The sequence below is a fragment of the Perognathus longimembris genome, chromosome 28 (genome assembly GCF_023159225.1).
Source record: "Perognathus longimembris pacificus isolate PPM17 chromosome 28, ASM2315922v1, whole genome shotgun sequence".
Taxonomy (NCBI): domain Eukaryota; kingdom Metazoa; phylum Chordata; class Mammalia; order Rodentia; family Heteromyidae; genus Perognathus; species Perognathus longimembris.
This window is the reverse complement of record NC_063188.1, coordinates 9,202,015-9,346,193: the sequence shown is the minus strand read 5'-3', so window position 1 is coordinate 9,346,193 and position 144,179 is coordinate 9,202,015. Positions and strand designations below refer to the sequence as shown.

At 37.8% G+C, this 144,179-nt stretch overlaps 1 protein-coding gene and 1 long non-coding RNA gene across 5 annotated transcripts; both read left to right on the top strand.

The window, feature by feature from the left end:
- Positions 1–60,362: 60,362 nt before the first annotated feature.
- Positions 60,363–99,961, top strand: LOC125344177. Its single transcript, XR_007209428.1, has 8 exons — positions 60,363–60,406; positions 62,144–62,179; positions 62,534–62,638; positions 63,001–63,067; positions 64,001–66,064; positions 70,144–70,262; positions 72,190–72,265; positions 98,883–99,961. It is a non-coding gene; the product is annotated as an uncharacterized LOC125344177 (long non-coding RNA).
- Positions 99,962–108,643: 8,682 nt separating this feature from the next.
- On the top strand, positions 108,644–139,811 carry LOC125343977 (IgA FC receptor-like). Of its 4 annotated transcripts, XM_048336575.1 has the most exons (3): positions 108,644–109,514; positions 109,551–109,987; positions 111,119–112,781. In XM_048336575.1, the coding sequence occupies exons 1-3, from the start codon at positions 109,505–109,507 to the stop codon at positions 111,161–111,163; spliced, it is 492 nt and encodes a 163-aa protein (XP_048192532.1). In that variant the 5' UTR covers positions 108,644–109,504; the 3' UTR covers positions 111,164–112,781. The 4 variants fall into 4 exon arrangements, with proteins under 4 accessions (XP_048192532.1, XP_048192530.1, XP_048192531.1 ...); XM_048336573.1 differs by having other exon boundaries at positions 108,645–109,987; XM_048336574.1 differs by lacking the exon at positions 111,119–112,781 and adding an exon at positions 139,776–139,811 and having other exon boundaries at positions 108,648–109,987.
- The last annotated feature ends 4,368 nt before the right edge of the window (positions 139,812–144,179 follow it).

The window sequence follows — 144,179 nt, the reverse complement described above, 5'->3', positions numbered from 1 at the left end:
AGTTGGGAGTCAAGTAAATCACGCCAAAACAGAAGTGAGGAGGGGTGGAAGTGAAGGTGAGTACGAGCAAAGAAGCAATACTTTGAAGGGCATAGATTTGTCCCTGGAATCTGAGGAGAAAGAGGACTTTTTGAATGCATATGCAAATTTATCTGTTTGAGTTGATTATTTCTTAATGTATGATGATAAAAGCAATGTGTGTCCATACAGGTAATTTCCCTTCAGGCTGTCTCTTCTTGCAGCTCTCTTCCATCTAGGAGGCTTCTACGTATGAGCCTTTAAAGCCTTCCATTGGGAAGAGTTTGGCAGGTAACATGAATGAGATTGTGTCTTTAGCACTTGTGATTTGAAGTTATAGCTCTCTTTCAGACATTGTCATATGTCATTTGTCCAATTGATTGGGCTTTGACCTCCCTGGTTCTGCATTCATGGTGTTCCTTCCATGCAAAATTCTTTCTTTTCTCATCTTTCATGCCCATATGCCCTCTGTTTTACAAAGCATAATTCAAAACCAAGATACCGCTCAGATCTATCTGCAAGTTGCTACTTCTGTTTCTTTATATTGAACCCTTAGATACATTGCTATGTCCCTGTCAAGATACAGCCATCACTTTTTATTCTTTCACCATTGTGAAATGGAATTTCAGGGTAAACAAATATGCCTGAAGGCTCCATATTAATACTAGGCTAGGATTGGAAGGGTACTTAATGTCTACTAGACTAGATTGAGCTATTGAAAGAGGACAATTAGAAATTTCAGCAAGATTCCATCCCTATTGGAATAGCCTGGGACTTTCCTTTCTAGTGCTCTGCATTGCCTGGCGGTTTAGTGCCACTCTGAGAAAAGAGTGTTTTTACATATTGTAGAAACAGCTGTTCCTCCTTATCCTGAAGCACTTAAGTATCAGTTGCACGTGGTGCTATGTGAGGGTCTCTGAAAAAGGGATTGTGTAGTCTCAGCTCCTTCCCTTTGAACACTGCCTTGGTGAAAGTATATTCACAGACAATAGAATCAAACTTTTCAGCCAATACGAGGTTTTAAAAGAAAGTGTGTCTTCGATTGGGGATATTTGCAATAAGAGAAAGAGGGAAAGTCCTGGATTTGTGTCCATGTGCAGTTAGTAGATTGTTTGGTTTCCTGTGGATTTCACTTTTTCCTTCTTCTCCCTTGAAGAAAGTACTTTGCTAGTGATAATATCCTGTGCATGTGACTTACCTGATACCCTAACCATGGGAGAAAATGAGTGTTCACCTTCTCAAGGACTAGGAGAAATAGGTGCAGGGAAAATGAATCCTTGCTTTGGATTTACCTAGGAGTTTTAAAGAAATGCAATGCACTACAGTGCAAGAACACGTTAAAACAAAATAGGATGAAAAACTCACCAAACCAAACAAGGAAACAAGCTTTTAGTTCACGTTAAGTCAACCTCTGACAATATTCAGGGGATATTATCTTTTTTAAAAGGAATTTAGGATTAAATCTCTGAACTGGGATTCTTGCATCAGTGTGTACACCTTGCTTTTATGCCAACTCCTGTGTTTTGCCTTTTCCTTTTAGAAGTGAAGACCAGACATTTTGAGTGAGTATTTCTACTGTCTTCTCCCTGTTAGCATCACTATATTTCAGTGGGCTTCTCTGCTGCATTAGTAGGTTCAATTTATGAGAGCGTTCTTAAAGTTTCCTATAATAAGATATCATTTATGAAAACTATTACTTTACCATAAAGCTTTTATTAAGTTATTCAAGAAATAGAGTTGAGCGTGGTAGTGCACATCGACAATCGTAGCATTCAAGAGGTTGAGACAGGAAAATTGTGAGTTACAATAGTGAGGGATAAAGGGAAAGAGGAAAGGAGAAAAGAAAAGGAAAAATATTTAATGTCCTGATTGGAACTAAGGAGTGAAGGTAGAACTCTGTCTTCATTGACTGAGTCAGAAATATTTCTGTATTGGACATTTGCTGTATGCTGGGCACTCATGTAAGCACTAAAGATAGAATGTTGAAACCCAATTATCTTTCCTTATGGAGCTTACCTCCTGTGTGTGTGTGTAAGGGGGGTGATTTCAGATTTTATGAAACAGTGAGGTCCCTAAACAGGAGCAGTTTCGGGTTCCTAATAGCTAGGAGGAAAACAAAGTGATAATCTTGGGGAATCTTTCTTTTCCCCTTAGTATTTTATTTAATTTCCACAAGAAAGTTTAAGGCTCTGTCCTAAACTCTGGTAAAATACATACTTGAAAATGCTTCAAGCCTTAAGAAGTTTGGTTTGTGAAGAACAACAAATAACTTAGAGATGGAGCAGATGAAATGAGTGCTTCATAACTGAACAAGCAACAGGTTTTGGAGGTTCACTGTAGGGAGTAAAAATGAAGGAATTTGGATAGGACCTTGAGTGACCTTGAATGGACTGAAGTTAGACGTTCTTAAAAGCTATAGTTGCTAGGAGGCCCCGTGGGCTGCCACAGAAGATTCACGCATTGAATGGACAGCAGGCTGAAATTGGTTGCTCTGCATTACCTTCCAACCAGAGAGTTGATGATTCTATAACATTTTGAAGTGCTGTAAAACAGATAATTCTCTTTTTCTCTTTGCGGCATCTTTTTGCCTGCTCTTCACCAAGCTGCTCATAAATAGTAACTTCTTTACAAATACTTTATTGGGACATGCTAAGTCCTTCAATTCTGTGCTTGCCCAGTCAGAAATTTCAGATTGGGGTGCTAATAAATCAGTAAACCAGACATGTACGTGTTGAGTATTTCATAACACATGTTGGCTTGTGTACAGGAGATAGAGGTAAGACCCTACCCTGGAAGCTGTGACTTATTTCTGCCTAAAAGTAGCAAACACCAGTGTGCTTAAAAAACTTGATTTCCAGTAAACTCCATCTTGATTTTAGAGTGTGATAATTAAGGAAGCCACTTAGAAGATCTGTTTATTTGGTTGCTGCCTTTGAATAACTTTGGGCTGGTTTGGCAATCCTAGTTCTGATGGAGTTAGAAAGAGTGGCTGAGACAGGAGAGGGGAAAGTTCAAGGCTAGCCTGAACAATGTGGTGAGGCTCTGCCTCAAATACACACACACACACACACACACACACACACACACACACACACACACACACACACCAGGGAAACAAAAGGTAAACCAACAACCCTGCCCTCCAATTTAAAAAAAAAAGAAATGAAATCAAACAAAACCCCAAAAGCTCAGTAACTTTAGATGGAGTACTTTATGGTAGAGAACATTTCTTTCCAATCCAACTTGAGTTATACTGACAGTGAGGACTCAGAAAGGAGACAGCCAACTGATCTTCAAGTTAATACATATCACTGTCAACAAAAGCCCCCCACATTTTCCACTGTAAGCTCTTCCTGTAATTTCTCCTTTTGCTTGGAATCTTTCCCTTCTTCTAGATAAAAATACATAATACCATTTTTTTTTTTTTTTTGGCCAGTCCTGGGCCTTGGACTCAGGGCCTGAGCACTGTCCCTGGCTTCTTCCCGCTCAAGGCTAGCACTCTGCCACTTGAGCCACAGCGCCGCTTCTGGCCGTTTTCTATATATGTGGTGCTGGGGAATCGAACCTAGGGCCTCGTGTATCCGAGGCAGGCACTCTTGCCACTAGGCTATATCCCCAGCCCACCATTTTTCTTAATTATTGTATTTTTCTGAACAGTTGTCTAGGAGTTATTGAATTTAGACTTGAAAAGTAGAAGATTTATGTCAAGAAACTTATTGGGAAGCTGTGTCCTCTGAAGCTTTTGAAAAGAAATCTAATCCAATAAAATATTTTAAATTGTGTGTGTGTGTGTGTGTGTGTGTGTGTGTGTGTGTGTGTGTTAATGAAGAAGAAATTGCCCCAAAATACAGATACACACCAAGATGGAGCTTTAGGGATCAGAGAGGCTAAAGGTACTGAGAGAAGGAGCGAGGGCTGGGGAAGCCGGGGAAGGGATGAATTAAGAGCAAGATTGGAGGGAGGCGAGATGTGCCAAGAGCATCAGCATTATGAGTCTGGTTTACTCTTGGGTCCCCTTGCTTAGCTTCAGAGTTAGCCCTTGCAGGGAGGCAAATGCCATTTGCACACACTTTGGCTCTTTAGTGCATTTTATTATTTACCAATCTTCTTTCGGATTCAGATTTTAGAGCTGTTAACCTGCTGGCCCCTTTACCTAGGGTTGAATGTTTTGGTCACTAAAACAGCACGTCAAAGGGACTATTTATGTGCCTCTCTTCATGACAGCCCATATATGGACAAAAGATTGGAGCATGGAAGAGCATCTTTTCTTGGCTGAAAGCTCAGAACACCTGAAATCCCTGCTTGCAAGAAACAAGCATAAAAACAGAACAAAAATAAATCTAGCCAACCCAGAACTAGACACTTTATTCTTCTTCCAACTCTATGGGGAATAAATGAAAGTGTTTGTTTTTCTACACGTTGTGCTTAGCTGTAAGCTGGGCTTTAAAAGACAATAGAGTGGCTCAAAAGTTGCTTTAAACAGTTTTTATCTTGACAATAAACATCCTAGTAAAAAACCCAGGCAATATGCAAATAAAGTCATTTCTGTTTCTGGAAATCATGTTTATAAGCACCACAAATACATTTCAATTGATAAAAAGGAGCAGTAAGTAAAAATGTGTAGTCAAATACTTCCTGCTCACTACCGACATATACATATTTTTCTAGTACATTGCTCAATTGTGAAATCAGGGGGAAAACATGTAATAAACATTTTTGCAGCAAATTTTAGTAAAATATCTGTAAAAAGAAGACCAAATATACCAATGTTGAATATTACAATGTATTTGATTAATTTTTTCTTCTTTTAATACAAAATTGTCAGATAATCTTGTCCTGCAAAAATACTACATTTTAAAATTCAGTGTGGTGCTATCAGCCCCCCCCCCCCAGTCTCTTCGAGCTATAACTGGTACCAAGCTTGTGCTGCTTGTCAAAATTTAATGAGAGGGCCCGTTCTAAAATAATTGAATTTTCATATCAGAACGAGCCAGGATTACTCAGACAATAAAATTGCTGAGTCCTGTACTGTTACCGGCAAATACCTTTTGCTTTGCTCATGAAATCAGTATGTAAATGTTCCAGGTTTGTATTTAAGGCATCTTAGGCATTTGGACTTGTAGTACTAGAAATAATTTCAAATGGTGCCGGTGATAAGTAGCTGGGTTTTTTTTTTATAATGTTCAAAGTGTAATTTGTTTGGTGAATCAGGATAAGCATTTGGTTTATACTTTATATAAATGTTAATGCATTTGCAGTTTAATTATGTTTCTTAACTTTTAACATTTCAGAAGTCAACATTTGAGGACTAGTCCATCAGATTGTATTGCTTTCAGAACATTCTGAAAAATGGGAGCACCCCCACACAGTGAGTTGAAAAAGTAAAGTTGGTGATGGTATGTTTGGGGAGCTGGGAGCACTGATAATGAAGTGGGAGAAATGTCATCGCTTAGGTGTGCCCACCCGTCATGTGAAGCTCAATGAGACAGTGTCCCCTGTGAGAGCCCTCTATCAACAGCAAGGAAGACACCTCCAGGGAGTGGCTAATTTATTTCTTTTATGATAGTTGAGTTGGAGAGCAACTATTGAATAAAGTAGTCTAATTTAAAAAATTAACAAGCGTTCTGCATAGCAATGATTGAGGGGACTAGAATGGAAATGAGCTTTTTCTAGGATGGTAGTGAACGATGGTCTAAGAAATGTCATTTTCCATAACAGTTATTTTTAAAATGATCTGCAAGTTATTAGCCTTTAAGCAAAAGTGTACTCAATCAAAAGTTAGGTCTGTAATTTGTCACAGATAGCAATACTTACCAAAATGATTTTTTTCATACCTGGTTTAGCTGAAAGAATATTAGACTATCAGCCTTATTAGAATATCAGCCTTAGAGGCAGAAGACTTAACTTTTCCTTTTTTTGCATCATAAAGAGCACAAACTACAGCCAAATCTAGCTCACTGGCTACTTTTTTTTTTTGCCAGTCCTGGGCCTTGAACTCAGGGCCTGAGCACTGTCCCTGGCTTCTTTTTGCTCAAGGCCAGCACTCTGCCCCTTGAGCCACAGCGCCACTTCTGGCTGTCTTCTTTCTATATATGTGGTGCTGGGGAATTAAACCCAGGGCCTCATATATTAGAGTCAAGCACTCTTGCCACTAGGCCATATTCCCAGCCCTCACTGGCTGTTTTGGAGAATGAAACTTTATTGGAACACAGTCACATTCATTCATTTACATATTGTTTATGGCTGATTTTGTACTCCAAGGGTTCAGGAGTCACAGCAGAGAGTCTATACTATATAGACTGAGAAGTTTGCAATATCTCTCATCTGACTCTTTACATGCAATGGTGACAGATTTCCTGATTTAGTAGTTAGCCTTGGACAGGTTAATTCTTACTTTTCACTAGTGGTACTGATTGTGACAGTAAATACATACTGAACAGTGAATTGTTCTGAGCACTATGTAGTTGTACATTTGTTTAGCCCTCACAATCACTCACTATGATTCTCAATTGGTATATAAGGAGGATAAATATTAGGGAGGGTAATTGGCATGCCCACATCTGTGCCAATATCTGTTATTGTGTGCATTTCTCATAATGGCCATTCTGACTGTGGTAAGATGGAATCTCACTGTTGTTTTGGTTTGCATTCCTTTCGTGGCCAGAGAGGCTAAACAGTTTTTCATGTTGGTTGGCCATTTTCACTCCTTCTGAGAAGTTTCTATTTGGCTTGTTTGTCAACTTATTAATTGGATTGTTGATTTAGTTTAGGGTTTAGTTTTTTATAGTCTGTATATTGTAGATATGAAGCCTTTGTCTAATGTATACCTGGCAAAGACTTCCCATTCTGTAGGCTGTATGTTTTTTTTAGCTTGTCAACTGTTACTGGTTGTCATCATATCCACCAAATAATACAATTAATATAGAAGATAGTGGTGAAATGAGAGCACTTCTTTAATAATGAGCCTCAGATAAAACTGGTCTCACTTACAATCTTCAGAGCCTCCTTTGCCTCTACCCTCCGTGGCTTCCACATCACACTCACTGTCCTTTATGCTTCTGCATTATCCAGTCCCTCCAATTCCTCTTCTTTGAATCTACTCCTCAATATTTTAACCCACTCTTGTTGTCAAGACACTAACAACTATCATCAAACCAAAGCTAACGGTCACAATAGAATGACCTAGTAAAATGTGACTCTTCCAGATTTTCCTTGTACCTCATTTCCTTTTCTGGCTCCAAACTGTTGGCATGTCCTATGCCTTCCCTTCTTTGTCGGGGTTTTTAGCCCACCCACCCCACGGGAGAGATGGGGAAGGCACGCCCCAACTGGACGAGCCAAGGAAGGAAAGGGTCCACAGGCCGCCCGCACCCAGCCCTCCCTCAGTGGAGGACAATCAGACGGCCTGGGAGTCAAGTCGGTGCAAGATCTCGTTTATTGGGGAAGTACGTGTCACTAATATAAGGCACAGGAGCCAATCAGGTCTAAGATCGGCAGGAAGGGGCGGGATAGCTGTCCATCAAGGGCGGAAGAGCCAGGGGCATCACCGCCCACAGAACCGCCTCCGGGTTATAACCAAAGACACTTGTAGCAGCTGCGCGTGTTGTTAGGCGCCGCCATCTTAGCCACACATGGCCCCAAGACTGAGAAACAGGCAGGGCCAGCTAGTTGACTTCCAGGTGTGCCCCACATCCTTACTTTTCCCTATTAGGATACCCTTATTTCTTGTCTTCATCTGGTTTTTGACTTTCAATATCGTCTCTACTTTCTCTTGCTATATGAAGGCTCTCAGTATTGTCACTCAAGGTCTTGAAAAAACTGTAAAACATGTGGTTTGTTTTTGCAATTTATCATATATGATCGATAGCACTGGCCTAGAAGGAGCCACTGGCTCATATTCCTGGGCTGTTCTTGCTTTAGGGTCATTCCTCTTGCTCTAGTGCTAATGCCCCCCCCGTCTCTGTCTCTGTCTCTCTGTCTCTGTCTCTCTCTTTCTCTCTCTCTCTGTCCTTATCTTTGTCACTAAGGAGACACAATGACCCATTCCTCTTCATTTTCCTGGCCCTGTACCTCTAAGTTTCACTGACTTCCAAAGCATTCTCACCTTCATGGGCAATGAAGGAGGCCTATGATCACTACCGTGCAATTAGGGCATTTTTCCTTCTTGGTCCTCACAGCTTTCCATGGGTCTGCTTCAGCAGTGCACACATTGATGTCTAGTTAGATATCTGTAGGCTTTCTTCCATGACTCGCTAGTGAACTAATGATGGCCCAAACTGTTTCTAATTTGTCTCTGGTCCCCAGGGAAGAAGGGAATACCTCATAAAGATTACATGCTTAGTAAGCACTCCAGGGACATACGAATCACTATCAGGCTGCATTTCATGTTGCAAGTTGTCCTCCAAAAGACCCACTCCATGACTTCCAGATCCCTGGTTAGATTTTACTCATGACTGTTCATTCCCTTGCTTGCAATCAGGCTGTCATTGTAACTACTTGGAGAATCCTATGTCCCTGGTGTAATTTCCTTCACGTGGGGCACAGCAGGTTTGGCAGCAACTCTGGCTTTTGGCCTGTGTATTGGGTATCAGCACGCAGGATTGGGTAAACTCCCTTGAGGAACAGCTGGATGTATGATCAATTTGTAGGGAGCAACCTGGTACAGGGATTTTCCTCATATCCGTTGTAGTGGGCATCTTTCCAACTTCATAGGTGATGCTGCCATGTCATTTTTAGTGAGTAAATGATGCACAGAAAGCAGAGTGGGGAGATTGTGGCAGATGTGAGTTTCCTAGCAACATCATTAACTATGCTGGACCACCATTCAGTCAGCTTTGCCTCCTGTGGCCTGATACCATGGTGACACCACACTCTATCTGGCCACTCCATAAACCTTGAATTATGGTACTCTGTCTTTAGAAGAACTGAGGAAAAAGATCACTTAGCAGTGTGCTGTTACAAAGCTGAATTGGAGGACAATGTTTTGTTTTATTCCCTTTTCGCTTGAGGCCTTCCTGTGTGTACTTTGTATGCGTTATTTCCTGGGAATGGACAGCCCTGAAACCACTTTGTCTTACAAGTGTAGAATCTTTACTGAAGCATATTCCATCTCAGTGACCATAATGTCTGAGAATGAAAACTTATTAAAATGGTGAGACTGATACAATACTTGCTGTAGGTATCATCCCTTTCCTTTGGTGTGATAGTGAGAATTGAACCAAGGATCTCAAGGTTGCTAGGCCAGTACTTAACCATTAGTCCTTTGCATCAGCTGGGCTCTGTGTCTTTCTCCAGGGTTGGCCTCTGACTGCAGTCTTCCTACCTCTGCCTCACAAGTAGCTGGATTACAGGCATATGCTATCACACCTAGTTCCACTATCATCATTTTCTTTCTTTTCTTTTTCTTTTTATTTCAGGTTCTGTGGCTTAAGCTCAGGGTTTGAAGACTATTCCTGAGCTTTGCCACTCAAGTCTAGCACTCGACCATTTGAGCTATAGCTCCAATTCTGGAGTTTTGGGAAGTTAGCTGGAGATGAGAGTCTCATTGGCTTTCCTGCCCAATCTGGCTTTGAACTACAATCCTCAGAGCTCAGCCTCTAGACTAGCTAGGATTACAGGCGTGAGCCACTGTTTTCAATGAGCCTAGTCCCCATTCATTTTATTCTGTAGTACTACAGTAATAATTAGGGATTGTTTGGTGAATGCTTATAAACAAATCCTAAAAATCTATGGCCTCTGCCGTTTTTGTCATTCCTATGTCTATCCATTTGGTGTATTCTCATAGCTGAAATGGTCTCAATGCTGTACCACACCAATTAGTGGTAGAGCACTGAGAGCATTTAGGCTACCAGGCTCTATCACATCCCTACCTATCCTGTATTCCAGAGACTTGAGTCTTTCTCTGATGCCTTTTTTTCTGCTCTGTTGTTCCATGTATGTTTCCAGAGCAGAGTTTAGGTAGTAGGCACTATGAGGATGTTACAAAAATCAGACATGAACTGTGCTCTAAAAATGTTTCAAAAGACAGCTGGAGATGATATGACTGAGCAGTCAATCCAAAGTAGAAACTTCTGTCACCAGGTCCTTCTCACCTCTGCAACACAGGGCTTAACGTACGGTTCTACCCCATCATACATCAGAAGAGGTTTTCTTTTCATTAAAGCTGAAGTCAATTACCCTAACACTTCAGTCTAGCCCTTTTTCTTCTGTAGCCATGTGAAACAAAATTTTTCCCATTCATGCTATTAGCCCTAACTACTGGTAGTCCCTAAGTATTTTCTGTTTGTTGTATTTTTGCAAAACCTGCATTTACTCATTCATTTGCACAGTAGTGGGGTTTGAACTCAGGGCTTTGCACTTGTTACTCAGAGGTTCTGACCCTTGGATCACATCCCTATACATTATATTTTACTTTATTATTTTGGTGCTCATCAAAGCCTTGAAGGCTTTATAATTAGGAATTATCTACTTAATACATCTGAGCCATGTTCTCAGCCCCTTTTTGTAATTTAATCACCTCTCAGCTAAGGTCTTAATGTTTTTGACTAGGGCTAGACTTAGGCTTCCTACTGACTCCTCCCACCTATCTGAACAAAGGGATACACTGTACCACCCGTGCCTGGATTATTTTGATGACAAGGTTTCACTACTGTTTTGCTTTGGGAAGCCACACACTCACAAACCTCCTAATATTTTGAGATAAGTGTCTTAAAAAAATCAACGTACTTCCTGTCAATCTTGTGAGAATTGTTTTTCTGAAAAGTTCCTGTTTTGGCCACATGGATTAGCCCTTGTTCATTATATTTTACTTACATCCTTTTCCTGCTGCACAATTTATAAGCACAAACTCCTCAAATTTTAGTTACATCCTGAAATTAAGCCACATCCTTTTTTTAAGATTATGAACCTGAGCTTAGCCCATGTGAGCAGAGGTCCGGGGCCTGCCTGTTGGGTTAGGGATAAAAGGGGAGCAGCCTACCTGTTCAGTATGCTTGCTCTTTTGTCAGAGTTTTGGCTGATGGTGTACCCTTCTGCAGAAGGAATCTTTGCTTTACTGAGTTCCTTTTGAGTTGGTGTCCTTATTTCTATGTGACACACCAACATACTGAGCTGTTTCTAATAATATCCACCTCCTAAATAGCTGGGATTACAGGTATGATTCAGGTGTGATTCATTGTGCTTATCCTTCACCTTTTATTTTTTTAGAAGAATCCCAAGATCCTGCTACATATACAAAGCTATGAACACCAAGTTGCAACCACTGTTTTTTCCATTACTCCTGAAGGTCAGTTCACCCCCACTAACAAAATATTTGTAGAGTAAGTATTTGGTATTCACAGTGAGTTCTGGAGCAGTTGACATTCAGTGAGTTCATAGGTGAGATAATTATGTATACATAATATTTGTACTGTGATTTTTTTGCAACCTAAATATTTTCAACTGATTACGTAGAAAGGAAGCTTCTACACATTTTGAGAAATGGGTCATTATGTTGAGGTGTCACATAGAAATAAAGACAGGAACTTGGTAAAGCAAAGTCTACTTCTGCAGAAGGGTCAACCATGAGCCAAAACTGTCAAGTGAAAACATAGCAGGTAAGCTGCTCCTTTTTTTCTCTAACCCAGCAAGCCCTGCCTTTTTGCTCACTTTGGCTGAACTCAGGTTCACAATCTGCAAAAAGATATCATTTAATTAGTAGGATGTAACTCAAATTCAAAGAGCTTTTAACAGGATGTCTCAAAGTGCAGCAGGAAAAGGATGTAACTAACATGTTATTAACAAGGACCAAGCTGGCCAAAGCAGAAACTTTTCAGAAAGTCAATTCTCACAAGACTGTCAGGAAATAAATGAGTTGATGGAAAACACTGCTTTCTGACATTGGGTTCTGTTATTACTGTCATTTCGCTATGCTGTAGTTCCTGGCAAATCCTTCCCCCTTTGAAAATTTCTGGTGATTTTTTGAACCTATATTTTTCTGATGCTTATGTCATCTATTTAATAATCTTTTCAATAGATTTTTTTCCTTAAACCAACCACAGTTATTTGTGTTTAATGACAACTAATAAATTGAGTGGAACAAATTCTATCCACAGTCCTATTGCGATATCCAGCAGGGACAGGAAGTATCGCCCCGTTCTAATCTCACCACCATAACCTACTACCCCTGGGGCTGGCGGGATGTCAAAGGGGGGCCGGCCACTGGATGTAGGTAAGTGTTAGCTGGGAATGGGGGTTCTGGGAGGAAAAAGAGGACAAAGACGTGCCAGGCTTACAGAGAGGCCGAGAACACTGTGGAAAAATGAGAGGAGAGGCCTGCAGAGAGGCCTGCAAAGGGCTTGTGGAGAGGTAAGAGGCCTGTAGAGAGGAACTAAAAAACTCACCCCCTTGCAAGCTGCTGCTACTCCTAGTTCTGTGGTAGCCCAGGACAGAGCCGTTGCAGACTAACTAATAAAACTTCTTTGTCACCTTTAACTCTGCCTCTGAAGATTTTTTCCATCTGAGTTCATTACACTATGAGCATTCATTTGATACTTTTTAATCCAGACACAAGATGCCAAGACAAAACACATTAGTTTTCTAGGGTTGCTATAACAAAACACCACAGACTGGGTATCTGGAAGTGTAAGGTCAAGATTTTGACGGGATTGGTATTTTCTGAGGATTCTCCTTGGCATAACGGTAACAGTCTTCTCAGATGGGTTCTTCAGTGGTCTGTGTGAGACTTTTTTTGTGTCTGAATTTTCTCTTCTTATAAGGATAAAAGACATTGTATTAACACCATCTGTGAAAACCTCATACCTTATCTCCAAATAATCCATGTTCCTGGGGTGAGGAATTCAACGTATAAATTTGGAGGGAGGGGAAACAAGGCCCCTCCATACAGATAATGAAACTTTATTTTTCTTGCATTTACTATTGTTTGGGGCATTGTTTCAAGCTCCATAGAATCTTGATTCTACTATATTGACAAGTGCCATCTCAGTCTGCTGTTGAAAAGTGCCATCTCACTCTGCATTTATGTTATTTGCAATATTAATTTGCAGTCTACAAATGCTGGATTTATGGTACAGGAACCTATACTTTGTACACAGACAAATAAAAATGATAAAATCTGAAGTGTTCTGATGGAAGTTGAAGCTGGAGTTCCAGGTTCTGTCTTTGGCTATCTAAAGTGTGAAAATTTCAGTACACACATGAAAAACAGTTAGCATAAATTGTTCATAAACTGTTGTATAGACCTTGACCCCAAATAGAGCCAGTCAGCACACCTATGAGACCATTGTCTTGACTTGAGATTGAAATGTTCAGAGTTACTCACATGCTACTGTCCAGGATACGCATTCATCTTACCTAATGTTAGTGTAGGAAACCTTCTTTGGATAAAATCTAGTGATCTTGACTCTATAGCTGGGGTTTCCAGATTTATCTGCAAACTAGAATCACCTGAGGAGCTTTAATAAAACCCCATACTAGTTAAAGAGAATACTTGATACTGAGAGATAGGCATCAGCATGTTTAAAGGTTCCTTAAGTGATGTCAAAGTGCAGTGTAGTACAAACATTTTTCTGACTTGCTATCCTTGGCCTATATATAGTAAGTACATATATAACTACTTCATTTTGGAAGTCATGTAGCACCTACCATTATATTATTAAAGTTAGTTGTATCAATTTATTTCACAATATTTATCTATCTACCCACAGATAGCCTGTGTAGTTTCTAGGATCTCCCTTTTTCCTAATATTTGAAAATTAGGATGTCTGTCAGGAAATCTTGTGGACCCCCCTTCTCTAGTCTCTGAATTATCAAAATCTGCTGATTATAGTTTCTTCCATCAATCTTACTAAAGTTTTATTGTGTATAACAAAATGCACATTTTAACAGATTTAGACCTTTAACAAATATATATGTATACATTATATTATTGTAACCAGCACTTGAAGCATAACATTTCTATCTTCTATCACCTATCACCTATAAAGGGCCTCTTTGTCCCCATTTCTGACAATCTTCTACTTGTAGTTTCAAGTGATTGCTAGATTGCTTTTTATACTGCATATTATATTTGTCTTTTTAATGTACTTTTGTATTCAATATGCCAAGCATTGGAAACTTCTATATAAAGAGACAGATGTCAACATAGAGTGTGGATACTTTTTGTGCTCGGCTTCCTGTTCCCAACTATATTTGTGACTCACTCTTATTCTATGTGTCAGTGTTGATTCCTTTCCATTATATGGCTATCAGACTTTGAATGATACAGTCAACTGTTAATGGACATTTGATATTATGAATAATCGTGCTCTGAACATTAGTGTACAGATTATAGTCATATACTTTCACATTTTATTTGAATACAGTACTTAGATTTGAATTAAGTTTTAGTGTTCTGATACATTTAAATACAATGCCCAACTGTTTCCAAATTGATTATTAACATTCACTCTTACCAGAATACAGTTGTTTCACCTGCTAAGCATATCTTTCCTTTCTTCAAAATTTTTACTATTATCTTCAAGTAGTTTCACTAAGCAGTTGCCATTTAACAAAACAGTTTATGAAAACAATGTTACCCCTTTCAAGATTCTCATCCATCCCTCCCCTCCCCACTCCTTCACTCATTCTTCTTAATTTTGTAGAAAATACATTGATTCTTGTCTGCTTTCCCCCATTCTTCTGCTCTTCATGTGTTGATTCTGGCTTTCTAAGGAATTACAGTATTTGAGTTCTCCCTTGAATCTACTGTACTTCAGTTAATATATTTGAATGCAATTGTATACCACCCAATATATTTACTTATGAGTTTGTAAATCCAGATTCAACATAGAAGGGAAAACATGGATCCTTTGTCTCTCTCTGGACCTGACTTCACTTAACTTTTTTCCAAGTCTTTCCATTTATTTACAAATGGTACAATATCATTCTTTCTAATGGATGTGTAAAATTCCTTGATTTTCTTGATCCATTTTTCTGTTGAGGGGCATCTGGGCTGATTTCATACCTTAGCTATGGTGAATGATGCTGCACTAAACATTGTTGTACTGCTTATCTGTGTTCTATAAGGTTTGTAATCTTTTGGGTAACTATCCTACAGTAGAATTTCTGGATCATAGGGTAGTTCTACATTTAATTTATTGAGGACCCTCTCTATACTGCTTTCCAATGTGGTTGAACAAGTTTACATTTCCACCAAGAGTGTGTTAGGGTTCCCTTTTGGCTTCATTCTTGCCTGCATCTGTTATTTTTGTTTTCTTGATAATGGCCATTTTAATGGGTGAGGTAGAATCTCTGTGTTGCTTTGACTTGCATTTCCTTACTCGCCAGAGATGTTAAGCATTTCTTCATGTGTCTAATGAATATTTTTATGTATTCTGAGAAGACTCCCTAGTTCATTAGCCGATTTATTGAGAAGCTGAGGTTTTTTTTTTTTATTTTTTTCATTTTGTTGTCCGTCTTGGGGCTTGAGCTCCGGGGCCTCATTGCTGCCCCGGAGCAATTTTTGCTTAAGGCTAACACTGTATCAACTTGAGCCACAGCACCACTACTAGTTTTATGGTGGTTAATTGGAGATAAAAGTCTCATGGAATTTCCTGTCTGGACTGGCTTCAAACTGTGATCCTCATATCTCAGCCTCCTGAGAACCTAGGATTACAAGCATGAGCTACAGGTGCCTGGTGAATTGTGTTTTTGAAAGTTTAATTTTGAAAGTTCTCTATATCTTCTGGATATTAGGCCATTGTCTGATGTGTAGCTGGCAAATGTCTTTTGCCCTTCTGTAGGCTGTCTTTTTAGCTTGTTGGCTATGTCCTTTGCCGTGCAGAAACTTTTCAGTTTGATGCACTCTTATGAAGTCTTTCTTTGATTTACTGTGCTTCTTTATCTTTACTCAGAAAGTTTCTACCTGTATCCAGGAACCTTAATCTTTCTCCTACTCTCCTATTATACTTTCATTGTTTCAGGTCTGATAATGAGGCTTTTAGTCCATTTTGAATTGATGCTCATGCAAAGTGATATGTGAGGATCTAGTATCAGTTTTTTGCATGTGGATATTCAGTTTTTCTAGCACCATTTGTTGAAGAGGCTGTCTTTCAGTCTATGGTTTTGGCTTCTTTATCAGATATTAAATGGCTATAGGTCTGTGGGTTTATTTCTGGGTCTTCTATTATGTTCGACTGGCATAATCTTTCTTTTTTACAGTGAAGTTTTTTTAAAAAAATTAATTAACTATATATTTTTGCTGGTCCTGGGACTTGAACTCAAGATCTGGGTGCTATCCCTGAGCTTCTGTGTGCTCGAGGCTAGTGCTCTATCACTGGAGCCACAGTGTCATTTCTGGCTATTTTTGAGTTGTTTATTGGAGATAAGAGTGTGACCGACTTTCCTGCCTGGGCTTCCTTTGAACGGTCATCCTCAGATCTCAGTCTCCTGAGTAGCTAGGATTACAGGTGTGAGCCACCAGTGCCTAGGTTTTTTTAAAAAAAAATTTAAACTAAAGAAATCATCTTTCTTGAGTTTGTACTGGTATTTTATTATAATTTTGACTTGTACTTTTCTGATGACTAGTGATATTGGTGATTATTTCATTTCTGGCGCTATTTAGTAAGATGTAATGTAAGGTAGAATGCTTCTTCTTCTACAATTGTTTCATCCTTCAAGATTTAGTTATTCTGAGATTCAGGCCTTTGCACATAAAGTTTTTAGTACTTTTGTCCAAATATCTAAAAAAATACCTTATTGGAAAAGGAAACTTATTGGAAAAAGTTGATACTCTCCTGAGACTTCTATCCCATAAACATTGTATGTCTCTCCATTTATTTAGGTTTATTATCATAACACTATTTCTTTTGGTAGTACTGGGGTCAGGGTCTTGGAACTTGCTAGGCAGACACTCTACCACTTGTGTTATGCCACCAACCCTAATATCTTTTATTTTTTAATCATAGTATTCTAATTAATACATATGGCATATATCTGTACATATTTAAACCTTCATTTATCTTTTTGCTTCTTTGGCAGTGCTGCAATTTAATTTCAGGTCCTATTACCTTTTAAAAACATACTAAAAGCCTGACTCTAGTGGTAGAGTAATTGCCTAGTAATCACCATGAGGTTCTGAGTTCAATCTCCCCTGGAACATTAAATACATACATAAGTACATACATACATACATACATACATACATACATACATACATACATACATACTTTTTTGTGCTGGGGATTGAGCTCATGATCTCACAGTTGTAAAACTGTACTCTACCACTGAACACCTCACATAAATGTGTGCTCTGCCATAGAACACCTGAGCCTTGGTGTTAATAAATTTCTCATATTATTTTTTAAAATTCTTTAGGTTTTTCTACATAGATAGCTCTTTTGTCTATCCATTATTTCTTGTCTTTCTTTACTGCAATGGTGGTAATACCAATGTTATATGTAATAAAAGTGATGTAAATATACTTGATTTATGTCTTTTGCCAGTACCAGGATTTGAACTCAGAGCCTCCCATTTGTTTGGGTTGCTTTTTTTGGCTGATGCTTCATCACTTGAGCCACAATTCCAGCTCTGCTTTTTGCTTTCTATTTTGGGGAAGATGTCTTTTGGACTTTTCTGTCCAGATCAGCTTTGAGTCTTATTGATCCTCTAGGTCTCAGCCTTCTAATAGCTAGGATTACAGGTTGGAGCCACTAGTGCCCTTCTCATACATTTTTATCTTGTTAATGGTATGTTTTTAAATTTTTTAAAATCATTTTCTACATTGATTGTGATGACCATATAAGTATTCTCTTTCTTGTGGTAAATAATATTCTGTGTACACTACATTTTCCTATGTAAGGTTGTAACTTAAGGGATGGAATTCAGGCCTCGTGTATGCTAGACAAACACTCTACCACTATGCCACACTCCTAGTCATTCCATGGCTTTCTGATAGCATGAAGTTCCTATCATGGAAGGTAATAATTGAATGTAATATGTACAAGTGATTGATATATCTCTGTGAGGGGAGAAGGATGTTTCAAGATCCCCCTTGCCAGTAGTGATCATAGCATTTTTCTTTACTCTACCTGGTGCTCAAGATTTCCATTAGTGCACCAAAAGTTTTTCTCAGTACCATTGAACACATTATTTGAGTACACCTTGTCATTGGTGTTTTCACAGATGTCTCTCTTTTCTACTCTCATTCCTGGTATCTTCTACATGCAAATAACATATGCATGCATATAGCCTATGATAGGCTGGCTTAACTTGAAATATCTTTTGCTTCAGATCTTTACTTAGAAATGGACTATGGTATTTTCATTCTCAGAGTTGGAGGTGTTGTCTATGATAAACTGTGAAGTTTGTTCATCTCTTTGGTAGAAGAGTAGTCTTGAATGCTGATTGCTTTGGGGGTTGATATGGAATTGATCTACTGAATCTTCTTGCCACATGACAAGCTTGTGGAATTTGGCCATTCATTGAAAATGTACTCAGACCTGTGGCTAAGTAATTTTCCTGCCCTGTCTTATACTTTCTAAATGTTTACTGCTGGATGATGTACCTGAGACATAATACTGTGTTCCTCTTTGGTGTCACTGAAAGATTTTAGAGAGAATATTCAAAGACCCAGAAACAAGGTGATTGAGAGATACGGCTGTAATCTTGCTTAAATGAGGGCAAACAAAAGGCTTTTGTGGAAAGAGCGGGACATCTGTCTACTGAGCTGCTGTCTGCTGTAGTAGCGATGGAGGAACAAATTTCAAATGGGTGATGTTGAGAAAAGCAAGAGAATTTTTGTTCAGAAGTGTGCCCAGTGCCACACCGTTGAAAAGGGAGGCAAGCCCAAGACTGGGCCTAATTTCCCTGGTCCAGGCATCACCTGGAGAGAGGACACACTGACGGAGTACTTGGAGAATCACCAAAAGTACATCCCAGGAACAAAAATTATCTTCACTGGCATTAAGAAGAAGGGAGAAAGGGCAGATTTGATAGCTTACCTCAAAAAAGCTCCAAATGAATAATAGCCACTGCCTTATTTATTTATTGCAAAACAAATGTCTCATGGCTTTTTAATGTGTATCATAATTCAATTGATCTCTAATACCAGATTTCAGATCATGAATGGCTGGGAGAATATTTTTGGACAGTCCTGATTTAAGTAAAACTGGCTTGTGGTTAAGTGAATGTGATCTTAATAAAAAAACAACAACAACACTGTCATTTGTTTCCCATTCTATGATATGATTGGACTTACTAATGTTCAATTTTTCAACAAGTTAGGGAATACAATCTCTAAATCTGTCAGATTTATATAGATAATTATGAGAACAAATCTTTTAAACATGGGGGAAATCCCTTCACTGTCTGATAATCAAGGAAAATTAACCTGTTTGAATTTGTGATCATTAAGTTGTTAAAGGCAATGGTTCAAGGTGAGGAAGAAATGTCTATATTTTTGGTCTTGACTATACCAATTTAATTAGAATTCCTTGTCTCTGAAATCTTTTTACTTATTGAAAGACATTTTAGTGTGGCTTATGTATAAATTTCAAATAAAGAATGTCTAACACTTCTCACATTTTATAGTTGGTCTATAAGTTCAGATGCTTTTCAAAGTGACTGAGATAAAATACTGACTTTATTTTTGAATACTAAGACAAAGTTATAATTCAGGATTTTCTTTATGCAGCTATTCAGAAACACAATTTTTTGTGGAACTATTGTGTATGTGTGATTGATAGTGGTGCTTTTTGCCAACTTCTTAGAGAAGAGGATTGAGATAAAGGAGATTTGTAAATTATGTGGCCAGAAGACTTAAGGTAATTAAAGATAATATTATGTGAAAAAAAGCTTTTGTGCACATAGCGTGGTTTCAGGGACATCTAGTAATGTCAATTCCTACATGGCAGGACCTCCTCTAGCCTCTAACTCTTATACAACGGTTGAAATCCATTCCTTGATATGAATGTAGGTGACAGAAAACACTTTTCTCAGCATCCTCTAGCCAATCATTCCCACATCCAGACGTGTTCCTCCTCTTAATTTAATTCTGCAATCAGGCTGACTATATGCTTTCCCTTTATATCATTAAGTCATGTGAATTTTTTAAAGTATTTTCATTTACATGATCTTATGATTTGTACCCCAGAATTGCTAGTTATTTTAACTTTATATACAAACAGTTTGCTGACACATTAAATAAAATGTTTGTGACTATACCTATGTATAACTACTCCACATAACTGTGAAATTTATTTAACCTCAATAAAGAAAATTTTGGGGAGAATGTTTTCAAAATGAGAGAAAAAGTGAGAGTGGAAGGAACTTTTATTTTTGCGGTATTTCCTCACTCATCCGAAAGGCCAGTTGTCTCCAGATTCCATTACTCTTTTTTGTAATTCTTGGATTTGTTTCTTCCTATCTATTCTCCATGGCCATTCCATTTCCTGTCTTGCCTCATCTGAGTAGACTCACTGGTCTAGGAAAGAAGGGTATTGCATCTGAATTGCAATTATCTTGCTCTCAAGTCCAACTTCTAACTATATTGGGAATATAACATACCAACTATTTAAAGGCATATGAAGGCATACAAAACTAGGTCTTACTGTTCTATCTTCCCCTGAAACTGTTAACAGTGAAGTACGTTTGAGTATATGTGCATGTATGTGTGTGTGTCTATATAACAGCTGTCTGGAGATTCTGTAACTCTAGAAGTGAATAGCTAAATTAGGAATACAAAGGTTGTGGTTTGAGTGATTTGAAACCTTTTCCTGATAGTTGTTCAGTCCATTAACTATTTTATGTCTCTTCTAATGCCCAGTCCCATTTCAGTTTTCTTAATGTCATTTAACTCAATTGCTTTTGGAAGCTATTTTGTAATAATATGCCATTTATATATAAACTTATGACCTTTAATTGTTTGCCATAAAAGAATGCTCATTGACATGTACCAGGTGAAATATGGATTTTGTCACTACTATGAAGTAAAGAGTTACTAATGTCTCTTAGCCCTGAAAGACTTTAATACTTACTTATCTTTGATCGACTTGGTTATAAAACTCTAATTATATGAAAAAATGTAACTATCATAATGTCAACCACATTTAACCTTCTTGATATCCCATGATTCTTTGCACTAAGGGCACAAGGCCAGGTCTTTGCTGACTGCTTGATAACTGAATGAATGATTATTCTCCTTGTTAACAGACAATGATATAGAAAACTCTTCCATATGTACAGAATATTAATGAGAAGCTGCACAAGCTGAGATAAGACTATAAGATGCTGCAAGCAATCACTTATAAGAACATTATAAAAATATTACTCATCAGGGATGTAGCCAGTTTGGGGGTCTTGTATGTGATGAACAAGGAGAAAAACGACAAGACACACTTTAGCTTACAGGAAAGATTGTGTAATTCACAAACAAAAATATTTCTTACATGGTTTCTAATATATTATTTTCCAGTTGATTATTTTTAGAAGCAAACTTTGTGGCAAGGAATTACAGATTTTTGAAATGAGAATGGAAACCTTTTTCTCTGTTCATCTAACGTTTTCTATGCCAGGTACAACGTGTTAAGCATTTATCCATGAAAAATGACACTAGGATGACCACTGAAGAAATTACAGCCAACCCCAAGAAACTGTTAATTTTTTTTGTACTTTTGATTGTTGACAATAAGTAAAAATTTGAGAAAAACTATACATTTAATTGCATATTTGGATGGCATACTAAAAAAAGATGTGTGTGTGTGTGTGTGTGTGTGTATGTGTGTGTGTAGCAACACTCACTGCTTATTGCTTAATTCTCTAGCTCAATTTGTTTGCGTTCTGGAAATAGGAGCTCTGAGTCAGTTCTTCTATTTGATTCATGGCATGTCACCGCCAACAGACATTGTGAGATAATCTAAGTTTATTTTTATGAAGTGAGTAATCTAAAGACCCATTTTCAAGGGTAGAAAAAAATCTTACTAACCCATGGTATTAAGTTGAATTATATCTAGCATGCTGTTAAAATAAAGACATAATGAAAAGTATAATAAAACTGTAATGTAAAATTGAATGTATATATTTCAGGCAATATTTGTAAAATTAAGCATGAAACTCTAAACTTAGACCATGTGCAATTATTTTTCTCATTCATTGCTGCTAGTCAAAAAATGGCATTTGCATTGTGCAGAAGGTCTTTGTTTAGCAGGAACACATATTTTGTATTAACGTATCTATGGGTTTGTGTAGCTTGTAATAATTACAACAGTCTAGTTGGTTTCGATTCAGCTGTTAACTGTACCACTTATAGATAGAAAATAGCCTACCAATCATTGGTGTTAAGAATACATTTTTTTTGCCAGTCCTGGGGCTTGGACTCAGGGCCTGAGCACTGTCCCTGGCTTCTTTTTGGTCAAGGCTAGCACTCTACCACTTGAGCCACAGTGCCACTTCTGGCATTTTCTGTTTATATGGTCCTGAGGAATCAAACCCGGGGCTTCATGCTAAGCAAGCACTCTACCACTAAGACACATTCCCAGCCCAAGAATACATTTTTGTAAAATTTAATTTCACATAGAAATGGAAACAGCATTAGAATATTCTAATAGAATAGACAAGCCATTTTCCCTAGTACATCTGTTTAGCTCACTTTGAAAAATATCAACTTATGGAGATCTTAGAATCGTGGAGTTTGGGGAACCAATGCCACAGATCATTCCCTCACCAACTTTAAAATCATCTCACATTCTACTTTTTAAAAGTTTGTCCTCATGATTTATAGTCTCAGCTGACGAAAAAATCACTATCAGTCTCTGGAAAATATGCAGAAAAAAATTGTAGGTTTGGTAGTTGTGATCATTTTAGCTACAAGTAACAGAGTACTCAACCACAGTAGCTAAAATAATAAGAACACTTTATTATCCCACATCCAGAGTTAGAGTGGTTTGAAGATTACTTAGTTCAGTAGCTCAACAATGATGTCAGGGCGGTGCTATCTTCCATCTTTCCCTTCTGTTTATCCTCAGATCATGCAGTTGGTTGTGAGATGGTCATGACAGCTCCAGACATCATATGCAGAAAAAGTCAAGTGTAAAAGGGAAAGGGGACATTTCTTCCTATTTTTTTTTAAATTATGGAAGAAAACCTTCCTTAACCAAGTTCCATTGGTTGTCAGCTTTCGTTGGTCGCATAAGGAATGGTCACATGGTCCTTTAGCTGCAACAGAGGATTAAAACCTGGGTATCTACCATATCCAGCATTTGTAGCAGGACGTGGTTCTGCCTGAATAAGGGACAGGGGGAGGGGCTTGGATGTAGAGAAAGCAACTAATAATGCCTGCCACATATGTCCTCTTCCAACACTCATCTTAAGACCCCTCCTCTTCCTTTATGTAGCTGCTGGCTAATTAAAGCTAAGTATTTAGCATAAATCAGGGCTTTTGTGAATTATCTGAATAATTAGAGTCATTGTAAGCATAGAGCCCTTATTTTATTTTATCTAAAAGTTTCATGATAAATGGGCTTCCATTGCTCCAAATGAGCTTCTCTGGTGTCCAAACGAACCCCCCCCCCACAATTCCACATGTGTGCACACACACACACACATTTGACTTGTGTCAAATAAAATATACAGGGATTATGATTAAGAGCCGCTTAAATTCTTTTTTCCCCTTTAAAGATCTCCACCAGCAATCAGAAATAAGGTAAGATTAAAGGAGTATGTGTATATTTAATGCAAAATTATGAATATGTGGCTACAAATCAGCAAAGAGTTTAGAGCTATGACCATGAATAAATTGTGAAATATCAGCTTACTTCTCTGCTACAACACTGACCTAAAGAAGCTTTTCTGTTTCCCCAGCAACCTTGCCCTGCATTAGCTTGCTTCCCTCCGAGTAAATTAAATGTGATTTTCAAGTACTACACTTCATTATTTCAGAAATCACAATACCTTACAGAAATAAGAGCATTTCATAAATCATATTGGAATTTACTTTTAAGCCAGGGAGGAGAAAGTATTTATTTGGATTTTTTTCTTTTAAAGCTAGTAAAATTTGAACTACTTATAAATTATGTCTATGGTAAAATGGTAAATGAGGCCTAGTATACTTCATTTGCTTAAAATACATTAGTGACTGCCTAATCATTTCTTTAATAAAGAGAATAATATCAGGGACCTGAGAAAGATAAAAGCCCCATCTCAAATGAACTACTTAACTTTATGACCAAAACATCCAGATGAGAAGTAATGTTTAATACTGACCATCTTTTCCTAAAATGCAGTTCTCTCATTCATGCATCAGATCACTTGTCAATAATGTTTCCTAAGATGTGGGGTGTATTTTAGGTGTGTATTACACACCTGTGCACATACCTACTAAATGTCCTTGTCATGTTGTGTGGTAACCCAGGAAATTTTTGTTGGAATGTTTGTTTCGACATTCAACTTGTTTCTATTCATGTCATTTTTGGTGCTTAGAAAAAAAAACCTTAAAACAAAATGGCATAACATTGTTTTTCAAACTATTTAGTAACAAGTTGTTAAAGGGTTTTTGGATTTCCCTGCTTCTGTGTCATTTTATTTAGTGAACTCATTCTGCCTCATTTAGGAGGCACTACCCAGGTAAATGACTGGTCACTTTATTAGACTGAAGACCTTGAGAGCAGAGAATATATTTGATTGATCTTTGTTTCATATGTAGAGGCTGACCAAATGACTTGTGGCACAGAAGTCATCAAGAGTAGTTCCTCAGGGCTGGGGATATAGCCTAGTGGCAAGAGTGCCTGCCTCGGATACACGAGGCCCTAGGTTCGATTCCCCAGCACCACATATACAGAAAACGGCCAGAAGCGGCGCTGTGGCTCAAGTGGCAGAGTGCTAGCCTTGAGTGGGAAGAAGCCAGGGACAGTGCTCAGGCCCTGAGTCCAAGGCCCAGGACTGGCCAAAAAACAAAACAAAACAAAAAAAAGAGTAGTTCCTCAAGAAAAGCAATATTAAAATGTGTGTTTATTTTGATCCTATTAAATGTACTTATTGAAAACATATAGTGGACTTGGTAGAAGTCCAAGCATAAAATTTTGTGCATTATGTATGTAGAAGTATCACAATGAAACCCTTTTGTACAATTAAAATATGTAACACAACTTTAATGTATGTAATTAAATATATGTGCTGGTATTTGTATCATAGATATTGGTAGAGATTCCAGAGGCTTAGAGCTCAATGTTGTAGCTTGAGAATACACAGGTAGGCACATTTTCTGGTGCAGGAGAGATTCTTTTTTCTGGATCTCTCTGAACTGTTGGTAGACAACTCAGATGCTACCACATGGCCTTGTTCTTTAAATAATCAACTTGAGAGCCAGTCAGATCTGAATTTGCATCCTTGTGTTCCCACTAGTCCTGTGGCCTTGAATAAAGTAGTTTGCTACACGCATTACTGATCCTTAAATTGGAGATAAAAATGCCTCATCTACAGAGCATTGTGACTATTAGTGAAGATGTAAAGTAATTGGTAGGCATATAAAATTCAATAAATAGCAAAAATAATAATTTTGCATGAATGAATACAGGTTGTTTTCACCATGGCAAAATAAGTATAAAATTCACAATTTTAACTGTTTTAAAGCAAGCAATTCAGTGGTATTTGCTACATTTAGAGTATTGTGCAATTCCCACCATTATCTAGTTGCAGAACTCTGTGTGTGTGTGTGTGTGTGTGTGTGTGTGTGTGTGTGTGTTTGTGTGCATGTATGCATGTGCACTTGTCCTGGTGCTTGAACTCAGGGCTTGGGTGCTGTCTCTGAGGTTTTTATTCCTCAAGGCTAGTGCTCTACCACTTGAGCCATAACTCTATTTCCAGCTCTTTGCTGGTTAACTGGAGATAAGAGTGTCATGGACTTTTCTGCCCAGGCTGACGTTGAATCATGATCCTCAGATCTCTATTACCTGAAGAGCTAGGATTACAGGCCTGAGCCATTGGTGTCTGGCACAGAATGTAAATATATTTTCTTTAGTCTCCTTAGCATTCTCTAAAGCTTTATAGTGCCTAAACTACAAGTAAATACACTGGATCTTGCAGAATAATCTTAATGTATATGTTGATAAAGTCCCATCTGTTGTTCCAGCATGGATTGCTCTGAAATCCTTAGAAGAAGGGCTCCTACCCTGCCATAATGCTTAGCGGCCTCTACTCTGGCTCTCCTTTGTCTGGTTCTCCTTTTGGTGAGAAGTCTCTGAAGGACCAAGGAGATGAGCCTGTTCTCCTACACTCTATTTCAAGTACACAGGGCACAAGAATTGCCCTCCATCCCAAACCCTGCTTCCAGGATCTTCACTAGCCTCATTCCTGAATGTTCCCTTCTGAGAGTTGAGCATCACTTCGGAATGTTCACTCCTAAACCTGAAGAATACTCACTGGACACTACATAGGCAGAGCTGAAACATGTAGGCTGGGGTCTCTGCATGGCAGTACATGGGAATCCTCATGCACATGTGAAGTCCGTACGGGAGTAGGAAGAGAAGATGGGTGGTCTGGAGACAAAGGGCTGGTACTCCCCTCAATACCCTATTCTGAGCTAGCACTGCCAGGAAATTGAAACGTCCATATTTGAAATGATCCTACTGTGCTGCAGGTATTATTTCATTTGATCAGAAATCTTAGATGACTTTGTCCAAGTACATTAGCAAGGTATCCAAGTGTGTTTATTATAAGGTCCTAGTCTCCCTCAATCCTCCTCATCCAGTTTCATATTGCTACTAGGAAAATAGGCATTATTACGTTGTCAGGGCAGAACAGGTGGTACAGAGAATATATATGTCTTTGCCTAGAAGAGCTATGTGTCTCTAGTCTCCCATTCAGTGAGTTAGCCATTTGATAGTATGTTCCATTCTTCCTAAGCATGTAGGCCTTAAAGTAGTGTTGAACACCTACACTACTTCTTAAGAGATAAACAGATAAATCGGGCCATTCTGCATTGTTTTCCAGGAAGCAATATATTTTCCTTATTTGAGTAAAATGAAATTCTCACCCTGGATAGTTATAAAAATATAACTCTACTTTGATAATTTTAGTGCTCTACCACTTGAGCCACAGCTCCATTTTCAGCATTTTGGTAGTTAATTGGAGATTAGTGTTTTGTGGACTTTCTTGCTGGGCTGATTTTGAACTGTGATGCTCAGATCTCAACCTCCTGACTAGCTAGCATTACAGAGTGAGCCACGGGTGCCCACCTACCCTGATAACCTTTAGCTGTATTTGCCATTTGACTGAAGGTATAGTGCAGACATGTCTTTAGTTTGCTCTTCAGTATTCCATGACTCCTTTGTGCTAACTGTGCTCCTACTTAAGATTGCTGAAGTCATAGCTCCCTTTTGATCATTTAAAAAATCACTTTCCATCTTACAGCTTCTTCGAATATGTGGAACTGTGAACCTGTCTCTGTTCTTTGGCCTATTCAGGGCCCTTAATGAGTGCTTCCTTTTATTCCATAAATTTTATTTCATTTTTTGCCAGTCCTAGGGCTTTGACTCAGGGCCTGAGCACTGTCCCTGGCTTCCTTTTTGATCAAAGCTAGCACTCTACCACTTGAGCTTCCTGCTTTTTCTGTTTATGTGGTGCTGAGGAATCAAACCCAGGGCTTCATGCATGTAAGGTGAACACTGTACCACTAAGCCATATTCCCAGCCCACAAGGTTCTTTATCAGTGAAGAGATAGGTGACTTACTCAGAAATCATCCAAGTCTGTGTGAGTCCTCATGTGACCTGAACCAACTACTCTAAGCTGCTGTGGAAGAAATGTTCTGTTTCTGGCATTCTCAAAAAGCAAGTTTAATACAATAAATCCATCAGTACAACAAAGTTTACTGCAGCATTATTTACCATAGCCAAGATATGGAATCATTCCAGATGCCCCTCAATGGACAAATGGATCAAGAAAATATGGTATATATACACAATGGAATTCTACTCATCCTTCAGAAATAGTGATAGTTTTCCATTCATAAGGAAATGGAAAGACTTGAAAAAAATTATATTAAGTGAAGTAAGCCAGATACAGAGAAACAAAGATTGCATGGTTTCCCTAATTTTTAAGATCTAGACTGTGCCTGTAAATCTGTAAGTAAACACATTGGGTGGTATACAGCAGTTATAAATGAATTCATTGAAGTATAATAGACCTTATGGAGAGCACAAATAGTATAACTCATTAGAAAGAATAAGTCAAAAGCCTCACAAAATAAGTACCAGGAAATGGGTACTTGCAGGAGGAGGGGGCAGGCAAAGAGAGAGGTAGAAGAATAAGTGGAAGGGAGTAGAATGCAGGCAAGAATGCACTGTACATGGGGGAGGGGGGGAGAGGGGAATGAGGGAGGAGGTAACAAACAGTACAAGAAATGTATCCAGTGCCTAACGTATGGAACTGTAACCTCTCTGTACATCAGTTTGACAATAAAATTTTTTTAAAACCCCATTAACTATAGAAAGTATGCACTACATTGTTCTTTTAAAAATTTACATACTAATAATATTTTGGAAACCGTGTATACTGGTATTAGAATTAGGAAATTGAAAGGGAATACCAAAATTGAGAGACAAAGGGTAAAATAAGAGAAACAACAACAAAAGCAATACTTGCAAAACTGTTTGGTGTAAGTGAACTGAACACCTCAGGGGGGGAAAGGGGGAGGGGGAGGGGGGAGGGGGGTATGAGGGACAAGGTAACAAACAGTACAAGAAATGTATCCAATGCCTAACGTATGAAACTGTAACCTCTCTGTACATCACTTTTATAATAAAAACTTAAAAAAAAGAGGTAAAAAAGTAAAAGTAACAAGAATACAAAAAATTTACATACTAATAATATTTTAATAATATGAGGATATTTTACTCTATAAATGCTAACATCAATGTGGTTCATAAATTTTAAGATTGTATTTATTTATTTATTTATTTATTTATTTATTTGGCCAGTCCTGGGCCTTGGACTCAGGGCCTGAGCACTGTCCCTGGCTTCTTCCCGCTCAAGGCTAGCACTCTGCCACTTGAGCCACAGCGCCGCTTCTGGCCATTTTCTGTATATGTGGTGCTGGGGAATCGAACCTAGGGCCTCGTGTATCCGAGGCAGGCACTCTTGCCACTAGGCTATATCCCCAGCCCAAGATTGTATTTTTTAATGTGCGAATATACCTTATCTTCATTAAAAAAAAGAATGCACTGTACATGCTACAGAACTGAGAAAAATAAGGAAAGGGGTGGGTTTAAGAAGGGGTAAAGATATTGAAGGGATAACCCAGATCAAGATGCAATGTATATATAAATGGCTTTGTTAAATGGCAAAAATCCAATACATAATGTAAAACTTAAGAAATGTTAGGTAGGGTGGGAGGCATGGGTAGGGGTGCTCAAAGGGGTAACCTTGATCAAAAAGCATTGGATTCATAAACTCTGTTATTGAATGGCAACTCCTTTATACAACTACTTGAAGATAATAAAAATATTTTTAAAAAGCAAGTTTGAATTAATCTGATATTTATGCCAAATTTACATGCCTCATGAAGCAAAGTCAAATACAGAATAAAGTACCTCACTTCATTATTCATTATTTGTGTATGGCCACAGCCATTTATGTAGGCCTCTAGGGTTTAGAGGTGAATGATTTGAATCTTTGCCTTACTGAGAAGGTTTTAAGAATGCTAAATTGATTGCAAATTGTAGATTAAATCACTTTTTTTTTGGGCCAGTCCTGGGCCTTGAACTCAGCACTGTCCCTGGCTTCCTTTTGCTCAAGGCTAGCACTCTGCCACTTGAGCCACAGCGCCTGCTTCTGGCCGTTTTCTGTATATGTAGTGCTGGGGAATTGAACCCAGGGCCTCATGTATACGAGGCAAGCACTCTTGCCACTAGGCCATATCCCCAGCCCTAAATCACTTATCTAATATAATCTTTGCTGGAAAATATAAAATTTTGTAACACTAGTTTAATATAATACTGAATGTATATTGTTACTTCCCACTTTCTTATGTACTAAAATGTAACATATTAATGAACCTCAGTATTGAAAAAATATAATGATTTGATATTTGGCCGTATTAATTGAAGTTATAGTATATAATGGCAGACAGATTGCTTCATATGCTGACCATAATGTTATTTTTGTGCATATCAGGTTTGTTATTTTTTTTGAAAAGCACATAGATGACTAAGTGCACTGGCAGAAAATGACTAGAGAAGAACTACCCTGTTCGGTGTATGAAGTCCATGATTCTGTGCTCTTGTAAGTACTCCAGTGTTCGCTTTCCCTAGCAGTCTCATAACCTAGCTTTAGCTGTCTTCTTAATGAAACTCTTATTTTGGGGAGAGTTGATTCTGTTCCTTGTGATATCCTTATCGCATAATATGTATTATATCTTTGAAAATCATACATGGAATGCATGAGGGAATGACAGAGAGGCTACGGCTTGGGAATGGAGGTAAGGAGAGAATTGAGAAAGCTGGCATGCAAGAAATGGTGACATGCTTATTTCCGTATGGTTGCCTAAATAAAACAAGGCCAAATAGATATAGAAAGAAGCCCTAGGGAGACAGCATGATTATAAAGAGATAAACTTGGATCTTCTCTAGTCACCTAAAGACAAAATGGGTTGCTTACTTTCTATAGAAGCATAAATATACTTGAGTAAATATGATTACAAAAACTATGGTCAGTCTTTTGGAGAACTTGCATATATACACAGATAGTATCAATTTCGTTTATAACGTTTTGAAATTCATAAGACAGTTTCTTGTTAGGAGTAATGACACTGTGGACAAGGCAGCACTAAACTATGAAACTTATCATTCAAGGAAAGGAAATAAAGTTCTGACAAGTTAAGTCATTTGTCTATGGTCAATCAGCCAATAAATACTACACAATAATGAGTCCAGGTGAATCTGAGTCTAGATTCCAGTGATTTGCATTGTACAGCTTTGGTTTCTATCTCAAGGAGTGTGGAAATACATCATGTTACCTTTTGGCAACCTTATGAAAGAAATATGAGCATTGGAAGGGTCATGTGAAATACTTGAAATGTATAAAACATTGTACAAATCACAAGGCACAATATGCATATGTGTTATGGGGCTATACTGGATAAAAAGGGCCATCTTGAACTCCATTTGGGGCACTCAGCAGGTATGTGATTTTCAGCAGATTACTTCTTTAAGTCTCAATTTCTTCAGCTAAAAAGTACTACTACTACTTAATCCATGTGTCACAGACAAACGAAAATGAGGTAGTATTACATACTATGTATTACATACATAGTTTTTAGTACCTGGTACTTGATAAGCACCCAACAAACAATTGTTCTCAATAAATGATAGCTAATTTGATGTAATCATGATTATTTGAGGTAGTTTCAAGTTAATTAGTCCACAAAATATTTAAGGAGTGACTGGTGTTTTGAAGACTCTGTCCCTTTATGTGCACTGCATGAGACATGGATATGAAACCTCAGCCTGTATAGTAATAGATATCAACCTATTCAAGCCCCAGGACTGGCAAAAAGAAAAAGATTGAGCTAACAGTGTTTTCACAATTATACATACCTGACTTCCTAGAGTAAAAGAGTATTTAGCATTTAATTTTCCAAGGTTGTCTATTTCACTTAGTGTCTATGAATTTCCCTTTTTCAGCACATAGATTTGGACTTAGGAAAGATAGTTAACAAATACATTCTTATCAGATATATGCCACATAGCATTGACATTGAAAATGTTTGCAAGAAGATTTTGATGAAATGAACTCAGAATTTTTTCCTACCAGTTTTTCCAGAAATATGTACTAAACTTTTAACATTTCCTCCCAATAAAAGCAACTGGAATGTAGTCTGATTTTATTTAATTTGAGCCTACTGAATATGCTCTAATTGGATGTTTGGGCAAACCTATTGGCAAAATTGAGTTTAAAAAATTATTGTGATGTACAGAAGGGTTAGAGTTACTTAACTAAGGTAATGAGTACATTTCTAGTTGGGTACATTTCCTCCTCCCTTGTTTTTTTCCCACTTTCCCACCTCCCTACTCCTCTTACAAGTTGTAAAGTTCATTTCCAACATATTGTCTTGTGAATATTGCTGTTGCATTGGTTCATCCTTTGTCCTTTGTCTCGCCATTTTGTTGTTTCCCCTTCCCTTCCCCAAATCAGATAAGCTTATATACAAGACACAAGATACCAAAATAAAAAACAGTGACAAGAGGGCATAAACCAAAGGAAAGAAAAAGAAAAGAATACCTTCACACAGAACGTTAAAAACAAAAACAAGGGCTGGGGATATAGCCTAGTGGCAAGAGTGCCTGCCTCGGATACACGAGGCCCTAGGTTCGATTCCCCAGCACCACATATACAGAAAATGGCCAGAAGCGGCGCTGTGGCTCAAGTGGCAGAGTGCTAGCCTTGAGCGGGAAGAAGCCAGGGACAGTGCTCAGGCCCTGAGTCCAAGGCCCAGGACTGGCCAAAAAAAAAAAAAAAACCATAAAAACAACAAAAAACACCTCTTTTTCCATATTTTGGAGTTCATTTTGACTAGCAGCATTTCACATGGACAGATTCATGTAGCTATTGAGCTATTTTGATCCACTACTAGGATGATCCTAGACACATATTAATTATTACAAATGAGGGAAACCAGGGAGTCCATGTTTGTTTGGGTCTGGCATACTTCATTTAATATGACTTCTTCGAAGTCTTTACATTTCCTTCTGAATGGGGCAACGTAATTCCTTCTGATGGAAGCATAGAATTCCATTGTGTATATGTACCACATTTTCCTGATCCACTCATCTACTGAGGGGCATCTGTGTTGGTTCCATATCTTAATTATGGTAAATAATGTTTCAATGAACATAGTTGTGCTGGTAGCTCTAGTGTGGCCTTGTTTGTGGTCATTTGGGTAAATGCCCAGAAGTGGGATTGCTGGATCATAGCGTAGTTCTACGTTTTCTCTTTGAGGAACCTCCATATTGCTTTCCAGAGTGTTTGAACAAAGTTACACTCCCACCAATAGTGTAGTAGGGTTTCCTTTTTGGCTACATCTATCCAGTATCTGTTATTACTTGTTTTCTTGATAATGGACATTCTTACTGGGATGAAGTAGAATCTCAATGTTGCTTTGAATTGCATTTCTTTTATAGCCAGAGATATTAAACATTTCTTCAAGTGTCTATTGTCCATTCTTATTTGTAGAGAAGTCTCTTTTATTTAGCCCACTTATTAATGATGTAGTTGTTTCTTTGAGGATTTGTTATTGGGGAGTTTAATTGTTTGAGCCCTAGGTATATTTTTGATATGAGACCCTTGTCTGTTGTTTAGCTAGTGAAAGATCTTCTTCCAGTCTATGGGCTTTCAGTTTTGCAAGCTATGTCCTTTGCTGTGCAGATTGGGGTTTGGCTTGTTTCTTGTTTTCAAGGAGCTTAAGGTACATAATTAAATTGTTTGAGATTTCTCTAATTTATTGATGTGGGAACTAAGAGTATAAATTTTCCTCTGAGTTCTACATTTGCTGTGTCACAGAGCATCTGGTATTTTTATGTTCATTTTTGCTAAATACCATGAATGTTTGAATTTCTTTTCTGATCTTTTCAACGACCCACTGTTGATTCAATCATGTGTTGTTCAGCCTTCATGAGTTACAGAATTTTCTATAGTGGTTTTTGGTGTGGAACTCTAATTTTATTCTGTTGTCTGAGAAAAATAGTGAATAATTCCAATATTTCTAAATTTGCACAGATTTGCTTTGTGACATGAAATGTGGTCTATTTTGGAGAATGGTCCACATGTTGCCAAAAAGAAAGTACATTCTGACACTGCTGGGTGAAATATTCTGTAGATATCTGTTAAGTCTACTTGGCCTATGCAGTTGTTTAGTTCTGAGGTTTCTCTTTTGAGTTTTTGCTGTGTTGGTCTATCCAGAGGCAACAGTGGTGTGGTAAGTTCAACTATCAATGCGTTTGGATCTTATGTATGATTTTAAGGTAAGACGTGTTAGTTTGATGAATTTGAGTGCTCCAGCATTTGGTGTACAGACATTTAGAATTATTATAACTTCCTGTAGGAGAGAGCCCTTTATTAGTATATAATATCCTTCTTTTTTGCTTCTCACTAATTTTAATTTGCTGTCTATTTTATCTGATATTAGGATTACAACTATGGCCTGCTTAGGAGAGCTGTTTGCTTGACAGATTTTATTCCAGCCTTTCACTTTCAGAGTATGTTCGTTTTTGTGGACAAGGCTCTTGAAGACAGCATATATATGAATCTTACTTTTTGATACAGCTAGTCAATCTGTCATTGGAGAGTTAAGTCCATTAATATATAGAGTTAGGATTGAGAGGTGTTTGGTAGTTCCTGCCATGCTAGCCACTTTCGTAGGGGCCTTGTCAATTCTTACTATGATTATCTGATTCTCTGTTTAGGGGTTGTTTCCTTGCATATATCATGTTCTGGTTGGTTTTCTATGAGCAGGATGTCTTTAATATCTTTTATAATGCTGATTAGGTAGAGATACATTGTTTCATTTTTTTCTTTGCTGGGGAAGGTTTTTATTTGTCCCTGGGTTATGAATGAGAGCTTATCTGGGCACACTATTCTTGGTTGATATTTGTTTGTCTTTAGGGAGTAGCATACTTCATTCCAGGCTGTTTTCGCTTTCATGGTCTCTGCTGAGAAATCTGTAGTTATTCCAATCAGTTTTCCTTTATAGGCAATTGATCTTTTTCCCCCTGACAGTTTTAAAGATCCTTTTCTTGATCTCTATTGATCCTGTGTGGATTACAATGTGAAGGGGGGGGGAAATGTCCTATTCCATTTGGGGTTCTAAAGGGTTCTAGTATCTGAATAGGCCGATCCTTTTGGATATTCAGGAAGTTCTCTGCTAGAATTCTGTTAAATAAATTTCCTCTTATTTTAACTTCCTCCTCTAGGCCCTCCTTAATACTTATTAGCCTTAAACTGTGATCCTCAGATCTAAGCCTCCTGTGTATCTAGGATTACAGACATGACTACTAGTTCTTGGCAGAAAATTCACATTTTCACAGTGGCAAAAATGGAGTGAAGGCATCAAACTTTATAAATGCTGGCAATTAAAATGATTATATTTTGTCTTTTGTATTTCAAGTGAGGAACGAAGTAACTATAGAAAGAGGAATAGTCTTATCTTTACCTCAGTTATTGGATTTAATGGCTACCTTCCTTCTTACTTATTAATTATCTATCCTAGGTCAAACCAATTTTGCTTTTTCTGAGCTATAATATGATGTACTCAATATATTCTGTTAATTCACTATCTTTCCTAGCTTTAATTTCAAATATTTCACTTTTATAATAGAAATACCAGAAAAGCTTAAAAAAACTGGCTGCACTCCTAGAAGCAATGTACATTTAATAAACATCTATCATTTTGGAGTAACTTGTACAAGTGCCACCTTAAAATGTAAGATGTCAGTGTTTCTGGCCTTTGTGGTTAAAAGTACCTAGATTTAGCTCTGTTTGAATAATCTTCGAGGTCTTTGTTGTAATTAGGAGGGTCTACCCTTGGATTCTGTTTCATTTCTCCCAGTTTCCAAATTTTATTGCATCACAGAAATAAAGCAAAGTGTTAGAAATTAGTAAGGATTTACACACACACTTCTTCCTGCACTAAATACTAAGGAAAAGTGTTGCCCAAAAGATACAAATGTTAAAGTTAATATAAGGTCTATATTACGCATAGGCAGGCAGTAGATTTGGACAAGAGTCTTCAGACCACATTGGCAGGAGGGGTATTTCCTCATGTTGTTTTTAGTATGAAATGCTGTGAAGGGCTATTTAGAATTGAATAGAGAGGAGATTACTACTAAGGACATTCCAGTACTCCAAACAGAGGCATTCTCTGCTATTGTAACTTGCAATTATTTCTTTTTAAAAAGAGACTGTACTCCCTCAATATGAAGATGACAGTGTCCTAGAAATGTATTGATTGAGAGTATTAAAGATAAGGTCCTCTATGTTTTCATAGACTAACAGGTGAATAGATAAGTACTCAAAGATGAATGGGCCCTGAGCTTTTCAAGTAGAATAGCATTTTGTTGCCTGGACCTATTTAATTTTTTCTGTCTCTCTTAAAATTATTGAGTGGCACAATCATTGTCTTGTTCTTTTTCTTTTCTGTCTTAAAAAAATTTAGCCCATCAATGGCTTATCTTTTAGTAGGATATCAAAATTCTGTTTGATGTAGATGAGATTGCAGGTGGAGAATCTCACTTCCCTTTAAGAGAATCTAGACATGCACTTAAGTTGTGATTTCCTTTCACTTCTATTTTAGTTCCATAGCAAGGATATTGTGTTCTACTTTGCCACACATGTTGAGAATTTGGTCAAATTAATCTCAGCTTCCTATCAAACCATGCTAGTGAACCCCACTGTCTTGGGCTGTGCCTTAGTTTACAACTCTGAGAGATGGACTCTACTGTTCTTTTACATCCTTACTCAATTTTCAAACCAAAATCCTGTGAGTAATAATCTTTCCAGTCCCTATAAGAACATCTTTGCTTACTGAGAGAAGACATTTGCCATTTTTCAGGCAGAGAGCCAAGATTGGAGGAGGTGAGGAGTTGTTTTGGGGGTAGAATCCACCCAAGTATTGCATGGCAGGAAGGATCATGGGGAAGAACATGTAAGAGGAAATTTATAGAGATTTCACAATGTCAAGGTGCACTTACCTAGTCCATGGCAGTGGACTTCATGTGAGACACAGCTATCATACACTTAATTTTGGAGGAAAGCATCATGGAATAGTGAAAGGGCTTGGGATTTAGTTACTGAGCCACTGCTACTTAAGTTCATACTCTGTGACTTTAGTCACTCCATGAGAAAAATAAACTGACACATTGCCTTGAAATCTATTTGTACAACTACTTAAAGATAATAATAAAATATTTTATTTTTAAAATTAAAAATATTTCAAATATTATTTAAATATTATTATATGAACCCTAACAACTTCCAAGGGGTAGAGTGAATATTTATTCCAACAAGAAACTGTGAAGCACTACTCTAAAACCACAAAACATTGAAGCACATTGCTTATTTTGGGGGATTTCAGGGCTGGAAATATACGTTTAAGTCATTGGTGAGGAACGGAAGCTGTCAGTCCAGTAGCCTTTGCCCTAGTACCTGAGTAGACTTACCTGGCCCTTAGCCAATGAAGAGATGAGGGATGAAGGTCCAATCTTGTAGTGTCCAGGTGGAAAGGAAGAATGACAATGATAATGGAGACATAAAATTCATTTCCAAAACCATAAATGTTGGATATTGGTCTTCCTTGTTTGAGGAATTTATCCTACAAATTGTAGTGATAATTTTCAATGGGTCAAATAAATAATTTGGAGGTTTTGGAAGTAGGAGACAATGAAAAGTAGGAACTCTGCATAGATTAAATTATAATAATACATAATGTAAAACAATCATTTCACCCCAATCTAGGGCTTTCATCCCATAGCAAAATGATTTGTTTTGTTTTTTTAAAATGCCTGTTTTCAGAAAACATAAATCCACAATGTAAACTAAGTGTTGAAAATTGCCAAACAAGGAAAGACAGTCTCCTGTACAACAAAACAAGACAAAACAAAACCTGAGACACACTAGTGAATAGCAATAAAAGCTATAGTTCTAAGGATAAATAGAAATACATTAAGAGGAATAGCTGCTTTATTCTCTGTCATTTTTACATACTATGAAGATTTTGAGTGGTATTATTTGGCAGGCGGTATTATTTGGAGGCAGGTGTTAGACATGCCATTATCATAAAGACTGTATGAGAAAGATGACCACATGATACAAATTTATCTTTTCTAACATAGTTTATAGAGTTTTTTTCTGACAAATTACACTACACTTTATGGAAATGTAACATTTTGTATGAATGAGGAGGGCAGTCCTGGTTGCATGCTAATGAGGGAGACAAAGTAGCCTCACTCTTATTTGCAACTGGCCCAGACTTTTCCATTAGCAAATTAAAATCTGTTCAAATTTATTTACTAATATATTAGGAGAAGCTTCAGGCTAACCCCTTGACCTGTATTATATGGCAAACAACTGTAGCAGTGAAAATAATTAATAGCATGTAATGCACCTCCTGTTTATTTCTTCTTCATGCCCAGGGGTCAGCGATATAGTGGGCTTGCCATCTGCATTTGGTTCTAAGGGTATATTTACTTAAAAATTATCAATTACGGTTTGAAATAGCTTTCCTTAATTGCAGTCTTCTTATTCAAGCGCAATAGAGATCATATATATGCTTTGTGTTTATTTCTATATCACCTGCGTCTGACTAATTTGAAGAGAAGCCTATTCATTTGAATATAATGTCTGTTAAAGGGAAACCTGTTGGGTTGTTTGTGGTTACTGCATAATCATGAGGTCCATGGCTTTGTTTCTCTTCACTATACCAGTACTGAAAAGATTAGGGTTCACTCTCCCTCTCTAGGAGAAGCCTCTCAATTACCTTGCAGATCCTTCTGATGGAGATTGGGTGGCTAAAGGGTCTGAAATTTGCAATATGAAAGTCAGAGTCACTGAGGCTTCCCAGGGATAGATGAGTTGGGCTTTGCTGACCTCTACTGTTGACTTTTAAAGGAAGTGGTAACCCAGAGTTTGTTTGTGCCAGGCTAGATTTACCTCCCCTGGTGCGGGGATGCTAAGCTTACTCCCTCATCAGTGCTCCCCTTTTCACCCTCTCCCCTGGGCACCCGACCAGCAGGCAGCCAAGGTGGAGCGAAGGGACATGGGCAAGCCTAAGGTGCACATGGCCGAACGAGATCCCCTTTTCCTCCCTCCTTACCCACCAAGGAAGCCAGGCGCACACGAATCTCGGAGACGCTTCGGAGAGCAATCCAATTTAATCGGGAGGGGCTCACAGTAATATAGTAGTGATGACGAGGATTGAGCATGAGCTAGTGATAGGCTGGCGAGCTTGTCCATCCAAGAGCAGCTCCCAAAGACCTCCCTCATAGGCTAACGTCACTCCCCATAGTACCACCCTGTGGGCAAAGCCCGCCAAAAAGGGAGCACACGTGCTCGCTGGCGCAAGGTGGGGGATGGTCTCAAAGCTATCCCTCCAGTTCCGGACCCAGAAGGAGATAGGTGTGGCTCACTTCCACACTGCCCCAGGGCTGGGGGAAGGGCCGTGTCTTGGGAGCGCTCTCATCGCCCTTCCCCTCTTAAGGCCAAGATGAATCCCCAACAGTTTGAGGTATCATTAATATTCTGCTCAAAAGGTAATTGTAATTTTTTTGTGTCATTCCTGGGGCTTAAACTTATGGCCTGGGTGTTGTTCCTGAGTTTTTGTACCAAAGGCCAACTCTCTACCACTTGAGTCACAGCGGCACTTCTGGCCTTTTCTGAGCAGTTTTTTTTTTTTTTTTTTTTTTTTTTTTTGGCAGTAAGAGTTTCATGGACTTTCCTTACCAGACTGGCTTGGAACATTGATCCTCAGATTTCAGTTTCCTGAGTAGCTAGGATTACAGGCCTGAACCACCAGGGCTCGCTGCAAGTGAGTATGTTCCATTAGGATAGCCAAGTACACATTGTTAGCACTAGAAGGACATGATCTATGCTGATTCTTTTAAAGAGACAACTCTGTACACATTTCACAAATAAAATTCCAAATCCAGTGTCTGGAATTTTCACATTATCCTTTCATTGTAGTTTAAAAAAATATTTGTCAATAATAAATGTTGGAGGGGATATGGCCAAAAGGGAACCCTACTTCATTGTTGGTGGGAATGTAAACTGGTTCAGCCACTTTGGAAAGTGGTATGGAGATTCCTCAGAAGGCTAAACATAGAGCTGTCCTATGACCCAGCAGCCCCACTTTTGGGCATCTACCCAAAAGACCACAAACAAGAACACACTAAAGCCACCAGCACAACAATGTTCATCACAGCACAATTTGTCATAGCTAAAACATGGAACCAACCCAGATGTCCCTCAGTAGATGAATGGATCAGGAAAATGTGGTACATATACACAATGGATTTTTACGCTTCTATCAGAAAGAATGACATTGCCCCATTCGTAAGGAAATGGAAGGATTTAGAAAAAATTATACTAAGTGAAGTGAGCCAGACCCAAAGAAACATGGACTCTATGGTCTCCCTCATAGGGAATAATTAGCACAGGTTTAGGCTAGTCACAGCAGAAGATCACAAGAGCCTAATAGCTTTGCCCTTATGAACGCGTAAGATGATGCTAAGTGAAATGAACTCCATGTTATGGAAATGAGTGTTATATCACTGTTGTAATTACTTTCAACATGCCATGTGAAACCGTAGCTTCTATTGTTGATGATCCTTTTGTATCCCCTTCCTGTGGTTGTACCCGCACTATCACTGTATCTCATCTGAGTACACTGCATACTGTATATACTGACTGGTATTAGAACTAGGGAAGTGAAATGGAATACCAAAATCGAGAGACACAGGGTAAAAAGACAAACGACTCCAAAAGCAATACTTACAAAATCATTTGGTATAAACCAACTGAACAACTCATGGGGGGAGAGGGAAATGAGGGAGGAGGTAACAAACAGTACAAGAAATGTACCCAAGGCCTAATGTATGAAACTGAAACCCCTCTGTACATCACTTTTACAATAAATAAGAAAAAAAAAGTCTCCCAATGTCCCAGAGATTCAGAATAGTATATGTGCTGGTTTGGGATGAGGTCTTCTAGGTAGTCTCAAGGGTGCAAATTTAATCACAAATCATGGTAGTATTTTGGGGAAAGAGTTGGTGGGTGAATGGGAGATTTTTAATTTCTGCTTGGCACATGTAGGAGTAAAATTTTATTTTCCTTTTGAACTCTGGGGATTATAATTACTCCCTTTACTCCTCAGGTACATTTTCTTTTCTCGGTACAGTCCACCTGCTTGTGAACCTCACAGGCAATTATATATTGGTACGATGAAAAATCAGGCCTCATTCTTTGTATTTAATTAATTTTTTATTAGCATACATTAGATGTTACAAGGAGTATTTTGTTGTATCACTTCCATACATGCATGTAATGACATACTCCCCCCACTGTCACTCTTCTTTACCTCTCTTTCTTTAAACAAAGTTTTCATGTATGCATGTAAAGTACTTTAATCACATTTGCCCTCCTTCACCTTCTGTTTCCCAGTCTTCCTACCACTGACACCCACCTGCCAACAAAGCCTGTTTTACTTTCCTGTAATTTTTAAGTTATATTAATTGTATTAAAGGGTTACACCGTGGTGTTTTGTGCATGCATATAGGGCATATCTGTAAATGGATTCTCTGAGCATCTATCTGACATCTTTACGTTTCTACTTGCCAAAAAGTTTTGGCATGAAGGGTGTGCTTTTTCTTGGCTGCTAGAGAATAATCCCGTTGTCAGGTGAGGACAAAGGAATAGCTCAATTTCTTATGTCTACTTTACCTATTATGGGAAAGTACCCCGAATCATAGTAGTGTTTTATTTCTATGTATGTGGAACAATGTGGAACGTTTCCATACAACCAGTGAAGTAAAGGCAACAGCTACTATTTACCAATTTCACAGGAAGAAAAAACAAGTATGCAAATTGGGTGCAGAAAAGTCGGTGAGCTGGTAAATGATCAGATACAGAATCCCAAACTTAAAAAGGCTCCCAGAAAGCGTGTAGCTCTGGAAGGATTCTGAAGTTGAGAAATCTTGTGAAGTGCACATCAAACACAGTATCTTATCTTTCCCTGGGATCTCAGCTCTTACTTGTTTTTGTTCTTTTATCACCTTCTCAACCTTTCCCCCAAATTCCCAGCCTGTGTCATTTCTGTGTCTTTTGTGATCACCCACAGCTTTTTATTTAAATCTCCAGAGAGCACAAGCAATTATATTTATTCAAACATCTCTTGTGGACTGAAAAAAAATCTTGCATATCCTATTAGAAATGAATCTTTAGGTCATTAGTGCTAACTGCTAAGCTGATGACATAAACATAATAGAGTTAAATCTAAATGAAGAAAAAAAACCTCTATGCTCTGGAGAACTTAGTTCTCTGAAAATTAATCTTAGGCCAATGTTACCCCATCCCCAGAACTTGAAAATATCAATCTAATCATTTACTGAGAAAAGTAAACGGGCAAGACTGGCCTGGATTTTTTAGCCTTCAGAAGATAAGAAAAAAAAAAAGAAGCAACATGAGTATTTCTAATCATTCTGTTGGATAACAGAGTTTCATTCAAGTCTAATCTATTTCCCAGTAGGTTTATTTTAAAATACAAGTTACAATTTCTAGTAACATGTATTATTTAAGCCTCTTAATTGGTGCTATTGCTTGGATCTGGAATCTCTTCCAAATGCCCATGTATTTAAAGCTTGGTTCCCTGCTTGGAATATTACTGGAATCAAGGGAAACCTTTGAGATGAGCCTTCGTGTGAGGCCTTTTGGCTATTGGAGAAATGTTCTTGACGTTGACAGTGGGACCTGTAGCCCTTCCACTGTCTTTTCACATGCTGAGCATCAAGTAAATGGCTTTGCTGTATGTATCGCAGTCGTGATGTGCAGCCTTGTCACAGGCCAAAAAGCAAATGAAGCCAATCAATCATGAATTGAAACCTCCAGACTGTGAGCCAAAATAACATTTTTTTCTTGTTGTAAGTTGAGTATTTATTATAGCAAGGGAAAACTGAATAACATAATGGGATACAGTGATATTTCAATTATCATTATGACTGTCGTGAGAAGTAGAGCTAGCTTTTGAATGATGAATAAAATTTGAATTTGGAGAACAAATAGAGCATAAATGAAGAAAATCAGCATGTCCTGTCTGGGAGGGGAGGGTTAATTAGTGGGTAGAGAAGCTGTGTGGGTTGGCTCCCTATTATCTCCAAACTCAGTTTTTCTGATCCTATTTGTCCTTCCTTCTTGAGAGGGTTATTATGAAGATTCATGAAATCTGTGAAATGTAAAAATTAGTCTTCTAATACAAAATAAGAATCGAGAAGTATATTGTTACATGAACATATTCTGACACCTTGTGGTCATTTGTGAGGATGTAGGTTGAACTGATGATTTATGAATTTCCCACATGATATTTAGAGTTCATATGATATAATGTTTTCAACATGAGAAATGTGAGGTTCAGACAGCCAACAAATAGCCAAGTTCACATAGCTACTTAACAACCGAACAGGTCCGTTTCTTGGCTTATCGTTCTTTTAATTGTATCATTTCTTTTTTTTTTTTTTTTTTTGTCGATCCTGAGGCTTGAAGTCTGGCTGTGGGTGCTGTCCCTGACTGAGTCCTTCAGCTCAAAGCTAGCACTGTAACACTTGAGCCACAGCGCTGCCGGGCTCGGGTCGCCTCCCCTGGCGCGGGGGTTTAGGCTCTGCTCTACTCCAATCGCTCCCTTTCTCACCCTCTCCCCTGGTCACCCGACCCGCAGGTAAGGCCAGGGTGGAGTGGGGGGCTCAGGAAAGACCTCAGGTGCACGCGGCTGTACGAGATCGCTTTACCTCCCTCCTTACCCGTGAAGAAAGCCAGGCGTACGCGGATCTCGGAGACGCTTCGTGAGCAATCTGATTTAATAAGGGAGGGGCTAGCAGTTGATATAGCAGGGGGTGACGAGCGAAGGGGTCATCGACCAAGAGCTGGCGATAGGCTGGCGAGCTTGTCATAGGACCCCCTCATGAGCTAACGTCACTTGCTTAGCACCACCCCAGGGGCAAAGCCCGCGAGAATGGGGAGCACATGGGCTGGCGAGAAAGTTGGGGGGCTGGTCGCAAAGCTGGTTCTTCTGGTTCCGGACCCAGAGAATTGTGGCCTGCTTCTGCATTCCCCCAGGGCTGGGGGGAAGGGCGGTGTCTCGGGAGCGCTCTCCTCTGCCCTTCCCCCTCAAGGCCAAAGCTGAACCCCAACACAGCGCCACTTCCGGTTTTCTGGTGGTTAATTGGAGACAAGTGTCTTAGGGACTTTCCTGCCTGGGCTGGCTTTGAACTTTGATCCTCAGATCTCAGCCTCCTGAGTAGCTAGGATTACAGGTGTGAGCTACCAGCTCCTAGTCATGTACCATTCCTATAAGTCATAGTTATACAAAAACGAACTATAAAGCATTGTATGTTTAGATCACAAAGATTACTTCTACAAAATTTTGTCATTTCTGAAGTTGGCTGTTTTTGAATCATGTGATATACATCACATCACATGCTATAACTAGTAAGTCTTATGGTCACGCTCTCTACTGTAGACTGGATCTTCTCATTTCATGTTATGTCGTGTGGAATTTCATACTTGTGCATCCTTTAAGGCCTAAGATAGTTGTGATGGCCAAGGCTCTATTACAGCGAAAGCAAAATCCATTGCCAAAATATGTATTTGCTCTGTTAATATAAATCTCTTACCTTTCTAGAATGGCAGGCTCAGAATATAAGCACCATGAATCAACTGGCCAGTAGGTCTCTAAGTAATTGTACCATACCAGGAAGATAAAGTTAATGTTTGTTAATGGTAGTTCAAACATTTAGAGGAAATAAATATAATTTTGCCATAGTAAGTAGGAGTTCATGCTGGTAGGCCCTTTAGTAGCTATTACCTTTGCCAATAGAGCCCTTGAATTCATATACCCATTTTAACCATTCTTCTCTGGCCTGTGATAATGGTCAGCTGTAATCAGTACTAGCCAAGTTATATTTCTTTTTGGTTTCTGTATGTGTGTGTGCCACTATTGGAGCTGAAGTTCTGCTTTGATTGAATCTAGTTTTGGGTCTTATATAATCTTGAGTCTGGATGTTTATATGTTTTTGTAGGTTTAGACAAGCGTGTGTGTGTGTGTGTGTGTGTGTGTGTGTGTGTGTGTGTGCTGGAAGACTGAATTCACAGCCTGATACTTAATAACTGGTACAATATAATTGAGCCATGCTGCTAACCCTCGTTTTCACTAGCTGTTTTTAAGATGGGATTTTGCTGCTTTTTTGAACCTCAGCCTGCCTACTTTTATGCTTGCTCATGTCACTAAGATCACAAATACACACAGTGTTCATAGCTTTCTTCCATGGAGACAGAGTCTCATGGACCTAGTTGGCTGAAACCTTGATTGTTCCGATCTCAGCTTCTAACTTAGCTTTGGATGGCAGTATGTGTCACTGCTCTCAGCTATGGGTTAAGAACAGTCTTGTGAACTTTTCTGCCTGTGTTAACTTGGAACTGTCACCCCTCCTTTCTCAGAGTCCCAAGTATCTAGCATTATAGGTGTGAGCCACTGGTGCTTGGCTTGAGCCACCATTTTATGAAATAGGTTCCAAGATCTTTTCCCTTTTCTTCATCTTCTAGTCTGACTTACTAAATTACTGAAGTAGTCCTCAAGTACTTAAATTCTTTCTTCTGTTTGACCTACTCATCTGTTGTGGAAGCTGTCACTGTTTATCAGTTGCAGTTTCTGATTAGTTCCTTACAATTCCTGTTTGATGAATCCCTCATTCATGTTCGGAATAGTTTTCCTGGTTTCTTTTTTAATTCTGTTTTGCCCATAGGGGAACGGAACAGGAAATAAAATATACCTAAAGAAATCAGAGGGTGAACAAATGCAGCAGTGATACTAGACAGTATATTGAAAATGAACTTTACAACTTGTGGGGGAGGGGCACAGGAGGGAAATAACTGGGAGAAAATGTGAGGGAAGAGGTAATACTGTTCAAAAGAAATGTATTCATTACCTAATTTAGGTAACTGTAAACCCTCTGTACATCACCTTTACAATAACAATTAAAAAAGAAACCAGAAATACCATTTTAAATAGAAACATTGCGACTAGGTTCCACAGCATTGTGTAAACAAGTACAAATAAACTTCCCACTGAATATCTAGGTCTTACTTCAGCTGTCTTCGTTCCTATTCAAAGCACTTTCTCCTGAATTGCAGAACTTCTAAATTCCCCGCTCGATGTACAGATACTAGAAATGTGTTTGGCTAAAAGAAGAATGAGATACTTTTCTCACTAAAACTACATTTGCTGCTTCAATTTGTGTGTTATTATAATAAAAAGAATTACAGGGAAAATCTGCATTATACTCATATTTCTAATATTTAGTTTGATATATCTTTTAAGTGGAGCATACGCAGTATCATCATTCATGTGGGTTTAGACACTGAGATACCACCCCAATTTTTATTATGCTTGAAATTAAAAAATAAATTTATAGTTGGCAGAAATTGAGTACAAGAGCAAGAAGTGATGTAACTGTATTATTCTTTCACTCCTTAATCTGACCGTTTGGACTGATTATCTCTAACCTCGCCACCCTTTTTTTTCCCCTTTCCTTTCTGTCCCCTTACTGATACAAGATGAGGTGACTCAGCATAATTAAGCTGAATTCAAGTTCACATTAGTAGTAGAAAGAAAGCATGGCATGATAAGCTGTTGAACAAAGGAGAACAAGGGAAAAACAGCAATAGAGAAAGTTAATCTGGTCAAAATATAACATTTGGAAGTGTGACACCTGGTGAAACTCTTTTACTTTTTTCAAGTTAACATACACTTAAAAGTGAATGACAAAAACATAAAACAACTGTGGGGATGCAGGTACCAGTGGGAAGAAGGAGGGCCAACAGAGAGGGATAATGAGGTTGAATAGGGTTGAAGTGCTTAATATTCATGTATGAAACTACAACATTGAAATCTTTTGAAATTGTTTTTAAGAGAGGGAGGAATATAAGGAGGAATAGTGGTGTGTATGAATTTGGTCAGGGTACATTGTAGGCACGTATAGAAATATTGCAAGGAAACACTTGGGCAACTCATATATGCTAATAAGTGAAAGAGAAAACAGACCATCACCTGAGAGGTAGTCTGTAGGAATTACTTTCAGTATTTGAGAAGAAAAAAATGTATATGAGATAAGCTTATAGTAAGATGGTAGAGCACCTGGACCAAGGAAATGCAATATTGTCTTTTAAGGAAAAAAATCCTAGAAGTTGTATTGCTAGGTAAAAACGGTATGAGCATTTTTCTCTTCTGGTAAAATATCTCTATAAATCTTATACCCATTCATATTCCCATAAATAATTTAGGAGCTAATGTTCATAATACTGTTCTAGAAAATTATATGAAAAAGAGAACCAGTATTTTTGGTATACTTAGAGTATATTTAAATTTGCATATCTCTTACTATGCATGAGATAAGCAACTTGCATATGCATAAGAGTCAAATGTTATATGAAAAGAGAAAATTGGATTTTTCCTGGGAAGTCCCTCTCAATCTTAGGAGACAAACTATTATAATTTGTCTTTATGACTAAAGTTCTTAGAAGAGATATAAGAAGTTATTTTAGGTTTTAGGCTTTGTTCTAGCCCTCACGAGGAAAAGTTTGTATTAGAGTAAGAACCGTAGCCCAAGGGTTCAAATACATAGTGAGAAATTCATCTCTGCTTGGGCAAGACAAGGCAAAGAGTTTGTTAGTGATGGAATATTCATAATTGAGCTTTAAAAAGATGGATAAGTGTGTGTTTTATGATGAATGAAGATGACTGCAAAGGAATAGTTTGTTAAGAGCGGGCATGTAGTATATTTATGAAAGAAAAAGAAAACTGTAAGCTGCAGTGACTCATGCCTTCCTGAGTACTAGAACTCTGAATCAAATGGATTTCCAGGAAAGAAAGATGAGATGCTCACAGGTGTCCTGGAACTTACAGGAGTTCCTCAGCCTCTCAAGTGCTGGGGTTACAGGTCTAATCTCAGAAATAACTGGTTTAACACTGCAGTATATCTGCAATTTGTGTGCTACAAAAAGGAATCTAGAAGTTAAAATGGTTAAGAGTGGTCAGTAGGGCTTAGAATTTAGCTGCATTCTTTACTATGATAGGAGTCCACAAGGCTGTGTAAGCCCACAGAATTCTTTCTTACCTGCAATGTATCCTATAAGAGGTAATTTACTACTTTGTTACCTCAAAGATATTGTTTCTTTGGGTATTTGTTTTGGGGGAATTTAATTTTTTGAGTTCTAAGTATACTTTAGATATGAGGCCCTTGTTAGTTGTATGGCCGGTGAAGATCTTCTCCCTGTCTGTGGGCTTCCTATTTATCTTGCAAGCTATATTATTTGCCAAGCAGAAGCTCTGAGTTTGATGCAATCCCATTTGTCTAACCTTTCTTTGATTTGTTGTGATTCTGGGTCTTTAATTAAGAAAGTTTCGGTTTGTGCCAAGGACCCCTAGAGTTTTCACTATCCCTTCCTGAAATGTTTTCAGGCTATCTGCTTTTACCTTGAGGTCTTTGAGTCATATGGAATTGATTCTGGTGCAGAATGATATATAAGGATCTAACTTCAGTTTTCTACAAGTGTTCATCTAATTTTACCAACACCATTTGTTGAAGAGACTGTGTTTCTTCCTCCTCCTCCACCTCCTCCTCCTCCTCCTCCTCCTCCTCCTCCTCCTCCACCTCCTCCTCCACCACCTCCTCCTCCTCCTCCTCCTCCTCCTCCTCCTCCTCTTCTTGTTCTTGTTCTTGTTCTTCTTCTTGTTCTTGTTCTTCTTCTTGTTCTTGTTCTTGTTCTTCTTGTTCTTCTTCTTGTTCTTGTTCTTCTTCTTGTTCTTGTTGTTGTTGTTGTTGTTGTTGTTGTTCTTCTTCTTCTTCTTGTTCTTCTTGTTCTTCTTCTTCTTGTTCTTCTTCTTGTTCTTCTTCTTGTTCTTCTTGTTCTTGTTGTTGTTGTTGTTGTTGTTGTTGTTGTTGTTGTTCTTCTTCTTCTTCTTCTTCTTCTTCTTCTTCTTCTTCTTCTTCTTCTCCTCCTCCTCCTCCTCCTCCTCCTCCTCCTCCTCCTCCTCCTTCTTCTTCCTCTTCTCTCTCTCTCTCTCTCTCTCTCTCTCTCTCTCTCTCTCTCTCTCTCTGTGTGTGTGTGTGTGTGTGTGTGTGTGTGTTTCTGGCTCCCTTATGAAAGATTAGCTGGCCAATAGGTCTGCAGGTTCATTTGTGGGCCTTCAGTTCTATTCCATTGGTTTTCAGGCCTGTTCTTGGGCAAGTACTAAACTGTTTTTATTACTATGGCTTTGTAGTAGAGTTTGAAGTTGGGTATTGATATTTTTGATATTTCTCCCGCACTGTTCTTCCTGATAAGGATTTTTTGTGCTATTCAGGGACTTTTATTTTTCCATATGAAGACCCAAAGAAAAACAGGTTGCATGGGTTCCCTCGTTTGTAATAACTAGAATATGTCTATGATATTCTTAACAAGGAATCTCAATAACTCAATTGCTAAGCACATACAACCATATATAATGAAGCATATCAATATGAACTCCAGAAAATGGAAACAAGAGGTCCTTATTATTTCCTTTATGTAGTTACGTTTTTCATTTCTCTTAGTTTTCTGTGCCTTGTGTCTTGTATGTAAGTTTATTCTGTCTGTGAACAGGAAAGAGAATCACAGAAATAGCAGGACAAAGGATGAAGTAATGCAACACTGATACTCACTTGACTCTATATTGGAAATGAACTCTACAACTCGAGGGGGAGGGGACTAGGGAGAGGTAAGCGGGAGAATATGAGGGATGGGCTAACAGTATTTAAAAATAAATGTAAGCTGCAGGTATGGCTCAAGTGATAGAGCATCTGCCTTCCTAGTATGAAACCTTGAGCTCAAACCCCAGCAATGTCAAGGGAGGAATAAAAAAGAAAGTAGGGAATTAAAAACAAATGAACTTATTACCTTACTTATGTAACGGTAAACCCCTTCTCAACAAAGATAAAAAATAGAAAGTAAAATTAATAATTGATTTCAGTTGGTTTCTGATTTGCTGTTGTTTAGTACACTTTGGCAAGCTTCTTTCTGTACTGAAGGCCTAAAGGGAAATCTGTGTTTTCATTAGATGCTGAGAAACTAGTGTCAGTGAGGGAGCTTACTAAGAGTAATACAAATTAAATGTTATATTGCATAGTTTTTATTCCCAGAAATGGAATTATTTGGTGTAAAATATAACTAATGAAGATTTACTTCCTGACTTTAGATTATCTTTTTTTTTTTTTTTTTTTTTTTGCCAGTCCTGGGCCTTGGACTCAGGGCCTGAGCACTGTCCCTGGCTTCCTTTTGCTCAAGGCTAGCACTCTGCCGCTTGAGCCACAGCGCTGCTTCTGGCCGTTTTCTGTATATGTGGTGCTGGGGAATCGAACCTAGGGCCTCGTGTATCCGAAGCAGGCACTCTTGCCGCTAGGCTATATCCCCAGCCCTAGATTATCTTTTTGAATAAATAGAATTCTCACTAACATTATATAAAAGGAGAACTCAAGAAGAATACAACTTAAAGAAACTTGGGGCTGAGGGCATGGTTGAAGTAGAACTGCTTGCTGCAAGTTGGAGACCTTGTTTCAGTGCTAATACCATGAAAAGAAAGTGATATACTTGCATGTTACCTAGTCTACAATAATACTTAGAGTCATATAGATCTGATCATATTATCTGACTGACCAGATTGAGGGTTTTAGTTAGCCTCAAATAAATAAAAGATAAAAAAGCAATAATCACCACTAAAGAAAGAATGATCAGAATAAAGATCACAGAATTTAATTTCTGAGCAACTGCTCATCTAATTATTGTATTTTGTGTGTATATATATATGCACACATATAATGTTTATACATATTTTTTGAAGTGCTAAGTATGGAATCAAGGCCTGATGAATGCGAGGCTAGCAAGCTAACTACATCTTGTCTCCAATTACTGTATTTTATGAACAGTTCTGATAACCAAATGATAGGAAAAATCAGAACCATGTAACATACAAAAAAAAATCTCTAGTCCGTATTTTCTTTTAAAGTAGCTGTAATCTCAATTAATGTGAATAATACATTGTTTTACTAGCTTTTCATAGCAGGGACAGAATACCTCAGAACACAACACAAAGGAAGAGAGATTTCTTTTTTGACCTGCTTCTTCCAAGTAAGTAACACCTCTGAATAGCTGACTCAGCTATGATTTCATTAGTGGATTAATCCAGTTGTTCCAACACTTCATTATTCAATCACCATTCAATAGCACCACCAGATGCACTCCAAGCCTTCAACACATAGAACATAGAATATGATGTTTCTTATGTAAACCATGGCAAATATTCAGCATCTTGTGTTCTCTTTTTATTATTTGATCTGGATAATAATCCACTGAGTTTTATAAATGCTACAAGATGTTTCTGAAAACATTTAGTTGAGAAATGTAATTCCTCCTAGAATTTTTTTTTGCTTACTTCCATTATAGTAATCAAGCCGGTTAGTTTTCCTGTTAATTTTCACCCCATGGAATAACTCGTGTGTAACTGATGATTATAGCTCTAAAAAATAAATAAAAACTTTTAGGATTTTGTCTGTTATTTAAATATGTTTATTTCTTTTGTTATGTAGATGAAAGGAAAAATTCTATCTTTTGTCCACTTTTTCTAGTTTTGTCAACATTTCTCTGGTACCATGCTCCCATTAGTATTCTAAAGTACAATCACTAATTTGAGTAATAATATTAGTTCATAATACCAAGCCAGCAAAAGCTTTGACAGAGTACGAGGTATAGGCCTTGAGATTTAATTAGGATGCATCCTGGGGAATGATACTAGGTCCTTGCCCTCAGGGAGGTTGAGGCTCAGAAACAGAAGGGAGAGATCTACTTCTGGGAACATACATCACAGGAAGAAAGCATGAAGGCTGGGGATGGGGAGGTGTAGAGCTCATGTTCAGCATGTGTTCAGTGTGTGCAAGGTCCTGAGTTGAATCCTCCGCACCACCAACAAAACAAAACACACACAAACAAACAGACACAGCATAGGAGATAATATAGTGTAGAGAAGGAAATCCTTGGTCAAATGTCCTGGGATTCCAATCTTGTACCTTTACTTACTTGTAGATTTTGAAAATTTACATGGGTAGGAGTAATAAATAATTCTTCTTTTCATAAGATTATTGTGATGGTACAATAAGATAGTTCTTTGTTAAAAGGATGTAGCTCTGATTATATGTCAGCCTATTTTTAAATATACTATTATTATTTGGAGAGGTTGGAGAGATTTTTTTCATAGCTTAACAAAAATATTTATTGAAAAAATTATTTATTGACTATATTCTTTACTAAATTCTTTTTAAATATATTTTTATTGTTATTGTAAAGGGGATGTAAAGAGTGGTTACAGTTATAAAAGTCAGGAAATGAGTGTATTTCTTTTTAAAAAGTGTCGCCCCTTCTATTTTTATTATTTTTAAGTAGTTGCCAGTACAAAGGAGTTGCCAATCAACAGAGCACTTTATGAATACAATACATCTTGATCAGTGTCATCCCTTTTATATAATATTCACATTCATAAGGAATCACCAGTTAAAGGCCCTGAGTTTGATCCTCATCACACAAGAAAAGAAAAGTTCTTCCCTTATTTCTGATAAAGTGCCTTGTTTATTGCTGAGTATCTATCATAAAAATGATTATGCAATCTTCATTTCTCGAATCTCTCTAGCTGGGCTATATCCTTAGACAACCAAGATCAACTCCACTTCGGAATCTATAACCAATCTGGACTTCAGGGAGGGTAATATACCAGTACTTAGTACTGCTGTACTTGTAACAATCCTTGTTTTGACTATAAAGTTTGTCTTAGCTCAGCTTTTGCCTTGTTTGTTCTAGAAACAGTAGAATCCCTTGCCTTGACCCAGGACTAGTATTGTCTACAAACTCTTTCTTTGGCTAGAATCCTAATAATGAACTAAAGTTCATAAGGCTGGATCGAATCACTACTTTTTCTTTCTTAATTGTATATCTTTCTATTTCCTTACATTCTGCTCTGTAGTCTTTTACCTTCTTTTGGTCACTGATATCCTTATTTTTCCTTCTATGATCTTTACTCCTTATGTTGTATTGGGGGATAATACTGATTAATACTTGTACCTAACTGAGTTGCTATGAGAGGATTAGACAAGTATTGTTGTGTAGAATTGTTTAGATATTTACCCAGCTCTCTTAGGTCATTGATGCTCTTTGCTGAAGCATGACTGAGCTCAGTTGCTTCTTTGAAGTCTGGTCCATTCTGTAGCCTGGGTAGGGAAATCATAGACAAGAAACATAATAGAGTTCATTCACGGCAACATGCAGCTTGTAAGAAAAGGAACACAGAAGATCTGTCCCAAGATTGAGGCTGAAGAGGGAAGAGATGCATTTTAATGAAAGAAATCAATTACTTTTGTACAAATGGAGGGGGGACATCTGTTTCAATGGGAGAATGAAAGGTAAAAAGATCTGGAAGTTTGAGTTAAATACAAACTAGCAATTTACCAGACCTATTGAAAATAGTTTAAACAATTCTAGGCTACACTGATTTTGTTTAATCCTTACAATGACTCAGTGCAGCACAAATATTAATGGCCATCATCTCCATTCCATAGACAAAGATATTGCTGTTTAGTGAGGCACACTGACTTGTATAATGTTGCACATGCAACTCCATAATACCCTCATCTACTCCCAGTGCTGCAAGTAACCATTCACCAAGCCCAGTTTGTTTCTCTAGTTTACACCTCCTCTCCTGTAATGTTATATCCAACCTCCTATACATCGCCAATAGAATCTCAAATTCAACATTTCCAAGATGTTCTTATTCATAATTTTTCCTTCCTCCCCTGTCACACTTATTTCTCTTCTTCTTATTTCTCTTCTTCGTTCCTCATTTAATACCAGGAATTATCATCTACCTAGTTGTTTATGGCCATAAACTAACAAGCATCCTAGGTTTCATCCATCCTTTATTAAAGCAATAATACCTTCTCTCTCTCTCTCTCACTCTCTCTCTGTCTGTTTGTCTGTCTGTGTGCTGGTACTAGGGATTGAACTCAGAACCTTACACTGTTGCAAGACTTTTAAACTCAAGGTTGATGTTCTACCACTTAAACCATATATACACCTGCAACTTTTTGGTGGTTGATTGAGGATAAGAGTCTCATGGACTTTCTTGCCTGGGCTGGTTTCAAACCTCAGTTCTCAGATATCAGCCTCCTGAGTCATTCAGATTACAGGTATAGCCACTGGTGTCCAGCAATAATATCCTGTATGCCCCTGAAATATGTTTTGAAATTGACCCTTTTCTCAACCTATTTTATTTTCACCCGAACAAAGGCTGCTCAGCTTCCTCCAGGAGCTGCTTTATTGCTTTCTCTGTTTCTATAATTACCACTTTACAGTCAATTCTCAGCATTGTAGCTAAACTCACAATTTAGAAACATCATCTTTCCATGGTAAACATCTGGAATAGCTTTTTATTGCAGTGAGATATCCAACTTCATTCCAGTTGTCAATATGGCTTTACATGATCTCCTAGGCATGAGGTTGCACAACCCCATCTCCTTTTTATCATCTGATACAAAATCAATTATTTTCTTTTAGCAATATGAAAAGCACAAGGTACAAGCTTAGTATGTGAATTTTTAACTCCATTTCTGAATGGAATTTTTCTTCAGATCTTTCTCCACAAATCTATCATCTGTTTCTTCAATGAAATAAGTCTTGAGTATCTTAACTTGTTTTAGAAGGAACACATGTCAATTTGATGTTGAATCTGTTCGTGTGCATGCTGTAGCTCAGCTGTATTCTTTTCCTTATCCCTTGAATTGCCTATGTAAACTTCCAAGTCCCAGAAGTCTTACAAAAACAATACCGTTAATAATCTTCCCAAGTCCTTAGTCCTAGATTATAACCTTTAAATACTCTTATGCAATTTAAAATATTTCATTTAAAATGGGTTGCAATTTAGTCCAGGCTTGGCCTGGAATAGAGTTCTTCTTTTAGTTTACACAGTATTACCAAACAGTCAATGAAAATGTATTTCATTCAGAAGTGATGGTGTTGTACATTACAAGACAGGGCTGTAGTTTTCCCTTTGCTATCGTTTCCTGGAGATAATGTGACAATTTTACTAGAATTTAAAAGAAATGGAGTCCAGACTATGATGATTTACGTTTGTTTTGTTTTTGTACCAATTCTGGGGCTAGGACTCAGGGCCTGAGCACTGTCCCTGGCTTCTTTTTGCTCAAGGCTACCAATCTACCTCTTGAGCCACAGCACCAATTCCTGCTTTTTCTGTTTATGTGGTACTGAGGAATCCAACCCAGGACTTCATGCATGCTAGGCAGGCACTCTACCACTAAACCATATTCCCAGCTGATGATTTACATTTTTAAACCTAGTACTCAGGATCTGAGATCTGAGTATTGAGGTTTGAAGCCAGCCGGGGCAGGAAAGTCCACAAGATTCATTTCCAGTTACCCACCAGAAAGTTAGAAGAGCTGTGGCTCATTTGGTAAACCGATTGCCTTGAGCAGAAAAGCTAAGGGACAGAGCCTAGGCCCTGATTTCAAGCCCTAGTAACATCACAAAAAATTGAGGACTTGGGCTTGGGAATTTTTTTTTATTTAAAATGAAAATTTTCGTCAATTATTTATAAACTGGTTTTGGGAGCTACCAAAATTTGTTGTCTAGATTGGTTGTTTTTTTGTGCCAGTCCTGCCTGGGCTTCAGACTCAGGGCCTGAGCACTGTCCATGGCTTCTTTTTGCTCAAGGCTAGCACTCTGCCACTTGAGCCACAGCACCACTTCTGGCCATTTTCTGTATATGTGGTGCTGGGGAATCGAACCCAGAGCGATTGGGTTTTTGGGGTTTTTTTTGAGAGCAGTAAAATGGTGACATTTTGGATTCTCTTATTACTTTTACACTTATTACCTATAATTTTTCTAAAAAGAAGATGTTCATCTTATCAGTTATTTGATTATATTTATATACAGTCAGTATAGGAAACTTAAGATACATGCTTGAGAGTTTCCTTTTATTTATCAGTTTTAAGAATAAGAGATTGTTATAGTAGCAACTACTAGTGGTAACCAATGATTTGGGGGACGGAGTGATATTTATGACATTTATCCACTTGGTGGACTATGGTCACTGCAATCATTATTCTGAAGCTCATTAGGAGTCCCATTATGTTGACTTCTGAATGAAATGGACATTTTCAAACAAAATACTGAAGGTGTCCATTTCCTACATTGCTAGTCCTCAAGGATAAAAATGAATCTGAGGAGCCAAGTAGCACGTAGATGAGACACAGAGAAATTAAGTGAAAAAATTAAAGGGACCGACTCAGACATCAGAACCAGGGAGCAAATTGAGAAAATAGAGCAGCAAACTTTCTGCTACCACCTCCTTTAGGTGTCAAGTTGTAAGGATAAGGACACAGACAGGGACAGCTGTATCTGCTTCTCCTCTGAGATGTTAAACTACAAACTCTTCATCTATGGGTACAGACAGAAAATTCACCTACTGTTCCTGCATTCATATTTACATTTTAATGTTGATGGCTTGTTGTTAAGATTTTAGAATTCTTTATGAATTCTAGATATTAACCATCGAATGATTAGCTAGATGAATGACTGTCAGAGTTTCTTCTAGTCCCATTAATTTGTATGCGAAATATAGTAATTGTTAAAATGCTAAAGGTAAGTAAATGACATATTTTAAGAACAAAGAGAATAATTATATTAATGTTAAGGATGTCATTTGTCATTTAGTGTTTAGTCTTCCTGTCATGGTAGATCAGTAAATTACCACTAGATGGCGCATGATGAATATTTGTCACACAAGTGTTCAGTATGAAAAGCTTTTTCTCTGAGGGATTGCAAACCTGATTGTCAGTTCCTATCCTAAATGTCTATAAATGTTAAGTTTAACTATAATTATTGGGTAACTATTTTCTGAAAGTATTTTCTAGATTTTTAAAAATTTAGGAACATTTTTCATTTGAAATATTTCAATTTCAGAAAATTTCAAAAGAATAACACAATGAACATATACATATTCTTTACCTATATTTACGAATTGGCAATCCATTTCCATAATTTTTTCTAAAACATTCTAGAGTAGCTCATTGACCTTATTGCTTTTTGTTTCCTAATATTTCATCATGCGTGTCATAATAATATCTTACATTATTCTGGATACTTTTTACGTTGATCTAACATTGTTTTATAGAGTCTATATTCACATGTCTGTACTTGTATATAACCGGCTCTTTAGAACTTTTGTATTTTCTATCTGGGATCCATTCTAGGACCACATATCACCTTCAGTGCCAAATCTCTTCAATTTTCTTTCATGTGGAACAATTTTACTGTCCCCTACTCCTCCTAAAATATGAGTGGCATTTTAAAAGCTTTCTGGTTTTCTAGAATGTTTAATAATCTGGATTTATCTGGTTATTCCTCCATGAGTAGATTCAGTTAATATTTTTAGCAAAAACTTACTGAAGCGATAAGTGATTTTCATTTCACCACATCAGGAGACACATTTCAGTTTGTGTTATTATTGGTGACATGAAATTTAATCAGTTAAGTTGATGCCTCTCCATAGAAAACATGTTTTCCTATTTCATAGTTAATCAGTAACCTCTGTGTGAGTTGTTAGTTCACCACCTTTCATCCAGCTATTCTACCACGTACTAATGATCCTTGTGTAAGTCAGTTATTACACAAATGTTTTCTAAATGGTCATACTTTGCTTCTGTCCTTTCTTACCAATATATGAGCTGTTATTCGGTTATAAAGTAACTTACCAGCAATTTCTCCTATCACTGTAAACTCTGAGATGTTTGTATTCAATATTTTATACTTGACTAGCACCATTACTATTTTTGATATGAAAATTGAAGTAAATTTGGCCAGTGGAAGCTCTTTCATAGTCCATGTCATATGTCCTTTTCTTCTCCATCATTTGTTGAATATTCTTTTCCTTTATGGTAAAAGGCATTCAAGTTTACCTATTGCTTCACCTGTGTAAGATATACAATCATCTATTTCAGTTATTTCTCCAGTAAATTTTGGTTTGTTTTAATGGGGAATGGTATTCAGAAACCAACCTCTGAACATTAGATGTGCTTATTACAACTGATGTATCGCATTCCATGCTCCTAGAATTTCACTGCCTGCTTTCAGTGGGCAGATGTTGTAATATATGTTTTAGATTGTCATGGGATCATACTCATCTATCCTGTTCCAATCTCCACAGAAGTTTTCAGGATTCCCTCCAGTATTTCAAGGTCTGTATTTCTATCTTTCTCCTTCTCCCTTTAGGAACGCTCATCTTCCAACAAAGACAGTCAATTTGTTCATTTGTTGAACTATACCGTACCTATACGTATGTATGTGTATGTGCATGTGTATGTTCTAAAGATTTATTTAATATATACATATATTTCTTTTATTTTTTATCTTATTATGTTTGAACCCAGGGCCTCATTCTTCTTAGTCAAGTACTCTACTACCTTATTGCTTTAGTTAGTTAATTTTTCAGATGAGGTCTCCCGCTTTTGCCTAGGAACACCTTTGGTATGAAGTTTTTCTAACTGTCTCCCTATAGCTGGATTTATAGACATACACTACCATTACTAACTTATTTTAAAGATATAGTCTCACAAAGAAACCTTTTTGTTTCCTGGACTGGCCTGAAATTACAATCTTCCCATCTCTGCCTCCTGTAAAACTGGGGTTGTGTGCATCATCTATCATGCCTGGCCATGGAGTATAGTCTGAGAGTTTACTTCTCTAGTAATATTTCCAAAACTAAGATTAAATATATATTTAGAGATTTTAGTCAAAACTAAGTGGTGATATTTATTTTAAATCTAAATATCTTGCCTTGCCTCAAGCCAACTAATAAAAGCTTACTTGGGAATAAGTGCTTGTAATATTTATTTAAAAAATTAACACTCCAAGTGATTCTGAAGAACTTTGAGATAACACGATGTGGTATGATTAAGAGCATGGTCTTTAAACAAGTTTCATGTCCTTGCTCTGTTCCTAGTCTCCGCAGTTCTATACCTGTGCAATGGTGATACTTTTACAAATTTCATTGTTGGTATAAGTGCACCACATTACCATCTTAGCTATTCAGGAGCCTGAGGTTCAGAGCACTATGGTTCAAAGCCAGTCTAGGCAGAAAAGTCTGAGAGACTTCATCTCTAGTTAACCAAAAAGCTGGAATGGAGATGTGGTTCATATGGTACACTGCTGGTCATAAGCTGAAAAAGAACACAAGGCCTTAAGTTTAAGTCATACTACTAGCACCCCCCCCCAACCTATTCCTACCATAGTCTAAATGCACAGGAAAGGAAATTGATCTATTCTTTCCTTCCCCAGCCCTTCCTCTTTCCTTCCTTCCTTCCTTCCTTCCTTCCTTCCTTCCTTCCTTCCTTCCTTCCTTCCTTCCTTCTTCCTTGTAATGTATTGAACTGCATTGTCAAGTATTTCCTATACAGTACAGATTAAATGAATTAAGAAACAGTTTATGTAACATTGTACTAGATTGTCATTTTGATATAAATGAATTTATGAAAGTAAAAGCAGACATATAAAAGGTACATTATAAAGGCAAGTCCATATTAGCAATCAGTATATACAGCTATGTATTTGCATTTCAAAAATTAAACATATTTTTCATCTATTGGAAGTCCTTATTTTGGATCAGATCAGGTATGAATTTTACTTAGACATATTCCCCAAAATTAATGAAAGAAAAAAAACCACACCTTTATTTGTAACACGTGGATTTTTACATTATGAGCTTTTAGAAGGGGTGGCCTGTATTTTATTTACTTCTAAAATGTCTGTCTTCAGACAGTAGTTTGAATGTAGTAAGACTTAGAACCTATTTGTGGGGGTGAATAAGTGTTTGTTTCCATTATTTAATTATAGCAAAAATATAGACAATGTCAAATTTATCCTCTTAACTCTTTTAAGGCCATAATTCAATGACATTACAGACATTTATTTTCACCACGGCCTATTGCCACAGTGCACCAAGAGAGGATGAGAACAACCTCTGCTTTTTACTGTGGAATGCCATGTGAATCAGAAATTTTCCCTTAGATAATTTGCTGTTGAATTCTTCACTTGCCTTATTATCTGGGGAAACTATATCCTGAAGAACAAAATAGAATGATCTTCATCAGAGACTTAGACCTTGTCAGTGTTCTCTGATGCCTAGTAGGACTACTGCAGAAAAAAAAATATATTAATGAGAATGTTGCTAGGAGACGGGAGAGCCAAAAGTCCATAGTCTTGTAGGGGTTCCACAGAAAATCAAGGCAGTTTAAGTAGTTTTTGGATCTGAGCTTTAACCATTAAACTCTATCCTTTGATGAGTAGGAACATTTTAACATGTGATGCTTAGGGTGATGTTACAGGTTGAGGACAATCTCAAGGCATTTCATTTCTCTCTACTGAGCTAATCCCTTCCTCAGAGCGCAGCTCATTTTCAAGTGGCTGTTGCTCTGCAGCTCTCCCCTCCCACTACTTCAGTGCGACAGTCTCGGAGCTGCTGGAGAGGCAGAGAGCACGCAACTGGTAAGTAGCTGAGAAAGCTTTCATAAAATAGTTGTTGAGGCTCCACTTTTTAAAGCAAGTGATATATTTTGAGGGAATTCAGTAATAGAGATCTGTATAGGAATTTCCAGTGACACTAGAAAAATGAATGAAAAGTCTACGTTTTGTATAGTCATGTTTCTAGTTTAAGGCTTGCTTCTTAAATGGTAAATGAATTGCTAGGAAGATATGCAGACCCCTCGCCTTGTAGTTCCGGTGAAACAGTTAGCAAAATAAGATTTAATGAAGATGTTACCAAAATGGTGTCTCAGCTTTCTGGTGTTTGGATTAGACATGATGAAATGGTAGTTACGATTTCAAGATGTTCTCAGATCTGATTTCTTTTCTCAGTGTGTTGAGAGCATGAGAAAAATGTCATTTTGCAATGCATGAAGAAATACTGTTTTACTTCTTTTTAATTTAAGAAGAATGTATGATGGAATATCTGCATGGATGAGAAACTGAGAAAGAGCATAGCTAGCATGTAAAAATATTAATGTTAATGGCTTCATTTGAGAGATGAAGGTTTAGTGAATGAGAAAGATGAAAATTTGATTTGGAGATATAAAACATGAAAAATAAATAACAAATATTGTAATATTATGACAGTGCCTGGATGTCCATCTGCACAGTAAAGACAGAATGTTCATGGTGCTTCTTTTTTGGAAAAGGGATTTGAGCACATAGTAGAGATTCCTATAGATACAGCTTCTAGGTTTGCTTCTGAAATATGTCTGAAAATGTGAGTGTTCCTGTAGGCCAATTTCTAGAAGAAAACAGGAGAAAATATGAAATGATGTCTTTAAAAATTCCTTTGGAATTCAGATTGTTTGGGCACTTGAATAGGAAGGAAGGAGAAAAAATGGATTGGTTTTTGACTTAGAGGATGAAACAGCAATTATACAGGAAAATTAAGAATGAAAAAGGCTTATTAGAAAGTCCATAAGATAGGCTATTGCCAAAGTTGAACATGTCTGCTGCTAGTGTGTTTTGCAGGGGAAAGGGAGAGAGCATGTTGAAGGCAGAAGGAGGGGGTATGAGCAGAGCACTGCGGCAAACAGAGTGACTGACGCATCCAGGGACATGTGACCATTCTCTGGTGTAGGGAAGAAAAATTTCCAGGACTCCATCTTGTACAGGAAATTCTATACATACAAACATGCAAATAATGCTGCAATCATGCAGTGGTAGATAATGACTTTGCCTTCTATAATCTTTCATTGGTTTACATTTGTAGCTAATATTTGCCTTTCATTGTCTTTGTTTGTAGACATTCTTTTCTGACTCCCCAGTGTTTTTATATGCTTACTATAGAATAATTTGTTAAAATTCTGTTTTCCACTTTGTTATTGTAGAATACACACACACACACACACACACATAAATTACTTATAACCCAAAACTCAGAGTTAATTACTGTACCATATTTACTGTCAAGTATCTTTTCCCTGAATAGATACAAACATATATGCATAGAAATACTTAATACAAAATGCAGATCATATGCTCATACAGTTTTTCCATGTATATTGGAAGGAATCCTCTACATTTAAAAATACCTTATAAGAATGTGTTTTTTTGATACATAATTTTAACTTGGAATCTCCCTGAATGTCCAATTATTGAATGTAAATACGTGCATTTTTGCTGTTAAAACTGATTTAAGGACATTTTCCTTACATAAATCTCTATATGCTTGTCTGGTTTTTCTTTCCTTAGGGTAAATTCGTAGACGTGGAATTTCTGGAATAAATGGTATGACCTAGTTTAATGGGTTTCCCCCGTTGTAAGGTTTATCATCTAATTTATTTATCGCATGTGATTAAAACATCAATTTCCTGTCATTGCTTGCTTATTGATTTTTTAAAAAAGTATTGTGAATGGTGACGTTTTTCACAATGTACAGATTTATATATTTTTACATAACTTATATCTGTTAATTATTTTTTTTCCTTCTTATAGAGTATTCACCTATACATGTATTCACCTGATTTTTCTCTGATACCTTCATTACAAAAATAATTTCCCCTTTAATCCACCTAGAGTTCACTTTGGAATGTGATATAAAGTAGAATCTAATTTTCTGTCTTTTTTTTTTTTCCCAAATAGGTCACCAATTGTTTCAGCTTTACTCATTGCGTAATCCAACCTTCTTGCACTGCTTTGAAATGTCAACAGCTGTTCTCCCATTAGATGGGGTGTAGTTTTCCACAGGTCGGCCATTTTCTTTCCGTTCAAGGTAGTTACATTCTACAATAGTACTTCTACCTTCTTGGAATGTCTGACAGCCTGCTAAAGCAGCATGTTATTTTCTGCCTTTCAAGAATCCTAGGGACATGCAATTTAAGACAGTGGGTGTTAAATAGGATTGTTTTCATTTTAAATCTTTTAAAATTGGATTTTTGTCATCTGTTTTAACAAGCAAAAATGGAGTAATCCACTAGATAAGATCACTGTTCCAGATGTTATGTTCCTCAGGGACTCACCTGGCATCCCACTTGTATGTTGAAAAAGAAATAATTCAGGGGTTTGTACTAGTCCTAACATTCTTCCTTTAATCACTTTCTCCTCCTTAGGTATTCAAGAGAGTTATCTGGATTCATTTCCTGGGATTTTCTAGAATGGCGTACAAGGCAAATAAATGTAAGAGATGTGTGAAAGCAGAAGTAATAATGTTTGTCATCCCAGTGCTGACAGTAGCATGATCTAGGAACTTAAAGAATGAAGGATGCTACTTACTGTTTCTTTGGACTCCAAAGTTTCACCTCTTTCCACTGCAGGTGGAAGTCTCAGGTCCTAAAATATGGAGTCTTTTAGTGGGACGTGGGTTAAATGTTGTTCATAGGACTATTTGACAATTAAAAAAATATCACCTCTACCTTCCGTTGAACCCTTTGCCTCCCAACACAGCTTTCTTTTTCTATGGACCTCTAACCCTAGTCTCCAGCTGTTTCCTGGAGGGAAAAAGGGAGTGAGTGGGAGGCTTGTCTGCTGTTATTGCACAGGGCTCTTGGCTCATAGACACAGCTCCAGTCATTTCCCCACTTGCCGCATTAGCTTGATTTGTTTATGACTGGAGACTGGTTTCCCTAGCAACAGGAGCTTACAGAAGCATGCGCAATGACTCTTCTGCAGTAACAGAATGCAGCTGTGAAGCCAGAGTAAGGGTCTTGGGTGCTTGTCGTGGCTGAAGGACTTACTCTGCAGACATGCCATCAGTATCTCTGTGCCAAACTGCCATCATTATTGCATACAGGTCATTGCATTTTTTAAATCCTTGGAATACTATGAGCTTTTCCTGTTTGTTTTTTTTTCTCCTAAATCAATTGCAGTGAATTACTGACTACAAGGTCCTTTCAATGTTGAAGCACCTGGTGTTCTTAGGACTCCAAGGAATCCCTATAAAGTGGGTGCAGAAAGCAGATTACTTGGTTTCAAATCTGCGTCCCTTGCTGGTTACATGGCATGTGGGGATTAGCTAATCTTTCTGTGCCTTAGTTTCTTCAGAGTAAAATGAACACCTGTAGAAAATTAGTATGTAGTAACAATTAAGAAGTGTTGTCTTGTTATTTGTAGATTATCCTGGGAACAGATCTGTACTGCAGTGTACAACTCATCCTCTAATGCTCCTGTTGGCCAAAGAATACAAACACACATTGACCCCTTTAGTGCACAGTGTTTTCCCTTAGCATACAGGTTTGCTCTGTAGTATACCCCTGCCCCAAGTCACATCCGTACACACTAGCAAAAATATTTGCCCCCATGCTACAGGGATATTTACCACCTCACTGCACTTACAAAAGCAACAGATTATCTTCAACACACAGACCCATCTAAGGGAGACTAATGTACCCCACATAACAGTGGCTTGCTGTACAATAAAGACTTTACCTATGAAATACAGACAATTGAAGCCTTACAAACCCTTTCCATCACACAGCCCTTCCTTTCCCAGGGCACACACAATGTACAGACTTGAATCACAGAACATCTATCATCCCTACAACATGCACATATAGCCCAGAGACACTCCCCATTGTACAAAATACCCCCACTCCATAGAACACAGGTCTATTCATGATCACCATTCTCCAGCACATGCTCCACCAACCCAACCATTGACTGATACACCTCCTAGGCACACACACTCCTCATATCACACCAACCCGTGCAACAGTCATGCCCCACAGCACACAGATTCTCTGTCATGGTGACTCTCACAGCAGAACACTCTCTGTCCACAGCACACAATCATTGTAGCACACACAGAATCTGTCCACATATTGTAGACTTTCCCTCCAGAACACAGATTCCTAACACAGTTTGAAATCATCCTATGACACAAGACTTGGTTAACAGAGAGATGCACCCCATGACACACAGACAATTACCACAACAATCAGATCAAACAACAGGACACAGACTCATTTCACTACACAGACATTTTCCAGGTCATGCGTACTCACCCTCTGAAACACACAGTAAGGACACAGTACGGAGATATTTCCCATGGCACTCCGAGAAGTTTACCCTACCACGCTGAGAGACAACAATCATGCCACAACATCCATCCATACATACATACATACAATGCTTCCATATATAAGATTGTACTACAACATACAAACTTACTCTTCTCTATACCAGTTCACTTTACAATGAACATGCTCACTCTACAATGCAAATACTTGCTAGGCACTTCTTTGCCCTACAGCATCTGAATCTTCTCCCAAACTCATGGTCACAGTGCATGCTATGGTCCTTTATCACCCTACGTAACCTGAAATTCCTCAGACACACTCTGTGGTACACAGACATACATTACATTGCTTAACATGGTATCACAGCATTCAGCTTGGCACTACAACAGATAAGACTCGTTTCACAAACAGGCACATTCACCTTTGACACATTCATCTTCCACTACAGTATTCAGAACCCCCCTCGGAGCACTACATAGGTGTAATCCACAGTTCTCTCACTCATCCTGCAACACAACAGGCCACCACTAAAATGCCCAAAATATGCTATGGCACACACTGGCTCCAATATGCCCAAAACCCATGGTATCATTTGTCAAGTAAATCAGAGTTACCACAAAGCGCCACAACTATATACACCGTGCACACTGCTGCGTATACCCACACATACACAAAAGTCCAGAAAAATCCACAGATTCTCCCATCAATACACATACTTGTTTCACAACTCATAAAAAACACTGCTGAATACTGAGACTCCACCTAAATGCATAGATAAAACATTTGAACAAAGACTCACCCCAGAAACATACTCATTTGTACTCATAACGCATGCCTTAAAATCCACAGGAAACTTGTAAACACATAGGTTTTTCTTTTCATAACACACAGAATTGTATCACAACACTGATCTACTTTATAATGTAAAAACCCACAACGAACATAACAATTTCCTATTGTGTAGATGTATAATACACATATTCCACCTACCTTAGAAAGATTTCCATTATGGTGGGAAGACATGCTTCACCTTAGTATTGAGACACAAATGGCCTACTACAGAGATACTGCTTGTGTTATGATTAAGAACAAATCTTCTGGAACTAGACTACCTGAATTTGAATTCAGATCCTATCCTTTACTAAATGTATGACTACAGGTAAGTGTATTTTCTTTAAAAAATTTGCTTACCAATGAAACAAACATAATAATAGAACAAACTTCTAAGGTTTACTGTAGCAGGTGTGATGGTACCCTGGTTGAAGCTCAGTATGTGGAAGGCAGAGGCATGAAGGACTTGAGTTTGAAGCCAGCCTGGAATAAATAATACATTTATAAACAGCCTGATCTCTGTATCTAGGCCCTGTTTCAAAAAAAAAAAAAGCTGGAGATGTAGCATAGTGGTAGAGCACTTGTCTACCATACACACAAGAATAGGTTTGGTCACCAATACTGCAAAAATGTTTATTGTAAATAATAAATTAATGAAGATATTTTAGTGCTTAGTACAATGCCTATTACATAGGAGCTACTAGAGTGCTTTATATTACTGGATCAATGTTAATTATTACTAGAGTAATATTAATATATTATTACTAGAACAATACTAAATTACTCGAGTAATTTATATAACAGTCACCACCTTCTACTACCACTCTACTACCAAAACAATAAAGTCTCAAATACCTACAGCCATCAAGCAACACAGATTTACCACATAATACATCGACTAGTACCTAGAACATCCAGAAGTTCTTTACAGACACAGACACCTCAACCTAATACTTGTACATCTTAGAGAGTACTGTAAGAACTCTAAAACATGTCATTCGAAACATAGAAAGTTATGTGAAAATTAAGTGCACAATGGAGCACATAGGCTCACTCCATATTATACAGATTCATTTCGCAACACCCAAACCAGATGTACAACAGTCAGCTTCAGTCAACAAGTAATAGCCCACAATACAGCTTACACTCAGAGATATGCTCATTATCACACAAATATCTGACAAGCGGTGTTTATCACTGACTTTTGTCCTCTAGTGTGTGGATTTCCAGATTATTCACAAACATACTTCTAAGTCGAAATCCCTAAATATATATATTCTCTTATTACAATGTAAAGCACCCTTCCTATAACACATTTGCCTACTCCTATCTCATACCTAATCCTCCAAGCATAATATGTCCCACATCTCGTAACTTTCTCATAAATCTGACTCACCTGAGAACACTGCCATATGTAGGATCTCAAGCTCTACACCACACGAATTTGCTCTCTAATGCCTAAGTAAGTCCTTCATAGAGATAGGCATTGAACACAGACCTCTCCTAAATACATAATAGTACATCATAACATACACACAAACTCAACCCACAACATTCAGACTTGCATTTAAACTTCCAGACTCAGACAAAGCAAAACCAGGCTCACAATACAAAATCCTACCCTCTAGTGACCAAACTTGCACAGAACAAAGACTAGCTCAACTCACCTACCATACATCCATGGAGCACAAAACTTGGCCCACAAATATCTACCCTCCCTCTGCTGGGGAAAGGTTATATTACAGACATTCAACTGGTCAGATTCCAATCTTACACACACCATCACTACTATCGTGACCTTTGGAAGGTTTATTGTCTTCTTTGAGGCTTACTTTGCTCATCTAGGAAATAACAATTATGATACTTATTTCATACAGCAATTAAGAGGAATACGTGGGTGATTGCCTATAAAGGATTTAGGACAGTACCTGGTAAAGAATTGGTGTTACTAATATTATCTAATCTTGTTATTATTAATGTTGTTACTACCCCTGGAATTGGACCCCAATGGTAAGACTCAATATGAAATAACTAGAAACAGCATACCACGCATAGACCAACTATCTCCCATAAACCTCATAATCACATCCCAACTCACACTGTTACCACTGCTTCTTTATAACAACAGTATTGATTACAGTGAGCCCACAGCACTTAGAAGCATCTAGGCTCATCCTATTGGTACCTGGAGACACACTACAATGTACAAATATAGCTATAATATAGAAACTCATCCATTTATGGAGATACTCCAGTTTAAATAAATGCTCTCAATCATAAAGAGCATACTCCATTGCATACATGCTTACCTGAGAATACCACATTGGCTCCACAACACAAAGTAAGTGCTCACTTTAAAATCCCCACAAGCAATCTACTATAAACAGCTTTCTCCAAAATGCCCCCCCCCACACCACATAAAGTTGGTTACAGTGAATAAACTAGCTTTACAACACAAGGAACTAGGACCTGTGGACCTGTCCCACAAAGCACAGGTGGTATAGAAATGAATTGAAATAATCCCACAACATCCACAACATCCACCTGATTCTCATAGATACCTTTGTGCCTCTATAATGAAAACACTAGCTTCCCAGGACAGAGAAATATCGGATAGCATGCATGCAAGTAACAATGTACTGGCATAGTATTTACCATCCAGATTTGTCACATAAAACTGAATTTTCTCCCAAAACACTTAGGTCTATGCCACAGCACCAGACTAGCTCCATAAAACAGCTTCTTTCTGTGTGTTGGTGGCTGACGACTGTAATCCTAGCGATTCAGGAGGCAGAGATCGGAGGGTTGTGGTTAAAGACAGCTTGGGCAGGAAAGTCCACGAGACTCTTATCTTCAACTAACTATTCAGAAAAAGCTCCAAGTGTTGCTATGTGACTTAAGTGGTAGAGCACTAGCGTTGAGTAACAAGTGCTCCCGGACAGTGCCCAATCCTGAGTTCAAGCCCCAGGCAACACACACACACACACACACACACACACACACACACACACACACACACACACAGAGCAAAACAAAAAAAAAACAAATAAAACACAACTCCGGGGCTGGGAATATGGCCTAGTGGCAAGAGTGCTTGCCTCCTATACACGAAGCTCTCGGTTCGATTCCCCAGCACCACATATATCGAAAACAGCCAGAAGTGGTGCTGTGGCTCAAGTGGTAGAGTGCTAGCCTTGAGCAAAAAGAAGCCAGGGACAGTGCTCAGGCCCTGAGTCCAAGGCCCAGGACTGGCAAAAAAACCCAAAAAAAACAAAAAAAACAAAAAACAGACAAAGTAAACCAGCTCCACAACTCATCAAAGTGCCCACAAACGTGCCAGGCCAAACAACTTTCTGACATTTTAATACAAAGACTTAACTTATATCATAACCCTTCACACCTCACAAATTTCCACAGCAACTCTGTATTGTCCCCCCAAAACATACAGTTACTACCACATAAGAATATGCACTTTAAGAAACAAACTCTTTCTATAACACAAATATTGACTTAAGAAAATAGCTTTGGATCTCCGCAACACCCACATTTGCTTTCCTGCATACTCCAGTGTGGAAGCACATAAACAAATCTTATGCTTCCAGAGATATTTCACTAGTTGAAGGCTTGTTGCAAAATATTCATATTAACATAAGATATACATACATGACATACATGACATGACATACAGACACAACATATATGGATACTGACATAAGACATATATAGATGATATACAGACCTTGTCCATAAACCTTTATTTACCTGAATCTCAGAGGCTAACGTTGCCGCTTCTGGATAGGGGTTATAACATACAGCCAACCTTCTTGACTTGGCCACTCCTCAAATAATGGAGAGGCATTCATAGAGCTTTTCTTACAGTGTCTAGAATCACCTCACATCATGCCGTATTTCATCAAAACATACAGTCCGAAGTGCACAGTGTCTTCTACAACTCCTCTATACAAATGTGCCTCAGAAGATACAGATGGTTAAAACCAGGTAAGATAGCATAGCAACTCCTAAGCATTTCTCAAAGACTTTACCCTATTTCCAAATTAATTCTACAATGCATAGCCTTTCGTCCTTATATAGTATTATTATATAGTATAGTGACAACCCAAAGAAAAGCCTTATAATGTGTTATAATCAACACTTATATCTCCACACACGACCATGCACCACAGCCCCAAAATCTCTACAGAATCTCTGCGAGTCTTGCAGGAATGTCCCAGTATTTCTACACTACCACTCACTACTACCCCAGCTGACTGTGTAGCACATACTCCATGACCTAAGTCTCCAGCTCAGGCCTAGAGTCTCATCACCATGCACAGCTCTAAGTCAGAGTGCTGAAATTCACTGAATGCCAAGACTTGCTAATTATCATCACAATGATTTGCTTCAAAGGACATCTTGTTCCAGATTTTGACGGAAATGCCTTACAGCACTGCGCACAATGAACCTACAATCAGAAGACTTGCCTCACAAGGCCTGGACTCACCATCTAGCAGAACTATAATGCACAGGTACGTCACAAAGTAGAAACATCTTTCTGTAACAGCTACACCCCCCTCTTTCTCTTTCTCTCTTCACTGTGGGAAGAAGAGATCCCAAACATCCAACTTCATTCCCAAACTGTCCCCACACAACATTAAGACATGTGTGACATTTGACAAACTAGCTTTGTAAGATATTGATGCAGATAGATTACAAGGGGAAGATGTTGCCCATGACAGGAAAATTTTCCTACAAATATAAAATTGTATTTTGTGTAGGTTTGCTTCAAAATGCACATAGTACCCCATGCAACGAAAATATACGTCTCTCATCCACACAGAAAATTGCTATAACACTAACAGAGTTGATACACAGATTTAATACCTACCCTGTATTATATAGATAGGCAACCTTGACTCACCACTTAGGTACAATTTACAATGTTTAAACTCACTCTAACAACATCTTGGTGAACTTTCCACCTTAAAAATTCATTGACATTTCCCACAATTGCCACCTTATTTTCATTTTTTTCCCCTAAATGTACACTCACTCCAAAATGCCTAGAATCAAATCACAACACACAGACTCATCCATTTTAGGTTCTCTTTTCAGTTTGTTAGTGGGCTTCCCAACACCCAGACTCCTGTAGTACCAAGAATATTGTCACAAGCTCACATCACCATACAACATCAATATGTGACATACTGTGAGTCATCTTACGAAAGACACACATACCCTAGCACACTTATCCATGAAACAAGGCATGCATGAACTGACCCAAAGACCTGAGGCCTAAGACATGCAATTACACAGTGGCATACTCACAACACAGATAATTAATTACATCTTGATGCAAACTGAACTTCTTGTACCGAGTAGTCCCACTGTTCTAACACAAGCTGTGATCACACCCAGACTCAGAGGTAGTCACTCACTCTCTTTACGTTGCTAACATACATCAAATGCCACGTCTAGAATCAGCCTATATTATACAGATTTGCACAGGACTAGACCACAAACTTTAGAAAACATAATTGAACATGTGTCACTATAGATCTATAGATGCATACAGAAGTAAATCTTGATGTGTATAGAAATACAAACCTATATACATATAGCCACATGCAGATATGAAGACAAGACATCTAATCACACATAAAGGGAATGCAAGCATTCCATAAAGGAAGCTGTACCTTAGTATTCATTAAAATCTTGTTCCCTAAGACAGTAATAATGTTCAAGCTCCCTCAGGTGACTATACATCATAAAGGTAAACGTGGAAAATTATAAGATCTTTAATAAATCTCAAGCACACAGATTTATATAACGTACATGTAACACATTTCCACATTCATAGAATCAAAGTGATCTTATTGAATATGAATACATATATGAACAAATTCAGAAAAAATATGTGGACTGATATGCATACCCCCATCTACCACTGAAATGTCACACTTTAATATTTAAATGCATAGCTCCGGAAATTAAAGGCAAAAGAGGTCCTATATTTTCACCTCAGCTCTGTCATTTGCTAGTTCAGTAATTTGGGGCTATTTTCTCACATTTTCATCTGTAATATGGAGATAATTTTAGCACTTAGCTTTCAGTGTTGTTTGAAAACTTAATGAAATGAGTGAATGTCATACACTTCACCACTAGTGCTGTTATTTTTAGTTTTCCAAGCATCAAACTGCTTAATATCACTGGATTGGATTTCTATTGTCAATATGCACCATTGTATCCTACAGGTATATTAGTTCACTTTATTTGTAAATGTACTAATAAATAATTTAGTTATGCATTAATAAAGAATATATTTTATTCATAAACAGCCATTTCTGAAATTCTGAGAGGTATAAAGGGTTTACTAATGACAAATGGCAAGGCCCCAAAGAAATGTTTCCTGTTATTATTATTACTCATTCTTTTGTATTCTTTTCCCTTTTTCAGGAGGAGCTAGAAGACTGAGCCCAGTGGAAGAGGGCCTCACACTGTGTGTGCGTATGCCACCTAGTGACCATGTTGAGTAAGTACACCATTTGCTGTGAACTGTCTCCATTGAAGATTGTGTGTATCTATCCTAGTTGAGTAAGCCACAATATATCCCATTGTAGTCCTTTCTGCTATATCTGGAAATAAAAACAGTAATAAAAATGAAATGAAACTTCTTTTTCCAGATTTCACTCTCCTCGCCAGTCTATCCCTGGGATTTGCTGACTGTTCTCTAGCCATGATCTTCACACTTTCTAAATACTTGCTATGTACATTCATTGTGTAAATAGCCACCCCACCATACTCTTGAACTTAACATATGAAATTTATTATCAGCTATATATTCCAGAAGATCACAAATAGATATTCTTCAGTAATATAATTTACATCAGATTTGTGAATGAACATGAGCACTTTTTATGTGTTTGACACCATTGTTTTTTTCTATATGACTTACTTTCTCCTGTCATAGTCTCATTTTTGAACTTTTATATAATTTTAAGTAAAAAGGGTTCATCACACTTTACATTTCATAAAATAAAACTGTCAAACGAACTTGATAATCAACATTTTTGTCTTCGAAGAAAACAATGAACAAGGTCTGAGTTAGTAGCCAAAAATTTTACATAGCTTTATTCCTCCTTGAAATCACCATTCCATTGGTTTTGTTCTGTATCTTTTAGTGGCAGTGGCATTTGGACTCAGGGTCTTATGCTTGTTAGGCAAGTCCTGTAACATTCAAGGCACACCTCCAGCCATTTTTCATCCTGGTAAATTTGAAATTGAGTCTTGCTTTCTGCACTGTCTGGACCCTGATTCTATTTTATGCTTCCTGTCAGGACGGCCATAACAACAAGTTAACTATAGGTTGAGAAAGGATCTTAGGATTTTTTAAAGTCTGGTTGGCCTTAAACCACACTTCCCCCAACCTCTGCCTCTTGAATAGCTAGGATAACAGGGACGAGATAGCATGACCTGCCAACTTTATTATATCTAATTTTTTGTTGGGATTAGAGTTTGAATTCAGGGCCTCACACTTGCTAATTAGGAGCCATTTCTTCATCCTAATGGGACTTGTTTTGCAATACTGGGTTTGAACTCTGGGCCCTCCTGCTTGCTACGAAGGCACTCTACCAGTTGAGCCCACACTCCAGCCCAATTTATTCTAAAGTAATATATTTTATATTTAAGGATCTGCTTTTTTATCTTGCGTACATCTCTGCAAAAAATATAGGGATCAAAACAGCCTTTTCTGTGACTCTAAGCCTCTAAAGTTAAGCCTTGCAGCATGACATTATTAGTCATTAGACATTAATGTATATATGTATTTTCTTTTTTTTGCCAATTCTGGGGCTTGGACTCAGGGCCTGAGCACTGTCCCTGGCTTCTTTTTGCTCAAGGCTAGCACTCTACCACTTCAGCCACAGCGCCAATTCTGGCCCTTTCTATATATGTGGTGCTGAGGAATCGAACCCAGGGCTTCATGCGTGCAAGGCTAGCACTCTACTGCTAAGCCATATTCCCAGCCCAGTAATATATATTCGATAAAATTAGTATAAATATTATGTATTTTGCTACATTGGCTGGAAAGTATATCTTAAGTGACTATGATTTTATTTTTTCCCAAATTAGTTCATGACTCTGAGGACAACTGTATATAATTTCCAATAAGATGGAATGCAATATCAACTTCCTCTTCTTCCTCTTCTTGCCTATTCTGGGTCTTGAACTCTGGGTATGGTTGCTGTCTCTCAGCTGTTTTGGTCAAGGCTGGCACTGTATTACCACTTGAGTCATAGCTCTATTTCCAGCTTTTTAGTGGTTAAATGGACAGAAAAGTCTCACGGCCCTTCCTGCCCAAGCTGACTTCAAACTGTGATCCTAGGATTACAGGCATGAGTCAGTGTTTTGTTTGTTTTACAAAAGGTCCTATAACTAGTGGGGTGGAGATTTGATCATCTTTTCCTAGTTTTGTTTTATGTAGTATTTGAATGAATCAGCAAGATTTATCAGAATTCTATGGGAAGTATATTAATTATCTCAAGAATCAATGAAATAAAGAACTAAATATGTCATCCAGGACTCGTGACACAAAGCACTGATTCTAATAGTATTCTGTTCTTTTTTTGGTCATGGAGCTTGAACTCTACTGTGTGTGGCTTTTTTTTGGTCATGGCTAGTGTTCTGCCCCCTTTGAGTCATAGTGCCACTTCTGGCTTTGCTGGTGGTTAATTGAAGGCTTTCTTGCCTGAGCTGGCTTTCAATTGCTACCTTCAGATCTCAGCCTCCTTAGTAGCTAGGATTATAAGCATGAGCCACCAGTGCCTGGCTCTAACAGTACTCTGGCTAGCATTCTTTTGGTGTTAGTCCTGGGGTTTGAACTTAGGCTCTAGGCACTGTTCATGAGGTTTTGTGCTCAAAGCTGGCAGTGTACCACTTAAGCCATAGCTTTATTTCTGGATGTTTGATGGTTAATTGAAGATTTGAATCTCATGTACTTTCCTGCCCTGGCTGTCTTCAAACCACAACACTCCTATCTCAGCCTCCTGGATCACTAGGATTACAGGCATGAGCCTTCAGTGCCTGGCTTTAATAACTTTTGATAAAGTGGCCCCACAGGTGGCCACCATTGACTCCACAACTTATGTAGCTGAGGCTGTCCAAAAGGAGATTCTTGTCATTGAATGATGAACAGAAGTTGCAAAAATACATTTCAAGTATTGTTTTTCTAATGTTGCACACTAAGTTTTTGCTGAGTTTTTACTCATGAACAGTATCCATAAGCCACTATTGCTGTTGATATTGTTAGGGGTAGTAGTTCCAGAATCAGGAAGAGGAGTAGTATTGTTACTGAACACTGTCATATTTATGTTCTATTTGTTTACAACACAACCTGGGGTATTTTCTCTATTTTCTTATTTATGTCAGTGACAGTACTCAGAAAGCTGCGATTCGTAGGATCACAGTTCAAGATTAGTTGAGGGGCTGGGGATATAGCCTAGTGGCAAGAGTGCCTGCCTCGGATACACGAGGCCCTAGGTTCGATTCCCCAGCACCACATATACAGAAAACGGCCAGAAGTGGCGCTGTGGCTCAAGTGGCAGAGTGCTAGCCTTGAGCGGGAAGAAGCCAGGGACAGTGCTCAGGCCCTGAGTCCAAGGCCCAGGACTGGCCAAAAAAAAAAAAAAAAAAAAGATTAGTTGAGAGAAACCCTTCATGAGATCCTTTTTCAACGCATAAAGAGTAGGCACAGTATTGCATAGCCTGTCATCTCAGCTAGAAAACAAGCAAACATTGAGGAATTGCAGTCCAGGCTCATCTCAGACCAAGAACCTATTAGAAAAATAAAGTAAAAAGAGCTAGGGGAGTGGACCAAATGGTAGAATGCCTGCCTGACAACTGCAAGTGCAGAGTTCAATATTAGTCCCCCCCCCCCCACAAAGTCATTGACCTTACACTCAGATTCTTTCAACCCCCAAATGAGGCTAATACTTAGGATTGAATTAAAATAACCACGACAGTACTTTGAGACTTGTAAAGGTTGAAATTGATATAAAAGTTCATTTGTCCCCTTCCAAAGTATGACGTCTGTGTGGCTACCCCCTGCCCAGGCGCCTGGAAATCCTGTTGGGCTAGTGAGGGCAGAGCTGGAGCCCCGCACGGTGTCAGGACCCCAGCAAGGTTTTGCATGGAATAGAAGTGGCAGGAAGGCAGGTCCTTTGTCTGGGGGGCACCAGCGCTGGGCCAGGAATGGCCAGACTTGCCATCACTTCACACACATAGAACTTCCCCTACTGTTCTAGAGGGAATTGTATCCAGAGCTGTCATTACCTAAGGATAGGAAATTTTGCTTCAGATGAGTGAAGGAGCTCGTGTTCCAGGATGTAAAGAGGAGATCATGTGATGGAGATACCAGGGAATACAAAATGCTCTCAAATATCCTGTAATGCCTACACACTCCTTTTGTGTCACATCCGAAATTTTAGCTAGCCAACATCAGAGTGCTGTTATAGAAAGCAAATCGAGAGGTAAAAGGAGCGCTCCAAATGAAGCTACGGAATGCCATCGGAAAGATGAGTTTCAGATCATCTTGACAGTGTGCCCCTTCCTGATTGGAGACCATCAGCCACTTATTTCATTTCATATTGTTCTTCTGCGTGCCTGACAAAATGGTCAGTGTACCATTGTGCTTTTCCTTTCTGCTTTAGTTATTTTCACATAGGTTCTCACGCTGGACTGCTGTGAGCCTCCATCTTCCTAGTTATAATTCCTGTGTAGCTGTGATGGTAGGTGTATATCCCTGTACTCATCTTTTCCACTGGTGATGTGGGTCTCACCACCTATTGGCCTGAGGTGGCCTTGAGCTGATCTCAGCCTTAGCTAGAATAACAGATGTGAGCTACCAAGCCTGGAAAATGTTTGGTGGTATTGTGTTATGATTTAAATTATTTAACAAAGTGCATTGAGTCTGATGAATATTTTGAAAAACCACCAATTATACATTTAGGGAGAGAGTCCCATTTCTGTCAGACAGTCAAAGAGCTTCATTCTGTCTCTCTCTCCTCCTCTTGACCTTGGAATTGATAGGATGTCCAAATATTGCTACTGACTACAGAGATAGAAATACTGAGTGTTACTGAAGTCTTTGTTTCTGCTGGGTGACAGTAATGACAGGGACACATTGTTTTCACAGTAACCATGCACAAGAGGGCTCTATCTCACTGAGATGACTGAGTGCATTTGATTGTGTATTTCTATTGCAAAAGAGGCGCCACTGTTTTTGTAATTGTTTTGCACATGGGTTTGTGCACTGGGGATGAGCTGCATCAAAGGCTACAGATCTGGTAAACTAGCAACCAGCCAAGATCTAGTCTCTCATTGGTTTGAATCAGGTACTTTCAGCTGCCTAGCAACTTGGCTTTGGGAAGATAGATGAGACCTTCCAGCAGAACTGGAGTCAGAGGGTAAGAATGGTGATAGAGCAACTGCCTATGGGCTAAACGGAGCTTGAGTATCAACCCTGAATTTGTGAGCCTTTCCTCACAAGGCAGCCTGAAGACAGAGATCGTCAGTTGCCCACAGGAATCTGGGTTGAAGCACTGGTTGTGAGAGGCTGAGGTGTGTGTGAGAGATCAGTGCCACGAGGGCTTTCTTGTATTAGTTGGATGAGGGCTACTTGCACAAGTGCCTAGAGCTGACATGGGTCAAGTGTAGCTCAGGTTGGCATCAGGTATTTATTAAGTTACTTGCTTCAAAATCTAAAATGTCTGTTGTGTTCCCACGAGAATTGGCATGCTTTCAAATGAAGGAAGGCTCCAAGTTAACCATGACTTCATTGAGGGTGTCACAAGGTTTCCTGTGCTTTCTTCAGGCTACCCCATGAGACTACTGATGAGAGAAAGAAAGATGGTACCTCTGGCTGAGTACCACTTGTTCAAAATGTTTGGAAACAGGATGTTTCAGATTTTGGATATTTATTTTTGCATTTTGCAGTGTTTTCATACATAGTACGTACTGATGAGCAGCTCGAATTTAAAAAGTTAACATTTTCAGATTTTTGAGTTAGGGATGCTTCAACCTGTATATACTGCGATTTGCAAAGAACCCCTAAAGGATATTTGATGTAATATTTTTATGTCAGTTCTGGGCTTTGCCCTTGCTAAGTAGTTAACATCATTGAAGCCACACCATTAACCCTTTTTACTTTTATTATTATTAATTTGGCAGTACTGGGGTTTGAACTCAGAGCCTTGTATTTGCCAAGCTGGCATTCTACCACTTAAGCCATGTCTACAGATCTGCTTTTTGCTAGTGATTTTGGAGATGACATATGGTAAAATTTTCCTCCAGGCCTGGCCTTGAACCATAGTCTTGGAGATCTTAGATAGTTGTGAGCCAGTGGCATCTGTTTATCTTCACACTATGATGTTTGAACATTGCAGATAAACCCCATTCTGGTCCAGTCTCAGGATAAAGATCCTCTAAGCTTTCTTTGTGTATGTATTTAAGTGTTTTGTAATTATTTCGTAGGTTTGAAAGTAGGCTATTAGTTTTTTTTGGAGAAATTCATACCCAACCCATAATATCAAGTTGGACAAGCAGAGTATGTTGATATTCTGTGTAAATGGAGATTTTCTTATCATTGTGAAATTAAAGTGGAATAAAGAAAAAACTCCTTTTTTTGGAAGTTGATAAGATTGCAGCTTTCATTCTTAAGCCTGGAAATGAAATATCGGAATTCATCAGAACTGTTTCATCTCCTTCTGTCACCTCACATCTAGTCACAGTGTTCTAATTATGCAGATACACACCCATAAAATATGTAATGTCTGTCCTGTAATATGGTATAAGGTGTGTATTTAAATCCTAAGGGTTTTTCTGGCATTTGTATGTTCCTCTTTCGCAAGTATGTAGGGCATTATAAGGGTGTAGGGTGTCACTCGTTTATTATAGCTCCCTTGAGAGGCCTCAGGCACTTGTCTGGGGGATGCCTCAGCAGTGATTGGAAGCATGAAGAGTAGAATCAGCTTGTATGTTCTTGTAGTTGTCAATATGGTTGCTGTTTGCACAGTTGTGTGGTGTAACGCTTTCAAGCAATAGACAAGCTAGCACAAAGCGAAGCAGAAGTGCCTCCAGGTTTATACCACCAACCCACTGAGGAAAAGAAGGAAACAAAAGACTCAAAATCACAAACCGCTCTCTCTAGTACATATAAGGACATGTGAGGAACGGATGCGTGGGTCGTGATTAAGCATCTTTTTAAAATTAAAGACTTCTTAGTTACCACATATTCCTAAGTAACAGGCAGGTGCCTATCTGTATTAAAGTGACATTTTCTAACTTGTTCCCTCTCCCCCTACCCCCATAAAAAACACCCAAGACTAAAGAAGTTGTATTACCAACCAGTGGCCTGTAACACCCCAGATACTCCTTTGTTTAATACAATGAAGCATCTGATTGTTCCCACCAGTGTGGGGATTGTTCTAGAAATCAATCATTTCATTCAAGTTGGAACCTCTTGAGTTAATTTGGTCCTTTAACTACCTCATTCTTTGTGTGCTGAAATTGATGGTGTTTTACTATAGTAAAAAATAAAGTAGCAATAAGATTATTTGAACATAGATAAAAAGATTCTGATAAATTTGACTTAATGTTATACATCTGAATTACTAGTGAAATAATTTTCTTTGTTATATATAACATTAGAAGATCACTTTTTTTTGCTTTCTTCATTAGTGAAAATAATTCTTTACTATTTAAGAAAGGGGAAATTAAGACAGATGCCACCTTTTCAACTACCAGCTCCTTTCAGGATAGCAAGAGCAGCTTAAGATTCCATTCTTTGTGCTGTCACTAATTACCAGTATAGTGTGGGACAAGCCGTCCACCCTTAGGCCTCAGTCACCTTGTTAGTAGATAAAAAGAGATGGAATAAATATCTCTGGCCCCTTCAACATCTGAGTGTCTGCAATTCTGTGAAACATCTTTGTCTTTGTCATTGTATGTCGTCTCATTACACAGTAAAGTCAATAGGTATATAATTAAAACCATATCCATTTGGGGTGTATTCCTTAAAGCACATTGCCATGCTGGAAGAGTAATTTAGCTTCTAAAAATTGTGCTGTCCCCAGCAAAGGATGGGCTGAGCATGTAGAATATGCACTACCTCTGTAATTTTTAGTATATTTAAAAAACATAACCACTATTTCACATTGATTACATATTGAAACATATTCTAGATATATTTTCTAAATAAGATATGTTCTAAAATGAGTTTACTTATTCCTTGTTTCTTTTTCCATTTATTTTTTAGACAATTCAAAATTATTTTGATGGGTTATAGAATATTTCTGTTGCATAATTACCCCTGCTGCATATGAACTGAGTTTCATTTGTCAGACACTTCCCAAAGTTGAAAGAATCCAAACAACTAGTATTAGCTTTTGAAATACAATACAAACATGGTAGCATCTTTCAGAAACACTATGATTCTGATACAACTCACAGATACCTTTTTACATTTACATAACTGTGGAGGACAAGGTGATAATTAGACACATGTATTCAAGTGAATGATCAAATCACGATTATTTCCATTTTCAACTTCTTAAATACTTACCATTTCTTTTTTGGAAAAAAACTCCAAATTCTTCTAGTCTTTTTTTTTTTTGGTTGGTTCTGGAGCTTGAAATCAAGGCCTGGGCTGGACACTGACCACAAACCTCTTTGTGCTCAAAGCTAGTGTTCTACCACTTGAACCACAGCACCACTTTATAGTTTTTGAGTGGTTAATTGAAGATAAGAGTCTCACAGGGACCTTTCCACTGGGACTAGCTTCAAACTGTAATCTCAGACTCCTTGAGCAGCTAGGATTACAGGTATGAGCCACCGGCACCCAGCTTTTCTAGTTCTTTATAAAATATAATAAATTGTTGGAAACTACAGTCATTTCACTGTGCTATATAATATTTGAGGCAGTTTTCCTATTTAAATTATATATTGGTACCTCTTTTCTAATCTCCTTCATAATGACGTTTCTTTTAGGCTCTGACTTTTCAACAATAAAGCAATCCTGACTCTTACTCAGTCCTGAAGAACAAAACATTTTCCTTAGCTCTACAGTCCTTAGAATCAAGCCAACAGGAGACAGTTGTGTAACAATTCTATCTTCCTTGCTGCTGGTTGCTTCACTGTTTGAAGATAAGTTTACGTCATTTGATCTGGCTTCCCTGGAAGATCCTTGGCATTACTTGGTTTGTTTTAAAGGAGTGAGACTACTTCTTTAATTCAGTTATTGCCTTGTGTATTTAAGAGATTTTTTTTGGACCCCTAAGGAAACTAAGGAAGTGAACATCGTACACACTGTGGTTGAAATTACTCTGAACTCTGGAATGGAGCAAGCAGCCATTGATTTCATGTATTCTCTCTATACACACAGGTTGTATTGTCGAGCCTCACTTTAATTTCTAGAGCTCACCCTCTTTGTGGTCTCCTATTCCCATGTGCTCATTGACTCTTAGTTACTTGAGACTGGGTTTTAGGATAGGTGTTAGGCAGGGAAGGATATTGCTTCTAGTCTCTTCTCTTAGTGTTCTGAACTGTAGATACCTGCCTGATCACTAGGACCACTTTAGGTTTTCAATCAGACACTATTGAATTGAATCTTGGGATCCCAGTAAGTCATAGAATTTCCTGACTCTAGTAATCCTAGAAAGAGGTACTGAGTTACAGTGTTCATGAGTGATTAAATTTAGTGTCACCTATGATGGTGGTAATATCTTGTCAAGATAGTGGAAAGTTAGAAGTTTCAGAAAATAATCCTATGTGTCCACAGTGCACTTAGGCTATGGTCTACCTCAGATAGTTTGTAGATTGATATTTTTATTTACATTAATGAATAAGCCAAAGCAAAATGATATGATGAATATGTATGTCAGAACCTCATTAATGCGTGAATATTGTGAATATCAATATTGCATCAAATATGGGAAGACAGTTCTCAATTAGTTATGCTATATATATTGTAATGGCAAGTTTATCTTCTATCCAAAATTTAAAAAGTCTAACTTAAGGGCTGGGAATGTGGCTTAGTGGTAGAGTGCTTGCCTAGCATGCACTAAACCTTGGGTTCCTCAGCACTACATATATAGAAAAAGCCGGAAGTGGTGCTGTGGCTCAAGTGGTAGAGTGCTAGCCTTGAGCATAAAGAAGCCAAGGACAGTGCTCAAGCCCTCAGTTCAAGCCCCAGGACTGGCAAAAAAAAAATCTAACTTAAAAATTTTTGATCAGATACCACTTCCTTCAGTTGAAGATTATATTTACTTTGCCTATGTTGTCTGAGTTACTAGATCTGTGGACTTAGATAAATAATTTCTCCAGGCACCATTTGTAAAACAAAACCATAATAGATCTGCTTCATGTTCTTGTGACAGTTTCATAAATTTCTCTACATATTTGACACATTTTGCTGTGATATGCCTGGTACAGCATTTGTGTAATGGTTTATTGAAAGAATAGATGAAGATATTCCCTAATGTTGCTGTAAAAAGTACAGCAACTGATAGAGGTATCTTTTTTCGGACTTGACCCAAAACCCAGCATCAGACTGTACTCTAAAAGCTAATATCAAAGCTGAATTAACCTCTTTATCAAATAATTAGGTGCCGAACACATATACTTCTCTGGAATTTTCAAAAACATTTGCTAAATGTTGATGGAAAGCTAGAGAAGGAATCATCTACCAATTGCTTTTATGCCTTACATTAGTCAACAGGACATATTTTATACCGTCGAGGTATTTTTGAAGATCAGATTAGTGATACATATGAGGAATTTTATTGTCCACTATGACTAAATTATGCTAAACAAGTGTCCATTAAAATGGAAAGGCATATGCTAGAATGTTACTGAAGTATGAAGTACAATTCTCTGAACAGTTTATATAATCTTTCCTAGCCACACTGTGAAAATGGAGAATGATGTCCCTGACCTTTTTTTCTCCCAACACTAGTGGCCTACTATTTTCACTTCAGCTCCACTTCTGTATGTTTTACTGCTTTACTGGAGAAAAGAGTCTTACAGATTTTCCTGCCTGGACTGGCAGCTTCCTGACTAGCTGGGATTGTAGGTGGGAGCCACCAGCACCTGGGCTCCTAATTTTTTTTAAGGGAAGCTATAAGAGGATAGTGACATGAACACAACCAAAAGACATTGCATGAGTCATTTTTTCCTATAGGATAGAGTTTTAAAATAATAATATCATACACTTTTGCCTAGGACAAGTGTTTTGGAACTCCATTGTCATACTATAGTCTTAACTTTCAGTACATTTAAATTAATCTTTACACTTTTTTATTGTAAAGGTAATGTACAGAGGGGTTACAGCTACATCAGTAAGATAACGAGTACATTTCTTTTCGAATAGTGTTATCTCTTCCCTTTTTGAGGGCTTCAAATGAAACTCTGGATAGAATAAAACGAGAATGCTTGCGTTTGGAAGTGTGGCTATGATGAATAGGAGTGACATGCTTTGAAATCAGGTCAAGTGTAGAGTGATTTAACCCTGGCATGACTCAGTAGAGTTCTAATTAGAATGCCAGATCACCTAAACAGCTTCATCTTATTGTTTTATTTTAATCCGATGAGACATTTTGTTTAAGCATCACCGTCATAGGAGATCTATGAAATGGAGGTAGGGGGCAGAGAAGAATGGGACTCTTCTAGTGTGTGGTGACAATATGAAAAAGAAAAACAGGTGCAGCAAGAGTAAGGGAGGCTGGATGCACAGCTGGCCCAGCAGGTGTTATGGTGAGCTGGGTCACTAAGTCAGCTGAGGCTTTCTCCCTGGCCCCCACGCCTGGCTAGCATAAGGAAATATGCATTCACAATGTCATTGCTTTACTTTCAATTTAGTTAACCGCTTTTCAAATCAACATGGTATTTTATAGCAATTAACTCTAATTACAAATCTTAAAAACATTTTTATGGATAATTGCATGCCCAATTATTGTTCCTTCATTTTCATTTAATCTAAAAGAATTTAACGGTGCCGTTTTGACAAGTGCTTAGCGTTTTAGAAACTGATAGTGAATTTTTGATTCCTTAACTATCTCATACACTTTCACAAGCTTTCCCCAGTCTGACAATGTCTATAAATGTTTGCAATGATCCCTTGTCTACATGCTGTTTCCGCACACACTGCTACACCTATATGATTGCTTAGAGCAGCCTGTCACCACTGGAAAGGAAATGTGTTTCTCATAATGTAATAACAGGGACAATTAGTCACCGAGAACAAGACAAGAAACAGTACTTCATATTTTCTGATGGCTTTTGGCTGCTTGTCAGCAGGCCACCAAGTGAGTAATTGACCTGTGAGAAATGTATCCATTTAGATGGTCATGATTGTTTGTCTTGAGGCTACTAAAACTGTGTATTTGGGTGGAGACAAAATTTAAAAATCTATTCTGTGTAAGTTAATAGGTTTAATTACATGCCAAAGTGAAATATATGATACGTATCAACAGTTGGGGAGCTGAATGGCAGAAATATTGACCACTTGGATGTGGATGTGTTAAATGAATTTGTGAAATTCAATGAACTGGTCCAGAAAACATCTAAAGCTCTGCTTGGGGTTAAGGAAGGATTAAATCTAGCACTGAAGAGGAATTCCAACAAGTGATGATAGCAATGATTTTTTTTTCAACAAAACAGATAGAAAAAAAAAGTAGGATATGGACAGAGTATAGTAAAGTTCAACTTTAGATGCTCATTAGCTGAGTAATCAATATCTCTATAACAGGTAATATTTGACACATAGTAGATACTCAGAAATGTAATTTCCTCTTTTCCCACAAATCTTAGATTTCTGTTACTGTATAAAAGATTTAGTTTTAAAAATCACTTCTTTCCACATTATTTTATTTATCATTTGATGACAGAAAGCATAACCCATCATTAATTGTAAACTCATGTAATTTCATGATCTTAAAAAACTGTTTCTGTTATAATACATTTTAATTTATTGTTTTTTCATATTTTGCCAGGTGAGATGATAGTTAAAATCATGTTTAATTATTAAAATGGTGTGACGTGGAAATCAGAATTGGGAAGCAGTAGCACTGGCAAATGAACACATTGAATTATTTTCTAGAATGTATGCAGATACTGAATGAATGTATTGTATGAATGTATTGTATGAGAATAATGTTTTCTTGATAGTTTTTCTTAATCACTATCCTAGTCCATGGAAGATGTTGAAGTTTAGTCTAATTTATGCAGTGGTGAAGCAAGTAATAAAAAACTGCCTCTAATGTCACTACCAGTAGGGGTAAATGATGGTTCCTTTGTGTAGTACCTGTGAGCCACTGGCCCTTCTGTAATATACCGCTCCCCTCAGACTGGAGAGCCAATTCCCAATACCCAGCTCAGCCTAATTCTGTTTATTTTTTGGCAACACACAGAAGCTCATTGCTAAGGGCCTATATTCATTATGATGACACTCTCATTCACAAAATAATTATTGAACCCATTCACTACTGGACCAAGAATTCTGGCAGATGAAATAGCTTCAATTCTTCTTCTTCTTCTTCTTCTTCTTCTTCTTCTTCTTCTTCTTCTTCTTCTTCTTCTTCTTCTTCTTCTTCTTCTTCTTCTTCTCCTCCTCCTCCTTCTCCTTCTCCTTCTCCTTTCCCCCTCCTCCCCTCCTCCCCCTCCCCCCCCCCTCCTCCTCCTCCTCCTCTTCTATTTTTGATTGTTATTATAGAGGTATAGAGGTGATGTACATAGGAGTTACAGTTACGCAAGTCAGGTAATGAGTGCATTTCTTTCTGGACATTGTTACCCCTTCCCTGGCTTTCTCTGTTTCCCCTCCCATGCCCCACCCGCAGGATGTATTGTTCGTTTTCAACATCAAATCTAGTGAGTAGCATTGCTGCATTTGTTCACTCTTTATCCCTCCAGCTTCAACCCTTCTTGGGAAACATAATAATCCATCAAGGGAGGTAGCTATATTTTAGAGTTATAGCTGTCTACAAATACCCTTAAGGTATGATTTTTAAAAACTCCAAAAGGTTGAACTTTTTGCTGTTGGGAGTTCAGAGAAGGAAGATATTTCTTTTAATTACAAGCACTCAGGAAAGATTTCACTCATTTATTCACTCATTTCACATTATATGAGCAAAAGATGACATCGAATAGAACAGCGCCAGCCCTCATGGATTCTACACTTCTAACCTGGCTCATTCCAGATGACTACCTTTACCCTGGGGTAAGATTAAGTGTTGGAGATAACTGAGGTAAGAGCAATGGGATGAGACCTAGGGATTACTATGTTTTCAGGAAGCCAAGAAAGAGTTATAGAACAGGAATTTTCTCAATGGGCTTATAGTCTAGTGACTATGACTACCAGTCAAGTAAATAATTCCAGTATAAGTTGAACGTGTAAATTGTGCTAGCAGAAATTCAGACCAGAGGGCTCTCAGGGAGAGTTCATGTTTGTGTGCTTATTTCTAGCTGGAGTCTTGGGTAAGGATTTAGATTCAGATAAAATAACAAGAAAGGGAGGGAAATGATGAGGAGGGAGGTAAAACAGAAGGATCAACACGAATGCTTAGTAGTTTGAATGGGCCCCTCTATGGTCATAATCAATTCTATTCTCTTTGCATAATTATGGACGACCAGTGAATGTCATATGCTGAGAAAATAGTAATATACAAGAAAAGCACACAAGACACTAAATGTCACGAAGGGTCGGTCATTGGTCATTGAGCGGACAGTGGGTGTGGTATATCTTTTCTTCTGTCTATGCTCTATGATCAAGCCAGTGGCTATTAAGACCAGGAATTTTAAGTAAGACAGCCTGGAAGCACTAAATTCACATGAGCTATGTGAACTTGAGTAAACCTCAGCTTCCACAAAAAAGAGTGATGACAAGAACACTGCACCCCATAGTTGTCATCAGTGACAATGACCTTAATTAACATACATGAAACCTACGGAACACTTGCTAGCAAAAGGAAATAGTCTGTATGTGTTAACTCGTTTACACTAGCAATAATTTCCTTGACATAAATTGTGGCAACCTTAAAAAGTTCTGCTGCTATGAACTTGTGCAGACATACTTGGGATGACCGTACATACCTGAGAAAACCAGGAGTGAATTTTCGAGACTGTTAAAATAATTCATACTATATACTCTCTTTGTGCAATTGACTTGAACCACACAAGAGCTACCTAAAGAGATAAGGCTCCATCCATATCTAGGAAAGGCTCAGCTAGAGTGTTGGCAGCCAAGACAAACATCCTCCATCCTAAATACCAATTGTCATCAGCAGAGTTTGTAAGTAGTCTTATTCACTTGTTCATAAACCTAAGACTATACATAAATTCCAACAATGTCAACACGTAAATCCCATGCCCCAGAAGCCTTAATTTTCATACCCATAACCATAAGCAGGACCAAATTGGGAACAATAACATGCAAAACTCCAAAAACTGCCTGTTCTGGCATTACCCTTGGTACAATTTTGGACACACTAAAGTACAAGCAGGTGACACATTATTTGTCCCATTCTTATTGGGTGTTAAATGGCACAGCAAGCAAATAGATGTCATGACAAACATGACACCTGACTTTTGGTGAGTTGTCCTAACCTTTGGTTAAATTTAATCTGGTTCTTGGTCATCACTAAACACACAAACTGCTATTCCAAGACCCAGACCTCAAAATGTGCTAGAAGTACACACAAAACTCTCTTCTCAAATGAGCCAACAAGCCCATAAGAAACTCATTTTGATCTCATTGTGACACCTTAATCTTACTCTCTGAAAGCTCTTTGCAAGCACTTTTTGTACACTTAAAAACAGGAAATCAGATTACACTTGTAAATTGTTACATGTCTTAATGAATAAAGGAATTTAAGGATAACTTCCAGCAGGTATTTTGACTGTAGTCCAGGTTCAAGCCTTGAGTATCTTCTTCCTAATTTATGAACCTTCCATCAGGAAGTAGATATAAGCTAATATTATTTTTAATTAATTAATTAATTGTCAAAGTGATGTACAGAGGCATTACAGTTTCATATATAAGTCAGTGAGTATATTTCATATCAAACTTGTTACCTCCTCCATCATTTTTCTCACCACCTTTCCTCCACCTCAGTTCCCTGCCCCTCCTGAGTTGTATAGTTGGTTTATAGTATATTGTTTTATGAGTATTGCTGTTGCATTGGCTTGCCTTTTACCTTTTGTTTTGTTTTGGTTTTTTGCTAGTCCTGGGGCTTGAACCCAGGCTTCTTTTGCTCAAGGTTAGCACTCTACCACTTGAGCCACAGCACAATTTCTGGCCTTTTCTGTTTATGTGGTAGTAAGTAATCAAACCCAGGGCTTCATGCATGCAAGCCAAACACTCTAACACCAGGCCATATTCCTAGCCTTGCCTTTTACCTTTTATCTCTCCATTTTGATGTTTCCCTTCAATTCCCAACTTCTGTTAAACATATGTACAATACCCAGGGTACCAAAACCAGTTACAGTGACATGAGGGGTAAAATCACGGGGAAGAAAGACAAAGAAAAAGACATAATTTCCCATGGTATGTTGAGAATAACAACAATGATAAATGAATTATTTTCATAACTTGAATTTCATTTCACTTAGCATAATCTTATGTGTTCATATATACAGATAAATATTAGTTTAAAATTGTGTTTGACATTTAGGATTTTTTTCTTGAGAGTTTTAATTTTTTTCTTGAGAAGATGCTCATGTTTATTTTCAAAAGACTATCAGAGCTACAAACTAGCTCAAGTGGTACTACTACTCTTGTCTAGAAAGGCTATCCAAGGAAGTATCCCATAATAAATATACTTGTGGTGAGTAGCAACTTTCAAAATCTTTCATTGAATAGAACTAAAAATGAAGAAATGAGAGAATTTAAGCTCATGGGAGTTAGGTTCAGTGAACAGATCATAGCAGTGGCTTGTACCCCAACTTTATGACCTTGAACAGTCCATCCCTCAGACTTATTCTCCTTACATGAAAATGGATGGGAGCGATCTTATAGTCCAACACTGGCTTGCTCATGTCTGTAAGCCTAGCTGCTTACCAGGCGGAGTTCTGGAGAACTTGGTTCAATGCTATCCCAGGCAGAAATGTTTGCTAGACTCCATTTGCAAAGTAGAAGCTGGAAGTGTGACCCCCCCCCCCAATGGTAGACCATCAGCCTAGCTAGTTCTAGTCCAAGCCTCAGTACTGCCCCCTCCCCCAGTCTGCTTACATTAAAGCATTGTGGTGAGAGACCTTACTTTGGGAAACACTTTGTAAATTACATTGTGCTTTTCAACTCTTAGGAATTGCTATGATTATCACTGTTCAAGTCCTATAGTAATAGCTGGCCAGTGAGATTTACAGAATAAATAAAATAATACATCTTTCCCCACTAGATGGCGGGCCAGCCACTTGCCCAAATATTGACTGAGTTAGGGACCTACAAACCATAGTGATATTCTGGTTTGTGAGACAAAGGCCAAATTAAAATTCATGTCAAACAGAGACAGCTTGTAATATTACTTTTTAAGTCTCAGTCAAACACCATTGGTTTGCAATTTACCAAAATTTTGTATCTATTGAAAACATGTCTATTTCATTTTACTGTGACCAAAGAACAGCTTAGCAAATACTTTCTTCAAATAAGGCAGTCTTTAGCCCACTTAACAGATTTAATGATTATTTGTAATGCTTCATCAGTGTCTTGACAAACTTCCTTTGTCTAGAGCTGTATAGCAAATATCTCCAGTTATTCTGGTTACATGGTCTTTCTGTTGAAACTACTTAACGCTACCATGGTGGCACCCAAACAGCATGAAGCAATACAGAAATGAATGTGCATGGCTGTGGTACCAGTTAACTTTCACTCCTCAGAAAGTACTATTATTCTTTTGAATTGTTGACCATTTAAAATGAAAACATATTCTTGCTTTAAAGATCATACAATAAACACACATAGGCTTGACTCAGCTGGCAAGCAATATTTTGCAAACCCCTTAATGTTTACACCACAGAGTCTTAGCTATCAGATTGGCAACCTCTTCGATGTCTGTGTATGTAAGGTTCATAATAAACACCAGTATGCTTCTTTTGCAGATATATAAATTACTAATATTCCAGGTGGTATTTTTTGACTATCTCATTTTATGACTATGGAGAAGTTTTGCAAATAAGTTTTGCCTTGGCTTATAGAGTTGTTAGAAGAAACACTTAAATCTGAATTTCAGTTAAATAAGGATAATTTGGGGTGTAAGTGTATATGCAATGTTGGATAGGACATAAATAAAAAGATTCCCTCCTTATTCCCCAGACGCGCATCTCCAGACCCTTAATTGAATGCCTGAAAGTAGGAATGTTACTGAGGAATCTATGAATATTGCTGAGTCCTATAGAAGCTACTATATTTCCTCTACATAATATCAATTTTAATGTCTTTCTCATCTTAACAAAGCACTTATGCACTATGGCAATAACGTGGCAGGTGTTCTGACACTTGACTTCCCCCTCTACCCCTTAATTTTTTTAATTGTAGAAAGAAGCTTCATTTTGAGATGCCCATACACGTATATGTTATATTTTAGTCATATGCAACTTTTCCATTATCCTTGTTTCTCTATTCTTTTCCCTGCTTTCTCCGTTTTACTTTTCATGTCCTTCCTGCCTGCCTTCAGATTCAACTTCTGAAAGAAAACATGATGCTTGTCTTTTCCAGATTGGCTCATTTGGCTTCATGTGATGGCGTTCAGTTCCATCCTTTTCCTGAAAATTTAGTATGAATTGTTTTGCCTTCTTTATAATCTGTATGTATAGATTTGCTTCTATCATAGATATTAGCAATCTTCGCACATCTCTTTTCTTTCCTTATTAAATTTGTCCCTTTGATTTTTTTACCTGAAGGGAGGACTTTTTGGCTCTTCCTTTGATATTTTGAGACCATCATTAAATAAAGGGTTTGTTGAACACAGCACAGTGATACTGGGACAATCCTTTTTTTAACCGAAGTTGCTATTCAGTGACTTGACAAAGGGATGATTCTTGTGTCTTGGGTGAAATGAGTCAGGAAGGGGGAAATGTCACCATTCTGTACTTAATCGTGTAATAGTTACAATTCATGAATTGTTTACTTCTGGAAATTTTTGCATTGTATTTGGTACTATAGTTTATTGTGGCAAAATGAAATATGGAAAGCAATACTTAAGAAGTAGTGTATTAAAAGTATTTGCTGCTTGAGATTCAATTTTAGTTGAGGGAGCTGAATTTTCAGATGCAAAATCTGAACTTTGTTCTTGTGCTTATATGCTTTGTCCAATCCTCATTTATTAAAGGCGTGAAAATAATGCAATGTCTGAAGACAGGACTTCTGAAGCAAAATATGTCTTTAGGATCATAGTGCAATAAAAATATATTCCCTGCCCTTGTTTTCAGGGAACTGATTATTTTCAGTGCTGAGCATGGAACTCAGAACTTCCAGCAGCTGGGCACCAGCTCTGCCAGTACAGAGTTGTATTCTAGTGCTTTCCATGCCCTCGCACATAGTAAGAAATTGGTGTTTCATACCCAGTTCTGGGCTGCCAAGTTCAGTTGGATAGGTCTTATTAAATACGTTGTAGGAGACTCAAAGCTGTCTGTGGATATATATATATAGTAGTGTTGCAAAGAACTTTAGAGTGAGAGGTCCTATAAAGAGATTGGGTGGGAAAAACAAATCCAGTGCCATCCCTTCTGTGGGGTTGGGCATGATCCATTTCCCAGCAGAAATCGCAGCGTTGTTTAAAACATTTTCAGCCCTGCCGATGGAGGTTCCTGTGTGCACAGGCAGAGAGATTAGTAGGATCTGCTTTAATTAAGGTTATGGCATATCTGTTGTCATTCAGTACTGGTTTCGAATGTCAGTCCATCTTTAATTTCTTGGTGACTTAATGAAAGACATTAAATATTAATCTTGCCGGAATCTGATACTGCTTGCAGCTTGAAAAATTGGAGAACAATCTTGTGTGTAGTGAATCAGATGAGCGATCGCTAACTCCACTGAAAAACAAACAGATTTCGGGCCAGGGCCTAGTGAAGGCGGAGTGCCTCGGGCTGGCCTCTTTCCGAGGAGCGGGGCGGGGCAGGGTGAGGAAATGCTGTCCCGCGCGCTGGGGGTGAGGAGGTCGGAAGTGAGCGCACAGGCTCCGCCCACCCCGGCTGCGGAAGAGCCCGCCCTGGGCGCGGGGGCGGGGCGCAGCCAGCCTGCGGGTCACATCTTTCCCCAGCAGCACGCTGCTGAGCCAGCCCCGCAGGGCGCTGCCAGTAACGGAGACACACGCTGCTCTGCGGGGAGGGGACTGGGCCGTGGCGGCTGAGACCGGAGATCGCAGGGCCCGAGGCGGCCACCACGGGTAAGCCCACCACGTTCAGGTATTTTGCTTTAAGCAGGGTGCTTTCTCTTGGGGTGCCAGCGATGATGGGAACTCAGCATGTTGGAGCCGACCTCCTTGGGCCTCCGTTGCCTCCCTGTGCTCCACCGCTGCTCTTTACAAAATCATCCCCACATTCAAAGCACCCGGACTACTTCCCTCGATCCAGCCCCGCCAGGAGCTGCTCTCTGCCACAAAATGTAAATAGGAGAGGCAGCGATTTAAAAAAAAATGCATTACTTTGAAAATGCAAAACGCATGCCACAAATTTCCTAAGGAACAACAATGTTCAATGTGAAAAGAAGGAATCTGCCCCTGCATTTGAACAACTTGGCCTCCCTTGCCACACCCCAGTTGATGACTCTGGGAAATAACTCTGAAGTGACCCTCTCCCTCACCCCCGCACGTGCTGCCCCTCTGTACCACACGACAAGTTGGGTTATTTATGTTCTGCATTTGCTTTCCCAACTGTGCAGTGATTGGCGGGGACTGACGCGTTCTCATCTAGGGCAGCAAGGGATGGCTTTGCTATGGAATTTGGAGAAGCCTGAAGGTAACAGTTTATGCAGTACCCCCAAGATACATGGCTCCTCCAAACCCACACCAAAGGGGCTGGAGGCCGGCAGGAGCAGGCCCTGCATTCCCTTAGTAAGTAATTGAATATACCTTCTTTTAAAAGAACCATAAGTAGCAGACGATGACTTTAGAAATGATCTTGCTACAGGGTGCCACACAATTACGTGTTTAGAGATAGGCAATTTCTGTGTAAGTACCTCGTGGTGCTCTAATTCAGTCCGAATTTGCAATGAATTCAGCACCTTTTATAAGGACAACACTCACTAATTTACCCTACGTGTCCCCCACCATATTTAACTTTCTCAGCAGTCAGACTCTGTGGTACACAGAGGGAAAAAATGGGGGAGGGGATGTCTTGCGATTCTTACTGATCGGAGCCATTTTGTACAAGTCTTGTGACATCTCATGCTGTTTTTGCAGTTAAGGGAGGTGACAAGTATCCCAGGAGGACTGCGGAGTAAGCTGGGATTGCAGACGGCTTACTAGTTCCTTACTCCCTTTAATCTAGTCTAGCTGATGAAATGTAGTATATGAAATATAAGGAATAGGGAATTGAGGTAGAGATAAGGAAGTAATCTGTATATGTACTTTTTTTTTAAAGAAAATTTTTCGAAACATTGGATGAGCCCCCAAAAGGAAAAGTGAATTTGGTGGAATACCTACACAGCCGTTGACTTACTAAAGAGTGTTTCTATCTCTTGAAGGGTGATTAAATCAACATCCTAAATAAAAGGGGAAGTAGTTTCCAAGGAATCATTGTAGTCACTTTTAGTCCTCAAAATCTCACTAGTTTAGTTTTTGCACTTATCAGTCCAACTTTTGTTGTTCCATGCTTAGTCCAGTAGAGGGCAGGCTTGTTACATAGAACTTTTTGTTTTTCTTTTCATTTTAGTGCAGAATTTTTTCACTAATTTCTTTTCTAAGCTGGATGAATATTTTCCATGAAAATTTATGTACACACAGATTATTACTAACAATTTATGAATGAATATTTTGTTAATAGAAGAAATTGAAAATGTCTCCTAAGTCTTCTTTTTTTTTCAATCAGAGATTAGAATACCATGGACAAATAATGCAGTAGTAAATATCATCATTGTACTTCTAAACTGGTTTGGACATAGAACGTTTGCTTATAGGAACAATATTTAAAAATTCAAACAAGGCTACTTAATATGTGTATTTCTATTATTCACTTGAAAGAACAAAAACTTGTGACTTTATGATTAACAATTCACTTTTTACATAGACATCTCTAGCAAAATATAGTCTGACACTGGATAGTTGTGAAGCAAAAATGTAAAAGGTTTATAATAAAATTAAATAGTAATGTGTGTGATTCTGAGCAGGATGAAGATTGAAATCTACTTACTATGTTTACCTAATACTTCTCAAAATTTGCTAAAACAATATATGTTTGTAATGTGTATAGTATCATTTTGAGATGGGCACATGAAGGGAAAATTCATATTGGATGAACTTAAACTCACACTTGATATTCAAACTTTTGAGTTATTCTGGGTGTTCTATATTGATGATTTTGCATACTGACATTTTACAAATAGTGAAGGGCCCAGAATTGGAGACCCCCCATGACGACCCTCAGAGTAACGAGACCCGATGCATAGGCAAAGGGACTTTATTGAAAGCAAGCTGGAGCTCGGGCTGTCCGCCAGCGGGTGTGGACGAGTGGCCCCTCGCTCTCCAAGCAGGGGATTTTTAAAGACCAAAAAATCATAAGCAGAGGTTGCATGAGTTCATATGCATTTGGCGTTACAGGATTGGTTATTGGAGAATGCTGTCTTACATGATGGGTTAGGAAGTCTAGGGCGTCTGTTGGTTCTGTCGGAACCGTATTATTTGCTTCTAGGGAAAAGGAGAAGGGGGGGTGAGGGGACAGCAAGGAGCAAGCAGGTTTACAGAAGCAGAATATGCAGTTAATATCAGTTAATACACTGTTCACTCCTTCAACAGTACTGTAACTCTTTTCTAATTTTGGCTGCCTCCTTTTTTTCATTTAATGAGAGGTTTTATGGTTAGAATGATTTTTGCAGCAGTTAAGAACTGTAAGAAAGGAAGTTGGCTGGGGTGAGTCATGACTCAATAGGCAGAGATTTAGGAGAAGCCTCACAGTTGGTGGCCACCCCAGCAAAAAGTCCATAAAACCCTATATCAAGCAATTAAAAAAAAAAAGCTAGGCATCGGGAGCATTCCAGTACCTCTCATCTGTAATCCTAGCTACTTAGGACCCTAGGATCTGAGGACTGCAGTTGGAAGCCAGCCTTGGAAGAAAACTCTGTGATACTGGAGCTGTGGCTCAAGTGGCAGAAATCTAACTTTAAGCACAAAAGCTCAGGGACACTGCCCAGGCCCTGAGTTCAAGCCCAGGAATGGCGCGCGCGCGCACACACACACATACACACACACACACACACACACAAGCTAGCTGTGGTGACATGTTCCTGTCTTTAAAGTTACATGGGAAGCTTGAATATATGGTTGTGGTCTAAGTTGACCTCGGGAAAAAAGGAAGAACACCTATCTACCAAGTTCAAGGCCTGGATTAAAATTCGAGTACTGTGGGCCTGGGGATATGGCCTAGTGGCAAGAGTGCTTGCCTCATATACATGAGGCCCTGGGTTCAATTCCCCAGCACCACATATGCAGAAAACTGCCAGAAGTGGCACTGTGGCTCAAGTGGCAGAGTGCTAGTCTTGAGCAAAAAGAAGCCAGGGACAGTGCCCAGACCCTGAGTCCAAGCCCCAGGACTGGCCAAAAAAAAAAAAAAAAAAAAAAAAGAAAGAAAAAATTTGAGTACTGCAAAAAGAAAAGAAAAGATATGAGGGTCATTAGTCTCAAGTGTATGGTAGCGGGTAAGAGTGGAGTGCACAGCACAATGGAATAGTTTTCAATATTGGCTTTTAGGGTTGAGGGCAAAGCTCAGTATCAGAATGCTTACTAGCATGTAGTAAGCCCTGGTTTCTATTCTTAGCACTAAAAGAAAGGTGAATCAATAAATATCTGATTTTGTGATGTAGGGAAGATTACTTAACCTCTAGGAATCTCAGGGTTTTTTTCATCTATGAAATACAGATAGTAGTCTTAGTAATTTCTGTAGCAATTTATGGTTCTGAAATATTTAATTCCAGTCTAAGGAAACCAAACAAACGTGCAAACCCAATTCACATTAGTTGCTCCTAAGTAAAGTAATGTTACTGCCAATAAATGCTGGAAGTGAGAATAAGGACAGGGCACAGAAGAATTAAGAATTCACTCTATGGTTACTGTGGATCTATAGAAGACATTTGAGCTGTGGGAAACAAGTAGAGTAACAACCTTGGAAATAGCCAAATCCATTGGGAGACAATTAGAATGGTTTTAGGTTGAGATAAGACCTTGACTTGAAGTTGCAGAGCTGGAGAAGTGAGGCCGGGAATGTGTGTCAAAGGAATGAATGCTAGAGAGCTGTTTGCACAAAGGGTCAGCAAAAGAGGCTGAAACTCAGAATCAGTTTGCTGCTCACAGGATATATTTCCAGCTCAGCTCAAAGGGACCTTTCATCACCAGATCCCTGACATGAGACACATTTATGGGTCTCACAATTTCATGGACAACCTGGGTCCATTTTGTGTACTGATTTGTCATTTGAATTTTTCTTCATGATAGGAACAGTTGCCCTTAGGGGCAGTGGAAAAACAATCCTTCAACATTCTGATAGGCAGACAGGATGCTCTTTGGAAGCACATTGTGAGCAGACCTTTCTTCCTCAGACGCCAGCAGGTATAACATCCAAGGGCCCTCGCTGCATGCTCAGTCAGTGTTTAAGGAAGAGCGGGTATTGTCATATGTTATCTGGACCACTGAGTTTGAGATCAGTGTTTCTTGGGCAGTGGCCATAGGGCACTGGGCCAGGGGCCTCTACAGAGAGAACAGATGGGTCCAGCTGTGGAAGTTGAGATCTCTAAAGCAGAGAGAACAGGGGAACCAGAGGAAACAGAAAAAGGTGCCAGGGACTGGTCTCCCAGCTGTTCTCAGCACCCTTGTGCTTCGTAGCTTTTATTGGGTTAGCATGGGGCTTGGGAGGGGGTAGAGACAGGCTTTTTGGAGCAGTTCCATGTGAGGATGATGATGGGAAGTGCTCCTTGGGTGGTGGTGTTCCTTTGCATAACTAGTACTTATCAAGCGCTCACCAGTTACCACCCCTGCCATGTTTCTGCTTCTCTTTTCGGCAAGGGAATAGAAGAAAGGTGAGGAAAGTCAATAAAGTTTCCACATTGTATTGATAACTGTTATATGGAAAACCAAATTCAGACGAGTCAGTGAGGGAAGGCTTTCTTGTGGAGGTGACCTTTGGCAAAGTGGTTATATTACAGAACTCCTTGCAGGCTACATGACCAGCAAGTGTTGCGGTCCTGTTGAGGCTGAGGTAGCCGTGGCCATTGGTACAGAGTCATTTCACTGTGGGACCATCATCTGTTTCCTCATGAAGTAGGGCCGAAGGAATAAATGGAGTGGGAATGTGTGCTGGGCTTAGAGGGGAAGGCAGGGCCAGAAAACCCTGGGCCTTGTTGTCTTATCTCTCCTTTATCATCCTTGTTTCCTAACGTAGGAATATGTGAACACAAAGAACACAAAGAACATCAGATGCTTTCTAGATGCCCTCTATTTCAATCTCTGATTCTGTGTTTTCTATTTGGAAGTGATAATTATATAACCCACATTGATTTCATAATATCTAATGAAATTACTTTGTTTCCTGTCCACTACAAAGGACAATTTCCTTTATTGTATCAGAGTGGAACCTTAGAAACCAGAAAGAATAAGTGAGATTTATACTAACTATGGTTTTTAAGGAGAAAAATTAGAGTGGAAAAGGGAAGCCAGGTGCTATTTACTCACGCTTGTAATCCTGGCTACTCAAGAGGCTGAGACTGGAGGATTATGGTTCGAAACTTGCTGAGGCTTAAAGTCTGTGAGACCCTTATCTCAAGTAAACGACCCTCTCAGGAAAGCTGTAAGTGGAGCTCTGGCTCAAGTGTAGTAGATTACTAGATTGGAGCAAAAAGAAGCTCAGGGAAAGTGACTAGTTCATGAGTTCAAACCCGAGAACATACACCCAAAAGAAAACAAGCAGAAATGTAAAGGTGATGAAATAGAAATGGTATCAATATTTTGACTCAAACTGTAGTTCCATTTTCTCTTTTGGAGTTGAGGAGCCAATACAAGCAGAGTAAGTGCCAACTGAGCAGCAAAGAAAAATTTATTTTTGGCCAGAGAATAGAGATGGGGAGAGAGGACTCACAAGTGGAGAGATTAATGGTGACATAGATACAGAAAAAAAGAAAAGATGCCAACCACTGATGGCTCATGCTTAGCTACGCGGCAGGCTGAAATCTGACAATTACTGTTTGAAACTAGCTCAGTTAGGAAAGTCCATGAGACTCTATTATCCTATTAGCTATCAAAAGTCTGGAAGTGGAGCTATGGCTCAACTGGTAAAGTGCCAGCCTTGAGCAAAGAAGCTAAGGACAGTACCCAGGCCCTCAGTTCAAATCCAAGTTCTACCACAAAAAACAAGAGGAAGGAATAGTAAAAAAAAAAAAAAAAAAAGAAACCCAACAAACCAAGGTTCTTCTCTATTTTATAGTTCTTTCTGGTCATATCATGAAAATTGTCAGCTGTCATGGCAGAATGTATGTGTACAGAAATGGGATAGTAATGAAGTTATAGGTGGTCCAGTGGTTTTGGTTGGCCCACCTACAGAGCAGCTTCTAGTTTCCAGCATCCTTCCTCAAAGATTAGGGCAGGGTGGAAATTGAGTTTGATCACCTAAGCACTACTCATGGTACTGCACCATCTTATTCTATGGAAGGATGATTAAACAAATGAGAATGGAACCAAAAGTGAAATTGATTCTGTTCGCCTTCTGATTGGCTGAAGTCACAAAGGTTGATGATATGTGGTCCTAGTGAACACATGGGACAAAGCATGCTCTTCCTTGTGAGCTTGCAAGTTGGTACAACCTTGCTCCATCAACTCGAAATATGGTATGATCCCACATCTCTGGTCTTTTACTCATGCAGACTACCTTTCTTCTGAGTTCATGTCCTACTTGTATCTGCTTTCTCCTAGGTGGTGGTAGCTGTGATTTTCACCTCACTGACAGCCTGACCCGGACTCCTGACTTCCCCGATGCCTTCACAACTGCAAGTCATTCTTGGGCAACCTTCGAGTTCATCTAGTTGGTGCCTTTGAGAGCTTTGGCACAATATACAAGTTTAACCACCATCGTGTTGCCTTGCTGATTAGTTCTTGTGACAAGATCAACATTTGGGTTGCTTCCCTCATCTTCTGCCTACTGTTCCTTCTGCAGCCATTGGTCACACTCGTGTGTTGTCACTTTTTATTTGCCTAATGAATTTTATTGTTTGGCTATTATTACAAATTAATAATGCCCACAGCTTCGTGATATGAAACTTTTAAGCTTGTAAGTTTGCATAAGTTAGATAGGTGATAGAAATGCAAGAACAGTAGAGAGCAAGAAAGGTCCTGTGACAGTGCAGACAGGAGCTTTGAGATGCTTGGTAATGGTGAAAGCGAGAACTCTGGAGGACATTTGGGCATGGATGAAGCTCCAGTTTGTTCATTTGTGGATGCTGTTAGGGCCAGTGCAGTCAAGTATTCCGCAGCATCACTGGGGAGATCGCACATGACTCAAATTGCCAAAATGGAGAACATGGCAATTGATTTGCATTTGTCACTGCTAGAGCTGAATAGTACTTTTTCCATATGTGGAATCCACTAGTGACTATCATGGAAATGCAAGCATAGCTTTGGGTCTGGATAAAAAAATAATCACATTCCTTTCAAATAATCTGTGCTTCGATAGGCTTGTGAAACAGTATGGCCTGTGTATAAAGCAATGACTGAGAGTAAGCAGAGTAATAGCTACTGCGGAATAGCCTGAATAGCTGAAAGACTGAGTAAGGAAATGGTGTTTGCATGAAGTGATTTTCAGAGGCAATGAAGGCTCTTGTTCTGGGAGCACATGTAAATTTACTTATCTATTGTGAAAGATGAGAGACGGGCCAGAGGTTTCATACCTAGAAGACAAGCTCAAAATTCTGCTTCGTTCCAGTGCTTCTGGTGATTTCCTTACTAATCCTTGGTTACTTCCCAAATTTAGAGATTCTTGTCCTTTTAAAACACAATACCAGGGGCTGGGGATATAGCCTAGTGGCAAGAGTGCCTGCCTCGGATACACGAGGCCCTAGGTTCGATTCCCCAGCACCACATATACAGAAAACGGCCAGAAGCGGCGCTGTGGCTCAAGTGGCAGAGTGCTAGCCTTGAGCGGGAAGAAGCCAGGGACAGTGCTCAGGCCCTGAGTCCAAGGCCCAGGACTGGCCAAAAAAAAAAAAAAAAAAAAAACACAATACCAGAAACACTTGTAGGTCTGCATGAAGGAAAACTCTAACATTTGGATCATTGAGAAAGGCTTTTGAACTGAGTTTTGGTATTTGATTCTAGAGGCTAGACAATACTTAAATGAGAAGAATCTGGAATTGCTCTCACTGATAGAGGAGTCTCAGTAAATGCTGTTCCTGCATTCGTCTCCATTTCCTCCAGAACAGTACATATCTTCAATTTCCCTGTCACAGATGGGAGTGCCAAACTGTTCATGATACACTAGGCTCAGCTTCAAAAATGTCTCTTGGGAATATATCTCCATGTGTAATGATGTAATAGTAGTATAATTAAGAGGAAATACAAAAATCAGCCCTTGATGGAAACTGGCAGAAACTTGGCAATGAGGCTGTCGCTGTTACAGAAGGTATCTTCTAGTGATGGAGAGTAGTATAAAGGAAGAGATTGAGTGGTGACTACTAGTTTGACTCTCACCTTGAGAAAATAGCTGAGAAACATTTCAGAGCTGTGATCACTTCAAATGTTGGTTAAAGCAACCATCATAGATGAACATCTAGAAATGAAAGAATGTTGAAGCATCCACTTTACAATCAAGTTGTCATGATGATTCAGAAGAATGAGATCCGTCAGTGGAATACTCACTGACCTCCAGGCAAGGCTTTAAGTGATTCCTATCAAGAAGTTATAAGAACCCTTCAAACAAAGGTCAATAAGTCTTTTCTCTGTGCTTGCTTAACAGGGGAGAGGAATCTGGACCAACCAGCAAGCTGCTTAAACTTGTTCTTCAGACAGCAGGGCACATTGAGTTCAGTCTTGGGATTCATGTTCTCGTGACTTCAAAGATGGAAGAAAATGAAGCAGAAGCTTACTTCTTGCTTTGTAGACACAATCAAGACTTTCTTTTCCTATTCTTTTCCTGGCATACCGTCACAGCCAGTATTTTCATTGGTGCATTATTGTTCTTACCTTGAGGTCAGAAACACATAGGATTTCATTGTCAATTAACTGCTATTGCTGATGTAAAATTTGTAAAATACCCTCTGTGATTCATAATTTGAATTTATCCTTTTGATAGAGAAATTTATTTTAACTCTAGTTCATCCTAATTTGCTGTCTTACCAGAGTGGAGTGGTGGGGTCTAAGTTGATGTGTTTTGTATCTGTTGTATAAGTCAGCTGTTAGCTAGTTTTGGAGGACAGACAGAACAGTATGATGGATTTCTGAATTTACAGTGGTATCTAGGTCAAGAAGGGGGAAGTCTTAGTGTTCATGTCCATAGTTTCTTTCTTTTCTCATATGTGACTCTCCTGATGATTTAAACAGTGTAGTAATTTCAGAAAAGGGGTACTGATACTTCCTGATACCTAGTGGAGAATTCATTGCCAAGTTGAGATAAAAATACCTCTGTAATTTTCATTCACTCACTTTATTTGGGATTTTTCCATGAAGGTATAACAATCGTGAAAAAAAAATCACAAAGCTAGCAATGAATTTATTTAAGAATTATTAATTCTTATTTAAGAATTCTTGACTGAGATTTAGGATGAACCTACCTCTTTTTTTTTGCAATGCAATTCTCTAATGTTTTATTTATTTATTTCTTATTTATTGTCAAAGTGATGTACAGAGAGGTTACAGTTCCATCATTTGGCCTCTTTTGCACATTTTCATTTGACGCCACTGTGGACTTGGACAGTTATTCTGACAAAACTGTACCAAAACAAGGTACAGGCAGAGAGGGAGGAAAAACTGCATTTCGTTCATTAGTGATTAAGAAAATGTTCGGTATCTGAAGTTGACAAGAACTTGTGTGGCTTAAGAAAGCATAAAGGCAACCTAGAGTAGTGAAATTTTATGTACAGTAATGAAATGAACACTTGGCCTTGAGCAATAGCTTTAAAAAATGACACCAGAAGCTCGGTGCTGGTGGCTCATGACTATAACTAGCTACTCAGGAGGGTGAGAAATGGAGGGTTGAGGTTTGGCACCAATTTGGGCAAAAAAGTCTCTGAAATATCGAAAATATCCAAATATCTAAAATAACCAGCAAGAAGCTAAAAGTTGAAGATGTGGCTCAACTGGTAGAGCTCCAACAAAAATCTTAAGGTTTTTTTTTTTTTTGGCTAGACCCTAAGTTCAAACCCCAGTATACACATACACACACCGCCACCATTACTATCACCACTACCATACTAGGAAGTAAGTTTGCTTTGAAAGGCAACAAGGAAGAAATGCACTGGAATTGACATCAGGAGCTATGGAATCTAGTAATTTTCCCCAAATTTGAAGGTCTGAATCATAGGCTTGCTGTGTGCATTTGAAATTGTCAGGAAGAGGGGGAAATGTGAAGAGAGCTTGCTGTTGTGATGATATACATTCTAAACAAGCTCAAAGGAGGTAGAAGAAGGTTGGAAACCCATTGTAGGTCTTTGGGCCTAGGGACACCACAGTGCCACTTAAGCTTATGCACTTGCCCTAAGCCACCATTGTTAATCAGCCCTGAGTATATGTAACAGTCATGATGGGAAGCTTTGAAAATGTGGATTTCTGGTACCTGTCCTCAGGTGGTTCTTTATACAGTCATGGTTATAAAGCACTGTTCCAAGGATCAACAAAACTAAGATGGAAAATATAGGACAAATGATTCTGGGTCAAGGAGCTGGGAAACCTTGATACAGAGTATTTATTCAGACAGTATTGCTCTATTTCCCTTTTTATTGCCAGTCCTGGGTCTTAAACTCAGAGCCTGGGCACTGTTCAAGGCTAGCTCTCTACCACTTGAGCCACAGCTCCACTTCGGGCTTTTTCTGTTTATTTGGTACTGAGGAATTGAGCACAGGGCTTCATGCATGCTAGGCAAGCACTCTACCACTAAGCCACATTCCCCATTGCTCTATTTTCTTATCTGTCAAAGGAGAGAATCATTGGGTCTTCTATGTTCTCTCTTTGATATTGCTATGTTGAGGGAAAACAAGCACATGATTGATTTGAGGAGTACTGAAACTCGTTCATAGAGCTCAAGATAAGTGCTAACACTGCGGTGTGTTCTTGTTTTATTTATTTATTTATTTATTTTTCTTTAGTATTGTTTTATTTTATTTTTTTTCAAATTTTTATTATCAAACTGATGTACAGAGAGGTTACAGTTTCATACGTTAGGCATTGGATACATTTCTAGTACTGTTTGTTACCTTGTCCCTCATACCCCCCTCCCCCCTCCCCCTTTCCCTTCCCCCCCCCCCACGGAGGTGTTCAGTTCACTTACACCAAACAGTTTTGCAAGTATTGCTTTTGTAGTTTTTTTGTCTTTTTTTTACCCTGTGTCTCTCAAATTTGGTATTCCCTTTCAATTTCCTACTTCCAATACCAGTAAACACAGTTTCCAATATACTCAGATAAGATTACAGAGATAGTGTAGATACAACCACAGGAAGGTGATACAAGAACATCATCAATAATAGAAGCTACAGATACACATGGGACATTGAAAGTAGTTACAACTGTGATATAACAATTGTTTCCATAACATGGAGTTCATTTCACTTAGCATCATCTTATGTGTTCATAAGGGTATAGCTATTGGGCCTTGTGATGCTCTGTTCTTGTTTTAGAAATGCTGTTTGTCAGATTTGCCATTTTAGTTCCTTGTACGAAAGTTAGGCATAGATGGTGTAGCATAAAAGGCCAACATATCATCAACTTTCTGAAAACAAAGAACCTCCCTGCGTTTCTTTTGTCTGTGACAACTGCAATATTTTCCCTCAAGAACATGGGGTATGGAGAAAGTAACGTGCATATATAATATGTAAAACACCTACAATGTTAAATTTTAGTTTATTTTAATTAGCATACATTAATAATATGGAAGGGGGTTATTGTGATAATTCCATAGGTACATATAGTATACTTTGAACAAGTTCACCTCCCATTATGTTTCCTTTACTCCCTGTCCCACTTTTCAAACAGTGTTCGGTGGGTTTCATTCTATACATCTGCTGTCTATTTCTCTCTATCCACATGTGTACATAGATACATACATATAAGGTACATTTTTTTGATCTTTGTTACCTCACTCCCTCAGACATTGGATTCCTCGCCTCAGACAGTCCCCCTTTCAGAGTCATGTTATTATCATTATCATTGTTATTAACCATCATGATCATTCTTGGTCTGGATTCCAGAAAACATTCTATATTTGCCTTTTTGATCTTGACTTCTGTCACCCAGTATGGTGATTTTCAGCTCTATCCATTTGCTTGCTAATGACATGATTTCATTTTCTTTACAACTGAGTATTATTATTACATGGTATTTCTGTGCCATATTTTCTTTATCCATTAGTTGATTGTTGGGCACTTTGGCTGAATCCATTACTTTTCTATTGTGAACAGAGCCACAATAAGCATGGGTGTAGGTGTATCTCTTATAATTTATATTTCTTCTGATATATTCCCAATAGTGCTATGACAGTGTCATAAATGGGTCTGTTTTTAATTTTTTGTGAACCTCCATGCTATTTCCCTAGAGGTTGTACTAGTTTACATACCTATCAAGGACAAAGTTTCTTCACATCCTCATTCTGACTGTAATAAAATAAAAGTTTATAGCAAGATGTGAAATTTGGTATAAGCCAAGTAGTAGTAATGGAATTTAGTAATAACCCTGCTATGTGTCATTCTTTAAATTAAGAAAAGCCCTGTATTATGGCTAAGGTCTCTACTTATTGTCCCTCTGTGGATATAGATAATGTTTTTTTGCATTTTTTATTCATGAATGTAGACTATATTTATACTGGTGCTTATAACACACACACACACACACACACACACACACACACAAATTTTTGTCAGTTGTGGGGCCTGGGCACTTCTGAGCTATCACTCTAGCATTTTGAGCCACAGTGTCACTTCTAGTTTTCTGGTGGTTAACTGGAGGTAAGAGTCTCATGGACTTTCCTGTCTGAGCTGGCTTCAAGCCATGATCCTCAGATCTCAGTCTCCTGAGTAGCTAAGATTATAGGCGTGAGCCAGCAGTGCCTGGCTATTACATATATTTTTAACGTATGCACAAGCTTTTTTTTTTTTTTTTGGCCAGTCCTGGGGCTTGGACTCAGGGCCTGAGCACTGTCCCTGGCTTCTTTTTGCTCAAGGCTAGCACTCTGCCACTTGAGCCACAGCGCCGCTTCTGGCTGTTTTCTGTATATGTGGTGCTGGGGAATTGAACCCAGGGCCTCATGTATATGAGGCAAGCACTCTTGCCACTAGGCCATATCCCCAGCCCCCGTATGTACAAGCTTAAGACTTTTCTATAAAACAAAAAAGTAGTCTTAACTATATTTGTATCTTCTCATTATCTTGCTAGAAGGAAGAATAGATAATAATTATTAGTGACTAGTACTGATGAGTTTCTGTTTTTTTACCAAAAAAAAAAAATAGCCCTACAAACAAGGTGTCGTGAGGTACACCAGTAATCTCACTACTTGGGAAGCTGAGGCAGGTGGACTCTTAGTTCAAGGCCAGGCTGTGCTACATGGTGAATCCCGGGTCAGCAGTAGGCTACGTAATGAGGTATGTCTTAAAAATATAATCTAAATTGAAAAGCTAGAATTTATTTTAGAGTAAGTCCTATGAACAGTTTTGTATGGCGAGACTCTTTTGGTGGTCAGATGGTTTGGGTAAGCTCTTGAGCTCATTCTGTAAAAACATGCAAATTTCTTTCTTTATAGGCATGTTTAACCACAATGGAAAAAAGAACAAAATAGAAAAAAGGAGATGAGTTAGGCAGCATAGTCTGCTGAAATGTGGAGTGTGTATTAGACAACTATCATTTAATGGGAAAAGATCCTTTTGTTTAAAAATTTTTCAGTTCAAATTGCTGAGAAAGCTCTTTAAATTACACATTGAGATCACGTAGCTGCTGCCACCCGGATGTTAATAAAGGGTTGCCACAGTGGGTGTAGATTAAGAGTGAATGTGAGCAGTGTTTGTCATGTAGAATACATTGATCCCTGAACTTTACATAGTATTTATTCCATTTGATGCTCTTTAATGTCAGCATGTTAGGAAACATTTTGTGGAGAGATTTTATGTACTTTGATGAACCATAACATCAAACAAAATCGTTGTATTGGCATAAATAACCAATAGTGATTGAGAAATTAAGTGAGAATTAATTGTATCTGAGACACTACTGCACTTTATCTTGCATAGCTAAGTAGCCCATCATTGCAAACACTTAGAGTGAAAAGGTCACAGGGCTTTAAGTGAGGACTTAGACACTGACTTCTCTGCTCTGAGTTGGGATTTCTTCAATGAGTGGCAGTCCCTAGTCCTGGAAGAATAGTCCTTCGCTTATTGGAGTGTGAGCCTAAGCCTTAGAATAATGTAAACTGTTTTCAATTCCTGTGTCTGCCAAGTACCAGCACTATGTCTGTGTGTATGTTTCCTAATCGTTGCAGACTTTATTTTCTAATCTGTAAAATGGGGTTTAACTCCTTGCATGGTAGGATGGCTGTTAGATTCATAGGAGATGTTCAGTACAGTGCCTGGCACACAGTAATAGCTCAATAAATCATTGCTATTATTATTATTATAACTTAATAAGCATAATGTAAATGAAAAATGATCATTTATTCCTGTCTTGGCAAAATTTTAATGTTTAAATTCCCTCAAAATTAGCTGTGCATGATGGTTTTAAAAGGACTAAGAAATGACTTTTAATACTTTTCTATTTGCTGATGAGGTATATCTAAATAGTAATTCATTCATTCCTATTACGTTTTGGCCTGCAGTGATTCTTTATGCTATATGTGTAATGTGATTATCATTAGATGCCCTTTATTTATATGGTAATGACCTTTTGGCACAGATATAGTCGTATTCTCTATAAAATAATGTTGAACGATGATTTAATCACATATGCCCAGTCTATAGAGTAGATTTACTTGCTTAATTTTCTTTTATAAGCCTCCAGCCTAATAAGTTAGGAAATCTTCTCAGACACTTATCCCCCTTGGTGGGGTCCCTGCATGTAAGACTTCCTATATACCCACCAGAAATAGTTGCCTCGAATGCCATTCTTAGGCTCCTGTCAACCTTCATATCCTGAATATCACCATATAATGTAGTATTTTGGGGCTTCAAAATGTCCTTGAATGTGAATACTAGACTTGAATATATTTAAGTTTACCATATCTGAGATTTAACATCTAAAGTAAGACTTGGCCAAACTAAGGCTTTCATATTCAATCCAACCTCATTGGTTTGTTTTTTCATAGTACTGGTGTTTGAACTCAGAGCTTTGTGCTTGCTGTGCAGGTACTCTACAATATGAACCATCTCTTGAGCTCCCAATTCTTACTTGTTTAAAAATAAAGTTCCTGAAATATGACCAGCCCCAGTCTTCAACTTCTTTGTCACAGTTTAGTCACTGCAACAAAGACAATATAGCCTAAAAGCCAAAAATATTTACAGTTTAATCCTTTCCATAAAATATTTGCTCAACTTGATCTAAAGCCAAGAAGTTCTTCTAGCTTAGATATGGGTTATTCTTTTATAGTTCCCCAGAAAGGCCAAGAAGGCCACCTCATTAAATTCTAATCCATTCAAACTTCTTGATTTTACTTGAATTTCCTCCCTTTGTTAGCTTAAAATGTCCTTCCCCTGTGGTTTTCTGCAGTCATAAAGAATAGTCATGTATCTATCTTTTAATGTCATATCTGTCTTTTAATGTGCCTACATTAAATTTATATTTAATATTGCCTTCAAACATCTCAGATCAAACCTTTTCTTTATTCAAGGTCTCTGACTTAGTGCTTCCAAGATCCATAGCTTCACAAATCCTCAATTACCAAATATTTCCCATATGATAACATCATGTCTTTCAATTTCTGGCCTACCGCATTTTCGGTGCTTTGGTTTTTTTAATCTCCCCTCAGTATTAACTTCATTAATTCTTATAATATTTCTATCTATTTTATATTCTTTCTATTCTATATCTATCTATTTCCAGGTCCATATTTCTTAGTCTTTTATAGTTAATCTTTCAATTTTTCTTGTATGTAGTGTGTGTGGAGTCCATATATGTACTGCTTTATTGTCCAAGTCTAGCTTTTCCAGTATCTTCTAGTGCTTATATCATTACTTTCCCTATCTCTTTTTATCTCCTAAATCCTGGTTTTAAAGAGTCAGTTTTTTTCCTAGTCTTCCAATATTCCTCAGAACTTTAGCTTCTGACATTTGGATGTTTTTATGTCCCCAGTGCTTGAGTAACTGTCTCTTAACATCCAGATCTCTTTATATCTAGATCTCAACATTCTTGACTTCTAGCATCATATAAATGTAATTTTTGAAATTGTATTGTATTGTTTTTGAGTGGAGTATATTAATATCTAGGTTTTCCTGTGTCTCCTCATCTACACTTTCTGATTGTATGACTTTTAGATGTCCAGTCTTCTACTACCCATATCCAGCAGGGTTTAGGAGTTCCAAGGTATAGAACTTAAGTAGCCATGATTTCCAGTGTGTGTGCCTTTTAGTATCCACTGTCATAATATTCAGATCCTGCAAAATCTGCTGTAAACAGAACAACCACTGTGTCCTAAATTGAAGGGTTCCAATATGTCCAACATCCTTTGCTTCCAATGTTTCCAATGTCCAGGGTTTCCAATGGCGCCTGTGTCAAGGTCTTCCAACATCTCCAGGTCTTCCAGCAACCTCAAGTCTTCCAACAACCTCAAGGTCTTCCAGACAATCCTGGTCTTCCAGAAATCTAAGTCTTCCAGAAAATCTACGTCTTCCAGATAATCCACGTCTTCCTGTAATGATAAGTCTTCCACAAATCCAGCTCTTCCAGGAGAATCCACGTCTTCCAGACAAATCCATGTCTTCCAATAATTTCAATGTCTTCCAGCCAATTTCCATCTGCCAGGAAAATCTGTGTCTTCCACTAAATCCTAGTCTTCCACTCAATCCAGGTCTTCCAGAAAAATCCCAAGTCTTCCAGTTGATCATCATTGTCTTCCAGAAAGAAATCCAGGTCTTCCAGTCAGTCCACGTCTTCCAGAAAAATCCATGTCTTCCAGCAAATCTAGGTCTTCCAGCCAATCCAGGTCTTCCAGGAAAAATCCAGGTCTTCCAGCAAATCTGTGTCTTCCACCAAATTCAAGTCTTCCAATAAAGCCACGTCTTCCAGAAAATCCATGTCTTCCAATAACCTAAAGGTCTTCCAGCCAATGTATGTCTTCCTGAAGATTTATATCTTCCAGAAAATCAGTGTCTTCCCAACAATCCAGATCTTCCGGACAATTCGGGTCTTCCTGAAAATCCATGTCTTCCACAAAAGACAGGTCTTCCAGCAAATCCACGGCTTCCGATGACCTCCAAGTCTTCCAGACGATCCACGTCTTCCAGAAAATCCTTGTCTTCCATCAAATCCATAGCTTCCCGAAAAATCTATGTCTTCCAGCAAATCCACGTCTTCCAGCAAATCCACATCTTCCAGAAAATCCACATCTTCCAGAAAAATCCTCGTCTTCCAGAAAAATCTATGTCTTCCAACTAAGTAATCCATGTCTTCCAACAAATCGATGTCTTCCTGCACCTCCAGGTCTTCCAGCATCTCCAGGGCTTCCAGCATCTGCTCGTCTTCCAACATTTCCGTATCTTCCAGTGTCTCCACGTCTTCCGACATCTTCAGGTCTTCCTACAACTACCCAGTCTTCCATCGGCAGGCTCAATATCCACGTCTTCCAACGTCTCCAGTGTACCGGTCTTCTGACATTCAGGTTTTCCTGTGTCTGCAATATCCAGGTATTCTAACATGTTTTACAATCTCTTTCAACTTTTCCCCAGGTTAAGGAGTTTTCAAATCTAGTTTTCCTCATTCAAGCTTTCCTAAGTTTAGTTTTTCAACAGTCAGATAACCAAACTTGTGTTACTTTTTGTAGTGGAATTAGTTTCAAGTATGTAACAGAGCAATTTCTTTTTCTAGGCTAGAATTTCTGGACAAAGTGTTCTGCAGTTTATTTTTCTTGACATTGGGAAATATATATTCATTTTCTACAATTATTTAAGGTGATGTTCAGAAGCAAACTTTACAGAATCACTGCAGTAAACTTTGCTGTTTTGCTAATGCTTCTAGTGCAAGGGAAATTTTGTATTTCAGTGTGAAATTTTAATTTTTAGGCTGTAGTTTTAGATAAAATTAACAGAATATATTTGCCCATTTTTAATAACACCAAATTTTTGTTTGGTAATACTTGAAATAATAATAATAATAACAACAGCAACACATAGCATTTGTTTCCAGGCACAATTCTAATGTCCTTACATGCATTAACTCATTTGATCGTCACAAAAACCTTTTTAGGGATATATTATGAGATCTCAGAATTACAGTTCAAAGCCATCCCAGGCAGACAAATCTGATAAACTCATGTCCAACTAAGTAACAAAAAGCCAGAAGTAGAGGTGTGGCTCATGTGGTTCAGTGTGAGCCTTGAGAGAAAAGCTAAGCAAGAGTATGAGGCCCTGAGTTCAAGTTCCAGTAACAGTCCCCCCCCCAAAAAAAGAATTATTGGATCTGGAGTTTCATTATTCCCATACTATGTGTAGAATATTTTGAAGTCTTAAATATAAATGGTCTTTCTTAATCCTTTCACTGTCAGAACTTATTTTTATTAACCACCTACTCTCACTCCCTTGTTAATGTATATGTATGTAGGCTCAGTTTCTGAAAACTGTCTTCCATTTTAATAGGATGTATATAAGGAAACATTTGCCTCAAGCACTCTTTGCTTTAGATGCATATTCATAGCTTCATGCCTTGAATATTGGTATGTGAAACTCAACTGTACCACATATTTCATCCCTTATCACTGACCAGTATACATTTTGAACCTTATTTGGACCACTTACTACTAGTTTGCTTCTGGCCCTCAGGATCTACCTGCTTCTTCAAATATCACTGACTTCCTGGGCTCCTGATCACTGCTTTGTGTCCAACCAATGGTAACTACCACTCCCTAAATCCCAGCATGCCAACTTAGAGAACTCACTGTTTGGTTCTCCAAGTCTCGACTCTCTTCATCAGGCACTTGGCAGCAATGTTGCTACTCACGCCTCTGGCTGGTGATATGAATAACATGAAAGGCACAATATCCAAGTCTAATTAGGCAAGTGATATCTAAAAATTTAGACTCATCTATACAAGTAATGCAAAGGAACAACAATAATAACAATTAAGATAGAAATACCTTCTGAATTATAATTTACAAAGTACTATCACTTCACTTATTCATCTATCCATCCATTCACCAAATATTTATTGAGTGCTAACTGTGTGCCAGACATGTTTAAATGGAGCTTTAAAATCAGCTGGGGGAGGTATTTATAGGAAATGTAAAAGTAACTGATCAGTTGTTTTATCAGTATGCTAAGGCCATGAAGGAAAACTAGGTATAAAGATGCTGTGAGAGTTTGGAGAATCAAGGAAAGCATTTCCAGAGAAGTAACATTCATGTTGGTTCTGGAGACTCTAGTTTTTCATTCAGCTGTCAGAGTGACTTTTTAACTTAGGTGAGAGTAGTAATGACAAAGAAGATGACATCTTAAAAAGATAACACGTAGATGTTTTATTAAAAATTTAAAAACATTTAATTATTGTTAAGTGGTCATATAGAGGGATTTCAATTCAGCCTGTCAGGTTATGTATGTGATGTTTTGTTTTGACCTCTGTTTGAATCCCTTGTACTCCACCCTGCCTCCATCAAGGAATCTATAATGCTTGTACTTTTTATTATTTTCACATCAGGAAATTTATCCAAGGAAAGTATTTAGAATGTGGAAAATCCACACTGAGCAAGGTAATGCAAAGGTAATCCCAGCGCTTGGTTGAGACAGGAGAATTGGAATTTAAGGCCAATCTAAGCTTCATAGTGAAACTTTGTCTCAAACAAAATATTTACTAATGGTTCTTACATATGTTATTTGGTATAATGAAAACCAGAAAAACCTTACAGTCTAGCTTTAAGAGAATGATTAAGTAAATGGTGAAAACCAGAAAAACCTAGCCAGTCTAACTTTTAGATAATGATTAAGTAAATATGCTATTTACATATAATATACTGCCATTGAAGTATTTATGGGATGTACATTACAAAAACACTAAATGAAAATAATGACATACAGTATGACGGTAGCTATTTTAGAATATGTAATCAGGGACAGACTAAAAGAGATCATTTATAAATACTGAGCAAGATTGTGGTGATTTTGTTTTCTTGTTTATATTTGTGTTTTTTCCCAGAGTCATTACAATGCGAAGTTATCTTCTGTAGGGAAAAATATTTAAGCAGTTATACACAAATGTATTTATTCATTTTTTTACCTGCTTTATTGTAGAAAAACACCTGAAAATATAAGTAAACAAAGTGAAAAAGTTAAATTCTCAATCATAATATATAGAGCAAATTACTATTAAGATTTTGGTGTATTCCTTTCAGGCTTTATGACAAGTATGTTTATTTTCTCACTATCAGTAACTACACCTATGTTATAGTCTTCATGCATTATTTACTACTCATTCTAGTGGGTTCTAAGTTTGTTCCAATTTTTAGTGCTATGAAAACCTGGTGAAATGAGTACGTGTTTTGCAAGTTGTATAGAAAATAAATGATATCATACTACATGGTGGTTTTTCATATATTTCTGTGGAAATTTGTTCATATATTACCTAAGATAAAGAACTAAAAGGAGAGTTATTGATCCATAGAACATATAGATCATAGTACCACAAACATATTTATAAGAATCAAGATGTCCAACAATTGTAAATGTATAACAAATTACTTGTAGAAATTAGGCAGGCACCAATGGCTCACACTTAGAACCCGAGCTACTCAGAAGATTGAGATTATGAGGACTGAGATTTGGAGCCACATTGACAGAAAGGTCCATGAGATTTCCCCTCCAAATAACAGGCAGCAGTGCTTGACTGGAGGTATGAACCAAGTGGTAGAACACTTGTCAGTGAGCAAGAAAGCTGAGTGAGAATGTGACCCTTGATACAAATAAATAAATAAACAGTAAATAATCCCCAAAGAAAGATGAATTTTGATATCCTTACACAATGGAATAGTTATTAACAGTAACATAACTGTACTAGATTGTACATATAATACTTTGCAACCATTTAACTTTTAGAATGTTAAAGATGCTATGTCTCAAAAGACTACTTAGAATGGTGTATCTGTTTTATTCAAAACAAAACTATGCTATATATTAAGGTTAGAAGTCTGACATATGATTTATTTAAAATAAAGGCATATTAACGTAATAATTCAAGATAATGGTCATTAGCATTGAGGAATGCCAATCAGAATACCGACAGACCGCGTCAATGGATTTCAAATATTGTTAGCATTCTAGGGCTGAAATCTGTTGAGTGTCTGGCTGGATGTCACTATATGACTAAAATCATTATTTGGTGATTAAATGATTTATTATAATTAAATAGAGCCACAATAAAAATAAAAGTGATACATCGATCAAAGAAGTACATGTGCAATTTAGAGATTACTTAATTCTGTGCCCTTGGCTTTTATGTAGATGAGTGATTGGAAGGCATGTGAATTTTATTCTCCTTTGACTTTTTATTCTCTATAAAGATTTTTATAAATAAATATATTTTATAAATAAAGATTCTTATTCTCTATAAAGATTTTATGTTTTAAAAAATTCTATTCCAAACATGGAATCATTTTAAAGTTTAAAAATCAGTTTCAACTTTGTTAATGCATTGTGTGTATGTGTACATGCTAGTGTCGGGGCATGAACTGAGGGCCCGGGTGCTGTCAATGAGCCTTTTTGCTCAAGGCTGGTGCTCCACCACTTGAGCCACAGTTCCACTTCTGGTGTTTTGGCAGTTCATTGGATTTCATTGGATATAAAAAGTCTCATGGATTTTCCTGCCCAGCCTGGCTTGGGACCATGATCCTCAGATTTCAGCCTCCTGAGTAGCTAGGATTATAGACCTGATACTGACACCCAACTTTATTTTTATGACACAATAGTTAGCCTCTTTCTCCTCACCTTATCTCTTCCCTGCTTTTTCAAGATTGTAGGAGCCCCCATTTTTCTTTGAACTTCTATGATGTAAATGTCAGATGGCACATATGAACGAGATTATAAGATTGTCTTTCTATGCCTGATGAATTTCCCTAATAGTTTCTACATATATCCATATTGGCACACAACATGATTTCATTCTTATGTCTCAAGAATACTTCACTGCCTGTATAGACCATATTTGGTTTATGTATTCATTTGCTTTTGGATCCATTGGTTAATTCCTATCTTGTTTATAATTCTGAAACTGATTTTTAAAAATTCCTTATAAATAATATATAGAAAAATCTATGGATGTTTCATATTTAATGTTTTTCCAGCCATCATATTGAACTCTTTCTATTTCTAGTAGCTTTTTTACTAAGGTGATTTTTGAAATAGTTAAATACACAATCATGTCAGTTGGAAATAAATATTTGACTTTTCTTTGCTCAAGTTTGGTCCCACTTTTTTATTGCAGCATTGTTGATAAAGGTTTTATTATTTCCATGGTAATGCATGCTTATGTTAGTTTGTATATATGTGATTATATACCATTTTAATTCTTTCCCTTGAAAGACCTTTTTGTTTTGTTTTGTTTTTTGCCAGTCCTGGGACTTGAACTCACGGCCTGAACACTGTCCCTGGCTTCTTTTTCGCTCAAGGCTAGCACTCTACCACTTGATCCACAGCGCCACTTCGAGCTTTTTATATATATGTGGTGCTGAGGAATCGAACCCAGGGCCTCATGTACACGAGGCGAGCCCTTTACCACTAGGGCATATTTCCAGCCCCCTGAAAGACCTTTCTGTAGGTTCATATATTTTATTTCTAGTTGTCTATTTGTAATCAGTCATTTCAAAAATAGTACTTTTGTTAATTTTTTTCTTTTAACATTTTTGGCTTTTGCTTGATGTCTTTCTTGATTCTTTTAGTGAATTCTCAGTTTTCATCATTTTCTATTTTTTAATTAGTGCAGTCAAAAATCTTTGAGTAGATGTTTGTGTCTCCTAATACTCTCACAGAGTGTTCTCATAGCCTTTTGTCACCTTGTCACCTCACCTGTAGTTTTGTTTTCCATTTAAATTCACTACTTGGTTAGAAGTGTGAATGGAGGAAATGCAGCCAATAATTCATTGATTATTCTATGAAAATAAGAAATAATGTAAGGGGGAGGGGTGACCTAAAGGGAGTAAGAATATTGAAAGGGGTAACACTGATCAAGATATATTGTATTCATAAATTGCTTTGTTATATGGCAACTCCTTGTACAACTCTTTAAAGATAAAGGAAATGTACTTTAGATATACTTAAATGGTGTTTAAGTTTTCTACTCCTAAAATTAGTTTTTGTTTTTCAAATTACAGATGGGGAATTATAAATGGGAAATGTTTCCTCTATGAGTCATATATTCTGGAATATTTTCTTTCTTCCGCCCTCCCCCCTTATTGTCAAAGTGAAGTACAGAGGGGTTACAGTTTCATATGTAAGGCAGTGAGTACATTTCTTGTTCAACTTGTTACCTCCTCCCTCATTTTCCCCCTGCCTCCCCCTCTTCCTTTCTCTTTCCCCCCATGAGTTGTACAGTTGGTTTACACCAAATGGTTTTGTAAGTATTAGAATATTTTCTTTGTATTTTTAGTAATTAATTTTTTAATAAACATTCTTTGGGCAATTTCAGTAAACACATTTTCTGTTGGAATAAAGAGTCATGTTTGTATATGTTAAATGTGCTCTCATTCTAATTTTCTCTTTCTGTGTGGTTAATCTACATCTTCTGATAAAACATATAAATTCTATTTATTTTATCAGTCTTATTTTTGTTTATATGTTTGAAACTTTTTTGTGCCTTACAGGTTCATGATATTCTTATAAGATTGTCTTAGATCACAATATAAACATGCCAGTTTAATTTGTTTGGTTAAACATTTTCCTGGTATATTTTCATGTAAAAGTTCAACTTTTCTATGTTGCTGTGTTTAAGTGTATACAAACCTTTTGCAAATAGCACATGGGATTTTATTCCACCTAAGAATATTTGCCTTTTAATTCACAATTATATGTTTTATATTTATTATAGTTAATACTACTTATACATTTTCCTGGAAATTTAATAATTTTCTAATTTTATATTCTTGCTGAATTTGTTAAAGTGAATTTGTTAAATTCTCTTATGCTTCTTTAGAAGTTTAAACTATTATGTAATGTGATAATGACTATACTGATATTATATATATGCACATACACATTTTATGCTTTTATAGATACTTTTTGAGGTGATCATGTAATAGCTTTATAATAAAATATAGAAAATAATCTGCCTTTAAATATGTCTACTACTGGTTTATGTCTTACTATCCTTGCTTTAAATATTAGGTCCTTTGGTCAAATTCTCAACCCCTCACTGCTCATGGCTGTCAAATTAATCTCTTCATATAAAAAAATTCACTTCCACTTTCTTAATTGAATCTCAGTTTCTATGCTTGACACCCATGTTCCCTGTGGCTTTCTCAACTTGCCCGTTGATTTTCCACTCTGGTCAACTTGTTTTCCTCGCTACCTCACATATTAGCATTTGTTCTTTTCTTTGTTTCTGCTCATTTTGTTGTCCACACATTTTTATTTTCTTAAAGGCCTCTTGAAGTATTAAGTCTGGAATCTGTTCTCCGAATTGAATTTTCCATCAGGGAATACCAGAACATTCTGTTTACAAACTGTGGGAGCCGTTTTCATTTTTGACCCTGTAAGCTTCACACTTTTGATGGTATTCTTTGTGTATATATTATTTGGCCAAAAGATAGAAATATGTAAGTATAATCTGAAAAGCATAATTCATACTATGAAAAAAGGGAAACTGGGGGAAGAAACCACAGACGACATAACAATATATAATAAAGCCATTTTAGTAATAGTGAATAACACTATTATCCATGTAACTCATGCAATAATTTTGGATAGTTTGCTGTTTTTTTTTATCCAGACATTGAGTTGGGGTATAAACAGAAACAATTATCATTGTTTTAAAAATAATTCTATATACAAATCATGAAGATTCTGATGTTTCTTTTTTGTTGCATTTACAATGATTTTTTCTGAGTATTTTATTCATCCTTATTTGTCCTCTAGCAGTTGTTTTAATTCAGCATGTCAGTTTGTGAGCCCAGTGCATCTTGATTAATATCATTCATCCTTCTGTCCCTTTTCCAGTCCCACCTAGCCCCTCATTTTACCTGTTCCATTTTTGCATATGTACATTGAATATTATGACTTCATTTGCTTACCCTTCATTTCTCCATTCATCTGCTCCCTCTCTGATGGATATCACTCTGACACATGCTAAGCTTTATTGTATCCAGCTTGTTAAGCATATACAGGGTCATTTACATAGATACACAAACATTCAAACTGAAGTATGGTATATGCAGGGAGAATTCCAGTGATCTGACTCCTTGGAACAACTCACAGCATTTGATGTTTATGAAAAATAAAAATAATTTAACAATATCCTAAGTGATTTAATTTTCGAATTTAGCCTCTCACACTAAAAGGTTTTCTTACACCTCTTCCTTAGTAATAATGCTATCTACCATTGCTTTAACTTAAACCTTTCTCATTTTCTGTACTCTAATAAATCCTCCCTCACAGTGGAAAGTCAGTATCCCACTTCCTTGAAATTTGGTTGGGTCATATCAGCATTTAATCCATGACCTTGAGCTCAAGATGTTTTAACATACTGCTCTTGGCTTCCAGCCCATTTCTGTCAGCATGCTGCTTTCTTTCTTAAAGTGAAAGTAGGAATGGTACCCAGAAACTCTAGACAATGAAAAAAATACTATCTTAGTGATGCCACTAAACAATTCTCTACAGCACTCTTAGCCCCCAAACAATTTGATCTTCAGCATACTCTACTCTTCCTCTACCACTGCCTCCAGATGGTTCAGTACTCAAAATTCATAGCAGCTGCTCCATTCACAAGTAATACTGTCCCCATGTGGTAGAATTCTGCTACACCAACAGAAATGAACTCTTGGTTTCTAGATCTTAAAGGAATTGTCTTTGTTTTTCACACTATACCTTCTCTTTCCTTAAGAAAATCTTAACTTCATAGTCACATTTCAGAAATTATTAAGGTAATATATAGTTAGTGATTGCCACTGCTATCATATCTCCCTTCCTACATTTTTAGTTGATATAATATAGACTTTTCCCCATAAATAGTGGCATCAAGTCTGAAGTTTTCTATCTCGACAAAGTGTTTCTTGATACCTACAATTGTGGGTATGTGCGGCTACAAGTGTCCACATAGGATGAGGCCTTGACACATACACATTCACAGCCCCGACACCTTTTGCCACAGAGACTATGCAGTTAGGCTGAAAGAATCCAGCCAATATGTGTCTCCACTTGGAATGAAGCTCATCATTGAAAAGGTCCTCTCGTCAGCAACACAAAAAATGAGGTAATGTCCAAGTGTTCATGCAGTAGCTCACTTCCATGTTTCCAGTGGTTGAGGAAGTACAGGAGTCTGATTTAATATCCTGAGTTTGAAGATTACCATCACACATGAGTTTTTTACAGTTGGACCTCTGACCTCTGGTGGCTAATTGCTATCTAGCTACAATCATTTGTATGGTAGGTCTAATCTAATGATGCATTATACAAAAGCTATTCCTCCATATTTTTCTCTTAAACATCACATGAAATTTTGGCCTTTCATAGACCACTAGTTCCAGGTGACAATAAATATTTTCCCTCATTTTAAAGCTCAAATTTTATAGAGCAACTTTAAGCTAGCTTGTTAAGACATACCTTCTGGGTATCTTTAAAGTATCTTTGTTTCCTCACAAGAATAGGATATTGTATAATAAACTTTTTTTTTCCCAAATGTGTACTACCAGTTTACACAGTAGTTTGGATGAATGAGAGTTTATTAACCCAATCTCTCATTTGTATTTCTAATTTTGCAACTAGAATTTTTAAATTTCTAATGACTTATACCATGCGATGTGTCACAAAATCATGGCACCGTGTAGCCCTCCATACCCCCAACTTAGCAACTACTATTTGTTGTTGTTTTTTCTCATTTTTATTTTCTCTTACCTGGTATTTTTTGAAAGTGGCCTCAAGCCGAGGAGCTCCACAAATCTACACTAGTAAGCACATTTAAGCTTTGGTTATCTGTAAAGAAAAGCCCCCAGTCTCCTTCAAGGCATAGAAAAGCATAGGACATATGTAGCTCAAAATATATATATATATAATTGAGTTTCCTTAACACCTTTTTTTGTTTTAATTGAATGAAGGTAATTTTAATGTTGCACTCCAAATTCGTAAAGGTCTTTTAGATAAATATATTTTGTCTCAGTGCTCTACAAGTTTATCCTTGTAATTAAAAAATAAGCAAATGTAGCCACATGGGTGGCAACAAATCATCAGACATTCAACTTTTTGTCCAGAAATTTCAAGTAAGATTATTTCTGGCTAGGTGTGGTGGTGCAGATATGCAAACTCAGCACTCAAGAAGCAGAGACAGGAAAACCACAAGTGCAAGGCAGCCTGGCTCACTTTCTTACAAAACCTAAAGAAAGGGAATGTGGCTTAGTGGTAGAGTGCTTGCCTACCATGCTTGAAGCCCTGGGTTCGATTCCTCAGCACCACATAAAAAACAAAAGAGAGAAGTAGGAATGGGTGGGTAAAGGGTAGCTCATGCATGTAATCCGAGGTACTGGTAGATATTGCTTGGGAAGATGGATGGCAGCTTGTTGGAGAAAAGCCCTGGTAAAAATTTACACAGGACGTGCTCTCAGATAGGCAGGCTTGCTGGTGCTGAACCCGGGAACTAGCAATGTGGCATGCTGTAAGTAAAAAAAATTGAGCTCTTAGGTAAGTGTGGTCAAAATTGTGAGACCCTACCTTAAAAAAATGGTGGTGGTTGGGCTTCTGCCAGCAAGTGCAAGGATCTGAGTTCAAACTCTAGGACTGACAAAAGGATTCTTTCTGTGTACCTGCATGATTCATATTTTTTTCATAAGCACCAACTCATGAAAGCCAGAGTAAGATGGCACACCTCAATAAGGATTGCATTGCACAAATCCCAGTGTCTTTGCTCATTTGTTTTCTATAACAAAATAACACATATAGTGGCTTATAAACAACACAAGTTCATTTGTCAGAGATGAGGTTGGGCAAGTTCAAGTTCTTGGCAAATTTTGTGTCTAGTAAAAGGGTCTGCTTCCTGGTTTACAGTTGGCAGCTTTTACCTGCATTGTCTTATAATAGAAGGGCCAAGGCAGCTTAGAAAGACCTTGTTAACAAATGAAGTAACCCTATTCCTCATGACTTAATCACATTGTAGAAGCTGTACCTAATAATCACATTGATGATTAAATTTCCACATAAATGTCCACATAGCAGGACAGAAACGTTCATCGTATAACTTTCTTTTTTTTTTTAACCACCCCAACCAATCCAAGTACTGGTATTTTTTACATGGTTTTCTTATAAGAACAAAGACAAAACCATGTAAAGTTCTGCGAAGATCTCGTTTCTTGGGTTAAGTTGTGTCATCTCTACAAACCCAGTTTAGACTTTGTAGTAGTTTAGTGTTCACACCAGAAAAGAAATACAAGGTCACTTGCTTCTAGGTTACTTGCTTGTTAGAACCTGTATCATCTACCTATTACACTATAACAAACCACATTTCAATGACTTATTCAATAAACTTTTATTTTTCCTCATGATCCCATGAGACATTTGAGCTTGTTTCCTGTCATCTTAGCTAAATGTACTATGTGTGTCCACTTAGCTACGTATCAGCTAGGAAGCTGTTTAACTGGGCTCCCACATATTTTAGTTTTCTGAGATAATCAGCATCCTACTTGGTCCCTTTTTCTCTGGCAAGTTAGCCCAAGCTTATTCTCAAGGGAAAGCCGAGGTGTACCAGGCCTCTAATGGCCTACATATGCAACTGGCACACTATCACTTCTGCCACTTTCAGTTGGCCAAAGCAAGTCACAAATTCAAGGTGCCATCCCAAACGCAAGGGATAGGGAAATATACTCTGTCCTTTAATGTGAGAACTTCAAGGGGGGAATATAGGTAGTCTGTTAATGCTGGCTGTCAATAGAGTTAATCCATTGAGTTAACCTCATCCTTGTTTATAGTCTAGTTTTAATTGCTACAAGAGGTATCCCTGCCCATTATTCTCCATGGATCATGGCTCTTCTCTTAGAAAACATCCAGATTCTCTTTCAGATGCATGGAAGCCATTTTCTAAGGAGGTTGCAAAAGTTATGTCCTTTGATCACTTTCTTAGTCACTTCATGTTCATAGAAATTTGAGAGCTTAGACATTTTGAATCTGTAAGTCCCTTCTAGTTTACTTTGGAGATTCTTGCCAATACAATTGTTCAAAACTTCTGTAGTCTTGCCATGAAAGCTTTATCCGAATATCTTTTTGAGGCAAATTTTCCAGATAGAATCACATTACTTTGAAGTCATTTTTTTAATTTTTTTGGCCAGTCCTGGGCCTTGGAGTCAGGGCCTGAGCACTGTCCCTGGCTTCTTTTTGCTCAAGGCTAGCACTCTACCACTTGAGCCACAGTGCCACCTCTGGACATTTTCTATATATGTGGTGCTGGGGAATCAAACCCAGGGCTTCATGTATGGGAGGCAAGTACTCTTACCACTAGGCCATATTCCCAGCCCCATAATCACATTACTTTGGACTTCTCAGTCAACTGTGGGCCAACTCTCCCTATTTGCTACCACCTAATTCTTTCAGAAGTATTATCAAACTGTCATAGACTTACAGTTTTGTCTTTTTGGAAATTACACTATCTTTTTTGGTAAAGCCCTCATTTGGATTAAGAGGCTGAGGAATGAGAACAGTTTATTTTTTCAAACCAGCAAATCCTGCTTATATACTCTGTGATTCATCTTGTTATTTTTATTTTCTTTTTCCTCTATTTTAACACAGCTAGGAGCAGCCAAGTATTTTTCCATTTATTAATTGTTATTGTAAAGCTGATGTACAGAGGGGTTCCAGTTACATGTCAGGTAAAGAGTACACTTTTTTTTGAACAATGTCACCCCTTCCCTCGCACTTCCTCAGATTTTCCCTCTTCCCTACTCACAAGTCATATAAGTTCATTCTCAGCATAGTGTCGAGTACCACTGCTGCTTCCTGTTTCCGCTTCCTGGAGTTCATTTTGACAACTATTATTTTATATGGTCAGATGAACATAGCTATTGCACCTATGTGATCCTTTCCTAAGAATATCCTCCTAAGTGACTTGTTTGATACTCTATACGGACATGTCTTAGCCAAATCAAGAAGTTCATTAGGAAAATTTTCTGTCCTCCAAATTGTTCTGAAGCAACCTTTATAGTATCATTTAACTATTGTGTAACACAGGTTTGCACATCTATTAAAAAGACTTTTCACGGCTGAGGATATGGCCTAGTGGCAAGAGTGCTTGCCTCATATACATGAAGCCCTGGGTTCGATTCCCCAGCACCACATATACAGAAAACGGCCAGAAGCGGCGCTGTGGCTCAAGTGGCAGAGTGCTAGCCTTGAGCAAAAAGAAGCCAGGGACAGTGCTCAGCCCCTAAGTCCAAGCCCCAGGACTGGCCAAAAAAAAAAAAGACTTTTCACCATTTATTTTTTGTTTAAGTTTTACAGAGTGTTGGGACTTGAACTCAGGACTTTATAGTTACTAGGTAAATGCTGTGTCACTTCAGCTACACTCCCAAATTATTTTGATTTTAGTGTGTTTTTCAGATACAATTTCACTCTTTTCTCCAGGCTGGCCTGTAACAGCCTTCTGCCTATGAATCATGAGTACCTGGAACTATAGGCATGCACCACAATGCCAGCTTTCCTACCAGTTTTCAGAATTCATTAATACTTTTGGAGCTTCTGATAACCAGTATCAGGCACATTATCTTTGATTAGCATGTGTTATATATATTCGTTGTGATATTGTAACACATGTGTCGGGGCTCAAGACCCCCTCTCCCCACTTCAACCAGGGAGATGATAAATCCCAAATTGTGAAAAATCACTCGGCTTTACCCGCCCCCCCCCCCCGCCCGCGGAAGGAACAAAGCGTGTCTTTACGGGCTACGCTGAGTGGAGAAAAGATGGCGAGACCTACCCTCTGTACCCCCTCACGTGTCCAGAGTAGACACAGGAAAGAGATTTCGGAGAGCGGGTTTGGATGTTCCACCAGTCTCAAAAAACTTTAATCAGGAAGAGGTTTTATAACAGTAATGGCGGGCAGGAAGAGGAGGGACTAATTGAATATTAACGATTGGCTGAATGGGCTGTCCCTCAGGTGATGTCACGGAACTTCCTCTATGGGCAGAGACCACAGCCCCCCAAGGACCGGGCCTCCGCCATTACCCACGTGGCTGAGGCAAGAGGCGGGGGCTGCTTTGCTTCTCTTGGCAGAACCCGGGAGATGGGAGTGGCTAGCTTTTACACTGTCCCAGGGCTGGGGGAAGGGCAGCTTCTCAGGAGCTCTTGTTGCCCTTCCCTCATCAAGGCCAAAACTGAATCCCCAACACACATGTATGCATCATGAACTGATAAAATGTAGCCTTCTTTTATCTCCCCCATCTCTCAAACTATAGTAATCTCTACTCTACATTGACTTATTTTTCCACTTCCCCATATGAGAGAGAACATATGCTACTTAAGCTTGGCTTAGATAATGTAACACAATAATACTCAGTCCCATTCATTTTTCTGCAAATGAAGATAATTTCATCAGTCAACACACACATAGACTAAAATTGGAAATTAAAGATAAAATCTATAAAAAAGCTGACAAAGGTTATAAAATGATCAAGGGATCAGTTCACCTGGAAAGAAGAAATAGTAATATGTGTGCTTAATGCTAGAGCACGCAATTTTATAAACTTTAAATGTTGGCCAGATGCATTACATCTGATAACTCTGGCCTATAATTCCACCTATTTGGGAGGCAGAGATCAAGAGGTTCCTGACTGAAGGCTAGTCCCACAAAAAGACTAAGGCTCCATCTCAGCAAATAACCTGAACATGTAATCTCAACTGTAGATAGTTGTGGTGGAATCATGGATAGGATGATTAGAGACTGACAAAATAGTCTTAAGGAGAAAGGGCTGAAGGCATAACACAAGGGCCAGAATGCTTGTCTAGCAAGTACAGGCCCAGATTTCAAAACACAATACTGCCAAAAATCATTGTTAAATCTACAGGAGGATACGGAATACAAATCAGAGTACTATGGAACTTCAGCACTGCACTTCATCAGTGGACATATACTTCAAACAAGAACTTAATAGAGAAACATCAGAGTTAAAGTATTCTATAAAACAGTGGAATATCATTTAAAGCTTCTATTTTAGCAGCATCCCACCTGAGTTACCAAATTCTGTATCAATTCACTCTTGGATAATCTCTCCAGAACTTAGTGCCTAGGTTGGCTGGGCACTTTTTGTGGCCTTAGCATGGTGTGTGACTTGTAATTCTGTTGTTGGCTGTGGATCAGGGGAGGCTGGATGCTCCCACATATATAGTAACCAGCTGGCTTCAGTCTGGCTTCCATTGGAACAACTGAGCTCTGCCTTATATGTTCCCCAGTATGCTGGCCTGTGTTTATTCTCTGGACATGGTAGAGATCTCACAGGGGAGTTAGAAATGAGTAGGTAATCATCAGGCCTATATATGGAGCTGACACAACATCATTTCTGCCCCACACTAGTGGCCAAAACAAATCACAGGGCCAACTCTTGAATATTCAAGAATTGAGGAAACTCCACTTCCTGGTGGGAGGAGCTCAAAGGTACACCACAGGGCCTATGTATTTGCAGGGGCCAGAAAGCCAGTCAATCAATAAGATCATGAATTACTCTGTGTCCGTTTGCTAAATCCAAACATGTTAATTAGGCATTGGAGTTTGTACTAAGACCTGGATAGAGTCAGTAATTAGTTCGTAGCTTCTTAATTAGAACAGTCTGCCTCCAATACCATATGATCCCCTAGAGCAAATCTGATTTTGATCCCAGGCTCCATTAACCTTAGCATGGGCATTGCTGTACCAGGACTTGGGTTTTCTGTGACCTTTTTCATTTACATGCATCTTTGTACCCAAGAGTGAGAGCCTTGCTACATAGCTCATCCACTAGCTGCTGAACTCATCTTTTCTCTCAGATTGTCTTTTTTCCTGTAAAGGTGATATACAGAGGGGTTACAGTTATATGATTCAGGTAATGAGTACATTTCCTTTTGAACAGAGTCACCCTTTCTCTCATTCTCTCCCAGGGTTTCCCCTCTAGACTTCCCTCCCCTCCAAGTTATATAGTTTATGTCTACATAGTGCCTAGTGAGTTTCACTGTTGCATTGGTTCACCCTTTGTCCCATCACTTTTGTGCTTCCCCTTCCCCTCCCCAAATCAGATAAACTTATATACATGACAAGAGTACAGAAATCAAAAACAGTGGTGGAAGGAAATAAACCAAAGAAAAGAGAAAAGGAGAGAAACACCACAAACTATAATAATAATTTTTAAAAACTCTTATTTCCTTTCTTTTGCGCAACTGCCTTCATTTGAAAGCCAATTAACAATATATTGGTGGGGTTTTTCCCAAGTCTTAACACTTTCTGATTTTTTAACTCTTTAACCTCCTAAGAAACATCTGAAGAAAGGCAGAATGTTTGACAACATACTACTGCCATGTTTGGATTTGACCAATTAGCCACAGAAGTCAAGACTTCAGGCCAACATTTTGACATGACATGGACAATAAAGAACAACATCCTCTTTAGATTCGTAGCTATGGAATGAAAGCCTGCAAAAACATTTTTTTCTGGCTATCTTACCAACGTTTTTATCTCAACTGCTCCTGACAGTTGCTTTATTCCTAAATCAAATTTTATCTGAGATATAGGAACTGATGTTAACATCATAGTTCCATATAGAAAAAATCATCTTTATACTGTAGAAAATCTTTTCTGAAATCATTTTGCTTAAAATTTTTAAAAACCTAAATTAATTTAGAATATACTTGTACAAATCATAGTACCTGAAGGCCACGGCTCTTTTTTTCTGGTTCTGCATCTTGAACTCAGCCTGAGCACTGTCCCTGGCTTCTTTTTGCTCAAGGCTAGCACTCTACCACTTGAGCCACAGCGCCACTTCCGGCTTTTTCTGAGTAGTTTACTGGGGATAAGTCTGGGCCTTTCCTGCCCAGGCTGGCTTTTATCCGTGTTCCTGAGATCTCAGCCTTTGGAGTAGCTAAGATTACAGGCACGAACACATGCTGGCACTTGCCAATAGCTCTTTTTTAGATTGTTTTAGTAAAGAACAATTATTTTTCATATAATAAAGCACATATTTCACAGTTTAAAAACTATATACATATATGTAGTTTAATTTTTTCCTTTTAATTAATATAGTTCTTGGATTCACTCTCACAGTTCCCTCCTGTAAAGCTCATACCATATTTAATTGTTTTTTGAGTACAACTGATGTCAGGGAGGAGATGATGAACTGTATTGTTGCATGGACTCTTCCCAAATCTCATGCCTTGGGCATGAGTGGGAAACTGAAATTCCACCCAGTTCATCTCAGGTTACCATGCTTTCTTTCATTTTGCCAGCATGTCTTCTCCAGTCTGATAATGGTACTACTGAGGTTCTTTAGGCCAGTGCTGCTAATACACCGATGCAAAATTAATCTGCACACTTTCATTTAGTATATTAATTTCAAATAGAATACCTAAATCATTGACAATTTTCTCTGCCTGTAGGTGCTACCACTTCGGTGTATATAAAGCCTGTTTCCCTTGGTACTTTAGTTATAAATCCTTCCTTAAAGAATTCCATAAACACAATGCCAAGAACAAATTCCCTATCCTCTTATGGATGGAGAATTTTATTGCTAGTAAGTATAATTCAATTTTTGAAACATTCTCTCTGAAACTTTATATGATTGTCTTTTTAGCCTTATTTACAAGGCAAGTGCATCAGTTAACTTTTGATGTCCAATAAGCTACATGAAAATATGACAAGATAATGATTTAATAAGTTCATAATTTTTGACCGTTGGGAGTAGGCTCAACTGGACAGTTTTTGCTAACTATGATCATTTGGGCACCTTCAGTTAGCTAGAGTGAATGGCCTCACATGTGCAGGGAACAGCTGCATGCCATCTAGGATGACAAAATGACTAGGTTTCATAGTTCAGCATAATAGCCTGCATTCACTTGCATGATAGATATCCAGGAATGATGTGCAAGTGCTTTTCAAGCTTCTACTTTCTGTACACTTACTAATATCCCCTTGGCCAAAGCTAAATGGCATTGAAGACCCAGAAGCACGAGGGGAGAGCTAGAGCACTTCCAAAGACAATGTGATTTCAAGGGTAAACATAAAGAAAGGGAAGATTGTGTGACCATTTACACAATCTGCCACATTCTTCTGTATTTCATATGCAAATTTGTCACCCAAATTGACTTTACTTTCCTGCAGAAATAGCAGACATACTCTCACTTCATGACCTTTATACTACTAATCCATTTGCATGTAATATTCCTTCTCTCTACCACTATCACATCTACGTAGCCAGTTCCTATGTCTCCTTCAAGTCATAATTATTTTGATTTTGCCTAAGATCCTGTGTCTATAGATTGAGTACTAAAATGTTATTTTCACCACAGTCTATTTACCAAGGTAAGTCATAAAGCCAAACAACACTGAAGTGGTGGGAAAAACATTCCCCTTTCAATAGGAGGCACTTTAGACACTGCAGAGTAGACTAGATAATAGGAGAGAATAATTGTGGATTTTTTTGCAAGTAACATACTAGACAATATCATTTCTTTGGGGTTTTTTTGCTGCAGAGTAATAGTCTTTAAGCAGAGAAGTGTATTTTCTGCTACTTTTAATTATGTGTCCCCATTTTCATTGCTTAAAATCCCTATTAGACAGTGACTGACTTGCCTATAATTCTCCATACTTCATCAACTTTTCGTAACTTTCCTTCTACTGAAAACATTCTAAAAGTAAGCTTTAATGTAATCTTCCAAACTTCTAATTTGATTTCTTGCTATGTTCCTTCTGCTATTTAAGGAGGTTGTTGTTTTCTAGTCCCACAACTATATTTATATATAATTACATTGTATATTATGTTGTCCGCACACTGCTTCCTTTTACAATTATATGTTTGTGGGTTTTTTTTTAACATTGCCTGTTCTATTCTTTTGTGAATACAGTACTGTCTCAAGTCTTTCTGAGGATTTATTGTCTACAGCTTCTTTTGGCTTTAAGCAGTAGTCCTTTGGGGTTCATTTCTCTCCAGTTTTGTATCACTTTTCATAGTGCTTATTACCTTCAGATGATAGGCAATTCTTTATTTTTGCTTGCCTTTTGTGAGTTGCTCCAATTCATCATCAATGACCAAAATATAAATACTAGTCCTATTGTTATTGCCTTTGGATCATATAATACCCAGCTATTAGAGAAAAATTTCAATAGATAGTATATATATATATATATATGTATATATATTCAGAGAGAGAGAGAGAGAGAGAGAATATCTGACCCTGAAAATTTCAAAAGGGGACTCTTTAAAGCACTGTTTGATTTTTGTCCATTGGATATGTTAATTCACAGGGCAGGGCTTTCCTGATTAACATTCTTAGTGATCTCTTGCTAAACTACAGCTACAGTTCCTTTGCAGCAGTGTTTCATGTCTGACCTGCAAAATGAATCTCATGTACTCTTTGTAGCCAGTAATTTGAGTTAGGCTATAATAACCGTATTTTGCAAACTTGGTTAAAATGTATCCAGCCATTTTCTTGTCAGAGTAATATGTGTTGATAAAAGTACTCAATAAACTATTATTTGTAATGTTGAATATTTGAAAACCTCATTAAAATATACTAGCATATTATATAACATATAAAGTATATATTATGATATACCTATAGTGAAAGGATATATCATTATACTGCCTGAATTTCTAATGATCTATGTTTTTTTTTCTAAAGGATATATGTGGTTATCTAATGAATATCTAATATCTAATGATCATCATTATTTCCATCATTCATTTTAATTGAAGGAAAATAGCAAAAAGTTCATTTCACAGGTAAAAAATGCCTCATTCACTGAACAATGTTAAAAATCAATAGATAAAATGGGAGAAATGTGTCAAAATCTTAATGATGGCTGTATGTGAATCACAGATGGTTTACAAAATCTTTTCTATTATCTGTTATTTTTCTTTAATGGGTGTGTAACATTTCAGTAGCAGAAAATAGTAAACATTTTAATGAAAATGAGATTTACAAGTAACAAAAACATAGGACAGGTTGGGCACTAATGCTCATACCAGTTGTCATAACTACTCAGGAGGCTAGGATCTGAGTGTTATAGTTCGAAGCCAGTCTAGGTAGGAACGTCTACATGAGTCCATCTCCAGTGGACTGTGGACATGACTCAAGTGATGAGCAAGCAAGCTAAATTAGAGTTCAAGGCCCACACATACACAGCATGAGACATCTGTACTGTGCAGTGTAATTTTATGAGTTTATCACTGTGATCTTAGTACCTGAAATTATTGGTTTTCTCTTTAAATAAGGGAGGGTTGATACATTTCTTAGATAATTTATCATTATAATATTGGTGTCTAAAATCATGAGTTTTTTCCCCTTAGTAAATGGTAGTTAATGTATTTCTAAAATAGGGGTACTACTTTTGCTTTCTGAAACATACATATTGTAGAGTAAATGAAGAAGATATATAGGTTGTTTCTGTACACTGGCTCCTGGTTAAGTTGTTCTGTCAAAATCACAGTACTTGTTGAACATATGTTCAGCTAGGTAATTTCACAGAAAAAGGTGATATTTCTTAAAAGCCATTGTAATATTTATAATTTCTAGTATAAAATAGCTACTAAGTAAATTAATTATTGATGAAAGAGTTGGTTGCTGAATAGACTGGTTATTTATTATGACAATGTTATCCCTTTACTGTTCATAAGCCTTGTAAGTATTGCTATTGCATTAATTCACCTTTTACCCTTTGTATCACCATTTTAATGTTCCCCTACCCTTCCCTAATTCAGACACACACATATAAAATGATTTTCACTTGTATTTAACCAGAGTAGTAACATAGTTATCATATACTGTTCTATTATCTTGTTGAATTATATTTATTGTTTTTAATTATTTATTGTTACTGTAATTTTTTATTGTTCTTGTAAATGTCAGATATTGAGATTGACTAAACCTATAGTAGGAACTGTATGATTTGTGAGTTTGTGTGTCAACAAATCTCAATCACTGCTTTCCAGAGCCAAGGGATAAAGTAATTGGACTTTACTAACAAATCCTCATGATCTGTAATAGATATTAAAACTCAGATTGGTGAGTTTAGTATTGAATGTTTAAATTTACAAATATGAACTAATTGAGTTTTTTAATTTGTGATAAACATTAAATACAAAATTTGAAAGTGATAGCTCTTCTTTTTAAGAGGTACTCAGAATTTTTGCCTTATGCTTGAGTAAACAAATGTTGTAAAGGGTTCTCGTATGTTAAAGATAAAGCATATGTGTTTACAATCTTGACTTTCAGAACTATTCTTAAAATTTGTAAGGACTGATCTTCAGTTATTTTTCGTTAACGAAAAAAATTAAAATTCAATTTGAGGTTTATGCTTCATTGCCTCTAAACTGGCTATCATGTCTAACTGTTTCACTATGTATTTTTAAATAATTTAATATTTTGGGAACAGAGCTAATAAAATGCAGACATTCTGATATGAGAAGTCATAACGACAATTGATCTTTTGAAGTGTTAATGTAAGGAATAAAATTGCCCAATGGTATTGCTTTCAATATGTTTAGCTTATTTGACTATAAAGGCATTATGTTTGAAGGTAGATCGAAATGTTGATTTTATTATGTAATTCCATAAAAGATTGAGAGAAAGATAGAAAAAGGAAAGGAGGAAATGAGAGAAGGAGAAAGGGAAATAAAGAGAAAGAGGGAGAATGGAAGGGAGAGGGAGAGAGAGATAGAGGGGAGAGAGATAGCCCATATTGGTAAAATGTTTTTCTATTAAGTAACATCAATGGCACAAAACTCATAATTCTAGTGTAGAGGGAATACAATTTACTTTGTGTTGATATAAATACTACCTCTACTGGTACAAACTTTTTGCAGATACATACATACTTTTGTAAGTATTTTAAACTCTGCTACACTTCAATAACTATTTCATTGGGCAAGCCCCATTTCTATGAGGATCTTCAGTGTCCTTCTTTGTAATGTGTAGGTTAGACCAGAAGCCTTTAAGAGATTCTCACAATATGGTCATAGGTCCAGTGCTGAGAAGTAAATTTTCACCTGGTAAGTTAACAAAAGATCTAGAGGTCAGAGTTCTTCCCTCATTTCTTTAGGCAAGTGACACACAATTCCAATGACCACTTTTGTATATACAACTAAGATGATCAACTTCTGTTTAAAAACAGAGTGGTATATGTCAGGCACTCCTCCAAGCAGTTTACAAGTACTAATTAGATATGTTTATCTCCTATAAAACCCGAAAGTAGGTGATTCTTTTGCCTTTGGTGTAAAAATGTCTCCCTGAATTCTTAGTTGCTAGTTGATGGGCTTTTGAGAGGTGATTGGATCATGCAGGCTCCAATGTCATCAAAATACTAATTCCACAATGAATTTGTAGCTCAGTAGACTATTAGGATGGAGCCTGGTTTAAGGACGTAGGTCAGTGAGGCTTTGATTTGAAGAATACATAGTATCTTCTGTCTCCTGGATGCTGCAAGATGAGCGCCTTTGCTCTGCCATGTTTCCTGACATCATGACTCTGACTCACCCACCACAAGCCAGAGGTAATGTAGCCAAGGGACCGTGAACTGAAACTTCTGAAATTCAGCCAAGATCAATTTCTTCTTGTTTAGGTTGTCAGCTGTTTTCATAATGCTGCAAAATGTCCAAGACTCACTCTCTCTCTCTCTCTCTCTCTCTCTCTCTCTCTCTCTCTCTCTCTGTCTGTCTCTCTCTCTCTCTCTAATCTTTTTCAGTGCTGTGACTCAATCTTAGGGCTTGGTGCATTCTAGGTAAGCATTTTAACCAGTGAGCCATACCTTAGCCCAGATAATACTTATACTATCCCCATTTTATATATGGAAAGCTGAGAAGCAGAGAAAGGAGATAAATTTCCTAAGGATACACAACTAGTAGACAGAAATTTTAGATGCAGTGCTAGGGGGTTTGACTCAGAATCTTTGCTTTATTTTAACTATTATTTATTGTAAAGGTGATGAACAGGGGAATTATAGTTAAGTAACATAATGAATACATTTATTTTTGAACATTGTTGTCCTTTCCATCATTTTCTTCTTCTTTGCTTTAAACAAGATCTCATGCTATTAACTTCTAAGAGAGCAGTTAAACGTTTCTGAAACTTGGCATTAATAAAGAAAATAAATACATTGTTTATCCATACACAGACAGCTGCTAGAACTCATGGTTTATGGGAAGGACTTTTTTTATTTTTGACAAATTGTTTTCTTTTTATTATTATCTTTAAGTAGTTGTACAAAGGAGTTGCCATTTAACAAATCAGTTCATGAATAGAGTATACCTTGGTCATTGTCATCCCTTTCAACATTTTCCCCCATCCTTCCCTTACCCAACCCTTCACACAATATTAATTTTGTAGGATATCTATTGGATTCTTTTCTGCATTCTCCCCCTCTTCTACTCTTCATTTGCCCACCCTTTTCCCATTGACCCTACCCTACCCTGGTCTTTAACAGTAGTCCATTTTCAAAGTTATCCTGACAGAAATATAGCTTCCCATGGCTATTTTCTTAAAGGAGGAGAGTGAAGCAAAAAATTCAATGCATAGCCACCAAAATTAAGCAGAGTGAGGGAAGGGGTAAGTAGATTGGAAGGATGGGTGACAATGTTGAAAAGGATGACATTGATCAAGGTGCATGATATTCAGAAACTGCTTTGTTGAATCGCAACTGCTTTGTACAACTACTTCAATATAATAAAAATAAAAAATTACTATTGGTGTGTTTTGGTGAATTTTTCAGGAACAGTATCCTTTTCTTCATTCTTGGTTTACATGTCATTCAACTTAAGACATAATAACAGGAGAGAGAGAGAGAGAGAGAGAGAGAGAGAGAGAGAGAGAGAGAGAGAGAGAGAGAGAGAGAGAGAGAGAGAGGAGTCCATTGCTGAGCCATATGGCTTTTAATGAACTCCGTCTAATATACTAAGGTCTTAGAAATTTCAAGATTGCTAACTTCTTGAAAGGGGTCAGGTTAATGGTCTCATTCTCTTTTTGTCTTGTATTTGGCAGGTGAAGAAGATGGACCACATGACATGCTTATTCTTCCTATTTCAACATACTCTTCTCCTCACTCATAGTCAATTTTAAGAAGACCAGTATAGTAGAGGGTATGCTGAGGCAGTATTGACCCTTATTTTTACCTCTTGAAAATAACACAACTTATTTTAAAATTTAGAATTTACTTTTAAGGAAAAAGAAATATACTTCAGTTTATACCTTTGGTTTTCTAAGCATTCTAAAGCTTGAGATCAAATTTATTACCTTCTATAGCAAACTGAAGGCTCAAGGAAACAGCATATCACAGATTTCAGGAACTGTGATAGATTCAGAAATAAAATATTGGTGGATCCAGAAAGTCTCAAATTAGAACAATTTCCATGACAACTTGTTCAGTCTTCTTTAATAAAACATCTGCATAGTTCATATTCAAAATCCACATTCTGTTGTTTGGCTTCCAGTATATTAGTTTGTATATGAGGTGTCACATATTTTAATTCTGGTATCACATATGGCTATTTTTACTAGTGCAAAATGTTGTTGTTATCAAGTATAAAAATAAAGCAAAAGGAAATTGGGTCATGGGTATAATTATTAAGACATTTATATACATAGATTAGCTTGCTTACAGTATGTCCATTGATAAAATGAACAAGAAGTACAAATTAAGCTCCAAGTATTAGCAGCAAACAGTGAAGTATGTCATATGAGCATTTGAGTGTTAAGGAAGTGCCACTTTCTTGAGCAGAGAAGAGGTGTATATAAATTGAGACATAGAAGTACTTGAGGGCCAAACAAGATGAGTTCAAATGAACTGAATGGTTGTTCAGAATGCAGTACTTGAGAATGGATTTGAAGAGGAAATATCCCTTGAATTAGATACTGAAATTTTCCTACTGGTGATAGATAAAGCTATGGAAAGTGCTACATTAGAGACTACAATAGCATATAGAAACAATAGGATATACGTGTGTGTGTGTCTGTCTGTGTATGCATGTGTGTATGTGTATATGTGCTTCATGTTGACTCTGCAAGCATGAGATTTATTATGGAATTGGCTCATGTGTTTATGGAGGACAAGAAGTTCCATGATTAGCTGCCTAAGGAACCATGAAAGCTAGAAGTGCCTTTTAGAACAAAACAAGCTGGTAAGCTTCTAAGTCTGTATGTCTTCTGAGAGTTTTGATGCCCAAGAGCTGAAGAAGATGGATATCCAAGCTCAAGAATGAAGAAAATTCATCTTTTCTTTACTTTTTGTTCCATTCTGGCCTTCAGTGAGTTAGATGATACCTTTCTGACAAGTGCTAATGTCATTTGGAAACATCCCCACAGAGACATTAAGAAATGATACTTTATCAGCTATGTAGGCATTCCTTTGCCTGCTTATATTTGCATATAAAATTAATAATCACGATGATTTAAAACATTTTAAATCATATGTACCACTGAACTGCTAAAAGTTTGGGACATTTCCCATTAACAGCCAGAGGACCATCCGCTCTCCTTTTTTATAGTCATGGTCTGGCTTCTGACTTTCTTGCTAACCTTTCCTTCTAGTCTCTCCAAACTTGACCTGTCACAAGCACTCTGGCTTTCTCTTCATTGAACATGCTAATATTGTTCCCACCCTTGATGGCCTTTTAACTCCGTAGTGTTTCTATTTGGCATGCTTTCCCCTTATCTTTTCATGTTCCATATCAATCTATACTCCCTTCTCAGTGAAGCCTTCCTCAACACTGGACGCGAAGCACCTCTTCAATTCCTCTCTCCACACTACACCATTTATCATTTCTAGGGCATCATTTTTCATCAGTGACTAAAATTGTCTAATTTATTCATGTATACATGTTCATTGCCATCATTCCTCACTGGAGTATGAGTAATAAATGTCCTCCGTTAATAGGGGGTTTTCAGTTCAAACAACAGAAGGTCCAATTGCACTTGACTTAAAGCTTGAGGTTACTGTGTATGGCACCAAGTGTAGGGTTCAGGGAATAAGTTGTTAAGAAATTGATTATTCTAGTGTCTTAGCAAGACTACCAAAGACTGGTGTCCTTTCCACCTATTCATTTGACTGTCTTCAGCATTAGGTTTGGCCTCACATTTTGGAAAGAGGGCTTCCATAACTTCAAATAGTAGCCTAACAAGCCACCACACAAAGCCTGAGGAGAGAGCATTTCTTCCTTCATGTCCTTCAGTGTCTTTCCATTCACATTTTACTGTCCAGTGAATCTCTTAAATAATCTGCTATGCTAGATATGTGTAACCACGACGAGAAGAGAAGTCTTTGCTCTTACACAATAGTTGAGGTTTCTAAGAAGGCACTTTCTTCTTGCTTATTTCACAATGACAAAGATATAAGAACAAAGATATGGTATGTGAATTCAATATTATCTTTATACCCTTTGGAAGCCAGCTTTAAATGTGTGACCTAAGGTATGTTAGTGAACGGAGTTTGCTGACTCAGAAGTCCTGAAATAGTCAGATGTGCACACTTAATCACAGCAGTGCTAAGCCAGTGTAGCTGCACTCTCATCTTAGAGGGTCAGAGGCTCTGAAGGAGCAGAAAGCTGCCAGAAGCCAGGAAATGCAGGTCTGAGTAAAACTTGATTGTCCCATATTTACCAATTAGATGAATCACTTCCCCTATAGCAGAGCTTACCTAATTATTATTGAGTTTTCCTTCCATTAGAAAGCAGAAATCAGTGAACTAGGTTGATCATGGTATCTTTTGTTCAGACTAATTTGGCTTTGGATAATACTGATTTAGAGATGCTTTTTTGTAAAGCTTTTTTCTTGTGTAAAAGTATACTTTAACACAATGTGAATCAGGGCCTGGTATAAGTATATGTTGTTTGTATGCATGTATGTGTGGTATATACAGACTAGATGAATTGTCTCTCAGCTCTCTTTTGCTACTAGTGAGGTTTCTACATGGCAAATTTGGGGTCAAGATAAACTGTGTTGTTATTGAGAGCATCTAAAGTAGAAGAGTCAGAAGACCTAGCTAATGCAGTGTTATGGGAACTAATGAGATCTGAAATCTTGGGAAAGTTGTACCAAGTATTATTCTCAATATGTGAAGTGAGATTGTAAATAAAAAAAACAGGGTTGTTGTTGTTTTGCCTTATTCTTTTATGACTCATTTATCCTATTGTAAACTGTATATAAAAGGTTCAAAAACAATATGATATAAACTGATTAGAGCACTAAATAAGAGATAAATTGCCAAAAGAGATCTGAACAGAGACAGTGGATTACACTTAGGATGCCCTGACATTGGAAAGGGAGTGAAGATGGTCTAATTCTATGGTGTGAATTTAATTTTGTAAAGGAGTTTTGCAGGGTAAATAAATATATGATCTATTCAACTGATGCACTATGAAATTTGGAAGGCATGGCTTCCATAGTCCCTTATATACCTGTGAGAGTCATTTCTGTATATTGGGAAAGGTATAGATTACTTAAAAGATGATACTGGTTAGAGCAAGCTTCTAAATAGCTTTGTCAAGTGCATGGAAGAGGTTGGATGGTTGTGCTACTGGGAGGCTTCTGAGCTATCATCTTGAGCATACTTCCCCAGACTGGCTGAAGAATGATGTCGGATGGTGTGAGATTTCTCCCATGAGTTTCTACACCTGCTGATGCTTCGAAATAAGACTTACATCTATTTTTAGTTGTTATATATCATATAAAAATTCACTTATTAGAGTTTGCCAGGGGTACGCATTACTTCCGCCTTGGAGAGTTTCTACTAAAATTCTTCACTCATAGTAAGTGCAGCTACCCACAGGATGGTTCAGGATACCCCATTACCTACAGATTTTCCAGTCAAAATATCCAGAAATAATTACTGCCTAGAAATGTCAAGAAAATAGTTTTTTAAAAAAGAATTATGTTTGTAATTTTCTTTCAGAATGGTACGATAAAATAAATTCGTATTTTGAGCGATCCTTCTAAAGGGATATCTTGTCTGAAAACTTAATATTAGAATTGAAAGATGTAAATTGTTGACACATATATAGATTTCACTTTCTGGAAGTTGATTTTTTATTTTTGTTGATGAAACAGACAAGAAGTCAGATCATTTCAATTTTAATTCCTTTTAAAATAAATTATGTCTTAACCACCCTACCCATAGAGAAAAATATAACTGAAATACTGAATTCATTCCTCTGAAACAGAAATAGTTATAGGTAATGGCATCTTCTGACACCATAGCTGCTTTTGAGAACCCTTGGGAAACTTGGGCTGATGTAACAGTGTCACATTTTTCTTGAAAACAGTCATCTCTTTCCTGTTAATTATTTCGGTTTCTGATTTTGTTTATGCTTCATGTTTTCAAATTTAGGCAACATAAGATCATCTCTGAGTTCTCTTAAGAAGTTTTGCAAACATATCACATTTTGCTTTAAAAATAAAGACACACTCCAGTTGGACTGGAAAAGAGATCTTCTATGTGTTCTAATAGCACAAATATAATACATCTCAAAAAGTCTCTTTTTGGAAATTTGATAATGAATGGAAGATATCTGCCTCAGAACCAGTGTGACATTGTTTGCCTGTTTTACTTCCTTTGCTATTCTTCTGGCATGATTGTTGGAGCACAGCACTAAGACATCTCTTTGCATCTTGATAGCTTTCCAGACTTATCTATTGAATACTAGTGCAATATGCAATGCAAGATAGATGGTGCTTGAAAAGCATACATGCCACTACTTGGATATCCATCTCATACTAAGGATTCTGCCATTGCTTAAACACATTCCATATCTTTCTTGAATTTAGAGATAGTTATCTAGCTAAATTATATTTTTCCTTATAACTTTACTTTAAAAATCCAAGTGGAACTGAGCACATTATTAGTTTCTTTCAAATGCAAATGAAACAGAAGCAGTACCCGATTCAGCAGATTTGGTTGAGTCACTTTAATATATTTCAGAAATAAAAATATGGGTCCCAGGAATGAAGCATCACCACCATTGAGGAGAAAACAAATGGAGCAGTGAATGAACCCCGCTGAATGCTCAACCAAATGAGTGTCAAACATGTTTGGAGTTCTGGCAGATCACTGGAAGCACTGCATGACTTCCTACAGAGATGAATTGAAGGCAACAGCAGTCATCTCCAAAATTGAATGTCAGAAAAGAATGAAGCTCAGACAACAGGAAAACCAGAGTGTGACCTGGGTTACTAGTTTATTGACCTGGTTGACCTCAGTGCGGTGAAATCATGAAACACTTTAATTTGTCACAATAGTGAATTTCAAGTTCATTCCATAAAAGCATCCTCCTGCCCACGGACAGAATCACACACATATTCCTCAGTTCTGTCAGATGCTTGCCAAAGTATAAAAACCAAAGTATTAAACATCTCATATAAAAAAAACAAAACAGAACTTGGGTCTCTTTCAATCTAAAACTTTTCTCCTCCTTTCCAACTCCTGGCCTATAGTCTTACACCCCTTCCCACTCTTTCTTAACTATTGGTCTATCTTGAAGGGTTTGGGGGTGCTGTGCTTTTAATGCTGGATTAATGTGCAGATTCCATCAAGAACTATTGAGGCATGTAGGTAAAAAATGGAGCCAAAGGCTTGTGCCTGAAAGAAAGAAAAAAGCCAGAAGGTCGGATTAGGACCTAATCGCTCCCCCCTAAGTGGAAGGATAGCTGACATACATAAGAACCTTTGTATTTTAAAACAATATTCTTATTTTTCTTGCTTTACTCGTTCATTCTTCATTATTTTTAAAAAATTATTTTATCTTCAAGTGGATGTACAAAGGGTTACAATTTAACATGTCCATTTATGTGTATAGTGCATCTTGATCAAAGTTACCCCGTCCATCATTCTCCCCTCCCGCTGCGCCTTATCCCATCAGTCACATTGTTTCCCACCTTCCTCACATAGGAACATTGAGTAATATAACTACATTAGTCCACCAAAGAACTCTGGTTTTAATGACCTCTTTTGGCTCTGCTGTTTTCCTTTCAGAGGAATGATACAAATGATTCTAATTTTATCTTGACATTTCCCCTGAGTCTGAGTGAACTGAACTTTTCTCTCTAATGGCATGGCAGATTAATCATTCTGTGCTCTGTTCCCTTGTGGCAGGTGTCCCTGTCCTCATGGTGACTGTCCTGGTGTTCATCTGATCCCATATTGGAGGGGGACGTGATAGATGACTAAAGTCAATGGAAGAACAAAAGCCTTTTGCTGCTAAATTTGAGCAAAAAATAAGAACAAAAAAGAGCCCTTCACATACCACAGAGTGGCAGACTCTGAAAACAAGCTATAGGAAGTATTATTGCTTATTCACCAATTAAGAACACATGGATAAATTATGTCTTTACAATATGACTTAGTTTTCAGGTTTTTATGAGCAGTGTAATTAAGAAAACTTCTTTATATAGCTAATCATGTACTTATCTTACATTAAATCTTACATTTGAGTTTATTTGGGAATGAGGATGAATATAGCAAAGCTTTCTCTTATCGACCTACAGAGACTTAGTTCTTGTTATCTAAAATTACTGTAACAACATATAGAGTGTTTAGTTACTCAGCAAGTGAATTTTAGTTATTTTTATAACATGTTAACAAAACAGCTGGAATTGATGCTGTGGCTCAAAGTGGTAGAGTGCTAAGCCTTGAGTGAAAAAGCTCACCAACAGTGCCCAAGCACTGAGTTCAAGCACCACAACCACCACCAACAACAAAAAAGAAAACAGTTAATGACACAATGACAGCATTACATAAGGATTATTTGCTTTTAAATTTTGTAAAACTTCTATCAATAAGACTTACCATATATTATAGAATTAAAATAGCTCATTTAACTAATGTTGCAAATTAAACTTTATTTAAGAGGTCTTAAAGAAAATAGATGCTTAAATATTAAATAATGCAAAGATAAAGCACTACAGAACTCTAAATTCACCAAGTCTATAAACAGTTAAACTCAAATTATATTTATTGCCAATTGATATAAGTTGAGGCTAGTTAGGTATATAGCTAAACGTTAAAGTCTGCAATGCCTTATAAATCTTGAATCAAATTTTAAATAGCAGTAAAATGTATTGCCTTTTATTCTTCTCCATTTGAGATGATTATTTTGGTGCCTGTATTCCAGTCAGGGTGAGCTAAGTGGCAATACTCCAAGTAATTTTGAATAACAGTTTTCTTTTCTTTTCTTTTTTGAAAACAAAAAGCAGAAAGAGAGAAGATCCAAATCCTTCAGTTCAATAAACAAAAGTAAGATAAGCTAAAGTGCCAAGAACTAAAAAGAATTTATAGAAAATGGGAAAGCGGGGGGGGGGGGGGGAGAAGAAAAGAAAAGAAAAAAAGCAGCAGCCAATAGAACTGTAGGGTACAGTAACACAGTCAGGTCCTGCCATTCTCTTGTAAACCACTAAAGAGTTCCAAATACAAATATGTATATATAGACACACATAGATGTATATGCATATATACATACATAAATACATATAAATGTCTTCTAATATATTCACAGACCCGACACCAAAACCACAAAGCACAAATGAAGAACCTGCATTTCCTTTTCAAACAAGTTCAAGGAAAACTCCACAGTTTTTTATCAACTGGCTAAAAAGTCACACCTAACACACCTAATCTTTCTGTCCAACTAACCGTGGAAGAACTCCATCAAAATGTGGCTAAAAAGTCACAAATGAAAAGGCCAAGTAACAGAACAAGGCCTCATGTGTGCAACCAGAGAGTGTTTAGCAGGGGACAAACTTTAGTTCAGTAGATTTCAAAATTTCATTTTTTCTTTTTGTTCTCAATAGGCAGCAATGGCCCAGTGACATTGTGTAAAAAGGGAAGAAATGAAATTTCCAGGGCCAGTGAGCCACAAGCAAATTTCTGAAGGTGCCACATCAAAGGATATAATTAGATATATTCTTGGTTTAGGAAGTGACTTGCTAGCAAAGCCTCTAGTGATACAGGACCCAGCTCTGGATCCAATTGTTCATCCATGCCAAGAGAAAACAAGACAATGTGCAGAGAAAGGGAAAAATGACTTCATTTAATACTTTGGCCAAAACGTTGGAGAGAATTTCTTAGTTTTTCTCTGCCTTGCTCTCAGTATCATCACAAATTAGAGAAAAAAAAAAGAAAAGTAACAAACCCAGGAAATACATATGTAAGTAGTGTCAGGGCTCCTATTGGCAGCTCATCTTTATCCCCAGGCATGCATCTGGGACAATAGGCAAGCGGGACTACATCTAGCTATTGATTGGGGGGGGGAGGGGTCTATTCTGGCCTAGCTTTCTACTGCAGTTCTAATCGCTGCCTTCCAAGTACTGAGAATATAGGCATGAATCACCAAACACCTAGCTGGCCACATAGCTTTGATAAAGACCATAGTATGGGTGTGAATAAGACCCCTTTAGCTGTTCCAGCAGGAAAAAGGAACTGAAGACAAGGTACAGAACATTTTAAGAAAGGTTATTACATTTCGTGTATTTGACAGAATTGCTGTAGAGTTATTAGGATAATACCATGTAATTTGTTTTTAATTTTTTGTCTTTTATTTTGAGATAGTATCTCACTATGTTCCCTAGGTTGGCCTTGAATTATTGGACTCAAGTGATCCTCCTGTCTCAGCCTCCCACTTAATTGGTGTTACAGGCATATGCTACCATGCCTGGATTGAGGGGCTAGAATGTTTTACATTGCCATCCACTTGGGGTAGAAAGATGAGAGCAAAGATAAACACAGTTCTTGCCCTTGTGGAACTTACAGGGAAAAGGTGTTAAATTATGAGTGAGAGAAATTCTAGAAAGGAGAAACATGAAATAAAATAACAATAGTGACAATGATAACCTAGTATTTCCTCTTATTCCTATGTTAAAGGAGTGCATAGTAAGATTTGACCTATTTCTCAAGCTTTCACTGAGACCTGAAAGAAGAGATGTTAATTCTGTGAAAAGGAGCAAGGAGCAGAGATACTCTTAAATAAGAGGGAACAACTTTACTACAAATACTTTGAGTCCTATGAAGCAGTCTACAAAGGCCCAGAAGAAAGCAAGGGAGAATACTGGCAAAGAGTATAGCTTTGTAGAGCTGTTTGCAATTGCATTTATATTCACTGATTAAAGCTATAACTTTACAGTCAAGATTTTCTTTATGCCTTTTAAATGAACTTAAACTATTTTTACTGTACTTATAGCATTTTATATGAAAAGTTTAAAAACTTGCATTTATTTTTCAGTTGAAGTCTTAATAGACTTTTCCTTTATTTTTCTGCTAAATACATTCAGACATTTAATAACTTTCATTCTGGTAAAGATGTCAAGTGCTTGCAAACTTAACAAGCAAAATGTTTCCCAGCATACTAGTAATGTTTATAAATCTCACTAAGCAAAATTATAATGGTAATAAATCCTACCTTGATAAGTATTCAAAACTGGTGTATAAACATACCAAAATAACCTTTCCTGTTTCAGCAATCTACTGATAATTAAACATTTCACATTAAAGCTATACTTTGGAATCCCTAATTTCTATTAAATGTTTCAAAAGCCTTATATTCTAAACCACATACATAGATTATCAAAATAAAATATCCTCATGTCTATACCTTACTGGCTTCTGGGTTGATATTTATCTAATAAAAATGCAGGCTACCCACTTAAATTTGAATTACAGATTAATAATGAATAACTTCTTAGGAACTGAAATTTACATGTAACTTAGCTAAATAACATACCTTATTTATTCACCCTAGAAAGTTTGCAAAATCATTTACCCTCAACAAGCAGAGCAGAATTACCATGTCCAGTAGACTGCAATTTCTGAGTCAAAGGCTTGTGACCAGGATATGGATGGAGAACAGGGATCTTGGGCAGTCTAAAGACTTGAGTCCTATTTCCTGCATGATTTTTTCAAGTCACAGTTTACCATGCTGAGCTACTTCTAATTTTCTGAGTCTGATCTGCTGTGTCAATGGAATGGTCTACTTTTTCCCTCAGAGAGCAATAGAGAGTCTTTGAGCTTAAGCAATGACTATGTTGTTGTTGTTAAGTTACTTTGATTGCTGGATGGAGAATAAATACAAGAGGTTTGAAATCAGTGACAGAGAACGTTTAGGAGGCTTTTCAGTAGAAGAAGGTAGATAGAACGTAGATGGTGATGCCTCGGTTAATGGTGACAGAGATGGAGGAAATGCAGCCATTTGGAGATATTTTGTAGGCAGAATCCATGGGACGTGCTGATGTATTAAATCCGGCTGTAATAGAAAAGAGCTATATAAAAAAAATGATTCTCAGGTGTTTAGTGACTGGATGAATGTTAGCACCACTTGACCAAATAAGAAACAAAGGAAGAGAACAGCAGGTTTTTTTTAAAGTCTGTTTTGTTTTTAACAAGAGAAGAAAAACAGTGGGCCCAATCTGAATATGTTGAATTGAAGATACTTTCAGGACACAAAAGTGGAGATATTCAACAAACATCTGGAAATTCATTTCTAGCTCATCCTTTGGGTTACAACTAGTT

Bases quoted from the DNA above. Each gene is read 5' to 3' on its own strand.
- LOC125343977 (XM_048336573.1), top strand. From the start codon at position 109,505: ATGTCTTCCACAAAAGACAGGTCTTCCAGCAAATCCACGGCTTCCGAT. The intron at 109,988-111,118 runs GTATTCTAACAT...TCTGGCCCTCAG, and splicing joins CCTGTGTCTGCAATATCCAG to GATCTACCTGCTTCTTCAAA.